Genomic DNA, 114187 nt, shown 5'->3' on the forward strand with positions numbered 1-114187 from the left:
CACATATTAAATTTGGGGCTATGTGTCTATTGGGATTTATTTATTGAGAAAACTAAAATGGTGTCACTTCCCAATAAATCATATTCTTGGAAATTTGATTGACAGATAAAAGAAAAAGAAAAAAATGATGATTCTGTGATCTCATTATACCCAATTACATAATAGGAAAGTGCACTAATGAGTTTATACAATTTATTTTCAAGTAAATATGTTTAAATTTAATTGTTGCATTACTTTTTAAAATGAAAGCAGTAAATATGAACTTATTTTTTCCTAGGAATTAATTTTATACTTCTTTAAATATATAAGCCTCTCACAAAATATGTTAAATGCTTTGTAACTGTATCGTGTTGGAATTTTCTCCTTATTACCTCATTTCCTTTTGATATGTTGCATACAGTATTCCATCAAGTAAAAAGAAGTTAGTGACATATATTATGCTTTACCATATATAACAACAACATTTCTAGAATGTTTGTGGAATTTTAAATTTGAAAGCTTTAGGAAAAACAAGTGTAACAGATCTAAAGGAAGAAGTTTCTTAATTTGTTACATGGCAAACTGCATTTGTATACAGAACTTGTATCATTGGTTTTTTTAAATAAACATTTCTTTAAAAAATATTGGAATACTTGTACTCTTAGATTAAGGAGATTATGAATCAGTAATCTCCTATGAAGCAGATTATTAAGAGTTATTACAGAAGATGAGTAGATGTGTTAGCAAGACAAAAGTATTTTAACTTACACGAGTATCTATTTCTACTTTTATATTAGTCTCCCCTTCCCATAAAACAATTTTCCAGCATTTATGTAGGCATCCCAACACTAAGACAAAAAATAATGACTACATCCTAGTTTCATATAGCAAAGCAGAATTAAAGCTATATTTACAAGTCTTTGGTAATCTCTGATTTGTGTAGCTTTAACCCCAGAAATCCCTGAATAAGGGAATAATCATCTCAGCAATTGAATTTCAGACCCAGGGCTCTGAATGAACACTCAATTACCTTAAATTATCTTAATGTGATGAGACTTTAATCAACAAACTTTGCTTGTGGTATATATGAAGCAACTATAACTTTTTTCAACTGAAGTTTTAAATAGAGAATAGCAAACTATTTTTCTCCTTGCCCTTTTTGGTGGACCCTATTTAGTATGATGCCCAATGCAGACTCCTAGCAATTGCCTAGTCAAGTCCCTGAAGAAAAAGAGTGTTGGCCAAGATCACAGAGCTGACTTTGTGCCCAAGATAGGACTAGAAGTCACAATTTCCTGGTTTCTAGATGAAAGTCCAACCACTACAGCAAACTGGTTCCCTACCACCTGATAAATAAAATAATAGCTCTGTGTCATGCTGGCCTGAGAATTCTGTTGGAGTCCATACCCCCTAAAATTGCAGAGGTTGAAAACCAATGAGAAAAACTAAAGATAAATAGCAAAACCAAGTGATTATTGTGATATAAATATTATTAAATATGGCCTGAGCTGATGAAAATGTTAATGTTTTTCTATTAAACTAGTACCAGAGGGGGAAAAAAGAGAAAAATTATAGGTAGTATTTGACATATGACCACAACTGAGCTCAAAATTTCCATTGCTAAGCAAAACAATTGTTAAGTGAGTTTTGCCCTACTCTACAGACTTTCTTGCCACAGTTGTTAAATGAATCTTAAGTTTAAATTTAAGTCAGAAGTTGTGGGCGCTCATTCACTGGAGATTTACAAGAAGAGACTGGACAGTTACTTGTCTGAATTGGTATAGGGTCTCCTGCTTGAGCTGGGGGATGAACTAGAAGACCTCCCAAGGTCCCTTCCAACTATTCTGATTGATTCATTGACTGAATCACAGCAGTTGTTGTTAGTAACATGGTTGTTAAGTGGACATGGCTTCCCCATTGACTCTGCTTGTCAGACGGTCACAAAATCCTGGAATGCATCCTACATACATGCCAGTTGCCAAGAATCTGAATTTTGGTTATGTGACAATGGGAATTCTGCAACAGTCATAAGCACGAAAAACAGTCATGTCACCTTTTTTGGTGCTGTGGTAACTTCTAATGGTCACTAAACAAATGGGTGTAAGTCGAGGACTGCCTTATTAGTAATGGAGAAACTTATTTAAGGCCATTTTGCCTTTCTTCTGCCTTCTAATCAATAAAGCAATACTAATGCCCTATTTCAATTGCTCATAGTTGCCTCTTAGGGCAGTGATGGCAAACCTTTTTGTAAAGCGTGCCAAAATTCTCCACACCCACAATTCAATGCGACACGCTGACCTCCGCATTGCACCTGCAACCATGCACCCCATGCATGCATGCACACACACACACACACCATGAGGGGGGGCGTTGAGTTTTTGCCTTCCCAGGCCCGGGCAGTGGTGGGTTTCAAAAATTTTTACTACCTATTCTGTGGTGTGGCTATTTTGTGGTATGGTCATGTGAATGGGTGGACGTGGCCAACTTGTAAATGTGATGAAACTCATTTAAACAACATTCTTGCTTAGCAACCAAAATTTTGGGATCAATTGTGGTCATTTCTTTCTTTCTTTCTTTCTTTCTTGCTTTTCTTTTCTTTCTTTCTTTCTTTCTTTCTTCTTTCTTCCTTCTTCCTTCCTTCCTTCTTCTCTTTCCTTCTTCTCTTTCTATCTTTGTCTCTATACTTTTTTTCCTCTCTCTCTCCCCGCAAAAAACTAAAACTTTATTTTTTAAAGCATTTTGCACCCGGGGAAAGTCAGAACAAGGCACACCAGCCACACACCACCTCCACTGACTCATGCTGCCAAAACCCCTCAGTGCCCTTCACCTGCAGTCGCCCCTTCATTCAACCTTCCACCTGTGGAGGATACATGGTGGGCCTCCTGGAGGGGCAGCTGAGGGGCACTTTCTCCCATCCCTGAATAGCGTTAGGCTGAGGAAAGTGAGAGGGGAGTGGGGAGCAGCTCTTTTTTTTTGCAGGCCAGAAGGAGGCAAGGCGGCCTCAGGTGCAATCCGGGGACCCTCAGAGGCATCGCTTCTTGGCTCGAAACAAGGCGAGGAGGGAGTGTCTGGTGGCTGCAGCTGCAGCAGCAGCAGCAGCAGCAGCAGCAGCTGAAGCAAAATACAGTCAGTTCCAGCTCTCCATTCCCCAAGCATGTCCCGTTGCTGCTGGCGCTGCTTTTGGTGAATCTGGCTCAGTGGCGGGGCTCTTGCCCAGACTCCTTCCTCGCCACTGTTTTCAGGCTGAGAAGCGACGCCTCTGAGGGGGCTCTCCCTGGATGGCACCTGAGGCTGCTTCGCCTCCTTCTGTCCTGTGGAAAAAAAGAGCAGCTCCACTCTCATGCTCTTCCCACTGTTTGACCTGAAACATGAGGATCATGGAGGAAAGAGTTTTCTGGCTGAGAAGCAGCAACAGAAAGAGTGCCGACCTCCTGAGCTGTGGGCAGCAGCTGCCAGCAATGCTCTCAGGGTGAAAACATTGCGAACAGAGAAGCCTTGACCCCCTCAGGAGTAGCCAAGCGCTCACTGCCCTCTGACACCTGCTGAGCTTCCTCCACCACAGACACACCTTCTCTTTTCTCCTGGTGAGATGCCGCCTAAAAGCTGATGATTGTGGAGGAAAGCATTTTCGGGTGGAGGATCCCCTCCCCGATTCCAAAAACAGTGCGTGCGGAAGGCGCTGCCATCTAAAAGCTCATCCTCCATGATCCTTGCATCTGTGGTGGGAGGAGGCTCAGCGGGTGTCAGAGAGTGGCGAGCGCTTGGTGACTCCTGAGGAGGCCAAGTTTTCTTAGTTCACAATATCTTTGCCCCGAGTGCTCTCTCGCTGCTTCTTCTCGGCCTGGACAACACTCGCTGCTTGCTTTTCGGCCTAAAAACACTTTTCTCCACAATTCTCATGTTTCAGGCCAAGCAGCGTCAGAGGGAAGGGAGCGAGAGTGGAGCTGCTCTTTTATTCCGTGGAGCAGAAGGAGGTGAGGCAGTCTCAGGAGCCCCTCAGAGGTGGCACTTCTTGGCCTGAAACAGCGGCTTCATTCTCTTTGACAGCTGCATCATTTGCAATGGGGTGGGGAGAAATCCACGTGTTAGAGGGGGGAGAAAGCCAAGCTTCTGCTAGGGACTGCCTTCTCCCCCCTCTAACACATGGATTTCTCCCCGCACCATTGCAAATGAGGCAGCTGTCAAAAAGAAGGAAGCACGGGGTTTCTTCCAACAGGTGAGTCCTCCGCTTCGGCAAAGGACGTGGGTGGGTGGGGCAAGCATGGTGCTGACAGGCGGGGAAAGAGAGAGAGAGAGGAGAGAGAGAGAGAGGAGAGAGGGAGAGAGAGAGAGAGAGAGAGAGAGAGATGACTGGGTGGGCCAGGGGGAGCGAGTGAGGGCAGGCTAGGGGAGGAACTGTACCCGTAGAGGGGCTTCCAGTTCTAACGGAATACAAACATATGCTCAATTTCTGCTTCTGGTACGGGCATACCAGTACGTACCTGTAGGAACCCACTACTGCTCCAGAGGCTTTCCTGAAGCCTGGAGAGGACAAAAACGGCCTCCTCCAGTCCCCTGGAGGCCCTCTGGAATCCAGAAATGGATCATTTCCAAACTTTCGGTTGGCCTGTTGGGCCCATTTTTTGCCCTCCTCAAGCTTCGGAGACTTTTCTGAACTGACAGCTTGCATGCCAGCAAATATAGCTTCGCATTCCACCTGTGGCACGCGTGCCATAGATTTAACATTACGGTCTTAGGGTATTATAGATCACACATTCCCAGTGTACTCTTGAAAAAAATGGGAGTACTGAAGATTTCCATTCCAGCCACAACACATAAAAGTGTAGTGCCTAGCAGAATACACTGCTCAGTGTACATTGCATGGAAAATGACAGTTGGGCTGATACTTTAACAGTGGACAGTGATGTATTTCAGGTTTATGACTCCATAAGGAAGGTATAAAGGTGGAACTTTTCCAAACTCACTACATTTACGTTTGCTAAACCATTGATCTTCTAGCTTAATCATATTCTAGAGAGATTTTGACATGTATTCGATAAAGACCCCCTATTCAGAAATTGAGTTCTAAGTCATTATCCAGACAGTAACAATCTGGAGGGGAAAGACTCTCTACTCTCTTACTAGAAGTGGTTTGGGAAGGGAAACACAGCACACAAACATAGTCAAGATCCAGGAAAAATTCTGAACTTCTCTGCATATTTAACATTGCAGCTTTTAAATAAAACTGAACTGGCAGAGGAACTTTATATTCAAAATATGCATTTTTCTTCAGTAATTTAGTGCTACCTATTATAATGTCATAGAGTGGCAAAGAATCCAGACATTCTTCTCAGGGGAGAATCTTTCTGTATTTGCAGAAATCAGGCTAGATGAAATAATTGATCCTTTTCAACACAAAATAACTTTAGTCAGACTTATTAAAACTTTGTGCAGCATATGCTTCAACTTCTGTCAAATGAGAATATCGCCATAAAGTATTTTTCATAGAAAAGGGGGAAGTTTGATATTGCTATGTAGTTTGACAGCAGACATGTTGCCATTTTGCAGAACAAATGTGTTTTGCAATGTAAACACTGCAAGGGGATTTCTCCCCGTATTCAGGATAATGAAGAGTAATGTTAGCAATAGACATTGATTTCACCAGTTGTAATAATGAGATATGCTGTGGTTATGTGGATATTTCTAAACATTATCAACTTTAGAAAAAATGAAAAAACAGTCAAAGAGAAAACATAAATTTGTTGCTTTTATTTATTTACTATAGAAACTGTTGTGCTGCTCTTTGCCCAATTGGCTTTCAGTATTTCCAGAAATGGGAATTCCAGAATCTCTCCAGCAATCTCTGGAAATCCTGTCGAATAACTGTACTAGAGATAACGTCCAAAAATGTAAGCACAGAGACATACATTCAGCACACTTTCTGCACAAGCAACACACAAAATAGTCTCATTTCATCATATTTCATCAGCAGAGCCCAATTTCATCAGCAGAGCCCAATTTCGTCAGCTGAATTTGCAAAATATCTACTGCCAACAGCTTCACAGATACAGCTACAGGAAGGAATTCACATTCATATAAGCTTCCGACATATGGATGGAAGGACAATCATACACACTAAATCCGCATAGCTCTCCATAAGATTGCCTATGGAAAATATACATATAGCCCATTCCCGGTGATTAATTGCTGCTACTCTTGCTCCTTGGGTTGACAGACAATTATACTATCATACTGTATGTGGTGTTACACCTTTGCTTCCTCCTTTCCTTTTCCTTTTGCAACATAACTCTGCAAGGTATTGCCCTGGTTGTCTAAGATATGATAATGAAAGTGATTGATTTATACTCCAGCTTTGCTACCCTCTCTATTTACCTATATTATCAGCTAAGAGGGATACAAGTAGCACTTTCGTGTTACATTAAAAATGGGGAGGATCTGACTTCAAGAATCTGTCTCACTTTTCTGCCTTCACTTTTCTACCCTGTGCCCCTTTTTCTACTTACTTACTAACTAACTAACTACAGTACTTACTATAGTAGTACTTGCTTACTATTCTAGTATATTACAGATTAAATAATGGATGAAACAGAATCATAACAGAGTTGGAAGTGATCTTGGAGGTCTTCTAGTCTGACACCCGGCTTAGGCAGGAAACCCTAGTCTCTTCTTAAAAACTTGCCAGTGTTGAAACATTCACAACTTTTGGAGGCAAGTTGTTTCATTGATTAATTTTCTCACTGTCGGGAAATTTCTCCTTAGTTCTAGATTGCTTCTCTCCTTGATTAGTTTCCATCCATTGCTTCTTGTTCTACCCTCAGGTACTTTGGAGAATAGTTTGATTCCCTCTTCTTTGTGGCAGCCCCTGAGATATTGGAACACTGCTATCATGTCACCCCTAGCTCTTCTTTTCATCAGACTAGACATCCCCAGATCCTGCAACCGTTCTTTACATAATTTAGCCTCCAGTCTCCTAATCAACTGGAAAACTTTAATTTATAATCAAAAAGCTATAAAATTGTTTTGTACTGTCACGCAGAGGGTCCAATAACTTGACATCCATCTTTAGCTAGTACTGTAAAAGAAAGAAGGGTGGTTATTTAAGAGTACTGAGCTGTGAATACTTACTTGGAAAATGAGGATGTTTGTAGGTTAGTAAGGTCCTTTAATATGTTTACAAAAAGTTAAAGGTGATATCTGAGGGATCCTTGTTATCTCTCATCTTGGTTGTTTTTGGGAGATGTTTCATTACCCAAGCTGGATAACATCATCACTGTTAGTCCGCACTAGGACTGATGATGTTATCTAGTTTGGGTAATTAAACGTTGCAAGAAAACAACCAAGTTCAGAAAACCAAGGACCCCTCGTTTCAACATGAGCTACATATATTCTCCTTTATTGATAGGGTGATATGTATAAGTGGACTCAAAGGAGCTGTGAATTATTATAAGCAAACTCCATCATAAATGAAAGATATGGCCAATTAACAGTAGCTAATATCATAACAGTATATGTAAGATATTCTAAGATGGCACTGTATTTTAGATTCTTCATCTGACTTTGAATGATGGGTGTGAACTTTTCAATTTAATTTGGGAAAACTATATTTCTGGAGTACTGATGCACATGTAGGTTGCTTTCAGAGAAAAGATGAAAACAGAACAGGTAATGAAGTATGTGATTCAAAGAAAATGTTAAATCCAACTTTAAATTTAGCGACAAGCACACTTGACACAAAATATCTCAGACTAAAAGTGTGGCATGAAATATCACTCTTGACATTTGCTCTGATGTGATGCCACAGTCACGCAAGAGAAAATTGATGGTTTTTATCATTCCAAAATGTCCAACTCTTTGTCAACCACTAAAATCTCAAGACTGTCTAATCAGGCACAAGGTCTTATAAATCTTGTAGCTTTGCAAGAACATCAAAATCTAACATGGTAATAACAGAAATCTCATAGAAGAATATGAAAATTTCACACAAATATATTCTGACCACAGTAGGCAAAGGTATTTCTCTATAAGAGCTCAAATTTCCTGGCAGAATTGCTGAAATCTTGCATAATCTGACAAACTTGTGAAATTCTGGGTGATAGTGTTCACAGTACTACACTAAATTGTGCAATGGCATCTGGGAGCAGAAAATATTGCAAGCCTCCACACAAGAAAAACATGATTCTATACATTTTAGTGACTGAGTGCTGTATCATTAAATCATACAATTTGATCATTGTCATATAATTGTTGTTTTTAACTGTTTGAGCTGAAGTTTCCTCTTCTGTGAAAATTGAAGTTTTGAAAGAACATAAAATTTAAAAAGCCCTAAAATATCTGAAGGCCAGCTTTACAGAAGGAGTTTCTGATTTAGATACATTTGAAGGGTAGAATAGAAATCTTCCTTGAGTAACCAACCTTCCCAACCAACGAGTCCCAAAAAAAGAACTGCATTGATTTCCCAAATTAGATGGACCTCTTGTGGGCGCTTCAGTTTGAACTTCAAAATTTATATTTTAAAACCAGAAGCACTGATCAATTTTAGATCTGAGATGTGAAATAATTTGCCACTGAACATCTCTGAAGTCAGTTTGAGTTAGATCATTTGTTTCTCTCAAGTTGTTTTGATATTGCATTTGGTTTAGTTGAACCTGGGAAGTACTCAGGATAAGCAGATGTACACCTCAATGTGATCAATATTTATTTAGTAGAAATGGATTCAGTGGAACTTCACATGGCACACATTTAATCTGAGATTTAAAATGTTTTATCAAACATACTGTCAAATTATTAAATTTCAACCACAATTGAACCCTAATTTTCTGCTGCTGAGACATTTATTAAGTGCAAATTGCCCCATTTTATGACCTTTTTGTCACATTAGTTAAGTGAATTATTGAAATTGGTAAGCTGGTAACACGGTTGTTAAGTCTTCCCCATTGACTCACTTGTAAAGCTCACCAAAGGTGATTGTCTGACCTCGGGACACTGCAACCATCATAAATATGAGTCTGTTGTCAAACGTCTGAATTTTATCATGTGACTATGGGATGCCTCAATGGTCATAAGTGTGAAAAATGGCCATAAATCACTTTTTTCAGTGCCATTGTAACTTCAAAACTGTCACTAAATGAACTGTTGTAATTGAGGACTACCTGTACTTTTATATAAACTTGAACAAAAGGGATATAGTAGGCTTATTATTAGCAATGGGTATGAGAAGGTTGATTGCATTAATTAGTAAAATTTTCTATATATGGGTAACTTGTAATATAGTTATGCTTATTCATTATGTCTTCTTGACATGGCAAGCAGTATATAAGTGGATTAAATAATTATAACTATATTCTGTAATGATATTGGGAATGGCATCTATAATTCTCAAAAAGATTACTACAGAATGGAAATGTCCAGAAAAGAGCAATGGGCAATTATAAGGGCCATTAAATTCAATCAGATGATTTGACTGAAAAATACCTTAACACCCAGTGACATGCGGTGATGGTTACCGTTGGTGAGGCAAGACCGCAGCAGCGGCGAGAAGCAACGTCCACAGCACTGTGTCCGACAAGCGTCTCGCATTTATGGCGGACATAAACGCAAGACGCCTGTCGGACACAGTGGCGGGGGTGTTGCTTCTCACCGCCGTCGCGCTCCACCGCCTTGCCCCCCCCACCTCCTCCGACAAACAATCCTGATGTCCCGGCCTGCAGCCAGGCCAGCACCGAGCCTGGACTCACTGCTCTTCTCCTCCTCCTCCTCGTCCCCGCTCGGTGCTGGGCTGGCTGCAGGCCGGGGCATCAGGATTGTTTGTTGGAGGAGGCGGGGGCGGGGGCAAGGCGGTGGAGCACAACGGCGGCGAGAAGCATCTCAGATGGAGCCAGGACACCCGGAAGACAAGCCGGCACTTAAAGGCATGCCAAAGTGCCGGCTTGTCTTCTGGGTGTCCTGGCTCCATCTGAGATGCTTCTCGCCGCCGTCGCGCTCCACCGCCTTGCCCCCGCCCCCCACCTCCTCATACGGACAGTCACAATCCTGCTGCCCCAGCCTGCAGCCAGCCCGCCCGACTTGCTCCCTGCCTGGACTCACCGCTCTCCTCCTCTTCCTCCTCCCCGCTCGGTGCTGGGCTTTAAAGGAGTCTCCCCTCCCCAGCCAGCCAGCCCACCCAGCCAATTCCTCCCACCACCACCACTATGTCCAACAGGCCAGGTGTCTCGCGTTTATGGCGGACATAAATGCGAGACGCCTGGCCTGTTGAAACACAGCGGCGAGAACGTCCCTGCCACTTCCGTGCTCTGCCGCCTCGCCCCCCTGCCTCCTCCGACCCCACCGCTGTGAAGAAAGAAAAAAAAACACACACACACAAACCTCACAGTAAAAAAATAATTTTTTTATTAAATTACAAATTACAAATTAAATTACAATAAATTTGAACCCCCCCTCCCTCCATCTGATCCACCTTTTCCAGCTGTGGAAACTCTCTCAACTCTCCTCTTGTCCGCCTAACGTAAGTGTGCTCAACGTAAGCTCATAAGGCATGATTCGCTGCTCCCCGATCAGGAGGCGGGAGAATCAGTGCCTCTTTTGCATATGAAAGTTTTCGCTTGTTAACTCCGCCTTAACTTTTAAAAGGCGAACAATTCCTTAGGCAAAAGAGGCTCCGAGTTCTCTGGCCTCCTCCCATAGTTAACACTGAGAGCAGACACCAAGCCACTGTGACTTTGAATCTGGTAGCAACTACCCTGGCTTTAATTATTTAAAAAAAATTATTTAAAATTCTTCCTTTCTCTCAGGAGACTGGTGAGGCACCGCCTCCCCTGCCTCTAGTGACTGCACATCCCTATTAACACCTATTGGTGAAATTGACTTACAATAAATTTAATACAAACTAATAGTATGTCTTCATTGTATAAAATTTGTTACAAAAATAACAGTCTTTTTAAAGATTAAGAACAAAGTGGAAACATTTCCCCTATTTCTTTTCAAATTAGAGGAATTTGAAGCTCAATCATCTTTAGTTCATCAACAGAAACAGAACAACATAGGGTGGTAATTGCTCCCTCTAGTGGACCAATAGAAAAATGCAAAATATCACATAATCAATATCCACTCACTGAATTACTGCTGCTGCTGCTGCTGCTCTTGATGTATTAAAACTCTCCTGATCTGCAGTTAAAGCATAAGAGAATGAAAAAAAAGTTGCTAGACCATCCAGTATTCTGTTCTTCTATATTTTTGTCAATTGGGAAAAATACAAAGGAATCTGCAGGGGAACAGGTAGGAAACCAATGAAATTATACATCATAAGGTTACAAAATTATACATAGGCAGCCCCCTGACTTACAACTACAGTTGGGACCAAAATTGTTAAGCAAGGTGGCCATCAAATGAGTCACATCCAATTTTACAAAGGTGTTTTTTTTTTTTTGCCATGATGTTAAATGAATCACTGTGGTTGTTAGGTGAATCACAGTCTTTAGGTAAATCCAGCTTCCCCCATTGACTTGGCTTGTGGGAAGTTGGCTGAGAAGATCGCAAATGATGATCAGATTATTCTGGGATGCTGCAACGGTCGTAAATATATGTTGGTTGCCAAGTGACTGAATTTTGATTATGTGACTGTGGAGTTGCTGCAACAGTTATAAGTTGTGAGGGCTGGATTGTAAGTCACTTTTTTCATTGCCAATATAACTTTTTATGGTTGCTTAACAAATGATTATAAGTTGAGGACTACCTGTATTGCATATCATTTGCACAATTGACTTGTGTCGGTCAGCTTTGTTTGAACAGTTGTCACACTGTGAACTTTCTCAACTGCAAAGCACAGTTCTCTCTTTCTCTGTTTAAAAGCCAACTTAATCTGCAAGAGGCTGTCACATTGTTGCAATGACAAGGCTTTTACAATAGTTCTAAGTGTTTGTTGCTGTTGTGTGTAGAATGTAGACAGGATTGTTCTGAGCTGTTTTAGTTGCTTGTAGTTTCTTGCAAGGTATGGGCATTCATGGGGGAATGTGATGTCAATTCCTCCCCTTTGTATGCATAACATGTATGATGCATGCAAGTTTGCAAGGATTGATGGTTGCTTTATAATGACAGGGCACATATTTTCTAATGCCTCTGTTGCAACTCCTCCTGGGTCACAATAACCCAGACTAAGCTATCAAAAGTAGCTGATTGAAAAACCTATTATAAATACCAAGCAGCTGCCCAGTTTTGTTTTGTTTTGTCAAATGACCCCTTTTGAAATACATCTTAAGAGATATGTTTTAAACCATGGGTGTCAAACTCGTCTTGTCACGTTGTGGTTAGGTGACGTTTCACGATGTTTTTCCCATTTGCAGAGCTGGGGGTGGGCCTAGCCTGTGCGTGATGCATCTGGTCTGCAGGTCGCCAGTTTGAAACCCCTTTTTTAAACAGTAGCTTTGGAATGGAGATAGGATTAATAGTTGTTTTTTGTTCAGGAATTGCTAAAAGAGTAAGCCAGGAGTTCATACCAATGGGTGGCGGGGGGCAGAGCTTATGTTTAAAAGTATTGCCAAAGAAAACACTAGCTTTACTGCAATTTCAAACACATTACAATGAAGTTAAAAACCAAATACAGAAAGTTATTGAACATTATTGACACTGTAAAAGATCTGCAGCCACATTCAAATTATTATGATGGTTAATAGAAAACTAGGAGGGTCAATAGGAGCTTTCCTCTAATAATTAATGCAGAGCAAATAGCATGATGAACTTCCCCAAAGCTTCTTACTGACCACTATTGGAAATAAAAACTGAATTAGATGGATCCTGAGTTTGATGTGCTCCATGTGAATGCTGCTGCATCAAGGTGGAAAATCAAATTCCTTACTTCTTAAATCAACTTACCAGGTTTGTACTGAGGTGCCCTTTGTGAAAAAGCAATCAAAGACATCAATCACTCTAGGCCAGCGTAGGTGAAACTTTTCGGCACAGAGTGCTGAAACGAGAGCACCTGAAAGCGGAAGAGCAGCTCCCTGGTGTGCATGCGTGCAGTGCTGGTCACCTGGTCGTCTGGTTTCTGGCACACATGCGCACGCAAAGACCAGCTGGCCAGCACACATGCACATGTCAGAAACTGAAAGCACAGCTTCCTGGCACACACATGTGCACCAGGGAGCTGCTCTTTCAGTTTCCGGTGCTACCGCATACACAAAGACCAGCTGGTCAGCACGTGTGTGCCAGAATCTGGAAGACCAACAGGCGATGGCTGGTGTGCCCAGAAAGATGGCTTTGGGTTCCACTTCCGGCACACATGCCATAGATTCATCATCACAACTCTAAGCCCAAATGAGGGAAAGTTCTGTTATTGTCTGGGCATGTGATACAGCTTTTTCATATTTATCTTTCTCTGAGTTCCTTTAGCTCAAATGCAATTTCTAGAAGAATGGACAACTTTCTTCTGCTTTATAGTCTAAAATTATGATTTAAAGAATTTGAGATTTTATTGGAAAGCTGCCTCTTCCTTATTCCAAGAATTCTGATTTGGCCATAGGATTTATCTTCTGAAAATTACTTTAATGGACGCAGGACATTCTAAGTTTTCCATAGAATGCTGACTGTGGCATTCTGAGAGTTGAAGTCTACACACCTTAAAGTTGGCAGGTTTGAAAAACACTTCCCTAAAAATATAACAGAAACAGGAAGTTGCTAGTGTTAATGTTGGTGATTTCATTTTACATTCTATTTTTTTTATAGACACCAACTTAAATAATGCTGGAAAACTTGAAACATCTTACTGCCTAGAAATAACTAAACTAAGCATCATGCTGGCTGAAAGTTGCAAAGTTGTAATTCCAGCATATTAGAGATCACCAAGCTGGGGAAAGGCAGCGTAGTATTTGGAAGACATCTATTATCACATGTACATGATCACATTCTTTGGGCTTCATCCTCATTGTATTACAAATGTATATTACAAATTTCACTTGTTTGATACATGACTTTAATACAATGGATTACAAGATTTTATAAACCTGAAAAAAAACAGAGTGCTTGGTAGCTGAAGATCTGTGAGTTTAATTTGCTGTCTAATTGTGGCATAGTTCATTTTAAGTCTTTTTCATGAAATAATACAACTTAGGTATTTCCCCTAATCTATAATGTAGAAAAAAGTACACAGTACACTTGTAAAAGTCAATAACTGAACTCTGAACATAGTGATCTTTAACCTTTATTTGCTCTGTAAGCAGAGATTTTCCTGATACCATCTGGTGTCATTGTTCTCCATCTCAACTATTCCTTTAGTTTCTCAAAATTTGTTATTGAGTGAGTTATAATGATTACTTATTAAACATTGGAAGGTTTTTCTAGCTTACTTGATATAGCTTAGCCCAGGGAGAGCTAGCCTTTTTGTCACTGAATGCCAAAAGGCTGCACCCATAATGTAATGTTTAACTGTTTATTATTAAATTAAATGTGTGGGTGATCCCTCCCCTGCACCCAGTTTTGGGCCTAGAAAGCCTCCTGCACCAACCTGGAAGCCAAAATGGGGCACAGAGGCGCTGCATGAAGCCCCATAATGCAATGCGAGTATCCCCTACGCATGTGACCACCCACCCCAATGCATGTGCGCACGTGTCCCTTGCATGTGCAGCAGAGACTTGAAGACTTGCTGGCTGGGGTTAGGGGTGCAAGGGTCGTGTAACATGACAGCTTTAAGACTTGCACACTTCAATGACAGAGTTCCTGAGCCAACATAACTAGAAGAGGAATTCTGGGAGTTGAAGTCCACAAGTCTTAAAGCTGTCAAGTTTGAACACCCCTGAGGTTTTTTTTCCTAAAGATTTAGGGGTGCAAGGGTCTTCTAAATTGACAGCTTTAAGACTTGCGTGCTTCAAATGCCAGAGTTTCTGAGACAACATTTTGGTTGCTAAGCAAGAGCGTTGTTAAGTGCGTTTCACCACATTTTACAAGTTGGCCATGCCTACCCAGTCACATGGCTGGCAAGCCACTCCCACCCAGTCACATGGCTGGCAAGCCACTCCCACCCAGTCACATGGCCATCAAGCCACTCCCACAAAGCAGGCCACATCTACAGAAGAGGTTCTAAAAAAATTTGAAACCCACCACTGGTGCACATGCATGTGTGGTGAAGCTCAGCTGGTGCGACGGCTGGTGTGCCTGCAATGAGGGCTCTGCAGGCCACTTGTGGCATGTGTGCCATAGGTTTGCCATCAGGGGCTCAGCCTGTTCCCACAGGGATAGTTGAACATTTCCGCTGGTAGCCTAATAAGGAAAGATCTAACACTAATAAAAGGTTTCAAACTTTTATTTTTCTTTGGAAAGTAGGGATTTGATCTGCAAACATGAGAGAGACAAGAGGGGAAATATCTCTGCTCCTTTAGTACCATATTCCCATATTTGATCTTCATATTAAATGGGAACATTGACAATTGTCCACCCACATTCCCTCTCCCCAAATATTCTCTCCTGCTGCTTCTCCTGCCACTGGAGTGGGGGGAAGAGGGAGAAAAGAGCCATTACAGGTACTTCTCAAGTTACAATTACAATTGGAACCAGAATTTCCATTGTAATCAAAGTGGTTGTTAAGTACGTAATGCCCAATTTTACTTTTTTTTTGGCCATAGTTAAGAAAATCACTGTAATACTTAAGTGGATCATGTAGTCATTAAGTGAATCTGGCTGCCCCATTGACTTACTTGCCAGCAGAAACTGGCTGGGAAGGCCATAAATGGTGAATAAATGACCCTGGGCTGTTGCAATAATTATAAATGCATGCTGGCTGCCAAGCATGGGAATGCTGCAACAGTTTTAAGTGGAAGGATCAGTTGTAAGTCGCTTTTTTCCATTGCCACTGGAATTTTGAACAATTGATAAATGAAAGGTTGCATGTTAAGGACCACCTATACTTACATTCTCTTGCCATACAGTAGAAAATGGATAAAATTAGATGAAACAGGTCTTTGCTCTACTTCCAGTGTGGTGTTGGCTGAAGAATTATTTCCATCACTTCTATCCCTCCATTTGATGTTTTCCACCAAGTCTCTCTCCTTCTCTTGCTTCTTGTGCAGGTGCCTTTATTTGGGATGAAGTAGCTCTTATTAGAGGGAAGGACAATCAGCTCAAGTGCTGCTTCTCCAATGGCAGGGAAGCTGACCATGGCTTGAACACAGAAGTTCCTGCTGAAAAACCATTTCCTCGCCATACAGTCCTCAGCCCATCTCTTCAGCAGTGCAAGGCCTAAATTGTAAATGCAGGGGCTATTACACACGTGTACAATTATCCAAGTACTGATTCACAAGTTTCAGGAGGGGATCTTTTCTGTACAGTAAGTGATGTAAAACCCCATATATGGCAGCATGACATAATGATGCAGCCATAACTGCTGTGACAGCTTAAGGAAAGGCAGATAATATATATCATACTGATAAATTCAAATAATTCATGTTCTTTCCTTTCAGTCTTTTCCAATGTCTAATGAAGTACATTGTCAATTACAAAACTCATGCTGTTAAAGTAAGTCAGACTTTTATCCAACTTTATTCAACATATCACTCTTAAAACTCCATAGTTTTGCTCTGCAGTTTAGATCTGACAGGGAAGTATTAATTAATTAATGTATTTATTTTTAAAAATTATATAGCCGCTCAACTCACTATAGATGACTCCAGGCAGCTTACAAAATTTAATGTTGCAAGACTATTTGTTTCATGCCACTTCCAATGGAAGGTAATCAGAATTTCCTGAAATTACTGTTCATTCTGTTACCTTTTAGAGCGCTGTACTGCAAAAGTCATCCTATCTCACAATTACAGATTCACATCGATTTGAGACTTTGTTTCCTTGCAATATGGCTAGTCATACATTCTACACCATGAATTGTGGTTAAACCTCCAAAATGCCATGTTTATCCATGCTATGCCAAAATAAGCAAATATGGTTCAAGAGGCCAAGATATAATACTAGTATGTCTAAACAACATACCAAGCTAGGCTGGTTACAAGCACTGCAAGGGCTAATCTTAGAGAACAATGGTTATTATTTTTAGCTTAGCTAAAAATGCACCTATTTGGATAGTTTATGGTTCAAGAAGCCCAGAACATAAGTCTGTTATGAGGCTTCAGATCTCTGCTGTAGAAATCCAGATGTCCACTCCCCAGTTAAAGATCATGTAGGGACCACCGGGATTTTGAAGCCAGGTTAAATAGTAGCTTGAGCCTTCTAATGAGACAGCTAAGAGGTTTCGTTTTGTAACCCTGCACCTTTGTAAGCCGCCAACAACACCCCATACTTCAGCCCACTACATCATCAGAGGCCGAATATAACGTGGCCCAGTTCAACATCCACAAGAGCCGCAGCTCCGCCAGCCCTGCTTGGAAGGGTTGCTCACGTTGGCGAATCGGAGGGCAGAAGGCGGGAGGGAGGAGCCACGTCTTCTTTGGACTCCGCCCCCCCCCCCCTCCCAGGGCCTAGTGTCAGTTGTCCGCGGACGGTCTTGGCGTTATTGGGTTTTTCCTCCCTGCTGGGTTTTATGCAAAGTCGCCTTCACGACGGCTGCAGCCATGGTGCTCAACGCGGTCCTTAAAAAGCTGGCCGACAAAAAGGTGGTGCTAGCAAGCGGCTCTCCGCGCAGGCAGGAGATCCTAAATAACGCGGTGAGTTACGCTTGACTCGTTTAAACCGTCCTGCGCCGGGTTGGTGGTCTCCGAAAAATTCCTTGCATTTCCTAAAAAATAGAGATTTTAAAAAATAGAACAAAAAGCAAATCAGATCTAGGCTGAGCTGCTGGAATTTTAGCAATTACATAAAGGGGCCATAGTTCCCCACCTCTGCCCTCTGTAGTGAAGGTGGTGGAAGAGCTTTTCCCTTTCTCGGCTCCGTCGGTCACGTTTTTCGTCCCGAGGAAGAACGACATTAGTTGAGAAATGCTGCGGAAAATGTGCCTGAAATCCTTGCCCAAGCAAACCTACGCGCCTATCCTCAAAAAGAATCCAAAGATTGCCACCCAAGTGTCCTTAGTTGAAAGGACACTTGACAATTTTGTAGAGCTGGACTACATTATATTCGGCCTGTAGTGATATCCTGGGCTGAAGTATGGGATGGGGCTTATGAACTTGCAATTGCAAAACTAAACCGGTGCAAAAAGTTGAGAATGCTTGTCATACAACCGTAGAGATTTTGTGCATGCTCCCCACCCCCAGTATAAATTTTATTGGAAGATCATGAATAAGGAACACTTTAGTCTAAGTAATTGTATCCATGGAGAGCACAGCTGTGAAATGAAGAACATGCGCATAGACATCATATGGAATTCATCAGATGTAGCTGTAGACATCAATATAATGGGATATAAAAAATTAATGCAGAATAATGCTCCCACCTGCTGTTTCCATAAGGAAGGGGCACCTCTGAGATCTGAGGGACCCTCCTCTTTGGCATGCAGTAATCAGAAGTGTACTGTATTAAATTTATCTCTGGTTGTAGGATTCCCAAAAAGATTTGGAAATGGGACACTGCAATAGATAAATTTTTGATCTCATTTCGAGAATGTGCATGTTGTAATGCCTTAATGCATGATTTGCAATACAGGTAGTCCTCGACTAATGAGCCTAATTAAGCCCAAAATTTCTGCTGCTAAGTGAGACATTTGTTAAGTGAGTTTTGCCGCAAATTACGACCTTTCATGCCACACTTCTTAAGTGAATCATTACAGTTAAGTTAGTAATGTGGTTAAGTGAATCTGTTTTTCCCATTGACTTTGTTTGTCAGAAGGTTGCAAAAGGTGATCACGTAACCTCGGGACAGCACAACTGTCATAAATATGAATCAGTTGCTGTGCATCTGAACTTCGATCACGTGACCAGGGGGATACTGCAACGGTCATAATTGTGAAAATGGTCATAAGTCACTTTTTTCAGTGCAACTTTGATCTGTAATTAAACAAATGTTGTAAACTGAGGACTACCTGCTCCTTTGTGACATGTATAAAGAAATATACCCCATCAAATCAGCTTATTGATAATATTTTTAAAAAGTGATTCAAGAAAAAGATATACGTCAGATATACGTCACAATGGCATCTACATTGCTACTGCTAGACATGAGGAAACAGATTCTGAAACTAGTCATGCATAATAGTTATTAACGTTCTGTGTTTTTGTATTCTGTTTTGTATTCTGTATTCTAGAGGGGCGCGGTGGCTCAGTGCCTAAGACGCTGAGCTTGTTGATCAAAAGGTCGGCAGTTCAGCGGTTTGAATCCCTAGCACCATGTAACGGAGTGAGCTCCCATTACTTGTTCCAGCTTCTGGAACATCAGTTCGAAAGCATGTAAAAATGCAAGTAGAAAAATAGGAACCACATTTGGTGGGAAAGTAGCAGTGTTCCGTGCGCCTTCGGCATTTAGTCATGTCAGCCACATGACCACGGAGATGTCTTTGGACAGCGCTGGCTCTTCGGCTTTGAAATGGAGATGAGCACCACCCCCCTAGAGTTGGGAATGACTAGCACATATGTACGAGGGGAACCTTTACTTTTTATCTGTATTCTGATAAGGCATACTGGCTAATCAACAATAAAATTCAGATATGTATAGTAAATTTAGAGTCAAACAGACCCACTAGCTATGTTCTGCCCTAAAACTTTTAGTAGTATTGGACATAAACTATCACAGTAATTAACTGTTATGGATGTTTAGCTACATAAAATCCTCATGTTATGTACTACAGCCATTGCTTCAGCACAAAAAAAGCACAAACAAACAGATTGATTAGAAATGACTGCTATTACAGTAGCACAAAGACCTTAAAAATTACAACAAATGGGCTTTTGAATTAATATTTATTAATATTTATCTAACTGTCCAGGTGACACCTGATGGTTTACAAATAAAAGATTTAAAAGATAATGTAAATATTTTCATTGAACTAAATTTAAACATAGATTGAACAGGGAAGAAGCTGTTATGTAAAATTCCATCTGTTGTGAAATTCAAGTCAGCAGTTTCTTAAACTTATTAAGATGGACAGAAAGAACATTGTGCAGACTTAGAATATATATTCACAGGCTCTGGTTTCCATTTTTGTAATAGTTGCATTGACGTTTTTTAATAAGCAGTAAAAAAACAAAATTAAGCTAAAAGAAAAATATTCAGAAATTGTAGAAAAAAGTAGAAAAAAGGACACAGAATATAGTAGACAAAAATAAAAGTATATAAGGAAATGAATTTCATAACAAGTATAAATAAATTTAGTAACTTACTACTTGTCTTAAAATACAATAACATCTTTTTTCCATATCTCATCTTTTAAAATAAAGCTTTATTGCTGTTAAAATAGCAATTAAAAACATTTAAAAATTGCTTTTCAAATAGAAAAAGCAAACAATAAAAGGAACAAAATTTTAAAAAATGTACATTATAAAAATACATAAGTGCTTAAAAATCAGTGGAAAAATGTTTTTAAAAGTTCATTAAGGCACATCACCACATATCTATTTTAACCTTAGTCAAATAAGGCAAATTATATTCCTTGTTTTTACTTGATCTTTAATTATTCAAATACGATCTTAGAACTTGGCTTCATATTTTTCTTTGTCCCTTTTCACAAAATCCTTCAAAAGTTTAACTCTCTTTTGTAAATAAAATATAGAAAAGATTCATCCAGATTGCTGTTTTTGCTTGTTATTTGTGTCCCATGTCCATTGCCACAAATACCCTTCAAAATCTCTGTTTCTAAAGTATTTTGATCCATTCTGTATTAGTCAAATTTAAGTATTCTTCTCCTTTAATTATAATTTTAATTCCCCAACTCCTTCTAGGAACCAGCCTTCAAAGTCCCATCCTATGATGCTTTTTTAAAGAATTCAAAATGTGCATTTTCCCACAGGAAGATTTCTTGTAATTAATTTCAAAATCTTACTTCAAATCCACCTGACATTTAGTCTATTTGTAATGGTCCAAAATGAATGTTCTAATCACCCTTTTGCTGTTTATTTTTTTTTAAATTATAATTTTAAAAACTGAGGATAAAATATTGTGGGATTTTCTCCATAGCTCTTGGGAGAAGCCTAGGTCCAAGCTGAAGTAATCTCAGCAAGTGAAAAACCTTAATGTGAAAGCTGGCGATGTATTGTTCCATTCTATTTTAAGAAGTCTAGTAGTAACACTTATTCTGATTAACAAATTTATTAAAATGCATAAGCTTTTGTGAGCCACAGCTTATATATTGTAATACAATTTGTCAGCTGAAGAAGGTGTTATCAGATTCTTCAGGTTTTTTTGCCACTGAAAGGTAACATAGCTCTCCTTTATATAAAATTAATTTATAACGATTACATGGTTTAGATAGTGTCCATCTTAATAAAATGAATTTATAAAGATTACATCGTTTAGACACTGTCCATCTTTTCTTCCCACTCTCTTTACTTTAGTTACCTTACTGATGAAGAATTGTAGCCTAAAAATCATATTAGTGTTGTATATTCTATTTTCTCCTTAAAGCAAACACCACACAGCTACCTTTGCTGCTTATATTTCATTCAGTATGCTGAGTTCACATGTAGTTAAGAAATTGTCATTGTGAATTCATAAGGTGGATAAGAATTATCGTGTTTGTAACTGAAGGGCATCTAAATTCAAAGGAGGCAAGCAACTAACTAATAGTTCAGGTTTCTAGCTAGTCAGTTGCTTATTTCCCCAATATCTTCTATATGTAATTTGTAGGAATTAGTGAAATGGTTTCCTTCTAAAACCTTAAACTTTTACTTTATTAATAATGTCTTTAAGCATGATTAAGATATGATTCAGGTTTAGCAAGGTGGCTTTATCATAATATCATTTTGTTTTGGAAGGCCCACGGAAGCATTTTGTTAACTGCTGTACCTCACTCAGTTTTTTCAATTTAGGCAGCCCTTACTTTCTGCGAGATAATATTAAGCTCTGCCAATAGAGTAGAAATTAGGAAAAGTTAGTGTACTATATTCTCCTGTTGCATCTGTGATGCTAGATATCCCAGATTGTAGTCTGCAGTTCTAAAGAAGATAGTGTTAAGTAGTCTTTAATCACCAAGGTCTTGGTGATTGCAGCCTATAAAATATAAATCTTGCATGATTCCCCCCCCTCCCTGATTCATGTATTCTTTCTGTTTAACAGGGTCTCCGGTTTGAAGTTGTTCCATCATGGTTCAAAGAAACACTTGAGAAGTCAACTTTTTCAGCCCCGTATCAATATGCTGTAGAAACTGCAAAACAGAAGGCACTTGAAGTGGCAAATAGAATGCATGTGGTGAGCCTATTTCCATATTAAGGCTATTTTTATTTTATTGATAGGTCTGGTTTGCTTCTTGCATAGATGATAGATAGATAGATAGATAGATAGATAGATAGATAGATAGATAGATAGATAGATAGAGATAGATGATAGATAGATAGATATAGATATAGATATATAAAACTTGACACAGGAGTGACAAACTCAATTTTATTGAGGGCCATATCAGGGTTGTAACTGACCTCAGAGGGTCGGGGTGTGTGTGTGGGTGGACATGGTGGGTGTGACACAGGGTTCCACCACAAAACCACGCTTGACTAAACTGCGTCGCTGACGTCATCAACAGGGTGACAACAGCGCGGAGACAGAAGCACGCTGTAAACCCTAAACCTAAAATTAACCCCTAAACCTAACCCCCCTAAACCTAATCCTAAACCTAACCCTAAACCTAACCCTTTACCTAACCCTAACCCTAAACCTAACCCTTAACCTAACCCTAAACCTAATCCTAACCCTTAACCTAATCCTAAACCTAACTCTAACCCTTAACCTAACCCTAAACCTAACCCTAACCCTTAACCCAACCCTAAACCTAACCCTAAACCTAACCCTTACCTTAAGTTGAATCGGCTTGCTTTCAAAGCGCTATTTAAAGTGCCCTTCTTTCTCCGCGCTGGCTGTTGTCGCCCTGTTGATGACGTCAGCGACGCGGTTTAATCGGGCGCGGCTTAGTCGGGCACGGTTTTGACGGGTCACGGTGACACAGAACACATGTTGGTGACACCTGTGGTGGCCAAATGCTAAGGCAGGACTTCCATCAGACCCTCCCTCACTCTCATTATTTCCTTCCTTCTCTTTCCTTATTTTTCCTTCTTTCTTCCCATCTTCCCTTTTTTTGTCTTTCCTCTTTCTCCATAGTGAGGGGGGAGGAGTATCCAGAATGGGTTGACCTTATCCTCTCGTGATTGGTTTGAGTCAGATAAGCTCTTTGGGCTCCGCCCCCTGGAAGTGAGCCTGCCCAGTTTTCTGACTCAAATCGATCGTGAGAAGTTGCTCATTCGAGAGCTCCAGGAATTTACTAGGATCTAAAGGAAAATTCATTTGGACCCGTCGAGTTTTGCCTCCCTGCTTCACTCCTCCTGCAGGATTGGGACTGCCACTAGCCCCCTGGGGCGGCAGGCTGCCCTGGACACTGAGGACATCCGAAGACTCTCAGTGAGGAGCTTGGCCGGGCAGCAGAAGGAAGGGCAAAGCCTCTAGCAGGCAGCCCTAACCAGGAGGTCGGGCAAAAGCCTCTAGCAGGCAGCCCTAACAGCTGAGGCTTGTAAGAGCTGGAGATTTGACTCACCCCAATCAAGGGAAAGGTTGCACCTCTCCAGACCTCCAGTAATTTACAAAGGATTAAAGAAAATAAACTTGGACCCGGCGAATCCTGCCTCCCTTCATCGCACACAGCCTCCTCCTGCAACGACCGGATTGCCACAAGCCCTCTGGGGCGGCACGCTGCCCTGGCCATTGAGTGAGGTGGAGTCACTCTGTGAGGACCATTGCCGGGCAAGCAGGAGAACCGGGCACACATGCCTCCTAGAGGCAGCCCTTGATGAGAGGCTTCTCAGGAGCAGAAGCGCTCCTCCGCTCCCCTCAGCCACGAGGGTTTTTAAAAAGGAAAACCTGTGCTGGCAGCTATCACCAGTGGACAAGGTGAGAGCCAGAAAGGCTCTAAAACAGCTGCGGGAGATGAGCGGCAGCCGCATGGCAAGCCTGCAAAGGCAAAAGCCATTTCCATGTGCTCCAGCAAAGAGGAGCCTTTTGAATTTGGAGCCGGGGGCCATCTTGAAGCCACGTGGTCCAAGATGGCGGCCCCCAGCAGCTCAGGTGGCCGGCAGGACAACAACCACCACTTGAGGAGACCTACAAAGGTGAGAGACGATCGCAGAGGCATTAGCCAAGAGCGAGGGAGGCAGCAAAGGGCCAAAAGGAGGCCTATCAAGGAGTTAAAGAGGCAGGTGGTGGATCAACCCCCCCCAAGCCTACTTCCTTGTTGAATCACAAAGGCAGCTGCCACAAGGCTTGCAGGAAGAACCACCCCCCCTACCTTTCTGGCTGCCAAGTAACAGGAGAAGGCTTCCTCCATAAGAACATTCTCCTTTAATTAGGAGACAGAGCGGGAGGGGCGAGAGGCTGACCGGCATCCGTAGCAAACTGTGTTTTTCATGGCTAACTCTTGATTCCCCCTTAAGAAAACTCTCCTTTAATTAGGAGACAGAGCGGGAGGGGCAAGAGACTGATGGGCATCAGTAGCAAGTTGTGTTTGCCATGACTAATTCTTGATTCCCCCTTAAGAAAGCTCTCCTTTAATTAGGAGACAGAGTGGGGGGGCAAGAGACTGATGGGCATCAGTAGCAAGCTGTGTTGTCGTGGTTAGTTCTTGATTCCCCCTTAAGAAAACTCTCCTTTAATTAGGAGACAGAACGGGAGAGGCGAGAGGCCTACTGGCCCCAGTAGCAAAAAACTGTGTTTTGTTTTGTTAATCCCAAGCCGGCAGCCCCCTGCAGCCTGGAAAAACGCAGGGGGGGGGGGGAGAATATTCAGCCCAGCTGCTAAAGTGCAGCTCCCAATGGAGCCCCCAAGCAGGTTACTGAAGACCTTCCAAGGGTGGGGGTGACTAGGCAAACGGCTAATGCAATACAATACAATACTATGCAATACAATAGCAGAATGGGAAGGAACCTGCAGGCTTTCTAGCTCAATCCCCTGCCCAGGCAGGATATCCTATACCATCTCAGACAAATGGCTTCCTATGTTTGATTAGGCTGACTCTGTAAACCACCTAGAGAGGGCTGAAAGCCCTATGAAGCGGTATATAAATCTAACTGCTATTGCTATTGTCATTGCCACCCAACAGCTTCTTAAAAACTGTTGGGGCTCTCACAATGTCTGGAGGCAGGCTGTTCCACTGATTAATTGTTCTAACTGTCATGAAATTTCTCCTCAGCTCTAAGTTGCTTCTCTCCTTGTTTAGTTTCCACCCATTGCTTCTTGTTCTGCACTCAAGTGCCTTAGAGGATAGTCAGGCAGCCTCTTCTCTGTGGCAACCCCAGAGATATTGGAACACTGCTATCACGTCTCCCCTAGTCCTTCCTTCCAGTAGACTAGACCTACCCAGTTCCTGCAACCGTTCTTCATAGGCTTTAGTCTCCAGTACCCTGATCCCCTGTTGCCTTCTCTGCACTCTCCTTAAGAGTCTCCACATCTCTTCTACATCATGGGGACCAAACTGAGCGCAGAATTCCAAGTGTGGCCTCCCAAGACCTCAAAAAGTGGGATTAACACTTCATGGGAGCTTGATTCTATTCCTCTGTTTATGATGCCAAAAACTGTGTTGCTCTTCTGGCAGCTGTTGCACACTGCTGACTCACATTAAAGGGGTTGTCCACTAGGACTCCCAAGATCCCCTTCACAGTTACTACTGTGGAGCAAGGTATCCTGTACCTGTGCACTTCACCTTCATTGCCTAAAGGTAGAACCTTACTTCCTTGAACCCCATTTTCCCTAGGTAGTGCCCAATGTTCAAGGGTATCAAGATCCTTCTGTAGCTTTAGCCTGTATTCTGAAGTGTTGGCTATTCCGGCCAGCCGGGGGTCATCTGCTAACCTGATGACCTCCCCCCCCCCCATCAGCCGTTAACAAACAGAGAGCTAACAGTCATTCCGGCTCCTTCTTATGACCGCTTGAGATAACAGCAGTTCTTAAAGAAACAGTACTACTATCATGGCATATATTTTGCTATCCCAAATGTTAGCTTACACACCTAACACCCTCATTCAAATCACTGATGAAGATGTTGAAGAGTACTGGGCTCAACACTGAACCTTGGGAGACTCCCTGCACTCTTCCCTCCATGAAGAGGCAGTTCCATTGAGGAGTACAGGTGGGTGCACCAGTTACCAAGGCACCTGGGGTGACTAGGTCTAACCCACATTCTTCTACTTTATCTAATAGTAGGTTATGGTCTACCTTATCAGGACTTGCTGAAGTCCAAGTTAACTATATCAATGGCATTCCTATGGTCCACTAGGGTGGTCACCGTAATCTAATATGGCCAGTCTGGTATGATCTGTTTTTGACAAACCCATGTTGGCCTTGGGCTCTCGAGACGGTTTTTCTTCCTTTCTGAAGGGGGGGAATCACATCAGCAATTCTATAGTGGTTCTCCAGTACTCCAGGATCTCTGATAGATATAGTTTCAGTTGTTTGGAGATTTTGTCCGCCAGCTCCTTCAGACCCCTGGGTGTAACCCACCCGGTCCTGGGAATTGGACCTTGCCTAAGATAGACAGGCTACCATTTCTTCCCTATCTCATCTTGGGTTCCTAATCTGAATTTGGGATGCGGTTCTTGATAGGTTGGATTGTTTATCCCTTCGGGTAAAGACAGATGCCAAGCACGAGTTAAATGGTTCGGCTTACCCCTGCTGCTTGTCACCTTCGGGCCACTTCTCCCAGCAAGGGACCAATCGTTTCCTTAATCTTTCTTGGTTTTATCAGGCGGGAAGATGCCCCCTTTTGTATTTTATTCTAGTTCATTATTATTATTGTGGTTGTGGTTCTTGTTGTTATTATTATTAATTTACCTTTGCGGCAGGCCTTTATTGTGAGCCTTAGCTCCCCTCACTCCATCTTTACACACACTCTAGTGGCCGCCCATTAAACTCCGTCTGTGTTTACATTCTGAATATCTCTGCGCTAATCCTAGCCATAGAATCATAGCACCCTTATGGCCGGGGGGGGGAAAAAAAAAAAAAAAAAAAAAAAAAAAAAAAGGGTCAGACAGGCTGGTCCCCATGCCAGAACCCACCACAAACTCAGAATGGGATGCCCGACTATGAGAGATCGCAGAAGCACCTCAGATAGCCTATGAATTTAGACAACATTCGCTGAGGGCAGAACATACAGCAGGGGTGGGTTCATCAGAGCCGGCTGGCTCAACCGGACCAAGGGGACAACTTGGAGCGGAAGCTGCAGCCAGTTGACCGCTTGGCGCTGGAGCGGAGCATCCTGAGGAAAGACCACTTCTCCCCCAGGGTGATAAGGACTATCCAGGCCGCCCGCAGGCCCTCCACAGAGCGCATCTATGGCTCCACGTGGCGGGCCTTTGACTCTTGGTGCAACTCCCGGGGGTTCAACCCCACCCAGGCTACGGTGCCTCAGGTTCTGGACTTCCTCCAGGCGGGCCTGGATAGAGGGTTAGCTCCTAACACAATTAGGAGACAGGTCTCAGCCATCTCATCAGTTCTCCTGTGTGGCAGAAATCAGAGCCTGACACACCACCCCATGGTCAGGCAATTCCTTAAGGGGGCCTCCAACCTCAGACCACCTACGGTACACAGGCACCCTTCCTGGGATTTACACAGGGTATTGGACGCTCTAACGGGCGCCCCATTTGAGCCATTACAAACAGTTTCCCTTAAGTTCCTGACCCTGAAGGTGGCTTTCCTGGTGGCCATCACTTCCGCCAGGCGGATATCCGAACTGCAGGCGCTGTCCACCAGGGAGGATCTCTGTGTCTTCCACCAAGATAGGGTGGTGTTACGGCTGGATCCATCCTTCATTCCCAAGGTGTGCTCCTGCTTCCATCGAGCCCAGGAACTGATTTTGCCCAACTTCTGTCCAGACCCTTCTCACCCATTGGAGAGGAAGTGGCACACTCTGGACGTTAGGAGGGCTCTGAGGATTTACCTCAGGAGAACCAGGCCAAACAGGAAATCCGAAGCCCTGTTTGTCTCCTTCCAACCAGGATCCCTGGGTAATAAGGTAACTTACACCACTATCGGCAGGTGGCTGCGAACCTGCATTGCCACTGCTTACCAGTCGCAGGGGTTACAGACACCAAATCATATCACAGCCCACTCCACACGGAGTGCAGCCACATCCACGGCCTGGGCCACACAAGCATCCCTGGCCGAAATCTGCAGGGCAGCCACATGGGCTTCCCCCTCTCCCTTTGTTAGGAACTATAAGTTGGACTCCTTTGCCTCGGCAGAGGCCTCGTTCGGCCGCAGGGTGTTGCAGGCGGTTCACAGGGCAGGACCCGTGCCTCAACAGGCCTGAGTGGGGGACATAGGGCCTCAGGGATCTCCCTCCCTAGGGACGTGCAGGCTTTGGTACGTCCCATTCTGGATACTCCTCCCCCCTCACTATGGAGAAAGGGCGTTGGTACTTACCTGATACGCCTCTTCTCATAGTGGGGGGAGGAGTATCCAGTCCCTCCCTGACTATGTTTGTACAACTAAGTGTTATGTTCTTTGTTTATATTGTTATTTAATTATTGATGTTGAAGACAATAAAAGCAAAAAAACTGAATCAAGAGTCTGGAGCGAATGATGCAACGAGTCGGAGAGAGCTCTTCGTCATAAAACTGGGCAGGCTCACTTCCAGGGGGCGGAGCCCAAAGAGCTTATCTGACTCAAACCAATCACGAGAGGATAAGGTCAACCCATTCTGGATACTCCTCCCCCCACTATGAGAAGAGGCGTATCAGGTAAGTACCAACGCCCTTTCTCCTTTCCTGCCCCTTCTTGCATGCTCAAATACAAAAGGGGAAACATTTCTCCTTTTGTTTTGTCTTTAGTTTGTTTTGATTGCCCTCTGCCAGAGAAAATGGGATATGTGTGGCCTCCTGAGCTCTATTTTCACTGCAGAGGGCTGCAGGAAGCCATCATGGGGTGCAGTGGGGGCACGTGGGGTCCCCCCGAGCTCTGTTTCTGCTGGCAAAGGCACTGCGGGCTGGTCCTCTGCTGTTTACAGGCCAGCTCCATGGCCAGATCTAAGCACGCCGTGGGTTGAATCCGGCCCATGAAGCTTGAGTTTAATACCCCTGACTTAACATGTCCCATAGGAAAATTGAATGTTTATAGCCAAGGAGGCTATTGTTCACCATCACTATTTGTTATTAGTGCAAAATGTATATTTGGCAGCCTATTAAACATAAAACATAGAACCTGTGGATAAAACATTCATCTTTTTTTCAACAGAAAAAAATGAGCTCAAATACATGGAAGAGTTTAAGATATTGAGCCAGGATGAGGCCAAACCAACATTCAATACCCAATGTTCATTGTCATGGAGTGGCTCACCAGATTAATTCAGAAATGTCTGAATTATGATAAGAGGATGATAGCCCTCTTCCTTTGGAACTTTTTAATGATTAAAACCTACTTTATCTTTGTTTCTGGATTAATGTTTAGTCTTAGACCTATCATTCATGAATTAATGTAATACTCTTTTAAATAGTTCAAATAGTAGTCACCACCATATCAGATGGCAGAAAATTGCATAATAAGGACGTTCTCCTTATTCACTGAGGGATGCGGTGGCTCAGTGCCTAAGACGCTGAGCTTGTTGATAAGAAAGGTCAGCAGTTCGGCATTTCGAATCCCTAGCGCTGTGTAATGGAGTGAGCTCCCGTTACTTGTCCCAGCTTCTGCCAGCTAGCAATTTGAAAGCACATAAAAAATGCAAGTAGAAAAATAGGAACCACCTTTGGTAGGAAGGTAACAGCATTCCGTGGAGTTTAGTCATGCCAGCCACATGACCACGGAGACGTCTTTGGACAGCACAGCTCTTTGGCTTTGAAACGGAGGTGAGCACCGCCCCCTAGAGTTGGGAACGACTAGCACATAGGTGCGAGGGGAACCTTTACCTTTACCTTATTCACTACATGAATCTCTCCATCTAGTGTTTCAGTGGATACCTTCAATTGTAATAGTGTGAGACAATGATTTCTGTATGCCCATATTTCTTCTGAAAGGACTTCAGAATAAAATATATGCCACCCAGACTTCTGAAATTAGAGAAAATCAGCTAGTTCATTCTCTCCCCCTGCTTTCCACCGTCCAGCAAACACCAATTGAATGCCTGGCCAGCTTACAAGTATCCACCCTCTCACATTTGATCTTCTATTAATCATTGGATGAAATCAAAATTGTTTTTATTGAATTAGGGTTGCTTTTTCTCCTTAATTTGTTATCTGTTAACATTCAAGTTTATAGCAGCATTGGTATGTTGGAAAAATTTAATAAAATACACATACCTTTTATGTTTTATTTATCTTTTCTTTCAGAAACATCTTCAAACACCAGATATTGTTATTGGAGCAGATACTATAGTGGTGAGTATATATATGCTGACAAGTTTTAGGTTAGTAGTAGTTGTGTAGATCTATTGTATTCCTGGATCCACACACATAATAAATATTTAAAACATCAGTTTTGTCTATCCAATATTGGTATTTTTAATTCTATTATAATGGGGATAGTTTAGTATGGGAAATGAGTAATCATTTTACATGAACACAGTCTGAGGATGAAAGATGCTGGAAGTGTGGTAAGGCAACTGTTTTTGAAAATCAGTTTAGACAAATTGAAAGAACGCTTCTCATCAGCTTTTCATTCTCCTGAATGAAAAAGGCATGAGCAAAATGGAAGAAAGGTTAAACAGTGCAGTTTCCTGTTTTGTAAAATAAATGTTTTATGTTCTATTAAACTTAAGTCTTTTTCTTATGAGGTTTTTCACTTTCCTTGGAAATAGTTTTTATACCATACTATACTTCTGAGAAAAAATATTTACACTTTCCTTATTATCTTTTATGTCATTCATTTGCGTTCAAATGTACCATTGTTTATAATGAGGGACATATACAGTACTGTGCAAAAGTTGTAGGCAGGTCTGAAAAAATGCTGTAAAACAAAGAATGCTTTCAGAAATATAAATAATGACTGTTTATTTTTGTCAATTTTCAAAATGCAAAGTGAGAGAACAAGAAAAATCTAAATCAAATCAATATTTGGTGTGACCACCCTTTGCCTTCTAAACAGCAGCAATTCTTCTAGGTACACTTGCACACAGTTTTTGAAGGAACTCGGCTAGTAGGTTGTTCCAAACATCTTGGAGAACTAACCACAGATCTTCTGTGGATGTAGACTTTCTCATATCCTTCTGTCTCTTCATGTAATCCCAGACGCATTCGATGATGTTGAGATCAGGGCTCTGTGGGGCCATGCCATCACTTCCAGTGCTTCTTCTTGTTCTTTACGCTGAAGATAGTTCTTAATGACTTTGGCTGCATGCTTGGGGTCGTTGTCCTGCTGCAGAATAAATTTGGGGCCAATCATACCCCTCCCTGATGGTATTGCATGATGGATAAGTACCTGCCTGTATTTCTCAGCATTGAGAACCCCATTAATCTTGACCAAATCTCCAACTCCATTTGCAGAAATGCAGCCCCAAACGTTCAAGGAACCTCCACCATGATTCACTGTTGCCTGCAGACACTCATTATTGTACCGCTCTCCAGCCCTTCAACAAACAAAGTGCCTTCTGCTACAGCCAAATATTTCAAATTTTGACTCATTGGTCCAGAGCACCTGCTGCCATTTTTCTGCATGCCACTTCCTATGTTTTTGTGCATACTTATGTCGCTTGGCCTTGTTCCCACATCGGAGGTATGGCTTTTTGGCTGCAACTCTTCCATGAAGACCACTTCTGGCCAGACTTCTCCAGACAGTAGATGGGTGTACCTGGGTCCCATTGGTTTCTGCCAGTTCTGAGCTGATGGAACTGCTGGACATCTGATTTTGAAGGGTAATAAGTTTGATGTGTCTTTCATCTGCTGCACTAAGTTTCCTTGGCCAACCACTGCATCTATGATCCTCAATGTTGCCTGTTTCTTTGTGCTTTTTCAAAAGAGTTTTAACAGCACATCTTGAAACCCCAGTCTGCTTTGAAATCTTTGTCTGGGAGAGACCTTATTGATGCAGTATAACTACCTTGAGTCTTGTTGCTGTGCTCAATCTTGCCATGACATGAAACTGTCTTTCACAGCCTCACCTTGGTAGCAGAGTCTGGCTGTTCCTCACCCAGTTTTAAGCCTCCTACACAGCTGTTTCTGTTTCAGTTCATGACTGGGTTTCAACCTACGTGTGACATTGATGATCATTAGCACCTGTTTGGTATAATTGGTTGATCATACACCTGAATATAATCCTGCAAAATCCCTGACTTTGAGCAAGTGTACCTATGAGAATTGATGCTGGTTTGAAGGCAAAGGGTGGTCTCACCAAATATTGATTTGATTTATATTTTTCTTTTGTTCACTCACTTTGCATTTTGAAAAGTGACAAAAATAAACAATCATTATTTATATGTCTGAAAGCATTCTTTGTTTACAGCATTTTTTCACACCTGCCTACAACTTTTGCACTGTACCAAATATACAATATATACTAGAAGAGATATTATGATAGCTATCAAAAATGTGATGAAATCAATGTGTCCTTTGATTTCTTCATTATGTTTTCATTCAGAAAATTCCAGCACACAACTTTTTTTAAAGTTGTGCTGTGGCACTTTGTCCTAAAGAGAGCCACTTTATCAAAAAGAATAAACACATATGTGTTTGCAAAATGCCAAGTCAGAATGGGGTAACCCCTCCTCCTTTTTTGTTGCTGCTGCTGCTAATGAATGTCAATAATATGTGGACCAATAGTTCAACTTGGTGTCAGATTAATTTCTATATCCTTAAGAGTATTTCTATGGTTTTTCTTAACATGTTTCATTTTATTCACTTTTATATGATTTGGTTGAGCATTTGGGTTATGACTATTTTAATTTTGGTGTTCATATCTTTGTAGAAAGGCAAATGTCTCTGTAGAAAGGCAAAAGTATTTATTCTGCTTGCAAAACACATGCAGAAAGTGGCTTTTTAATTAATAGATAATTTCTGTCAAGAATGAGATAAAGCATTATTCAGTTGTATAGATAAATACAATTGTAAGAAGAACTATAAATCAGCATATATTTTAAAGGTACCATAAAACTAAAGGAAAAATGTTTTAATATATATTATGTATTATTTGAGCTATGGCTGCAAAGGAAATTATTTTGATACACCTAAGAGATACTTAGCCACAATTAACTACTCAAAATGCACATTGTTTGTATCTTCTTTGTAACAAGTACTGGATACATAATTTATTTCTACATAGAAAGTATAGGCACACTATTCCAAATTTTATTTAGAACCTAATGGCTGCAAATTTTGAAACTCTTATTTCTGGATAATTTCATATTTTTAGCTGAATGAGATATAGATAGTAATATGTATACTTTTCCATTTCAGACTATAGAAAAACAAATTTTGGAAAAACCAGTGGACAAGCAGGATGCCTACAAGATGCTTTCCAGGTATATGCTTTAAATTAATAAAAAAGCAAATAATGCTTTTATATAGGCTTGACCATTTGCAATGCATTGTTTTTACACTAGCCTTAAGTAGATACAACCCCCCCCCCCATTTTTTGTTAAATAATATTAGTATGAGAGAAATCTAAACAGTGTAGGATAACACACTAGGCTTTGATTTCTAATCTCTTATGCCACATATTTTTACTAATTGTTTCTATTTGTTTTTACACGTTTTAATTTTCATTTTAGATATTCAATGTATTATTGACAGAACTGTGTTGGATTTGAAAGATTTTATGCTATTATACAAGAGTTGAATCCTTTTTTTTTTTGGTAACTGTTCATTAGTCTGAAAAAAACCTGTCCTTAGCATTTCTCAATTTCAGCAATATTAACACGTGTGGAATTCATGTCCTAAAATTCCCCAGCCGGCATGTTTGGGAGATGGAAGTCCACACATTTTAAATTGCAAGATTCAAAACACTGATTTAGACCATAGTTTAGCAGTCTACATGGATGGATGGATGCCAAATATGATTGGACACAAAAGGAATTTATCTCCAGTGCATAGATTCTTCGTGTATTTACAAACAATAAGTGATAGGTCATAGATCATAAATCATAGCTACAATCATGAATCATAAGATATAAACAACAAATGATAAATCATAAGGTAGCAATAGGAGAAGGTAATAGATAAGATGAGAAGATGAGAAAAGATAAGAAATGAGAAGATGAGAAGTGAGAAGGATAATAGCAATACAGCCATACTACATGGGTACATATCTTTAGGCCTTTATGCAAATATTGGGTTGTCCCATGTATTACACAATGACATTATTCATACATATTTACATAAATACGTATGTATGTAGGTATATATACAGAGAGAGAAAGAGAGAGAAGCCTTATACCATAATATGTGAAAATGCATTACCACATTTTATCAAAATGATAGCAGGCTAATTTTCTATTCTTTTTAATAGGTTAAGTGGCAAAGAACATAGTGTTGTCACAGGTGTTGCAATTGTTCACTGCAGTAGCAAAGGTAATATAAGATATTTGTATCAGATCAATTTTTATTATTTGTATAGTTGTCCTCTCTTTAGTATCACCCTGAGTCTGGAGATTTCAGGAATTGAAGTTCTGAAACTTAAATCCTTGGTTGTTGGACACATATTCTACCTTTCTCCCAGGAGTTCAAGATGGTTTAGAACAGCTTTAATTCCCGTTTCTAAAAATGATGCATTGCAAGCATTCAAACCCAACAGATACATGACTTTTTCTAAGTGGCATTACTAGAATCACTTGACATTCTCTGTAAATCCCAAGAGAAAAGGTCACCTGTCCTAGCATTTTGATTTGGGGATATAGGTAAAACATATCCATGTTCTACATGCCATTCATCATGTGATATTTCTTTGTTAGGGAGATATATTTCCTAGTCATTTTTGTTCATAGCTAAACATCTCCAAGTAAACAGAACTGTGCACATGTATTCCAGATGTAGACATCCCATGGATTGCTTTAACAATATTGCACGGCTGACAGTTTTATTTTCAGTACCTTTTCTAATAATTTCTAGCATGGAATATTTTTTACAGGTAGTGTCTAGAGACTATAGTGTACAAGTAAATCAATGAATACATAATAAGGTATTCATTCTGATACAGTGATCTTTTCTTTCGTTAAACTCAGTGCAAACCTCATCTGGTGGCGCTGTGGTTAGAATGTAGTAATGCAGGCTATTTCTGACTGCCAGCTGCCAGCAGTTTTGCAGTTTGAGTCTCACCGGCTCAAGGTTGATTCAGCCTTCCATCCTTCCAATGTTGGTTAAATGAGGACCAAATTGTTGGGGGCAATATGCTGACTCTGTAAATTGCTCAGAGAAGGCTATAAAGCACTGTGAAGTGATACATGAGTCTAAGTGGTATTGTGATGTGTGAGTGAAGTTAGGTCTTGTACCCCACTTTAGCAAAACCACTTAGACTTATATACCACTTTAGTGATTTACAACCCCCTCTAAGTGGTTTATGGAGTCAGCATATTGTCCCCAACAATCTGGGTCCCCATTTTACTAAGCTCGGAAGAATGGAAGGCTGAGTCAACCTTGAGCCAGTGAGACTCGAACTGTTGGCAGTTAGCAGAATTAGCTTGAAATTATACTGCATTCTTACCACTACTCCACCATGGTTCTCTGTACATTTAAGGTGAACTATATTTTACCTTTGGTTGATTCTTACTTGATTTTTAGACTGAATTTCTTGTAGTCAGAATATGTATATTTTAAATTTTCAGGAATCTTTTGACTTCAAATTGTACATCGCAGTCAACTTGAAAGTTATTTTAGAGTAATATTTAGAAATTGTTCTAAGAGAAGTGGGTGTCACCTACCCTTATGCCAAGTAAATCTACTAATTTTGGATTAATCTGTTAATTTTTAAGTACTTCCACTTTCAGCATTCAGAACATTCTGTAGTTCCTTTGTGGTTAGATTTCCAGATATTTTGGAAAGGTGGATACAGTAACTTTGAATACTTCTAAGCAAGTGACTTATTAGGCAATAAAACAAACTTTAATATTATTGGGTAATGTGTGGCATTAATGAAAATAACAATTACTTATAACACAGTCTTATACAAATCTATTTAAAAATACATTTCATTGAATACAGTGAGACAACTAGGCAAATGTTTGCAGAAACATAGCTTGAATATTTGCTAAATTATGGGGATTAACTCCAAATCACAAAATTGGTGTTTACAGCCCACTTCAATATTATTTAATACAAGATATACATCTTTGTTGATTTAAATGAACAAGTGCCTTTGAAAAACTTAATTTGCATTTTCTATTAAAAAAATATTTTGGAGATGAATATTGGTTAACTATTAAATGATACTATTACCTCACTAAAGATATTTTTTTGCAACGTGTTTCTGTATTATAGAGCAATTTAGTCTATTATGTTTTGCTACTGCCTTCCAAATTATAACAGTTCTGTGCTGTTGATAACGATAGGACGTTATTGACTGGAAAAGCCAGAGAAATTATAAAACTATTTCCAACAAATTAGATCAATCTGAAAAAACAAAGTCATTGTGAACTAGGCAATCCAGCATTTGTACTCAAGTACAAACATATCTCTAGATAGGATTGGTGGAAACACATGTTTTGAAATACTTTGAATGTGAAATTTGACAAAATGTCCATTTTTAGTGCAGATATACTGCTTCAAACTTCTTGAAAGCTTTTTCAAAATGCCGACAAAAATTTGCTTTATGGACTATAGCTTGTGAAGACCAGGAGTAAGTCTTATGAAGGTAGCTCATCTTGATGTTATTATCCAATATATTATTGGTTTTATCCATACTTCTGCATTTTTAGATGATTATCTAGATACTGGAGTCACTGAGTTCTTTGAAGAAACAAAAGTCAAATTTGCCGAGCTCTCTGAGGAACTTCTGTGGGAGTATATCCACAGCGGTGAGCCAATGTAAGTGCAATATAAGCTTCACTGCATTGGACTAAAAACTTATAGCATTAGGAAATTCAACTTCACAATGTAAATAAATATCAATGGCACTGAAATATTTGAGAAGGTAGCATAATTTGCATGCATTGGCATCCTTCAGGCTCAAAAGACTATGGTATCGTGCTCTGGAAAGAGGTAAAGCTGGAGTGTCCTCTCCAGAGCACAAGGCCTGGGTAGATTAATATGGAGGATAAATCGCTACCCAAGCAGCAGATCCCCTCTCTCCACATCGCTGAAATAATCCAATGGAATGGCAGAGCCGATACGATTGGTTCCAGCTGCATCCCAGGAGTTACCAGAACATGGTTGTACATAGTCACGAACTGCTTCCGGGACTCCGGCTCCGAATTTTGCCTCCAGATTGACTCCTGAAGCCTTTTCCAGTAGTGGATATAGCCACAAGGCAGTGGAGGTTTGTAATCAGAGTTTCCCTTCTAGAAGATGGTTCTGCCGCTTTATCTGCCTCTTCCGCCTTCAAAACTGTTGACTGTCGTCTCCTGTAACCCTGGAAAGGGACCCTTACGAGGTGCTACCAGCTGGGCCAGCTGGACCAAGGTTTTTTAAGGAGGTGTTACTCCTCCATCACTCATCCTTTGTCCTGGCTTGTGACAGGCAGAACCTGGCTTCCCTAACGTTGGGCCCAGGATTTATAGCATAATAGAATTTTCATTTCTGTTCTCACAAAAATGAAATTATCAGTGGTGGAAACTGTATTAACTAGCATTCATAGCAAGTTTATAAATCAGCTGTAAATGACAAAAAAGTGAGCATGAAGTTCATTTGATTATTATGTTTAAAAATTGCTACAGTAGCATTAGCAATTAAAATCACTTTTTATTTCTGTTCTGGGGGAACAAAATATTTTGAGGTATGGTGTTATGACATTAGTTCCAGTTCTTAAAAAGTCTAAAGAGAATCTTAACTGAAACTCTTGAGCTTCTAACATCCTGGCTATGTTGTTTTTAATGTCATACATTTTATTAATTTATTAACTAGTGGTTTTTTAAACATTTTTTTAAAAAGTTAAATAGTAAAATTTTAAATTCATGCCTGAATGTGTGTGTTCATATACATGCATTTTTTTCTTCAGGGACAAAGCTGGTGGATATGGGATCCAAGCCCTTGGGGGAATGTTGGTGGAATATGTTCATGGAGATTTCTTGAATGTGGTTGGGTTTCCTTTGAATCACTTCTGCAAAAAACTAGGTGAACTGTATTATCCGCCCCCGAAGCACACCATACATCATATAAAATATGACTCTATCCCTTCAGTGGAGACTTTTGAGATTCTAAGTGATGGAGACTGTGATTCTTCAGATAATGGAAAAATGGAAGATGCCAAAAGGCTAACAAATGGTGGACTTATGGAATTGGGAAAATGCAAAGAGAGCAATTGCAGTTATAAGATACCTATGGAAATTCAAAATGGAATACCAAGAAATGTAACCCAGTGCCTCTCCAAACTTACATACCTTCTGGATGGATTTAAAGGCTCAAAGGTAATACATTTGTTATTTGGCAATATGGATTTAATTTTTATTACACAACATGGACTATAGTGTTTCTTTGATTTGTCACAGCCTAAATCATTTTAACTGTGGGATTCAAAATTTCCATTTAAATATTTTTCCTAAATCTGCAGGTTTTGTTTGTGGCATGTAAGCTGAAAATATTTGATCTTCTTAAAGATAGAGGCACTGTGACCACAGAAGATGTGGCAAATCAACTTAATACTTCCCTACGTGGAACAGAAAGATTACTCGATGCCTGTGCTTCTCTTGGTCTGTTGGAAAAGAATCATCAAGGTCATTTTATTCTAAAATTACTCTGGAAGGAAAATGTAGAATACTTTGAGTACATTATATCCTAATGCCATCCAAATGTAATTAGAATATAAGTAGAGCAAACCTATACATAGTTTAGGGGGGGAAAGTGCATGTGGAGAAAAATAAATTTGGAATGACCTTAGAAAAAGCCCACCCTAGCACATAACCAGTTGTGGTGTTGAATTAATTGCCTGGTCTCTAGCTTCTCTTAAAATTGCAGCCGTCCTGGGAGGAAGACAGCCTTAATTTTGAGTCATGAAAAGAGTTTTCTGTTTTAAAATGGTTTCTCTCAAATGTTACTTGTCTTTGAATTTCAAATTATTCATTTTCAGGGTATTAGCATGTTTATAAGTGATGCTTAGCTTTTTGGGATTGTGTAGTGGGAAGATTATTATGGATTGCTATGTCCTTTGGGGAAAAATCATTGCCACTTCCTGAACATTTTATTGTTGGTATTTGCAGTCTACTCAAATTGTTTATATCTCCATTTTAAAGAACCATGAATTTTGGATTTTTAAAAAAAATTATTTAGTGTTTTCATGGCAATGAGATGTGCAAAATGTAATAAGCAAAGATAATTCCTTAATTACATGCAGTCGTAGTATTTGATCTGTAAAGAAACAATTATAAATTTCTAGAATTTGGTACACCATTTTTTTTAAAAAAAAGCTTTGTTTGTAATTTGTATTTGTAATTTTTAAAAATGTCTTTAAAGGTTACAGTAATGCAGAACTGACAAATCTATGCCTGGTATCCGATAGTGAATATTCACTTCATGACTATATTCTTCATTATAATGACCACCTGTGGCCTTTGTTTACACATTTGGAGTTAGCAGTTAAAGAAGGAACTTCACAGATACATCATACATCTGAGAAAAAAGTGGATGATTTGTTTCAGGTAGGGAAGAATCTAGGCTTTTTTAAATGAAGGTGAATACTTTTTTTAAAAAAAACTTAAAAATAAATATAAAGCTTACTAGGCATATTTTACCATATTTTTGTTTTTCTTTCAACTTTTATTTTTTTAATAGCAATAGTAAAAGAAAATACAAATTGAATTAAGAAGTAAAAATAAAATAAAACATGTACAGAAAAAAAAAGAAAAATTGTTCAGTCTTAATTACAAATACAAACAATATTTCATCACTCCCTATAACATTACATGCAAATATCTCTTCACATAACTCCTTTACCCATACATAAATCTGTAATTCATTCACATTTCAGTCGTATGGTCAGCAAAAAAGGATCATAGATTTATACAAATATATCTTATTTTAAACTTAATTGAACCAACCAGTTTTGTATTCCTTCCTTCTGCTTTTAACAACCTTAATCTTTAGTTTATTCAGATGTTGTTATAGGATTTGATCTCCCATTTTTCTATCTAAAAATTTCTTCCAACCAACTTCTTTTGTAAGTTCAGTAAAGGTCAATTTCTTAATGTTATTTAAATTTCTACTTTAATTGTATTTTTTTTCTTATATTACTCTTTTTTGTTTTTCAATACTTTTAAAAATCCCTTATGTCCTCATATTTCTACATCAAGCAAAATTTGTTTCATCTCTTTATCTTGTCAATCTTCCAAAATATTCTCTTTTGCAACAGTAGTTTCTTCTTTAATATATTTAGACATAATCTATTCCTAGAAACAATCATAATTGAAGCTGCTAGTGTTTGACCCCATTCTTTAAAAATCTTTTGAAGTATTTCAAATATCAAGCGTTTTATTTTATTTTGCAAGTTTCAATGCTGACTAAACAATAAATTTTTCACTTTTGCTTTTCTCTTTCTGCCTGGAATCTAGCCCCCTCTCGTGTTCTGTTTGTGAAATCATAATGTCTCAAGTTGCTGTTGTGACTTAAAGATAGACTAAACAAATTGGGGACCCTGAATGTGTTGTTCATCTATATAATTGTTTCCAAACTTATAACAAAATTCCTAATACTCCATTATTTCAAGTTTTATCTGATCCCTTAATTCATTTATAACTTTCTTAAATCACTTTCTTATTTAACTTTTTGCTGTTTATTTCTAATTCTTTAAGTTCTTAAGCTTTTAGTCAATTTTTCTTTAAGAATAAAAGTAAACTCATCGAGGACTTTTCAAACTTGTCATTTTGAAGATTTCTACCAGTAATATCCTTAAGGTAGCAGCTGAATACCGTGTTTCCCCAAAAATACGACCTGTCCCGAAACTAACGCTTTGCCACATTTTTCGTGTGGGCAAAAGTATAAGCCCTTCCCCTAAAATAAAACCACCGGACAACCCCATCCTCCGGCCAGGCAGAGCACCGCTCACCGACCTAGCGGTATCCCAAAGATGCCAAGCCGCTGGAGCCGGGGGGGGGAGGTGCTCACGTTGCTTGCCGCCTTGGGGATACCACTAGGTTGGGGAGTGGCGTTCTGCCTTGCCGGAGGAGGGAGTTTCTGGGTGGCTGCTTCCTTGCAAGCAGGCTCCCAAAGAGCTGGGCACAGCCTCAGGGGCGAAGCAGCCATGAGGTACCATGCTTCAGGAGTCCACTCGCAAGGGAGCAGTGGCCCGGTAACCCCAAAACAATAAGCCCTTCCTGATAATAAGCTCAAGGCCATATTTTGGGGGCAAAAGAAAATAATACCCTGTTGTATTTTCGGGGAAACAAGGTAGATAATTTCCAAAAGCAAATTTGAAAGTAAGTGAGCAAATTCAGTGTCCTTAAAAGACTCTATCATGGCTGAGCATAATGGTTTTCTTAGCACTGAAACTCGATGCCGATTTTGAGGTTTCCTCATGAGTAGCATTCGGCAGGTGTACCAGTGGATGTCATGTCTTCTCCTTAGCCAGAGTGGTTCTGTGGGATTGGTCTATAAGATTAGCCTCTATAATAGAGACTTATCTCCTCAAGTAGGACATTCCACAATTATGATTGTCTTGCTGGAAAATATAAACATTTGCCTAATTCCTATCTCTGATTGGCTGGATGTTAATCATAAGATAAGATCTTAAAATAGTTATTGTGCCCTGGGGTTTCAGCCATGAATTTTCTGTATGTCATAAAAATATCTCTGTTTTACTTATTCCTGATATTTTTCATGCAAAATTAACTTTCCCTACCATGATTCAGAGAACAGATTTTTTCTATATGTAGGATATTCTAAAATGCTTTAATAAATGTCCTGTAATTTTAAGCAATATAATTTATTTGGATTGTATAATTCTGTCATTTCTTTACAAGTTAGGCAGGGAGGAGAAACCAAACTGTTTCAGATCTTTTTTCAAGATCTACATTTTAATATACAGTATCCTTATCTACTTGTTTTGTGATCTCGCTTTCTTTTTTAAGGATTTCCACTGTCAGTCTGCAGGGATGAAGCAACGTTTTGTGAGAGCCATGGACAGCAGTTCCAAAGTGACAGCAAGAGACATCGGCACAGCTTTTGATCTTTCACAATTCAAAGTTGTATGTGATTTGGGAGGTATATATTATAACATTACTATCTCTACATATTGACATAAAATGTTCTAATGTACACTTGTGATTAAATGGATAGTTTTGTAAAGATTATATAACATATCTTAATGTTATATAATTACAGGATTTTTTTTACTACTTCAGAGAGATAATATACAGTCAAAACACTGTTTTAGATTAATGTCTTTGTGTCCCTGCCCTCAAACTTAAATGTTCAAAATTACATAAGAAAGGAGGGTAACTTTTTTTTAGCAAATGCTATTATATCTCGTCATGGTGCATCATGCCCTAGTAAAAAAAAAATCCATCATCTTTCCATACCATTTTCTTCAGTCCCCAGAGAGAAAAGTTATTCTTAACTGTACTAATATTAAAATAGTGTCCTTTCAAGGTATGTAAAATCTGTCACCATTAACTTGGAGAGAAATCATATGATTGGGAATAGAAACAGACAGATTAGGGCCAGTGTAGTGACAACAGATATAATACCAACATAATTTTATGCCAGATCAAGAATTTGAATAATTCCCGAAAAGCTTAACAATTTATTTTACTTGCATCGAAGCAGGAAAAAATTGGAGGGGGGGGGGAGTATAAATTCTATTGAAGATCTTGCAAACACAACATGCATTTAATCTGAACTTCTTTCCCATCTTTTGTACATAACAAAATAACACAGAGTGCTAAAATAAATATGTATTCTCTCTGCAGGTTGCACTGGAGCTTTAGCTTATGATCTAGTCCAGATCTATCCAGAAATGCAAGTTATTGTCCTTGATCTTCCTGAAGTTATTACGGATGTCACCAGCTGTCAACTTTCAAAACAAAATGCTTGTGAAGTATCCTTTGTATCAGGTAAAGGTGTTTCTGCTATTTGTAGACCAAACCAAGGCACTTGTAAACAAAGACCTTATATTGCAGTAGTAGTACATAAATAAGATCTCAATAAAATTCCAACTATCTGTGCAATAAAATGTTAATGTATGTGACTGCAAATGAAGCTAACTGGATTTATTTTAACAACTTGGTTCTAATGAAAATATTGACCAAAATATGCTTCACATTTTTCGTTAGTGGATTGCTTAGCCTGATTTTTTTGCATCCAGGAATTTATGGGAATATGTTACGACCTGATCACTATATTTGAATCTATATGCATTATGTTAAATGTAGCCCGGAGGGTTTTTTTAGAATATTGTAAGAATAAAATTTTCTCATTCTTCCCTCCAAAAATGTTTGGGTATGTTCTGCATACATTTGAAGCGTGCTTATTTATTTATTTTAGTTTATTTATATCTCATGTTTCATTTTGTTTATGAAGCTGTTCAGTTGAAGATGTAATCACTTTTTGGGTGAACTAATGAAAAATATTTTCATTAAATAGGTGATATTTTCAAAGACAATCTTCCAGAAGCAGATCTTTATATTCTTTCAAGGGTTTTACATCATTATTCTGAGGAAAAGATTTCTCTACTGTTAAACAAACTCTCTGCTCTTTCCAAGCAAGGTAAAAGTTTAAATTCCCCTCCTCCCCATATTAATTGATTTATTGGTTTTACATTTACATAATTATATGGATGATGTTTTTCATTCAATTAAATGTGAAAGCTAATGATGTTAAGACAAACTGAATTGTAGCTAATCTTTAACTCCAAAGTATTTTATTTAAAACTTCACAAACTTCTGTCTCTAAGGATTCAGAGTACAACTAATTATTGTATCTCCAAAACCCATAATTTAGCAGATAAAGCTTTAACATTTTTTTAAAATGTAAAAACAGTCATCCTTGCTGAAAAATAACATTCTTGCCTGAAACTGAACAGAAAATCAACTTGGGCTTAAGGAGGGTTCAGGTTTTGAAGAAGGAATCCCATAGCAGCAGTTCCTTTGCTTAGAATATACTTCTATCTGTTGTCTAGCCTGCCTTTGATAATGCAGGCACTAGAAGAAAAGCCTCTGTAGAAAACCATAAAAGCATGAAAAGGCTTCAAGTCTTCAAGTATTTGAGTTCAAAGCCATTTAGTACTTTAAAAAAGTCTTGGATTGAAACCACAGCTTACAGTTCCTGGATTTATCAGCTGATCACTGACAGCCATGATCTACATCAGCTGAATCTTCAGAATGTATTTCCAGAATAATATCTGGTTAGAACAATTTACCCTGATTGGCTCTTCTACACTAGCCTTTAAAAGAAGAAAAAGAAAACCAATTTCCTGGATCAGAGAATTATCTTCCTGTAATAAGTCTTGTGAATTTTTAATTTTTTGGTTTTTATGCCATCCTTACAGTGTTCAAACGGATTCAGTACTTTTTCAGTCTCACTGACCAAGATGCTGTGGCAGAATCAGCCTACCAGTGGCTTTCCCAGAATCCCAAATACCTCATCTAACAACTTTGTGTATTTATTTCATATAAAGTTGTCTTTAGAGCAGTATGCTATGGATGCTGATGCCTCAAATGTGCCCCCAAGCGCTACAAAGCACTTTTTTGGAAGGGTTTTCACAACCTTAAAACTTACAGAATCTTTACCAAAGTGTTGCTTGCCAAAGGATAATGTATAGAATTGATGTGACCACGAAGATTGAAAATTTTTATGGGTGGGTTGTGATTCCATTCACATTTAAATAGAGCAAATCTACTGACTACTGACTGAAGTTAAGCTTTCTCCCATTTAATAAGATTTCTGGCAAAAAAAAAGCACTGGAAAGATTGGATCTGCTTGATAACCAGTTACTCACTTTATGATAATCATAAAAACAGTCATAAAATGGAATCATATAGTGATCTACTTAATGATGACAACCAAAATTTCTGTAAAATTCTGTCTACCTGTAGTTTGATCTGTGCCTCCATACATAATAAGCAATGTATGATTGTTGTAAATATTGCTGAATGTATGTCTGCTTTGCATATTTTTAAAAGTAGCTGTATAAATGCTAACCATTGAAATTCCTAGCCTCATCACATTCAATATGTGCAATCTAATCCTGTAATTATTCAGTCAGAAGTAAATTCTACTGTCCCAGTGACTCAGAAATTCTCAAAGTACTTTAATCTTGATTCTATGTTCATGGAGTTGAATTCAGACAAAGTTAGAGAGCAAGCTAGCCACTGTATAAAATATAAAAATAAATTCACTGTAGCTGGGTTTGTTTTCCAGTTTAAATAGTGGTTGCAGGGGAGAAGCCAGATCAGGATTATAGCACAAAAGGAAAGGATCTTTGGGCTTTAGTCCCATATCACTGTTATCTCCTTCTGGATCATATGGCTGCTTCCGCTCTCGTTTTAATGAAGATTAAAACGAGTACTACTACTACTATGGTGGTAGGAAACCAAGTCTTTGCATTACAGTTCTGATTTGGGTTCCTCCCAGGTAGTACTTCAAGCTAGGCTTCTTGATCTGCCGTACTGGATGTCAGCATGTATAATGCCCATTTGCATATGAATTGAATTTCAAGATATCTAGAAGGAAAAAGATCGTGAAAACTATTTCCGATTTTTAAAAAAAAGATCTCTTCATTAGTCTTGCATGAAAAGAATCTTAAACTCCTTCTTGGCATCATGGTTTCAATAAGAGAAGAGGTCAGAATCAAAAGCCATGAACCTACAAGAGAGAAATTCCTTTTTCTCAGATATTCATATTCAGAATTGTTTATATTTAAAAGTAAGAGGATATTATTGTCCACATTACCAGTTTGCAGTTATGTTGCAAGGAGAATTTAATCTCTGGGACTGTTTAGAAAGTGCTTACTTTCAATGTTTTGTTGCAGAATTATGTGATACAATTTGGGGATGCTCTGGGAGGCCACAAATAGTGTTGGAGGGAACGGTAATGCACATTGTCTATTCTTGTTTTAAAATATCAATAATTTGATATTTAAAAAAATATAATCCTGTTTTCCTTTTAAAACGAAAAGCTTCATGTAGGATAAGAAACATTAACAAAAACTAGCTGCATGTTGTTATTATTTTTAATTTAGGAATTGCGCTGCTAATAGCAGAAATAATGCTTGATGAAAAGCGAATAAAACCTACTAGAGCCATTTTCCAGTCTCTCAGTATGACAGAAGGCAAGGAAAGAAATGCATTGGAATACAAAGAATTATTAGAAGAACATGGATTCAGTAATGTACAGATTAAAATAACAGGAAATCTGCTAGATGTAATTTTGTGCTCTAAGAAACTATCTTCTTAGTACACTAAATAGCATTGAATTTATTATTTCAGTTTTCCAGAATGCTGTTTCTATTTCTATTTCTGATTTTGATGTCTCTGAATTGTTGGTGAATTGTATGGAAATGCTATTCTACTTTTTATTATTTGTTAAAAATTGCACTACATGTAATTTCCTTCTGAAAAGTCTTATCTGTTTTTGTAACTAATAGTAATTGATCTCATTAAATCATTTCTCCTCCCCCACCCCATTACATGTTCTTTGTAATTCAAGGTGTGTAATGTAATCCCACAGCTTTTCTATGCATCAAGAGCTGTACAGATTTTAGTAGGGCAGGCATCGATTCTGTAGTCCAAAAGCCCTATTTTGTAATGGCAAAATCCAAGAAATATTATAAGAAAACATAAAAAGAATCTATACCCCCACCATCTCCCTCTCCCTCCCTCTCCCAACACACACATACATGTTTGGTGATAGTGATTATGCTTATTCAAGTTTAATAAATAAGCCACATGGCAAACCACTCTTATTGTGATAGAATATGCATTTGCAGAAGCAGTAAGGGAGAATTTTGGCAATAGAGCTTTCCCGGAGAGTCTTGGATTAAAAAACTGCAGACCTCAGCTGGTGAAGGGATAAAGAGGATCAAGTGAACCATGATAGTGCAATGGTTAGAATGCAGTATTGCAGGCTAACTCTGCCAACTGCCCACAGTTTGACTCTCACCAGCTCAATGTTTACTCAGTCTCAGACTGAATCCAGTAAAACAAGGACCCAGATTGGGGGCACTGTGCTGACTCTAAATTGCTTAGAATGAGCTGTTATGTACTGTGAAGTGGTATATAAGTTTAAATGTTATCAGGATAGTCACATCCTAGAATCTCTAAGCAAATAAAGGATTGGAATTGATTGGATCTTGTTATCTCATTTCTGGGTTTGTGCCCGATACACGTTATGACTGAACCCACTGCAAAAATGTAATTTTTATTTACAGATTAGGAGCACTAAGACTTTGATTACTGTGGTTCTATAGTGACTTCTGGATTATTGTATTTTTCGGAATATAAGACACACTTTTTTCCCTCAAAAAAGAGGCTAGAAATCTGGGTGCATCTTATACACCGAATACAGCATTTTTTGCATCCCCAAACTCCACCCTTCCCCAAAATGACCATGCATACCTTGTAGTAGCTTTCAGAGAGTTCCTGGGGAGGCCAGAAATGAGCAAAAAATTGCCCATTTTTTGCTCAATTTGTACCCCCAGCCCCCAAGAGAACTCTAAGCTTCCTAAAGGCTATCCATGCCTTTTTTAAAAAACAAAAAACGGGCCTCTTTTTTGCTCGTTTTTGCCCCCCCCTCGGAGGACTCTGCAAGCCCCCTAAAGGCTATTCATGCCTTTGGGGGGGGGGGCAGGCCGTTTTTGGGTTGTTTGCAGAGTGCAAAAAGGTTTTTTTTTTATTTGGCTCTTCAAAACCTTGGTGCATCTTATATTCTGAAAAATATGGTAAGTACAGATGTGTACAACTTCAGGAATAAGTGATTGACTCCAAGCTTGCTTAAACATGCTAACATTCTGGACATGTTTTCAAATAAAGAGATATTAAACATTCATATTTTCAGTCTTTATTACCAGTTGTCTCTTCAGAATAAAAAAAACACATAACAATTCAGAGGCTACCAAGTTAAATGCTTTACAATGCCAGCACATTTGCTGTCCTTATGCACAGTAGGGCTCTATTCTGAAGTCATTTCTTTACAAACAAATGCCCTATTTGTAGAAAATTCAACAGGCAAAAACATGCAAACTAGAGACAGTTGGTGCCATAATTATTGTTTGCTGTGTTAAGTAATGTGTTAGATTCCAGAATTCACTATTAATCTACTTTGCCCTGAATTTTCCCCGGAGATGCATTTTTTGCTATATCACCGAGAATAGCCAGAGAACAAAGGAAGAAACTTGCAAGCAGTGCCACTTTCTCCAAACAGTGACAATAGCACAGAACTTGGGTACAGGTAGCTGTTGACTTATAGTTAAGACCAGAATTGTGGACATTGAGTGAAACAGTAATTAAACAAGATGCCCACATGTATCTGCTCTCTACAAATGCAGCACTCGTGTGTGGTTAAGTGATCTTGTGAGTTAAGTAGATGGAGTATCTGGTACAGCACAGGGTTCTTCAGGCCAGGGGGAGATGCTCCACTCAGGAATTGAAAATCTTCCCTGCCAAAGTCCAAGCAGTATCCAGCCAGAGTGAAGAGACATTCTCATCTGGCCTGTGCCAGGGTTCCCAAGGTCTACTCACTTTCCTGGGGCACACCATGGTCCTTACTTCACTAAACTACCTTTCCACTCTGCTTCGACTTCGGCTCTTTCTCTTCTTGGGGGCTGCCTGAAAGAGCTGCCTTTCAAAGGATTTCCACTCCTGTCCACAATGTGTCCACAGATTCTTACTTGGAAAGCCTTTTCAGAATTATCCTGGCTAGAACAAAACACCAGCAAGTTTTTGGAAGATTCTGTGAATTTATTAAGAGATAATTCATATTCATAGTGGATTAATGCCCATTATAAAGAGTTTACTGATTTGTGTGGACAGGATAGGTAATCTGGTTGGTTAAGGTTTTCTTTTTAGATGCAATGCCAGAGAAGGTAGAATAGAATTCTGAGCTTATGAAAAGACCGTTGGCTTACCTGAATGGTCGTTCTCGGGACACTGCTCAGAGAGTCCAAATGCTGGGTTAACACAGCCTATCTGCCCTTGGACTGAGTGATGTTTTTGTTGACCACGCCTCCCTTTGCCTCCGTATGCTCAGTTCGAAAACGAAGGAAACCGTCCTGTAATCAATTACAATCAATACAGCCACATCGTTCAATATACAAACACCCGGGTGGGTTTGGACTCTCTTCGCAGTGCCCCGAGAACGACCGTTCAGGTAAGCCAACGGTCTTTCTCCAGTGCACTGCTCAGAGAGTCCAAATGCTGGGACATGCCCAAGCTATTGAGTCCCAGGGTGGGGAAGCGCCGCAGCCTCTGGCATTTCAGCCACTCTTTGTAATATTCTTCTGCCAAAAGAGGCTTCGGCTGAGGCAAAGGTGTCAATCTTATAGTTTCTAATAAAGGCCGTGGGGGAGGCCCAAATGGCTGCTCTACAAATGTCTAGGATAGAGGCCTGGGTTGCCCAGGCTGCAGACGTTGCAGCGCTCCTGGTGGAGTGAGTGGTGACCCGTCTCGGAGCCGTCTTGCCCTGGTGTTCGTATGCCAGTTTGATGCAAGCGCGTAGCCAACGTCCCACAGTATGAGAGGAGACCTTGCGGCCCAGGGACGCAGGGAGGAAGGAGACAAAGAACGCCTCTGACCGGCGGAAGTCTTTTGTTCTCTTTACATACGTGCGCATGGCCCGTCTCACGTCCAGCTTGTGCCACTCACGCTCCTTAGGGTGAGAAGGATGGGGACAGAAGTTGGGCAAAATAAGCTCTTGAGCCCTGTGAAACAGAGAGTTAATTTTCGGAGCAAATGACGGATCAAGTCTCAATATTACTCTGTCCGGGTGAACTATGCACAGATCCTCCCTGACAGAGAGCGCAGCAAGCTCGGAAACCCTGCGAGCGGATGTAATGGCCACCAGGAAAGCAGTTTTGATGGTGAGGTGGCGCAGACTGGTCTTTTTCAAAGGCTCAAATGGGGCTTTGGTCAGGGCCTTAAGCACAAATGGAAGGTCCCATGACGGATACCGGTGAACAGCTGGAGGCTGATGTTCGCTGCTCCCTTGAGAAAGCTCTTGATCTGAGGGAGTTGACTCAGTGAGCGAGAGGAGCCCTTTGCCAGGATGGTAGACAACGCTGCAACCTGGCGTCTGAGGGTGCTGACTGCAAGGCCCTTATCCAGACCCTCCTGCAAAAAGTCTAGGGTCTGAGGGATCGAGGCTGAGGAAGCCTCTGTTTCTGGTCTTGCACCACTGTGAGAAGGCGGCCCAGGTGGCGTCGTAGATTCTAGTCGTAGAGGGTTTCCTGGACGCTTGGATTGTTCGAATGACCTGGTCAGAGAACTTTTGCTTTCTCAGGAGCTCCCCTTCAAGTGCCAAACGGCTAGCTGCAGCCACTGGGGCTCCGGATGGGTGATGGCCCCTTGGCTGAGGGCAATTTTGTCCCGGGGAATTCTCCAGGGCCTCTCAACTGAGAGACTGACCAGGTCTGCGTACCAGGGCCTTCTGGGCCAGAAGGGAGCCACCAGAATGAGGTCTGCCTTTTCGGTCAGGAGCTTGTTCACCACTTGAGGAATGAGCGGAAGTGGAGGGAAGGCATACAGAAGTCCCTGAGGCCACGCTGACCTCAGTGCATTTGTTCTCTCCGCCTGGGGCGAGTGGTAGCGACTGAAGAAACGTGGGAGCTGTGTGTTGTTGTGTGTGGCAAACAGGTCTACCTGTGGCTTGCCGAATCTCCTCATGATCTGCTGGAACAGGTCCGGGTGCAGGCGCCACTCCGAGTGGTCGATGCGTTGGCGACTCAGCCAGTCTGCCTCCCGGTTGCTTACACCGGAGATCTGCACTGAGAGAAGCCAGATGACGTTCCGCCCACCTGCCCAGCGCTTCCGCCTCGAGCATGAGGACCTTTGATCGAGTGCCCCCTTGTCGGTTTATATGCGCTTTGGTCGCCACATTGTCTGTCATCAACAGTACGTGAGCTCCTTTTACTAGAGCGGCGAACTTTCTCAGCGCGAGTCGAGCTGCCCTCAGCTCCAGCCAATTGATGCTGTGGGCAGCCTCCCTCTGAGTCCATCGGCCTTGAGCTAGGTGGCCATGACAGTGGGCGCCCCACCCCAGGAGGCTGGCATCCGTGGTGACAACTAGCCTTTCCGGCTCCTTGAACAAGCAGCCCCTCGTGACTGCCTTGGATCTCCACCATGCCAGAGATCGGATCACCTTTCGTGGGAGCCGAACCCGTCTGAGTGAGTTGCTGTCCTTGGCTCTCTGCATTGGCAGCAGAAACCACTGCAGCTCCCTGGCGTGAAGTCGAGCCCAGGGAACCACCCTCAGGCACGATATCATAATCCCCAGGAGCTGGGACAGTTGAATGTTGGGTACCGACCTGGCAAGGCTGCCGTGCTTCACTCTGCGTCTCAGGCTGGACAGCCGGTCGGGGGAAAGGAATACCTGGCAGGAGGTGGAGTTGATGATTGCACCCAGGTGCTGTATACAGGTGGATGGCCGGAACTGACTCTTCTCCATGTTGACAGAGAAGCCATGGTGCTGCAGGGTCTGCACAGTTAGAGAAACATCGCGGTGTGCCTGCTTGGTGGTGAGAGAATGGATGATTATGTCGTCTAAATAACATTCTAGGCGGACCGGATGGTTGCGGAGATGAGCCGCTAGCACTGCCAGAATTTTGGTGAATGTTCTGGGCGCAGATGAAAGCCCGAAGGGAAGTGCCCTGTATTGGAAGTGCTTCCCTTCCGAACAGAACCTCAGGAACCGCCTGTGGGCCGCATGGATGGGGACAGGCAGGTAGGCCTCTTTGAGATCTATTGATGTCAATAGGTCCCCCTCCCTCACACAGTCCAGGATGGAGTGGAGTGACTGCATCTTGAACCTCTTGTAAGCGAGATGCTGATTTAGGTTCTTGAGGTCCAAGATGGCCCTCCACCCCCGAACTCTTGGGCACTAGGAAGAGGATCGAATAGAAGCCCCTCCCCTGCTGATCCCTGGGGACTGGCTCTATCGCCTCTATCTCTAGGAGATGGCGGATTTCTGCCCTCATGCGCTCCCGCTTTTCTGGGTTCCTGGGGGTAGGGCAGCGGATAAACTTTCTCTGGGGAAAGGTTAGGAAGTCCAGGACAAGGCCCCTGTGAATGGTGTTGAGGACCCACTTGTCCGATGTTATCTCCTCCCACCTGTCGGCATACAGCCGTAGCCGACCCCCGATGGGGGGATCCCTGTGACTGTCACTTTCCTTTACGAAAGGGCCGGGAGCCACCACTGTTGTTTCCTCCTCCTCGGAATGTTCTCCGAAAGGAAGACTGGGATTGGTTGGCCCGAGCCCCGAAGGATCTGTCTTGGTGCCTATCCCCCCCCTGCCTGAAAGGGCCTCTGATAGGAGGAAGGGTGAGAAGCTTGCCCTGCTTCCTGACTCCTGTAGGGTCTCTTGCGAAAGGACCCCGTCCCTTTCCAGTCACCCCTTTTAAAGGTTGCCGGAAGAATCTTGCATTTGTCCTTGGTTTCGGTGACAAACTTGTCCAGGGCCTCTCCAAACAGAAGACCCCCTTTGAATGGGGCTGATGCCAGCTTCCATTTGGCCTTCATTTCGGCCTGCCAATGCCTGAGCCATAAAAGGCGGCGGGAGGTGATATTGGAAGCTAGAGCCCTGGAAGAAAATTTTGCTGCTGTCAAGGTGGCATCCGCCGAATACTCGATAGCGGTAATAATCTTGGTCAGCTCATGGCGCCACCTAGATTTCCTGGGCGGGGGTCTGGACCTGAGTTGGCGCAGCCAGAACAGGGTGGCCCTAATAAAAAAGGAGGCAGAGGTGGATGCCTTGATGGCCCAGGCAGACGCCATGTGTGTTTTATGACACGCCTTTTCTGACCTCTTATCTTCTGCCTTGAGTCCCTCTAGGAGTTCAGCTGGCAGGTTGGAATTGGAAGTTAGACACACAACTGGGGCATCTACTTCCGGGAATTTGAGGATTTCCTCCATTTTATCTTCTACTGCATATAGTGTTCTATCCCCCCCACTGGGGTTGGTCAGGGTGCCTGGCTGTAGCCACTGGCGCTGCACAGCATCCATAAATAGGTCTGGCACAGGAATAACCTCAGGAGTTTCTACTGTCTCCTTGAATAAACCATACTTAAGATCCCTGGAAGTGGAAGCCTGAGAGGCCTCAGGTCTGGAAATGGGGCCTAACTCTGTGGCCGTCATGGCTTTGTGCAAGATGGACTTGAATAATGACGGCTGAAACAGGCCAGTGAATTTTGGCTTGTCAGGGGTAGGGTTTTCGTCTTCGGAAAGGACGAAAATTTCCCCTTCTTCCTGCTCAGAACTTGAAAGCCCAGAGTGAGAAGGGCTTGAAGATGGGGAGGAGGATACAGGCTCCTTAGAAGTGGAAGCCTTAGGTTTGCGTTTTTCCTTTGGGGCCTTGCCCTTGCGAGATCCCCTGCGCTTAATGCCTTCAGCTATCCCTTGGGAAATGGCTAAGGAAATTACCTCCCTCATTTCATCAGAAAGAGAAGGGCTTTTTCCCCTTTTTATCTTCTGCTTACTGGGCCTGCGCTGGCTAGGCCTGCCTGAGCTGGATCCACCCTTTCCAAGGGGGGAATTCTGGACAGAATCTCGTTCCTCTCCAATGGAGGAGCTAGGGGAGTCGGGGTACCCCCAAGATGCTTCAGGAGATGGATCCCTGGATGCATAGTTATCCCCAGACAAGAATTCACTGTCCCCGGGGGATTGGGCCTCACGATCAGGGGAAGCTGACTCCCTGCTGCGACGGTCTGGGCTAGGTTCTGGCTGATGGGGCCTTGAAACCTCCCTGGGATCCACTGTGGCTCTTGGAGAAGACCTTTCAAGTGAGCCTTTGTGCCCTTTGCCTGTATTTACAGAGGGATCCAGCTTGCTGCGCTTGCTGAAGGGCCCCACCTGTTCCCCTAAGGCCTCCCTGCATTCCTCAGCCATTTCAGGTCCCCACGAGGCCTGGAAGATAGCTGGAGTTGGGATGGGCACGCGCTGGCCTTTAAGGTCCAAAAGCGCTGGCAGAATCTACAGGAGGGAAGGGCCGCCTTGGGGTCGGATTCCTTCCTCCCACCGCCCTCGGTTCCCCGAGACTTAGCTTCTTTTCCGGAGGGAGAGACTAGCTGGCCCCCCAGGCTAGTTCCCAGCCTCCTCGCGGCGTTCTGCGGTCGCTGAGGGCTGGCTGAGGTTCCGTTTGGGCTGGCTGGCTCTCCGTTGCTCCCACCAGCGGTCTCCGACTTGCTGTCCTCGCTCCTCGCACGCTCCGCGCTCTGCCGAGTGAGTCGGAGCGATCGAAAATGGCGGGGGGTGCGCGCACAGCCTCTTCCCGCTCTTTCCAGCCCTGAAAAGCGCGCGAAGGCTCCAACCGTCGCCGCTGTTGCCGGGCAAAATGGAGCAGCCGAGGGAATCCAGCAATCCGGCTTGCCGGCTTTAGAGCCTTCTCAGAGCCTTCGCTGGACCTCTCCTCTCCCTGGGGCACCCCTGTTCTGACAGGGAACTTCGCTTACCCCACTAGTTGCTCCCGTTGCTAGCCAGCCTCCGCTGTGCAAGCCTTTCCAATCCACTGCAGCGCTTGCGACCAGCAACAGCAGGGAAGCCCGGTAGCTCTTCTCTTAAAGTGACAGAAGCCTCAATGGAGGCAAATAGCCAGATCTGATGTAGAAATGTGATTTCCTCTATCTGAGAATTTAAACGTGGTCCAAATTGGGAAATTTTGTCCAGCCTATCTGACCTTAGACTGGAGCTCTCCCAAAACAGTCCTAACTCGGGCGGACTGAGTTTTCGAACTGAGCATGCGGAGGCAAAGGGAGGTGTGGTCAACAAAAACATCACTCAGTCCAAGGGCAGATAGGCTGTGTTAACCCAGCATTTGGACTCTCTGAGCAGTGCACTGGAGAATGTAGTGGTGCATCTTCTTGTTCATTCAGGATAGGCAGGATGTCAGCAGTTGGATCTCAGATTTTTTTTTTTAATTATCTGAAAATAATTCCATCTGCCTTGAAAAGAGACAACAGTGTGCTCTCTCTTCCAACAATTCTTTATATTTATGGTGGTTACAGTGTCCCAGGGTCATATCTTCCCTTTTTGCAACCTGACAAGCCAAGTCAATGGAGAAGCCAGATTGTTTACCAATTCAACAGCAGTGATTCACTTAACAATGTAGCAAGAAAGGTTATAAAATGGGGCAAAACTCACTTAACACTCTCGCTTAGCATCAGAAATTGGTCGTAAGTCAAGGACTATCTCTAGACCATTTACAATTAATTCTACCAAGAATTTTACCTTGGTAGACAATTTTCAGCAAATTTCAACAAGTGGTCTTACTGGGATTCCCTTCTAATTTTTTAGCAAAACTTTGGTGCTCCTCCAGCTCTAAAATTCTTTTAGAAGAAATTGTGGATTAATTTTAATTACCAAAGGCTACATCTTGGTAGGGGAACATAGCATTAATTCAACCTATCACTTTCCTGAACTTTGCATTAATAAGATAGCAAAGGAGAAAGATAAGGAAAATAAGGTAAATGGGAATAGTTTCGGTAAATATTACTGAATGTTTTAACTGTCCCAGTTGATGGAGAAAACAAATTCACGATCAGAGTAGAAATATATCTGTAGCAACTAACAGCTACACGGTAAAAAGAAAATATCCAATATTTGCAACAGTTTATCATGGACTGCAGTGGCTCCCAAGCAGTACTGTAACGTTGTAATACCCCGTTCCTCCTGCGATTATTCACTTTATTATTTGAAGGATGTCTTTGGGCATAAACGTGGGCACTAATAACAGCAGCGATCGATAAGGATCAGCTCAGTTAACTGACTCCGATCGAACGGATGACAATGAAAGGGTTAGCGGGATGACTTTCTGAATCAGTTTCGATTGTAGTCCCGGGATATCAAAGGCTGACCTGGAAGCAGAACCGAAATGCATCCAAAAATAAATGTTAGCCGACGCCACCCGCACTGTCGCAGCAGAAGGCAGCCCTCTGGAGCCGCTTCGCCCCGAGGGCTGCCATGGCCGCAATCTCAGTCTTGACTTGCCCTCCACGTGGCTCCACATCCTCGGCTTCCTCCCATTCAAAGGCATCATAGCGGGAAGAGTGGGAGAAAGGCCTCGGGGGGAGCAGGAGGGATCGAAGGTAAAAGCAGCCGTCCGGCACAGACCGCCTCTCTTCGTCGGGCCCGCCAATGGCGCCCAGCGGGCGGAGCTTCCCGAGCCGGCCATTTAGCTCCTCAGCAGAAGCAGCCCTTCCTTTTCGGCGTCTGGCGCCGCGGCCGCAACGACAGAGGGCCCCGTTTCCCAGCCCCACCCTTCAGTACCACCCGGCAACTCCGATCTACCACTGCAGCCATGGCAGACCAAGCCATCTCCTTCGCCAAAGACTTCCTGGCGGGCGGCGTGGCGGCGGCCATCAGCAAAACGGCCGTGGCTCCCATTGAGCGGGTCAAGCTCTTGCTTCAGGTCAGGCCCGCCGAGCGCGTGGCTGGGGGAGGGTGATCCGGGAGGGGGGAATCGCCGTCCCTCCACGACCCTCGGTTATGGAGAAGGTGGGGGGAGACGGAGCGGCTCTGCTGTAGGGACAACGGAGGCACCGCTCGCTCCGCGTGGCTCCCGCTCCAGGGCGCTGTCAGACCGGCTCCCTGCTTGGAGACTTTGAATCGCGTGACCGGAGGAGGTAGCCGGGAAGGGTGGGATGCGGGTAGCGGGATCCTGGCGGGGAGGGCGTCGGCTCTCAATCGCATCCGCCCCCCTGCTCGGTTTCCCGCTGGGACTCCTTTGAGTCGGAAGAAAAGGCGGGAACAAGAGAGAGAGAGGTCGAACGAAGGAAAGAAGTGGGAAGCGGCCGCCATTTTTCTTCCGGCGACGTGTCTTTGATTGACAGGGCGGCGGACGCATTAGGTCCCTAGTAGACGGGGGGAGAGGATGCGAAGCAGCTTTCGCCTCTTCCCGCTTATATCTCGCGTGACTTGGCAGAAGCGCAAGGCTCTGCGGAGTCGGCGAGAGGAGTGACGTTTCTAATGCGGCGGTTGGATTAGCCCCGCCCCTTCGCTACCTAGACGCTGGTTTCGTTGTCTGCTGGCCTCCGCCTTGTATTTTTAAATGCTGTTACTTCCCGGTTAGGAGACCAGAGGACGTATCTGAGCCATAGAGACGCAGTTACTACTTGCAGGCCTTTTTTTTTCTTATTTGCCAAACCCCACACATCGTTCCATGCAGTTTATCACTTACTCTGAATGAATTAATTCAATTTATATGGCTGCATGTTCACCAGGCGAATATGAACTGCTTCCAAGGCATAAAAACGTCAAATACGAATAAAAAAGGATAAAATAATAATAAAATCTGAGGTTTTTTGCAACCTGCATCCCTAGACTTTAGAAAGGTATATGTGTTTTGTTAAAAACTCTGTAGGTTTTGAAATCAGGTAAATTTATTTAGATGGCTTTTTAAAACTCATATGGGAGGAATGTGTAGATAAATTTTTAGGTTGTTTTGTAGTTTGTAGTTTTTTGTATGCAAAAACTGGCCAGATATGTTCATACCATCTTTAAGGTGTTTGGAAAAAGTCTGTCCTGAAATCTTGGAAAACACTGGCAGTATCAATAATAATGGACTAGATAGATCATTGCTTTCAAGGTAGTTTACTATGTGTTACTACAAAGTTACTGTTGCAAAGTTTATGGATACTACGAAGACAATAAAATGTAATGATAGTTTTCCCAAACAGCAATACTTCACTACACTCATGCTCCTACCCTGACTTTTTAGATTCAATATTGTTATTCTTTTCTCATATACACACACATAACCACATGTAAAACTTTTAAGTGACTGTACCCCCTCACTATTGTCTATGATTGTGATAAAGTTTGATTTGATTAAATGTTAGGTGGGAATAACTTTCAATCTTTGTTCAGAGTTGACCATTATAGATTTGAAGCAAGCTTGCCTGTTCCCCTTATTTTCCAATGAAGTGTCTTTAAAAATCTTTTGATAAAAAATTCAAATTCTGCACTTTTGTGTTGTGAAAACAATAGATAATCATTTAAGGTAGTATATAGTCCTTTTAGTATTTTTTATAATGTGTATACAGATCACACTATCATAAATGTAATTTCATGTTATTAAAATGATGCTTCAGAAAGAAAAGTACATTAATTTAGAGTTATTATAAAACTTTTCTTACAGGTGCAACATGCAAGCAAGCAGATTGCTGTTGATCAACAGTACAAAGGAATCATTGATTGTGTAGTCCGCATTCCCAAAGAGCAAGGAATGTTGTCCTTCTGGCGTGGAAATTTAGCCAATGTTATTAGATACTTCCCAACTCAGGCACTCAACTTTGCCTTCAAGGATAAGTATAAGCAAGTGTTTTTAGGAGGAGTAGACAAACACACACAGTTCTGGAGATATTTTGCTGGTAACCTGGCCTCTGGTGGTGCAGCTGGAGCTACCTCCCTCTGTTTTGTCTATCCTTTGGATTTTGCAAGAACCCGCCTGGCAGCTGATGTTGGAAAAGCTGGTGCTGACAGAGAATTTACAGGCCTGGGAAATTGTCTCATCAAAATCTTCAAATCTGATGGCCTGCGTGGCTTATATCAAGGCTTCAATGTCTCTGTTCAGGGCATAATCATCTATAGAGCTGCTTATTTTGGAATCTATGATACAGCAAAAGGTAAGTAAAATATTCAGGCTGATCTTGACAAATAACCTAGCACAATCTTTTGAAATGTTATTTCTGACTGATAAAGTTTATAGTCGCTGGATTCAAATACTAAAATATGACCAATTCTGTTGGATGTTTGGAAAGACCTTTTAAATTTCATTGGGCGAAGGTATAGGCAGTGAAAGAAAGGGGGGGAGAGAAAACCAAGACTAAAAAGGGAAAAAAGGGGATTTGTATTGAAAGAAAAAAGTTGAATGATAACAGTCGATTATTTGAATGCTTGCATTTAAAGAAGTACAAATACTTTAGGCAATATTTAATATCTGTTTTATAACATGTATCCACAATTATGCTTAAACAAAGTTACATTTTCATACCTATTTTGTTTGAGACCTTCACTATTAATGTGTACGGTTCTCAGATTCAACTCAGAGTTGTGAACTATCATATGAAGCAGTACACTGGTATCTAATCTCAAAACAATTTTCAAAATTTTAAAGATGGCATCCATTGAAAACTTATCTTGATACTAATTCTGTGACACCCCCCCCCCTCCAAAGACATAGAATTCAAAGATAAGACAAATAATAGTTAAAATATTCTGTTGAACTGAAGAAACCTTGGGGCTCTCTGGGTTGTTTGCGAATATTTCATTACTTGACTAGGCAACAATCTACTATTAATGGTTTCGACAATGTTACTGAGTTGAATAATGAAACATCTGCAAACAAACAAGTCTAGGGGACACCAAGGACTCCACAGCGACAACCTTATTCTCTTCTATATTTTATTAAGGCTAAAAAATGCCTGGCTAAAGAAAGTCTTGTTATCTATCCTGAAAGTGGAAAGAATAAGACTAAAAATGGTTTTGCCATTACCGCCAGCTGTAATTGATGTGGGATGAACACCTGCTTATTAAACGCTCATCCTGTTGCATAGTAATGGTCAAAATTGGGAAACCTTTTGGGAAAAGTGTACATGCATGCGCAGAAGTGGCGTGCACAAAGACGAGCACACCCAAACCAGTAGTAAGAAAATTGGCAACCCCCCATTGGAGTAGGACCATAAAATTATATATCAATGGAAATAATTTAATCAAGAATGTAATGCAATAACTTTTATGAAAGATTTCAGAGATAAAAGTGGCTTTTTTTCATGGAATTGTAGTTTTTAGGCCAAATTCCTGCAGTCTGCACCAAACAGTCCTTGCACTCAACCTCACATTGCATTATGCCATTTCATCTTGTATGTACCCAGATGATTTTCTTCTGTCACGTAGGCATAGACTGTTAATTCTTCTATCATCATTTGCTGTTGTGCACCATTTCCTACCTTTACCAGTGTTGTTTTGTAGTGACTGAGTCTCCTTATACCTCTTCAAAAACATAGAAGTGCCACATTTGTTTAAATTTCCACCAATTTTTCTTCTAATTTCTTTATAATTGTAGCCTTGTTCACTTAATAATACTATTTTACATTGCTTTCTGGGTGACCAGACAACTCTTTGAACAATTACTTTAATTTTATTATGTTTTACAAGCTCACTAAATGAAAGAACACAAAAAACCCCAACCAACTTGATAGTGATCACATAACACAAGGGCAAATGTCCTCCTCTCAGCTTCAATACATGACATCAGTAACTGAATCCTACTGTGATCTAATTGGCTCATTGCCAAAACAAGATGACACCTGATTTGCTCTCTAAACACTCATGCTCATTGGCTACAATCACATGAAGGAAATCTACCTAATATCAACCTAAGAAAGTTGTGCTTCCTTTTTCTGGATATTTGGCTATAACTTTTCATAGAATGCAGATAATTGAACAAACTTTGTTACATTACATTCTTGATTAAATTATTTTTCTATTGATATGTAATTTTACGGTACTACTCCAAAAAAGTGGTGTAATTAGCCATCAAACCTCAAAAATACACTTTCCCCCAAAGGTTCCCACAATTTGGGCCACTATTGTAAATAAAATAATTGATATTATTATTGATTTTATTTTACATACATTTGGACACTCTTAAATGATGCTTCCAAATCTTAATGGAAAGCAGTCTATATTTTCATGAGAGTTTTGTTTTATTACAGGTATGTTGCCAGATCCTAGGAACACTCATATTGTGGTAAGCTGGATGATTGCACAATCAGTGACTGCAGTAGCTGGCGTGGTCTCCTATCCCTTTGACACAGTGCGGCGTCGAATGATGATGCAGTCTGGGCGTAAAGCAGGTAAACAGAACTTGCTTATAAACTTTAAGCAGGATGGACCTTTTTTCCCATTGATGTATTATGTGCTCTGTTTAAATTTGAAGGCTTGCGACCTCATTCACAGTGAATGATGTTGGTTAAGACTTAAGTATGTATTAAGTCATTCAGTGCTAGCAACTTGACAGAATCATGTCTTCAGTTGAATTGCACTACAGATGTGCTGCATTCTGGTAAATGGAATTGTACTTCTGGTCTGCTGTTTCCTGTATCCCTTAAATAAGTACTGCCTGAAAGAGTTCTCCCCCACAATCACCTTGTTCTGACCCAGCTCCCCAAACACGACAAATCCTCTGATGTGAACTCAAAAGATTCCTTTATTAGGAAAGTTGGCAGCCCTGGCAAAAAAATTCTCTCGCAGTCTAACAAGTCCGGCTGGCCAGAAGATGAATAGTTGTCTGCCACATCTATTCATTTCCGCCCCCTGCCTTTTATCCCCAGTGCTAGGGTGGGGCCTCACTAGTAGCTCTTCCTTCCCCATGATCGGCCCACAGCTTTCCACTGCTCTCTTTGCAGCTGTGTGTCAGACACTGACCCAGTTGTTCCTCCTCTTCCTCATTAGCCACCTCCAGACCTGGGGGCTATTGACTCCTCATCTAAGGACTGACGGATAGCCCAGGCTCTGCCTCTGTCTGTCTCTGCCACCTCCATTCCCTCTTCCCCCTTGGAGCTCCCAGGTTGCCCTCATACTGACTCTGACTCCCTCGCCACCGCTTCCTGATTTGGTTGCAGGAGGGACTGATGGCTGACAGGCCACATAACTTCTATAATAAATGAATGTAACAGAACTATTTGGTGATATATTGTTGAAACAAAGAATTCTGGGTAGCTCCTTATTTCTTGTGATCTTGCTATGTTTGTACCTAAGTAATTCAAAAGAATCAATTTATTTTCCCACAGCTGACATTATGTACTCTGGAACAATTGACTGTTGGAAGAAGATTGCAAGAGATGAAGGTGGAAAGGCTTTCTTCAAAGGCGCATTGTCTAATGTTCTTCGAGGCATGGGTGGTGCATTTGTGCTTGTATTGTATGATGAGTTCAAGAAAGTCATTTAAACACAATTTTATTAGAAACGTAAGTTAAATTGACAGATCATGTAGAATAACTTGCCATTATGGACCACTGACTTAAAAAAATTCCTACCCAGTCTTATTTATCGGGGCCAGATCATGTTTAAGTAGGACTAGAAACTGCCTCCAGTGAACTGATCTACATTATACAGGCATCAGAACAGTCAGTCCAGTTCATTGGATTTGTCTTGTATTTGGTGTTGGTTATAGTAGCTACAGTTCAGGGTCCAAGGAAGCTGATCTGCTTTTGTCTGAAGATCAGCTAAAAGTTTCAAGTCCTGTCTTAAAAGGACCATAAAATCATGTTTTGGAAAATGAAAATATTCACTTAGCCAATCTTGTTTTCCACTTGTACTTAAGCACTATGTACTGTTTTTGCACAGCTGAACATCTAGCATTTGTGTTCTCCAATTTGGGGCATTCTGTGAACAATAAACATAATTAACTATGTGTCGAATTTATGACTACTACATCCTGAGTATTTAGGGCCAGCCTCACCATGCAGTAAGATGTGGTTTACTGATCTCGAGTAGCATTTATGCATGTGCATATCCACCTGCAAAAAAAAAAGAACAAGTACAGCAATACATTTCAAAATGCTGTCCCGTGGTATGTGTTGGGGGAGAGTACTGTAGTTGGATTCTTAGACATAATCACTAGATTTAAAAGCTCTTTAAATAAGATATGCTTGTATATGCCTTCAGAAGTTTTCATCATGCTTTTATAAAAATGGTAAAATGGTTTGAAATAGGAAGCCATTGTGAATACGGAGAAAACATAGCTTGAAAATAGTAATTCAATGGTTCAGCACTGCATATAGGGATGATAATAATTATAGATCACCTAAGAATAAATAGGAAGTAGAGCTATGAGGAAAATGTCATGTACATGCCATGTAAAGTAGCATATGTATATGGCATTAGATGAAACAGTTGTATAGTCTTTAATTATTTGAAGAAAGATATCGTACTCATGTTCCCTCATGGCATTTGTATGCTTTTACACTATACTATTGAAAAACAAGTTGCTATTAGAAGTATTGGTATTGAATATTTAAAGTATTGAATAAAAAATGTAAGTATGACATCACAGAAAATTAGTAGAATTTTCTACTAATTTAGATTAGTAGTTTTAAAGGAAGACGGTACAATGAGAGAATTTGACTTTCCAGCTCCAGAATTTGCAAAAAAAAGGTGAACAGAGACATTGCATCAGATGTGTATTGTCTAGTATCGTTTTGAATGAAGGCCAAATGTTCTTTAGTTTATTGTATATAACCTATATACTTGTGGATAAGCCCATCTACGAATAAGCCAAATCCAATATTGAGGTGTGTTTTGGGACTCAAAATAATTACTGTATACAATACTTAATTGGTAATTATCAGAAAAGTTATATAGCCATTAAACTGTGATATATAACAAAATTAAAAGTGAAAATAGACCTGAAAAATTGTATTAAAAACTGACCAAATTGCTCAAAAGTCCTCTGCAGAGATTGACAGATAAACACACTGACAATCTTGTTGCAACTAAAGAAGTTTTCATTCCAGAATTATATGTCTCGCAATGCCTTCATAATTTGTGTCCAATTGTTAAGTCATGAACAGTTTTGAGTTTCAGTCAAAAATCTAGCAGTAGACTTTGTTGGGAAATATGTTGAAATGTATCTCCATTAACAAGACAATTGGCAGCTGATTTTTACTAAATATTTAAATATTAAGTACTTTTTTGCTATTAAAAGTAAAGTCATATCTTAAAATGGTGTCTGTTGATTTACAAAAAACAAGATATATAACCTCATCCCAAAAGTTATTTATTTTGTCTAGTTCATAAACTCCATCATATAGTGATGTGTAGTGAAGGGGCTCTGAAAAGTTCAATAAAATCAGGAAAAGAGCAGCAAAAATGTTAATTTGAACAGGATGCAGGAGGAATCCCAGACTGTCAGCCAATCACACATGCATATAGCAGAATTATTGTGTAGTATTGCACATAGACCTGGGTTGTATCTTCCTAATTTTTTGCAATAAAATTATTTACCTAATTATGTGTTTGCTTGGGAATGTGATGGTAGCAGGAAGTTGGAGTCTGAATTGATATTTCAAATATTTAACATGGAGCTTGAAAGCTGCAATAGCATCAGTATTAACACATTTTTATATAAATTGTCAATAATAGCCTATAATGTAAATAAATTCAATAGGTCAATTTATTGTCTAAACAAGTTACCCATTATGCGAGTCTTTGATGTCTAAAGGATCAACATCGCACGTACCATAATTTCAATATGTGAGGGGTCTTTGGTGCTCTCTGAGTTAAGTTTTCTTGCAGACATTACTCACTAGGTAACATCAGTGCTAATAAGGAGAGGTTTTTGCTCACTCCTCATTGAGGAGAGCAAATTCCACTCCTTTCTAGTACTGATGATGTTACCTAGTTTAGGTAATGAAATGTCTGCAAGAAAACAACTAAGCTCAGAGAATACCAAGGACCCCTCATTTCAACCTTGAGCTACAAGTATTCTTGGTTTTCAAGATGTATCTTGTACTATTAAATGAAGAACAGAAAATAAGGTTAAACAATCATTTTTTAACAATTCAAGCATCCCAAGTATTCTACAATTCATAAGGCCAAGTCTCTTGAAATGAGCATACATGTTTTCTGTATTTAGCATAATTTTCAATGTTAAAACATGAAAATGTTAAAGCATACAAAATAGGGGAGTTTTTGAGTTAGTGTCGTGATGCCTTCATAAAATGCTTAGCATGAGCTTCCCACTCAAAACTGTAGTGATATTGCCACTTGGAAAACAACTTCCTTGTGAAACATCTACTCATAATAGAATGTTGCTATTTTAAATGCTCTTCTATAAGTTGAAAATTTTAGAAACCAAAATATACCTATACACACAAACTACCATGAAGAATGTGCCACCCTTGGAAAAGCCAGTAGTAACCAAATTATATTTATTGAAATATGAAAAAGACAAATTGAAAGAATGAGAGCTTATCCATGAATGGACTTATCTGTGAGTATATATGGTACTTTCCCTTAATGATTGATCTGTCTAAAGTACTAACAGAATTTGCTTGTGCAAATTATCCCACATTCAAGCATCCACAGAGATTTTTTTAAGGCAAGTTGATTCCTTTTGCACAGATGAATCTAGCCAGACCTGGGCATTTTATGGCCCTTTGGCTGCCCTTGTCTTTTATTTTGACTTTTAATTCAATGTATGTATGTGTCTGCATATTATGTACCTTCACATAGTTCCATCCTCCACAACAGTCCCAGTTTCTCATGTGACACCTTGGAAAAATTAATTGCTTTAGTTCTTGCTTGACAGCCTCTAGTAGCAGATTGTTATTCTTAAATCCCACTGTCTAAATTTATACAAATGCATTCCTGTTTTGAAAGAAACGGATAAGCCATACACATACACACAGATTTTCTTTTACTATTTTATTGGAGTAGGGTTTTTTGTAGCAGACAATGCCTCATACTTTTGGGGAGATGGCAGCCATTTCTTCAATCACTGTTATTGATTCACCTGCTATTGGTACTGGGGTCATCCACTTCTAAGAAAAGAAAAGATCCTTGCATTAATTCCTAAAGGTCACAATTATTTAAATTTCATTTCCACATCACAGCTCATTACAAATGCACATAACAAAACCCTTATTTTTCACTGCATATAAATTAGTCTTTCAACAGAGAACCAGGATGGTTTAAGTGATGGTGAAGCTTTGGACTGGCACAGTGGAGGTTCTAGTCACCCATGAAACAATTCGGCTAGTCACTGCTAGCACAACTGATCTCATAGTACAGATGTTGTGGGGAGTGGAAATAGGTAGAACAGATGTATTCCCCCGTTGAAGTTTTTGCCATTTGCCAAAAACCTGAGAGATTGAGGACAAAACTCCTCTTAGGGAGAACAATTCCATGGTTTTCGGCTCTACAAGAAAACTCGCCTGTGTACTAGATTTACTGAATTTCTGGAACTAGCATATCTTCAAAATAACTTTCTGTTAAGCTAGGTTCATAATGGAAAAGGTCTTTCTTAGATTTTGGTCCTTAGATTTTGTCCTGAGTCATTTTGGATGCTAAAAGTTCATAGTTAAAAGTACATTCCTATTCTTAATTTATATTGACACAAATTATATAAGCAGCATTACAATTATAAAGTAGGTATGAAAGAGTTATTCATGTATACATAACATACTTATAGATTATTTAGCATATTTCAAACCCACCTCCACAATTCTTCTCATGTTGCCACATTATATCTTTTGGTTGAGGAACTGGATCAGTAAGTTTTTCCCATATGTGGTTCCTGGACAAAGAAAGATTTGGAGCATTATCCCAGATTCTTCTTTTGAAATAACTTGTTATAGGTGTCTGAAAATGTGCAACAGCATTGACACAATATACTTTTAAAATAAGGACTAGTAATTCTGTGTGCTTAATGCTAACAATCCTACAGAGTCTGAGAGCAGAACAGATTCTGTCCCAAAAAGTACAAAAAGCATTCTTTTGAACCTTCGTTAGCCCAATTGCACCAAAGGAAAAGAAAGAATAAAAAGGCAGTATTAATTTTAAAAAGGTATCTGAGGTCAACAGCCAAGAAGAATTCTTACAGTGGGCAATTGGAAGCCAAAGTCATTCTGAGAAAAAAAGAAACAAGATAAGAAGAAAAAGTAGAGAGAAATCAATGAAATAAAAATAAATAAAAAGACAAAGAGACAGTATCTGTTACATAAACAGGCCTAAAGCTGAAGTTAGTTTTTTGTTTGAGTTATATCCACAGCAATCAGAAAAATGTACATTGCCATTTTTTAAAGGTACTTATTGGTTTTGTTCTGTTTTGTTAAGTAAATTTACCTAATAATTGTGTAACAATGCTTGTATTCAACCTATTTTATCATTATATTACATAAAAAAGTTTTCTTTATTACGGAAAGATACAAACAGTAAAGTTTGCATAGGTAAAAACATCTATTCTTTACACCTTCCTCAATATCTGCCTCTTGTCTAGCTGACTGTTATGCTGAAAAAGTGCTGATTTGCACTTGAATTTTAAGGACTAGATTTATCAACTGCTAGGACAAAAAGGTGTTAAAGTGAAAAATCTTTTCTGTGTCTGCATAACAATGAAAAATAATTAAAATTTACCTTTTACAAATCAAAGTCAAAAGCACAATTATTATTATGGTTCCAAGTGCAGCAAAGACAAAAGGCAGTGTAGGGAATGTATCAGGATCAGTACCTGAAAAAATAGCAGGCTTTAGTAGTCTTATATTGATTTATTTAAAGAGAAATTCAGATCCACATGATTATATTGATCAATGAAGAAGCAGCCTTCAGAGCTCCTTTTTCTGGTGGGAAAAAATAGAAAAAGCAAAAAAGTACCATTGACCCTATATGTACCATTATTTTAATATTGATATTTAATGAAATATTTTTTTCAATATAGCTGTATATAAATATAGTACTATCGGTAACAGAGAAAAAAACAAATTGAACAAATTTTGATTTGTACATTTCTATTTAGGAAATAATGTACATATTGGCCACTACTTCTTTGTAGTAGAGCAAAATTATCTAAGAAAGCCAAGTGAACCCTAAGCAGAATTACAAGTGTGTTCATTTTCATGTTTTCAGCCAACCTGTATCCAGTATTTTATAGGAAATTTCTCATTAAAATAATCCTGCAGTGGAGAAAATAAATGTAGCCTGTCAAATCTGCTGTGAACTTGGGGGATGGCAGCAGATTTTGGAGAAGAGAATGCTTTAAACTTTGCTTTGAAACTGGCTTTAGCAAGTAATATAATCTAAAATGATTTTCTCCCTCCATTTTTAGCAGTCGAATCACCTTGTCTTAAATTCAAAGCGTCATTAAAATTTGAGAGAAAAATTTATAATCCAAAAGGAGAATGTTGAATTTAGAGTTTCCTCATATCTAATCACTGGCTTCAGAATGGCAGATGTGACCAGGTGATCAAAATCAAGTTTTGTGTGTGCATTAATGAAAATACAATGACTAACTCAAGAATTTTGGGAGTTGGAAGTCCACAAATCATAAAGGGGCCATAGTTCCTCACCCCTGGATAGCTGGTGACTATCAATGTGGATGTCATTTTGGAGGTAAGAAAATGACACAACAATTTTTTTTATTGTTCTGCTACCATCAAATAATGTTAAAAATATTTTTAAAATTAGGAATACTCATGGAGTAATTTGATTTCATGGTGATAATTTGTATTTAAAAATAAAATTATGCTTATTATTGTATACTATGATAGGATACAGCAAATATCTCTTTAGCATCATTCCAAGTGGTTATCATATCAGTGAACAAAAGAACATTACATTGCAAACAAAAGATGCCAGAAACAAATGGAATATCATGTTTTTCATACTTTTTTGTCATTTTTGGTCTGTATGTATGTATATTCTTGTAATTTGTAAAGCTATTCAAGCCCCATGTTACATTGGTCATTATATTTATGTCTATGGACATATATCATTTCATTTTTAAACTAATTTAAAATCTTTCAAGTTAGGAGTTAGGGGTCCAGATTTTATTACCACCATGTTTCAAATGATAACACTTCTAAATCTTTATCAGAATATGCCAATCACTAGTTTAACTATACAATGTATCTATATGTACTGTAATTTGTCTTTGAGTCAATCTCAACTCCAGGCAACAACCTGAACACATCCCTGCAGTTTTCTTGACAAGATCTTTTGGTTTCTAGCCTGGTGCCTTAACCAGCTTACCAGTTTGGTCTCTATACATGCTGATAATAGGAGTGTAATAATAGTTCCAACATATTACAGTGGTATATTCAAGAAATAAATTTAACCATGCTGATTGTACATTTATGACAATCTTTGGTTTTGTGATAGCGCTGGCTCTTACAAATATATTGGTTTACAATTATCTTGCCACAACCAATTCTCTAGATACCATTCACCTATTCTTGCTCCAACATTTGACAGATGTGCCATTTTTACTATGAATGAGCATCTATGAAATATCTGTTATGAATTAATTTCAAATTAGTCCCTCCCAATGGTTTATACCAGTATGGATTTATTTGTTGCAGTTCTATTCAAATATCAATATCAGGAGCAATAGCCAGGAGGGCTTGTTAGGTTCAAAGCACTAGTCATTGTTAACTAATGTTCAGTGCTAAATTGGCACTAGATAATGGTCAACAGAATTTATGAGGGACTTGACTTGGTTCTCTTGTTGTAACATAAGGACTACAAACTGATGGTGTGTTTTAGTCTGCCTTCCAGCTGTGCACTTCTCTTCTCCAACAATCACATTTTATGACCCAGATAAGGTATAATGATCTGTCTAAATTTAATAAGCTATTATACATTTTAATTATCATATAGGGTTTTTTTTGAGTCTCTCAAATCAAGTATTAATTTTCATATCTATTAACATCTTGTGAATTTTAATATCTTAGTGAAAAATAATGATGATTGCTGCCAAGTGACCCATGGTAGTGGAATAGTTGTTATCATGTTCTTTTTTTTTTAACTTTAAATTGGAATTTTATTCACATAAACCTATTTTATCTGTAATAACTTATTTATTACAAGTCTTCAATATAGTAGCAGAAATGAGGGGGTTATGTTTGGGAATTTAAACTTATTATCTCTAAGATTTTTTGTATTAAAGCAGAACTCACACTCTGAGACTCTAAAGATTTTGAGTTAAGTCCCATAATGTTATTAAACCTTCCTACCAAAGTATCTTGGGGAATTATCTAAATATCTAAATATTATTTTATTTTTCAATGATAGTTTTGATATTAGGAAGCTTTTAACCATCAGCTGATTATTAGAATGTTAGCATCAACAAGGAAAAATAATTAAAGGAAAAAATAATTAAAGAAAAAATAAATTACCAAACTCAATAGGTTCACTCCATTCTCCATTCATTTTTTTTTGAAATTGGACATGTAATGTCTCCAAATGCGCGAATTCTCAAGATATATTTTGAAGGCTTTGGGAAATCATATGTTTTTCCTGTTACCTAAAAGCAAACTATTTATCTACTGGTACTTAAATTTTTGCTTGATGAAATAACAATGATCAGTATAAAAATACAATTGATCTTGAATCAATCACATTATATCGCTAAATGTCTATGGAGATTCTCAGACATCCAGGTCATGGTTATCCCAAAGGTGCTTTTGAAGAGGCAACTGGACTTTTGTTTGTTTTTTGAAGACATATCGCTTCTCATCAAGAATTTCTTCAGCTCTTCATTTCTTTTCAGTTATTTTTAATTACTCTACAGATTTGCTCTATAAGAATTGATGCTAATCTCAATGGTATTCTACCTTTGTGAGAAGTGAAATGTCTTCAAAGAAAAACCAGAAAGTCCAGTTGCCTCTTAAAAAAACACCTTTGGGACAATCACATTATAGTTATTGTTTATTAATGAAAAGAAATATTGTAAAAACTATTTTTTAAATTTCAAACCTTGCTTCCATTCCTTGTGACTATGAAATCTTTTTTAAAAGTGAATTATGCAAAGAAACAACTGTTCTTTACTTCGGCTATTGGATTTTAGAATATGAGGTTAAAAACCTGATATTACAGTAAAAAAATAACTGCCCTATTTTTGCACTTATGCAAGAAAGTTTAGGGAATAGCATTATTACTTTGACTTATCAGAGTCATTTTGAACTTGATAAATCCTATGATCTAAGATTAGTGCATTCTGGAGTATTTGTTAAAATTATCACAATTCCCACTGGGACCAAATGCAAGGGTTTTCTGTTTTGCTTCCAATGGTTGGACAAAAAGTAAACTCAGTATTCATCTCTTAAAAAAACCCAATAAACCAATAATTAATGTGTAGATTTAGAATATCTTCTATCTTCCAGGTTTAAGCTGCAAATTTTGCTAATTTAACAGCACACATTCCTTTGTTCCAAGAAATGCCATACAAACGAGGAATGACATTTCACTGCTGGGCCTGTGGAGAACAATTTTTATTTTATTTAAACTGATGGTAGAAGACTCTGGATTATTTCCAAAATTTAGAAATCTGACACCTAAGGGGCTTTATGGTTACCTTTTTATACTGTATATCAGGGGTATCAAACTCAAGGCCAGGGGGCAGACCCAACCCCTGGGGTACTTAGATCTGGCCTACAGGGCCACCCTGAAAACAGTGAAGGGCAGGCTCGTAGTGCTTTGGCCAGTGAAATGGCTCTGAGCACCATTTTTGGCTGCCACGACTCTGCAATCCTCTGCCAGTGACAACGGAGCTCTTGAGTGGGCCTTGCAAGCTCCATTTTCACTGGCAGAGGGTTGTAGGAGGCCGTGGCAGTCAAAACTGGAGTTTGGGAGCCTGTTTTTGCTGGCAGAGCACTCAAGCCACCACAGTCAACCCCGACTGGAGTAATGTCGAGCTAGCCACAGCCACTCTGGTCCCTCCACCCCTGCCCCCCGAGGTCAAACACAACTCTGATGTGGCCCTCAATGAAATTTGAGTTTGTCACCATTTCTGTATATGATTTTCTTGGATTACACTTAGTCCTTCTATATGAAGAGCATAATATCTGATTTTGTGCATGAAGAAATAACTGAACTATTATATCATACTGACCACCTAATTTTAAGATGTGTATGTCCACTTCTCCCTTCCTTAGCAGCAGTTTCCAATAAAATTTCTTGTGTGATATTAGTGTTATTTGCCTATTTTTATTTACAAAAAAAAAATTCTGTTGAAAAATGAAATTCTGCCCAACTCTCAATTCTGTTCCTGTATCCTCTTCATATTAGAGTTCTAGGAAAATTTCAACAGTATTTCCATTTGGACCAAATCTGAATAGTAATAGCAAATCTAGACAGAATGAGGTGATGAAACAAATGGCAATTTATTAGATGACAACACTTACATTGATGATTGTATTCTTGCGTTCATCCTTGAAAATAAAGGGGGGAAAATAAAGTAGTTACTAGTATTGATAATTTTGTCCTTGTCTAAACAAGAATACATTTCCACAGTCAGTTGTTTATAACAATTATATAATAGTTGAACAATGTAGTGAGGAATAATGTGTTTGGGCAAGGAAGACTATTTATTATTTTCCCTTTACACACTTTTATTTATGTTATGTTAGAGGCAACATTTCTTTGGAGACATTCCTACATTTAATTTCTGAATGAATTAGATCATCTCTTCTTGCAGCCCTTCTGGTTTTGCTGTTGAATGAATTATGTCCTCATTTCTTACAAATATTGTACAGGTAATCTTTGACTTACAATAGTTCCCTTAGTGATCAATCAAAGTTGCAACACCACTGAAAAAGTGACATGACTATTTTTAACATGACCATTGCGGTATCCCCATAGTCACATGATCAAAATGCAAGCACTTGGCAACCGACTCATATTTATGGTGGTTTTAGTGTTTCCAGAGTCATGTAATCACCTTTTGCAACCTTCTGACAAGCAAGGTTAATGGGGAAACCAATTTCACTTAACAACTGTGTTTCAACTTAAACAACTGCATGATTTACTTAACTGTGGCCAGAAAGGTTGTAAAATGAGGCAAAATTCACTTAACAACTGTCTCATAGCAACAGAAATTTTGGGCTTAATTGTGGTCATAAGTTGAGGACTATCTGTATTAGAGAAGCAATAGCCAGCTCTTCCATGCTCTTTGCCCTAACGATTTCATGCCACTACTCTTCTTCTTTGCTAACTATAAAACTGACCTTCATTTTTTCCTCCTAAATATTAGAACTCATATAATTGCTTATCATATTAATTATGCAAACTGGCCCATAATCCTATTCTGATGAGCATTTTTGTCTTCCTAAGTCATCACTTGCATCGAGTTAACCTATACATGTAGGCAACCATATTTGATTTATACCATAGCGCCATCTTTCTCTGTTAGCAAATACTCAAAGAAGGTAATACAATATGAAAATGAAAGCTAAATAGATGGATTACAATATTGAAATTAGAGCTGAAATGAATCAGGCCAGATGAAAGAGATACACACTGACAGTTTCTATGCATCCATAGAAAACTCTTCAACACACAAAACATTTCCATCAGAATCATACATTGATAAGTATTGCTTCCAGTTGCTGTGCATAGCCTAGTTGGCAATCAATGCACTTCTAGTGCAAGCTTCTTTGTACTAATTAGTACAAGAGAGTGATTAATATTCCTAACTTACTTTGGCAATAGCTTTAGTCTATTTTATAGCTCAGAGTGCCTGGTAGGTAGAAAAGCCCACCTATTGCCTAGGGCAGTGGTTCTCAACCTTTTCCTCACCATGGACCCCCTTTAAATACCTTTTGTGGCCAAGGACCATGGCCATGGCCCCCCAAGACTTAACTCAAGATTTAAATCATAATATTTCTTCAAGCCTTCCTGGATTCCCTGTGATGACATAGTGGACCCCCAGATATCTGTGGACAACAGATTGAGAACCACTGATCTAGGGTATTTGGGACAATAAGAGTCCCCACATACAAGTATTTCTGGGATCTTATTCCTCTACAGGTATGTATGAAACTATGAAATAGCATGTCTATATTCTTTAAATATAGGGACGTGGTGGCTCAGTGGCTAAAATGCTGAGCTTGTTGATCAGAAAGTCAGCAGTTCAGCAGTTTGAATCCCTAGCGCCGCATAACGGAGTGAGCTCCCGTTACTTGTCCCAGATTCTGCCACCCTATCAATTCGAAACATGTAAAAAGCAAGTAGAAAAATAGGGATCCTTTTGGTGGGAAGGTAGCAGCGGTCTGTGAGCTTTCGGTATTTAGTCATGCTGGACACATGGCCATGGAGATGTCTTCGGACAGCACTGGCTCTTCAGCTTTAAAAAGAGGTGAGCACTGCCCCCTAGAGTCAGGAACGACTAGCACATATTTGCGAGGGGAACCTTTAGCTTTATTCTTTAAATCAATGACAATCTGGCAATCTTTTCAAAATTTGAAATATTTATTTTCCTATAGATGTCATTTTCAAGTCTAAAAATTGACATTAGGCTGGCAAGCAAATTTTTGACTTGTTGGTTCTTACCTTTATTTGGAACACAAAGCATACACTTCCATGTTTACGAGAGTTTGGAGGAGGTTCCCACTGGACTCTATAAATAAGGGTAAGCTATAATCCACAGTAATATTTTCGGAGGTCGAAACTGTTCTGGAAGAAAATAACCAACGTTATAAGTAACAGTTGAACACCGAGGAAATCATATACATACAGACAAATATAAGCAATGAAATACTTTAAGAAGAGAAGAGATAAACAAATTGAGCACAATTTCTTTAGCTCAAATTTGGTAGATATATTTGGTTTTCTTTTTTCTTTTTTTCTTTCAGCCTCTAGATCATGGGTGTCATACTTGCGGCATCACGTTACCATCATGTGACATATCGCAATGTTTTTTTTCCTTTCACGGAGCTGGGGTGGGCCCAATGGCCACTAGTTTGACACCCCCTCCTCTAGATCAATGAAAATTAATATTTAAAAATGAAACCCTTGTTCTTCTCACTTATTGCAGTGAGAAGATGAATTACCACATATGCTTTCTTCATAAAAAGATGCAAGACTATTTTTTAATGAAATGTTAGACCTGTACAAAAGGAAAGTCCCTTATAACACAGCTACCGGTACCAATAATTTGGGGCATATCATACTTGACCATCTTCATATTTCAAGATATCTGATATAAATGCTATTATTATTTAGTTGCAAACAGATTCTCCCTTTTTCTCACCTTTGTCATGAAGTCGAAAAGTATCAACATTGACTGAATTGGAGATACTCTGCTTGATCCATTTACTGTAATATACACGGAATATTGATTTGCTATCACTTCAGGGAAGTAGCAACCAATGTGTCTTTCGGATGAGTTACTTATGTAATGTGGACACTCGTTATCTGTAGCCCTGTTTATACCAAAAGAATTTTATTTAAAAGCTAATCAAACACAATATATTTTCAAAAAAGATTTTTTTTAGTTTATTAAATGAAATGCATTACTTGTTATATGCTAAGTACATAAAATACTGGGGTCTGGAGGAGCATTTTTGCCCGCATTCCAAGTACAATTCATGGTAGGATTCTTAAATGTATATGAGCGAAGAATACAGTCAAAGTTCTCAACAGATGTTCCATTCATACCTAGAAATAGGTAAAATTGAGAAGTTAAATATTCAAGGCAATGTGTATATTATATAAGGATCAATAAGCTTCAATCGTTTCAATGAACTCCATTAAAAAACTGTCACTTTTTGTCTCTCTTGAATGATTGAAGCTGAAATTCCAAAACTATGCAAGATTATGATTTCTTACAAATATTTTATGCTATCTGATCATGTGACTCGGGGTAATAGGATATTTGAATTTTGATTTGTTTTTTAAGAAAGAATGGGGATAATTAATACAGGAAAATCAATTTAATTTTCTGGCTGTTGTTGGATATAAAACACATTCTTTTCCTAGGCATTGGCATTGAGTCTTTATTGATTAGCCCTTAGGCCATATCAAATTGCAAAGTTCCAGAAACAATTTATTACTAAAATTTGATAAAAGCAATTTAAAATGGAATTTGATAATATACAATTTAAAATGAAATTGGAATAAATTCCTAGGCAACTTTTGTCAAGACTTTATCCATCTTCTGTGCAATGACTAAGTCATAGCAGAAATTACATGATGTCAATAAGCCAAGAAATGAGTTATCTATATTTAAACAGTAAACAACAGTGTATGGAGCCTAGTTTATATGAAGAAATCCTGGAATTAAGGATATTGCAAAAGATAGCAAATGCATGCAAATATAGTTCTCAAAGAGGGGATGCAATTTAGGTGGGCACCAATGTTCCCTCTAATTTTTTTTCAGTGGGGCGGAAAAGTATAGTGTTTGAGCAGCACATTTTCATGCCTGAGTCCCAACCATTCTAGTTTAAACTTCCAGCTGCACTTTTCTTCGTAACAACATTTACTCCAGCTTTACGTTTTGACATCAGCACTGACTGATGATGTACCTTAGGGCTAGGGTTTATCAATTATTACAATTATCTTTTCAAATTCATTTTGGATTAAATAAAAAAGAGCTTTGAAATGAATATATAAATGGCACTTAATACCACTAATATTAAAATAGTAAATGTTTGATATACTTCATTTAATGAATTTCACTTGATATACTTCATTTTAATGAGTTAACATTCAATTGCAAAAGTTGTCTATACACTGTATGCTTCTGTGAATGTATTATATGCAATTTGCTATTTTAAATGAGTAAAATTATTAAAATCACCATAATTAAAGTCTCATTCACATCTAAGAGTTTTCTTCCATCGTTTTGTAAACTCAAGGATTTATTGCCTGCATGTTCAACAATGCTTGCTGATTGTTTAAAAATTTGTGGGAATTTCCTCCTCTCTGTACAGAGGGTTTCAGTAACCTACTACTACTGCAAAACTAATTTCTAAGCTGCATACTACTTGCAAATATAAAAAGATTGTTAAAATGGCTCTACCATAACCAAATAAGAGAAAAAAACACCTTCCTTTTGTTTATAAAGTAGTGATTTTAGTTTGCTCTATGGAAGTCACTATTTTAAACTGACAGATAGGAAGTTTAATTAGATTAAAAGCAAAATATTCTCAATGACTTTGAAAATCCCAATGAGTTATCAAATATAGGTACTCCTTCGTTACAACGGGGACTGGAATTTTTATTACTCAGCAATATGGTCACAAAGCTGATGTCATGTCATGACTCATGTGACCTGGCTCTCTCGCCTCTTTCCAACTCCGAGGGCATCAATCATGTTAGCCAAGGGATCTGCAAAGTTGGCTCTTTTTAAGACTGGTGGACTTCAACTTCCAGAATTTTGAGAGTTGAAGTCCACCAGTCTTAAAACAGCCAACTTTGCAGACCCTGTGTTAGCCCAAAGCCTGGCGCTGGGCTTTGCTCCCCCATTGGTGGAGCCCGAGAAGCGAGGAGGGAGAAAAAGAGCTCAAAAGAGCTACATTTTTGCTAAATGTAACCGGGGAGAGCCAGCACAGGCAATAGCAAGTTAGCTGATCTCACAGCAGGTCTGAAGTTGGGGGGGAGCGGCGAGCAAAACTCCAGGCAGGGCTCTCTGACTGTTCTAATTCCCTGTGAAAACTGTTGCCTCTGAAGCATTTGCTCCAGTGTTTTAAATCTTTAAGCTTCCCTTTCCCTTTTTTCTTTTCAACCTACACTGATTAGAGAATCCTGAAGTCGGGCGGCAAAGTACTGCAATAGAAAAGATTTAGCTGGAGGAGGTTTTGATTGCGATCGCTCTGTAGTTCGTGTCCAGATACCTGCCCCACGTGCCTCTGCGTGGCAATTAGAAACTACTGCGCGCGGTATTGCAGCCATGTGAGCGGCCGCGCAGGCGCGCACCTTAGAGGGAACAGTGGTGGGCACTCCCTTGAGCACTTAAGATCTTTAAATGTCTAGGTATAGTTTCAGGAAGTAGATATACCCATCTGGATTAGGTATCCTGCAATGCACAGAGATTTGCAACAACTATTCAAACTTTTTTCCCCTAGAGGAGCTCTGTTTATCTGCAACTAAGTTTTGCTGTTAAAGCCCAAACACAACTGTTATTCAGAGCCCAATTAAGGCTATATACAGAATTATAAACTTAGAAAAAATTCAAACCAAATGTTTAGGAAAAATCTTAAACCACAGTGGTTTCACAGGAAGCAAGAGTTGGTAAAGTTGAATCCAATCTCTGAATAAATATCTTTGCCCACTGGCTAAAAGCTTTACCTACTGATGCCCCAGGAATTGTTGATACAGTTCTACAGAGGAATTATTGAGTCTGCCATTTTACTTTGATAACTGTCTGGTTTAGTACAGCAACCAAAGACGACAGCTACAGACTTCAACAGATAATTAGGACTGCAAAAAAAAAAAATATTGCAAAAGCCTGCCTTCCATTGAGAACTTGTATACTGCACAGGTCAGAAAGTGGGCTAAGAAAATATCTATAGACTCTCACATCCTGGACATAAATTGTTTCAATTTCTCCCCTCAGGAGAATTGTATGTCATAACAACTGAATAAAAAAACAGTTTCTTCCTCTCATGCCATCACTCTGCTGAACCCCTAATGATCACAGCAGAGGTGGGTTACTACCGGTTCGGCCTGGTAGGTAGTAACTTGGCTGGACACGTCCCCGAACTGGTTCTATCAGTGCTGCCATCTTGTTTTTTGCTTCTGTGCATGCGCAGAAGCATTTTTTTCACTACTGTGCATGCGCATGTAGCGCTCATCAAGTGCGTGCCCACAAAACACGGCTGTGAGTGAACAGGCAGTAGAAGAAGTTGGAACTCTCGCCTGGATCACAGTACTATCTTATGTCAAAGGATATTTACTCAGGTAGTATGTCTGTATTACTACCATATTATCCTTCTCAACTTTTCTGCTACCTTATCCTATAGGTATTTTATGATTATATTACTTTGTATGTTCCCTGAGAGTTTATGTACTAGAGACAATTCTTCGTGTGTCCAATCACACTTGGCCAATAAAATATTCGTGGCAGACAACTTCAAACCTCCTTGGGGAATAGCTATGTAAAAGAAACAGGGACAAATAAAACATTTTCAGGGATGCCATCTTAACATTACGGCCGAATCAAGCGAGATTAATATTAAGGCAAAAGATTTTGGATATGGAAGGCCAAACAGAAATCACTGCTTTTTCTCAATATAATAACCAAATTCTAGTGCCTAAACCAGTTTCACATTTACATCATATCACAATCCCCAAATTCAGTAGAGCCTCATCTGTGTGTGATTTAATATTCTTCCCATAGCTGTTTTGGAAGGGAAATATAGGAAACGTTATATGAAACTTGACACTAGCCCTCTACCGTGAGCGCCATAGAAACTACAGCTCGTGTTTTTCTATGTTGACATTTCTGCACGGATGTTGCCAACAGTTAACTACCCTTTTTAAAATTTCTATGGTATTCAGGTAATTTTTGTTGTATTTGTCAGGCAATCAGGACAACTCGATTCCTCTAAAAATAGCAAAAGTTTGCTACATTATGTGTAAGCTTCACTCAAAATGCTTTTGATGTTAGGGGTTAACTTTGGGGTTTTTTGGGGGTCAATGACTAAAATAAGGTTTCTGTCTGTTCTACACACACACACACACACACGTGTGTGTGTGTATGTATGTATGCATGTGTATGTATGTATGTATGTAGTAGTATATATGATATATATATATATATAATTATATATATTAGTAGAACAGACAGAAACCTATTTTAGTCTGTGTGTGTATGTGTATGTATGTGTGTTATATATATATGTATATAGTATATATATACACACACACACATAATACAGTATATACACATATACATACATATACATATACATGCATTCACAAATGTATATATGTGTGTGTGCGTGTGTGTGTGTGTGTATGTTTGTGTATAAATGAAAATCTACAGCATTTTCACCCAGCCACATGTAGGTGGATCCTACATGTGAAATGTTAAATTTATTTGATCAAATTTTCCTCTATTTTTGTACACTATTTTTACTTTTTTGTCGCTGCTAGTATTGAATGTTTGCTTTTGTTTTGTTCATTTTTTTATATTTTACTTTTCATGATAAAACAATAAGTAATATTTTTGAAAAAAAAATGGTTAGCAATTCCATCCCCTCTTTTTTAGAATAAAATTGCAAAGTAAAATAACTTGAAAAATCCTCTTGAAATAACATATTTACCTTTCTCCTTTGGCAAAGTGATATGTAATGTGGAGCAGAACACAATGAGCCAGCTCATGTTACTAAATCCCAGAATGGTTACCATTTATTTTCTGTATGTGCAGGAAAGAATTCCAGAATGGAAGAAATTAGCTGTTTATTTGTAAAAAGTTTCAAAATCTATACATTGTTTAATTACTTTGTTAAATATTCCATAAAACATGCAATATTTTAATCAGTCCAAATGGAGTTCTCTATGTTGGACAACAGGTCATAACACTTTTTAAGGCATTAGATAATAGTTTTAATTATACCAGTGGCTCAAAAATTATATGACCCCACTGTTTTATAATGTGACAAAATGTGATGTAACTTCTTCCAAATGATTCCCCCCCCCCAAAAAAAGAACAAAATAAAGCTTTGATAATAGCTGACTTGAAGAAATACTTCTTTTGATTTCTGGACTTTAAATCTTACATGTCTTTTAAAAAAAATGGGGAGAAAGAAGGAATTGGAAAAGGCTAGCAAGAAACTGAATTCAGAAATAGAAGCTGACCTGCAATATTTTGTGTTTACTTATAAAGCTTCCAGTTTGGTTAAAAGTCTATTGTCCTATTTAATTTTTTTTTTACTTTCAGTTGTTTTTTTTATACTTTCTGGATCATCTAGTTTTAAAATATGCTTTCTCCATATCAGTTAAATGAGATTTATTAGCAGCTAAATAAAGGGGATCCTTCAGAAAGTTGTCATTTAGTTACCTTCTATATTTCTAAAAGTACAATTCCCAGATCTGTGCAGGATAGTCAGATAAATGATTTGCTGTCTGAGACTGAAACCCCAAGTTACAGAAATTCTGTTTGGAACTTTTTTTATATCCCTACCACCTATTTCCATAAAAAAAAAGAGGGTATCCTTAGCTGCATAATTCTTCAAATAGGTACGTGTCTTACAAATAGGTAAGATAGGTATGTGTCCAGTATACATTTGAATCAGTCTTAAGGGCTGAATAAGTCTCTACATTCACTATGAGCTATTCACGTATATGAGTATAGGATTGCAAAATTAAACCAAAGTTTGTTCAAAGAGTTTTGTGATTGTTAGTTGCGAAGTCATGTCCAATCCATCGCGACCTCATGGACAACATTCCTCCAGACATTCCTGTCCTCTACCATCCTCTGGAGTCCATTTAAGGTCACACCTACAACTTCGGTGACTCCATCCAGCAACCTCATTCTCCGCTGTCCCTTTTTCCTTCTGTCCTCAGTCTTTCCCAGTATTAGGCTCTCCTCAAAGAGTTTACTTCCAAGCAAAAATACATGGGATTTTACATGAACAGTGACAGCAAAGGATATCTTAATAAAATACATACTTTAAACCCCCTTAAAGTACCAAAAATATTTTGCAACATATATACAATATAAACATATTCTTAAATAACTCAACTGCAGAAAATTCAGGAACTATTTAGTGTTATTCCATTTCTTAATTCTGATGAATCTAGCAACAGATAATTATAATATGTCTAATAAGAAATGGAAAAATGTTCTAGTTACCATCTAATATTTGAAAATAAGTATACCAAGGCAACAGTCAAATGATACACATAATTTACTGTTATGGTTTCTTTTGAATAAAGTATATGCATAATAAAGTATAGATCCAGTCACATACAGTATATGCAGTCATAGAGAGGGTAACATTTATAATATGATAGCCTTTGAATTAAAGAGGAAAGATAGGGGAGTCTGTCTGTTTAAGGGAGAATGGTGTTTCAACTGATGGAGAAAAGAATATCAGGGCCATTAAGACTCACAGAAAGATAGAAGTATGTGTACGTTATAATGAGAGAGATTTGGGAGGTGTAGAAATCCCAGATAACTTTAGGGAATGAGAATTATAACTGGTGGAGGTATGATAGCTCTCAATTACCATGCTAAAGAAAGGGCAAGAAAGTGTAGTAGGTAAAGATTTAGCCAGGGATGGGTTGCTGCCAGGATTACTGCCGGTTCGGTGCCTGTGCAATTTTGCTCCTTGTGCGTGTGCAGTTGCCCATAAATAGAACATTAAAAAATGAAAAAAGAACATGCCGTGCCAACCAGGAAACGTTCAGAGGCGTGGCAGGCCTGGGTTGCTGCCGGTTCTGGCGACCCTGGCCAGCAAACCACTACCAGTTCAGCAAACGGGTCCAAACCGGTAGAAAGCCTCCTCTGCTTTAGACCATGAAGACAGTCTAACCATTACGCTTACAGTTCAGCAATAGGTTTTAGTGTAGACTTACCTGAAATATCTACTTATCTGTTGTCATCTAATTATCTTCTGGATTCGAGTTTTACTTATCTTATTATCTTATCAGGCCTCAAGGAAAATGTTGTTTGAGCGAAATTGTAAGAACACAGTTGTAGAGAATACAGATTCTTGTTCTCAGAATCAATCTTACATCAGTAAGTTCCTGTTTAGAAAAAAGGGAAGTTGATTAAAGTTAGGGTTGAATTATTTTGTTTCTTTTTTGTCGACTATGGAGATGTACATATAAACGACCCAAGACTGAGGAAGACACACACCACCCATTGGGTGGTATATGTATATGTATGTACGTGTATGAACAGTATATATATATTTTCTTAGGTGTATACATAAACTGGTCTATTTTAATTTCTAATTTTGATCACAATTATATGCATACATTAATTATATGCATACATTATGGATATATGGATATAAATGACCCAAGACTGAGGAAGATACATATGTATATGTATAGTATATGAATATGTATGTACAGTATAAATGTTTTTTCTTAGGTGCATGCAACTATTAAAAATGTCATGACAATGGTCTAAAATTTGCCTGGATCCTTTCATAGGCCATTGTAATTATTCATAGTACATCAAAAAACAATTTATTGATATCTTCCAGGCCTGCACTGGAACAATGGACTTCTTAACTATCAAATGGTAACCCTCTTCTTCTGGAGTAGGAGGACCATACTGAAAGTTGATGTAACTTGTCATTCTCTTATATTTAGTTCATAAGCAAGAGAAGAATGCTCGAATGACAAAATGTGGAGGTCACAAAAGTTTCAATCTTTTTAGTGACCCATTCAATTAAACCAACAAATGGCTACAACCCACATTAAACTAACAATTACAACATTGTTTGCTCTTTAAAATTCTCTATCAGGGAAGGTCTCACTGCACAAAAAGAAAACAAAAGATACAGAATGTGACAGTAAAAAAGATTTCAGGGAATTGTGATATCTATAATTGCTTCATCAAGAATACACATTTCCTCTTTTCAGAGTTCCTATTTTCATAGCACTTCAACTAACAAAGAAAAAGAACTTGTGCTCTGCAAAGGTCTATTGTTAACATATAATTATGATCAAAATTTGAAATGAAAATAACTTCAATTCAACTTTCTTTAGCCTAAAAAAGAAAAAAAGAATAAAAGGAGAAGCAGAATAACTACTGCATCTCTATTTCTTCTTGAAACTATTAAAGATTTGTATAGCTTAACCAGATAGTTACATAGATATCCGGCATAAGTATTCCTTATTAAATCATGTCTACATGAATACTAATTTTGATTTCAGGGGAATGGCAAATAAGTATTGTTTCACTTATTGATATTTATCTAATTATTATAAAGAACCTTATGACTGGCTTGAACAATTTGTAAAATTCACAAATTCATCTGCAACAGATTGTGGATTCTTAGCACAAGAGACAAGACTTTACCAATTCAAGCATTACAATAATACAGGTATTTAGACCTAAAAATCCAACTACAGTTTCCCTAGTGGGTAAACCTAGAGCAAAGAGGTTAATATGATATATGAAATTAGACTAATTCAATACCCAACAAGATTATTCCTCATCTATTTCATAAAATCATAAAATTAAAAGGTTGGGGGAGATCATGGGGCACAACCCTCAGCCCTGCCAGGAATCTACCACTACAGTCTTTCTGACAAATGGCTCTTCAGTCTCTCTGTTTTTTAAAATATAATTTTTATTGAAGAAATTTTAATTAAATAAAACAATACAAATATCAGACAAAAAAAATTAAGGAAAACAAGGAGGAATATAGAATAAAAAACATAGAAAAAGAAAAGGCTTCAATCTTTTTGACTATGGTTGTAGTGCATTTATACTTTACTGTCTCTAAAGCTGTGTCATAATTCCAGACGCTCTTTAAACATACTGAGAGAAGGACTTTATTCTACAGCAATCTGTTTCTCTTATTGTTAGGATTTTTTTCCTCCTAGTGTCAATTGATCTCTACTTTCTTGTAGTTTAAAACAATTTTTCATGTTCTTTCTGGAAAAATTTTGAAAGATGCTGCCCCATCTGGTACAAGATACTGCTGCAGATACTTGAAGAAAGGGATCATGTGTCTCCATAGTCTGTTTTCTCTAAGTAAAGCATACCATGCCTGTAATCATTCCACATAGGCTTTTCACTCAGGCCCCTCAAAATTGATTACTTTTCTTGGGACACACTTCTGTTTATTCACGTTCTTTTCAAATACAATGCCTGAAACTGGATCCAAATAACCTATTTTTGCTACTTGCTTAAAATACAAAAGAGGTCCTGAAAAATCTCCTAAAATAGACAACCATTTAGTATCAGCATCTGGGAAAAACAAGCAGATAAACAACCTAGTTGCAGAGAAGGTATGTGACAAGAAGTCAAGAAGTTTATTTATGCTCTTACGTTTGCTGAGTCAAAGTGATTTCATAATTCTGTAAAATTGTATTCTCTGAATTCACTGAAATCATGAAAGAAGCACTGTTTAGACCAGGGTATTAAACTCGCAGTCCGCAGCCCAGATGCATCACGCACACACACAAACACACACAAACACATTTTAGCAAAGGGGGGGAAAAGTCACAATACGTCACATGATAATGTGACAACATGAGTTTGACACTGCTGGCTTAGACATTACATAGAGTTAAATTCACCAGGTAAGCAATCTTTAACAGATGCATTGTTCTTAAAACTTATCCATGCTTTTTAATATCTTAGCAAGTATTGGCATCACCTGCCCACTCCTTTGTGTTTGAGAGATTTGTTTGTTTGTTTGTTTAATTCATGGGCTGTTCATCTCTTCTAGAGTTTTTATCCAGGTTCTTATCATAAAATATGAGACTGACACTTCACCTCCCCCACCACACCAAACAATTCACTTATTTGGGGGGAATCTTTTTCTATTGGGTTAAAACAGTAGTTAACACAACTTTTCAGTGATGTTCATGATGAACTAGCAAGACCAGTGGGCCTCTTAACTCTCTAACAAATTCTACAATCACTCAAGCAACTTGATTTACTAGTTGAACTATCCCAACTCAGCCACGTAAATAAATACTGAGTCATTTCTCAAACTCTTTCTGTAAAGGACTGTGGGACAAATCTTGAGGAACAGGAAGAGCTATAACCAAGATAATGATCAGATAACATAAATCTGAATCCAAAGCAGTAATCAGGGGTGGGATTCAGCTGGTTCGGACCGGTTCAAGCGAACTGGTAGCTCCAATGATCAGCTGAGAGTGAACTGGTTCACTCCAATGATCAGATCCCCCCCCCCGTGCTATATTTACCTATTTCCTTTGTTTGAAGCCCAGCTGATAGGCGCAACAGAGCAATTCCCATGCCTCAGCTGTTTTACTCACCGGGCTTGCAGTAGAAGGTAAGTTTTTCAGATGTTTTTAAAATGCACTGCGCATGTGTGGAAAACACCTTTGGAATGTGCGCAAGTGAAGCAAAGTGCATGCTCAGTGAACCGGTTGTTACAACGGTTGAATCCACCACTGGCAGTAATGCAAATTTTAAATATCTTGGGCTTGGCACTTACTCCTCTTGCCTATTAAAAGACAGTGAGCACATTCAGATTTGTAAGATTGATGTCCGCCCTTCAAGGTAATCCAGGCCTGGAATCTAAAGTTATGAGTGCTAGTACTACTTTATTATAAGATTATAGTAATAAAATCTTTTTCCCCTTTCTAAGAGGAGGAAGAGTTGAGGAAAGAGCAAAAGGATTCAGGCAGCACAAAATATCTGGTTAGATTGTTCTATCTGCATAATCCATTTTAAATTCCATCTTACTGTATATTGCCATGATTTCAATAAATGTAACCATTTATATCAATCAGTGAAATCATCCAGAAAAATCAATCCATCTCTCAGGCCACCTCCTACCCAAATTGTCTAAAGACTTTTATATTTTCTTTCTCTAAAATCTAGGTGAATGACATGGTTTTCTTAATGCAACAATATAGTTTTAAAGAGATCTGTCTCTTGCTACAGTGTATTGCAGAATCAGAGCAGGGAATTTATCACAGCATCTTCATTTATTTTTTTATATTTTTTATAGAATTTAAATTGCATGCCAGGCAGCTGATATTACAAAATTCATCTTAAATAATCTATGGAAGGTCTTACGTGGGAAGGGCAACTTCTTGGGCGCTTTAACTATGAAGGGTACAGCGTTCAAACAATTTTGTTTTTCATGCCAAACCCTGAATTTCCATTAAATCATGGTGTTTTTTTTAACATTTCCCGATTGCATTTCTACAGTTTTTAGTTTTGTTTCCCCTTTACATATGATTTACTGCTGAAGTCTCTCTTTCTATAAGAAACAAACTTGTAGAGAAGTGTATTTCTTTATCTTCTTGATTATAAATGGCTCATTATATCATTATATTAAATGATTGCCATTTTGTTTTCCACAAATGTGCTTTGGGTTCTTCAATTCGGTAAAGAACAGGGAAGCAGAGTGAGAGCTCAAGCTCAGCTATCTCTTATTTGATCTAAAGCAGTGGTGTCCAACCTTGGCAACTTTAAAATTTAAGGACTTCAAATCCCATGCTGGCCGGGGAAATTTGGAACTTGAGTTCACAAGTCTTAAAGTTCCCAAGTTGGGCACCCCTGATTTTAAAGTCTTCACCTCCTCTCACTGTGTTCCTTTCATGAAAGAGTTGGAAGATATCTAGTCCAAACCTCCTCCTTGATTAAGGTGACCAGATTTTCAGATTGGTAAAGAGGGACACCATTGACCGGGGGGGGGGGGGGGCTTGATTAAAAAAATTTTTTTTGTCAAAAGGTCACCCTAGGACACTGAACCATCATAAATACGAATCTGTTGCCAAACAAAATTTGATCACGTGACCATGAGGATGCTGCAAACGGTTGCTAAGTGTGAAAAATGGTCGCAACGGTAGCTAAGTGTGAAAAATGGTCATCAGTCACTTTTTTCAATGCCATTGTAACTTTGGTCACTAAATGTTTTCCCCCTCCTCGAGACACCTCACTTCTTCCTTCCTTCTGCCTATCTACCTTCACCTTCTCTGTCTTTCTGCTCTTTCCTTGTCTTCCCCTTTCCTCCCTCCCTTCTTTCCTTTCTAGTTCCATCTTCCTCCTTCTCCTTCCTCTCTCCCTCCCTTTTTCTTTCTTCCTTCCTTCCTCCTTCCTCTTGCCTATCAACTTCATCCTCTTTGTCTTTCTGCTCTTTCCCTCTCTTTCCCTCTCTTCCCCTTTTCTTCCTACCTCCTTCCCTCTTTTCTCCCTCCCTTCTTCTTTTTCTTCCTTTCCTTCTTCCATCTTCCTCCTTCTCCTTCCTCCTTCTATTCTTTCTTCTTCCTTCCATCTTTTCTCCTTCCATCTTCTCCCCACCTTCTTCTTTTCCTTCCCCCCTCCCTACTTCCTTCCTCTCCTTCCACTATCTCCTTGGGAGGGGTTGGGGGTGGGGGGGCAGCAGAGACCAAATAAAGTCAGAAAATCTTATTAAAACTTCCTATTTGTTGGATCGCATTGCTGCGAACTTATAAACCAAATCAGGGGAACATTTTGGCAACCGAGGGTGCTACAAGGAGAGGCAGCCCTGCCTTTGCAAGGAATGAGAAACGGTGCTTTAATCTGAAGCAACTGCAATCGGAACAGCAGACAGGGAAAGAAAGAAAGATCCTTGTAGCACAAAACCCACCTTTGCATGGTTGTGAGATGTAGGTAAAACAAAACAAAAAAAAGGACAGCGTCCCCCTTCCGCCCTCTGAATGGGAATCAGTGTGATTCCGATTTGAATACAAGGACAGCCGGGCGGGGAGATAAGCACCTTCATTTGCATTCTCTGCGACCATGATGTTTGCAAGGAACATTCCCTGGGCTTTTTGCAGATTTTTCCTTTCGTGCTTAAAAAAAGAACGGGGACTTTCTTAAAAATGCCACAGAATGAGCTTTCTTTCAGCCTGACAAAAATGCAACCCCTTCCTTGTCCTCCTCCTCCTCCATCACTAACAGCTGGGGGCTCAGAAATCGGAGCAAAAAGACAGTCCTCCTCTCTTCCCTCTTCCTGGATTCACTCTGAAGTTTTAAATCCCCCATCTGTGCATAAACACTCCCTCCCTCTCCCTCCCCCCCTCTCTCTGTATCAAGGAAGCCAGGTGGCGCAGTGGTTAAATGCAGCACTGCAGGCTACTGCTAGATCAGCAGGTCAGCGGTTCAAATCTCACCGGCTCAGGGTTGACTCAGCCTTCCATCCTTCCGAGGTGGGTAAAATGATGACCCAGATTGTTGGGGGCAATATGCTGACTCTCTGTAAACCGCTTAGAGAGGCCTGAAAGGCCTATGAAGCGGTATATAGTCTACTGCTATTGCTATTGCTATTGTATCTGTTTGTCTCTCTCTCTCTGTGTGGCTCTTTGCCTCTATCTCCCTCCCTCCCACTGTCTCTCTCTCTGTCATTCTCTGTTTCTCTCTGTATCTCTCTCTGTCTCTCCTCCCCCCCTGTGTGTGTGTGTGTGTGTGTGTGTGTGGATCCCTGTCCCTGCGGATGGGCTCCGGACTAGTGGAGCCTCCTCTTCCTCCTTTTTAACCAGGCAATCTTCGGCTGCTGCACAATCCCCAGGGCAACGCACTGCCCGGTTTGCTAAATCCGGCACAGCTTCAGAGAAAGAAGGCGTGCGAGAAAGCCCCCCCATCCCCGCTGCCTGAACGTTTGAATGAAGGAGGCTTCAGGCTCCTTTGTCCTCGGCTATGCAATTTTCTTTCGTTCTCTGCTGCCCGAACGAGTGAATGAGGCAGAGGGAGAATGAAATGAGATTGCGTCCTTCTGTCTCCCCGTTGCTCAGAAAAGCAACTGCGGGAAGGTCCTTTGGTGGCGGCAGGCATCCTAGAACCTGCCTGCTAGCAAAGGACCTTCCCAGAGTTGCTTTTCTGAGCAACGGGGAGACAGAAGGGACAAAATACCAGCCGGCTGGGACAGGTATACAGGGCTGGGGGCGGGGTAGGGTTGCTTCTGGGTCCAGTCCAAAAATCGGGACTTTTTAAGAACACTCCGGGACACGGGACAAATTGTGTGAAAGCGTGACCATCCCGCAAAAATTGGGACATCTGGTCACCTTATTCTTGATGCCACATCTACAGCTGTGATGGCGAACCTTTGGCACATATGCCATAGGTGGCACGAGGAGCCCTCTCTGAGGGCACATGAGCTGTCACCCAGCTCCATTGTGCATGCATGCGTGCCTCCCACCAGCCAGCTGATTTTTGGGTCTCTGCTGGGAGATGCATGTGCATGTGCAAAGGGTGGGGGTTGCGTGCGCAAGCGCAGGGATCATGCATGCTTGCTTGGGGGATATGGGAAGCATGGGGGAGACACCCTCCATGCTCCATTTTTGATGCCAGGAGGTTTCAGGGAGGGCCTCAGGAGCCCAGGGAAAACTGTTTTTGCCCTCCTGGAAGCTTGAGGAAAGCCTCTGGAGCCTGGGGAGGGCAAAAAACGGGACTTCTGGAAGTCCAGAAAGGGGCCTGTTTCCGGCCTCTGGAAGTCTCTGGAGCCCGGGGGAGGATATTTTCGCCCTCCTAGAGGCTCAAGAAAAGCCTCTGGAGCCTGGGGAGGGCAAAAAACAGGACTTCCAGAAGTTCTGGAAGTCTGGAAATGGGCCTGTTTCTGGCCTCTGGAGGGCCCGGGAGCCCGGGGCAGACTGTTTTCACTCTCCTGGATGCTTAAGGAAAGCCTCCGGAAGTCTGGGGAGGGTGAAAATGCCCCCCCCAAGCATGGTGCAGGAGGCTGAATAGGCCACGCAAGTTTTTTTTTTTGCATGTGCATGTTCAGGGGGGTTCGCACATGCATGCACAGAGGGCGGGGCCCATAGCATTGTGGTTGTGGGCACATGCACACACAATTTCTGCATGCAAGGATGAAAAGGTTAGCCATCACTGTCTACAGCATCTTTGACAAATGACTCTGCTTGAAGATCTCTAATGAAGAAGACTTCATCACTTCAAAAGGCCATCTGCTCCACTGGGTGTTGGCTTATATGCCAGGAAGTTCCTTTTCCTGATCTCTAGCTTGGTAAGGATGGTTGCAAATCCATATTTTCTTTCAGAAATGTATTCAGTACTGTACTCTTCTTGTTCTCTTTCTTCTCCCAGTGTCTGTCACAATGGTCCTTTTTTACCCAGTATTTTAAAATTAATATAGCCAGCTTCATAGCTATTTCTTAGTTTGTGGTTAAGTGCTGCTTTTTCACGCTTCTGATGGGCCCGCTCATGCTTGTAGCCGAATGAGAAGAAAAACACCGGACAAATCCTTCTTGTGATAAGCTTTGGCCCCGAGCAATGCCCGGGAGGCTTTTTTATTAGTCCCAAACAAAGGAAAGGTGTATACAAATTACATCAACAGGCACATGACTAAATAATCCAATAATAATAATGCTGCGTGGCAAAAAGCTTCGTCTCTGGGCAAAAGAGTGAGTGAAAAGGGGGGCTGCTTCGTCCCTGGGCAGGAGAAGAGAGATAAGGAATAGGGCGGGGGGAGTGGAGGAAAGTGAGCAGCTCACATTCCTGCCTTTGAAATGCTAACTGCTAGATAGATGCTGGTACAGAAAGGCGCGCTAATTAATAGGAAGACTTACGTATTGCCAGCAAGAATGTTTTTGTTAGCATCCATCTCTGGGCCTGTGTTTTCCAGACAGCCTTAGCCGCCCTATACACAGAATGGATCTCAACATCTCATTTTTGTTTTAAAATGAGAAGGAGGAAAGCAAACATATCAAAATGCAGATTCTTCATCATCACTGGTTATAGCAAACACCTTTACAAACAAATTGTTGTCCAACTCATGGTCGTTCTCAGCATCCAGAAGGGACTTAGTTTCGTGGATAAGCACGTTCTTCCTAGCTGAGGAAAAAAAGGCCTTTGAATAGCTGAAAAAGGGAGGGTAGGCATTGAATGCAGCAGCAAAGTGACACAAGCACTACTATAATACATATAATGGAGGAAAAAATGCTTCTTAACCAGGAGCCATCCGGTAGCCAGGACCACAGACCATCCCACCAGGCTGGCAGGACGTCTTCTCGAATCTGGGAAGCCAACTCCTTTAAGGAACTGATTTGATGCTTAACCAATTGAGAGGTGTCTGACAGGTTAAAACAACACATGTTTTTTGACAGATTCACAGCCTAGATGATGTACCAGTAACAGAAAATCAATGGCAGCACGGTTGTCTAAGACAGCATGTCTGATCTCTGCCTGTTCCATATTCAAGGCAGCTATGGCTGCAGATGTGATGTTTATAGTTTTTGCAAGGGAACAGGCAATGCGATGGGCTGTCCTGTGGTTATGCATTGCTAATGCCGGAACACCAACTATAGAGATAGCAAGGGAAAGATATTCAGCCTCGTTAAAAAGATGAATTGAGCTGTCACATGTTTCATCAAGGACTACCGACCTCTGTGGTCGTGGAGTGAGGTCCTGTTTGGTTGGTAGAACCGCAGTGAGACGACTCAGACAGCAACGTGTATCTGATAGATTAGCAGGTATGTAATTAAAAGTTTTTTGACCACATGTGAAAAACCAACCAGCAGGAAGCAGAACGTGAGCCCAATTGTAGGAAATGTTCTCGTAGGTGGAACAGTTGGCAGGAAAGATTCCCGTGGGCATACAGGATTGTGTGAGAGAAGCAGTACAATTTTGAATGCGCGCACATGTAACGTTGGGTCCACTAGCTACAAAGGGTGTGGTGAGAGACATGGCATCAGCTGGGAGCCGTCTTGTGACAGGGCCCCACACTATAGAGTCACCGTAATTAACTTCCTCTCTTTTTTTAAACATGCCAGCTGGGTGTCTTTTAAAATAACAGAAGAGGCGTGCAAACTGGTATTAAACAATTCCCTAATAACATGTTCAGGTCCACAGCTTCGCTTAGGCAAAAATTGGATACGTTTGCCTGTTCTGCCAAACGCATCCACAGGTTGTATGTCATTCGAGTGTGCAGACCGTGAGAAGCAGCTGACCTTTTCACCCTGTGTGTGAGAGATCTAGTAGGCACATGTAATGGTTCCTGTAACTTGTAAGAGGCACGATGGGAAATTTCACAGCGTATTAAAAATGCAAGCAAAACTAAAACTATGCCACACAGTGAAAAAATAACATAATGATATGAGAAAGTTCTAAAACTGAAGGGTTTCATACCCTCCTGCCACCGCGACAGGGGATAACCTGGAGGTCTTCTTCGAAATAAGGGACATCCCTCTGGTGGCGAATATGGTGGAGGGTGTCCTTCCCCGTTTTCCTGGTCGGGGCAGGAAACAGCCTCTGTGGTCTCATATGGTGGAGGGTGTCCAGGCCTGTTTTCCAGGTCAGGCCAGGAGGCAACCTCCACAAGCTGTACCTCATTTGGGGACTGACGGACGATCGCCATCCCTGGAAGTGTGTGGTGGTGATTTAGGAAGAAAAGGTCTTGCGTGTCTTCCTGGCACCCAGAGCACCTTATCTTTTAGTTGAATGGCAGCGTAGCCCTGTCCCCAAGTGATCAGGTCAGCAGGTCCTCGCCACGTCAGGTCAGGCAGGCAGCGATAGTAGACAGGTGGACGGGGGGTGTCTGCAGTAGGTGGAGCTGCAAAATGATGAGTCGCTGCTGAGGATGGTGGGCTGCCGGTAAGATTTAAGAAATTCAGGGTATAAAGGCAGAGGTTAAGCGTGTCTTGCACTGCTGGGAGGCCAGGGGGCATTTTTCCCCTATTGCCAATATATCTGTCCAGGGCATGTTTAATGTCTGGTTGGCGCGCTCAGCCAACGCCTGACCCTGGCTGTTATAAGGAATGCCAAATTTATGTACAATGCCCCATTGGTTACAAAAGGCAGCGAAGGCTGCACTTGTGTAAGAAGGGCCATTGTCTGGTTTTTAATTCTTTTGGGCGTCCCAGCGATGCAAAGGTCTGAATACAATGATTAATAACATGTTTGGTGGCTTCGCCCCTTTGGGGGGATGCCATAATGTAGCCTGAATACGTGTCAATGGAAACATGTAAATATTTCCAAGGGGCAATGGAGGATATTGGGTAACATCCATTTGCCAAATTTGGTAACACTCTTTTCCCCCTGGGGTTTACCCCCATAGGGAGAGAGTTTGCATGCTGGCTACAGGAAGGGCACTGCTGAATAATAGCAGAAGCCTCATTTGCAGTAATGCCAAATTGTTTCATGAGCGCTTTCTTGTTCTGATGAAAGTAAGAATGACTCTCCCATGGCGTGGGGGCTGTCAAAGTTAAAAGAGAAGAAAAGTTGGCAGCAGCCGCTGCTGCAGTGTCGGCCACATCATTGCCTTCCTGGAGAGGCCCAGGGAAGGGCTGATGGCTTCGAATGTGGGAAACATGAAAAAAGTGGGTGCGGGCAGAAATTAACTTCTGCAAAGATAAAAGAGCGAGAGTAATTGTGGTTCCAATGAGGGAGAAAGATAGGCCTCATAAATTGATTTCACAATCTGAGTTACATAGAGGCTATCCAAAATCAAGTTAAAGGGTGTATTTGGAAAAGTTGAAAAAGCCAAAATAGAGGCAGCAAGCTCCGCACGCTGAGCAGAAGTCTGCGGGGGGGGGGGGTGATTTTTGTGCACCACTGACCATTCTCCTGCCAGGCACAAGCACCATAGGTTTTGCTTCCGTCAGCAAAATAGTCATGGCCTGAGGAAGCAGGAGGGGGGAATATGGAGTGTGCCATTGCAGGGGAACAGTTTTCAAAAGAGCCAATCTAGGGTCGGGGGGTGTATGGCAAGAAATCTCACCTGGCCAGTCAGCGAGTGCAAATTGAAGGTTTTCCGAATTAGCAAATAAGGTCTCCCAAGTTGATAAAGAACAAGGGACAAAAATCGTGGAAGGTTCAATTCCTGCCAACAACTTTGTTCTGACACGGGCTTTCGTAATTAGAGCTGCAAAAAGTGCAGGTTTCTGAGAAATTGTGGATTTTGGGGTGTGAGACAAATGTACCCATTCAATAATTAATAATTTTGAAGTTTTTTGTACCATGGCTCCTGTTGGGAGCCCAAGAGTGTTACATATAATGAAAGCTAAGGGAGTGTTATCCTGAAAACGATCCACCCAAATTTGAGAAAGGGCCTCATTTACCTCTTTTAAAACTTGCTGATATGTTTCATCTAATTTAATAACATCTGCAGGGTTTTTGCCCATTGTTAATGCAGAAAACAACGGAGCCAATTGAGGGGTTGTGAGCCCCATATATGGGCGTGCCCAATTAATGGACCCCAAATATTGCTGTAACTGTACTAATGTGGGAGTGTGTGGCAAGTCCAATTTTGGCATTGCAGGTGCAGCATGAGAGGCCAAAAGCTTATGACCCAGGTACGAAAAAGGTTGTGCTGTTTGAACCTTTTCTGGAGCTATGTGCAGGCCATTTTTATGGAGAAGGTTAGTCAAAAAAGGTAATGTTGCTAAAACCATGCCTGGGGGCCCACATGCTGCTACCAAGATGTCATCCATATAGTGGTAAATTAAAAAGTGAGGATGTGCCATCCGATACGGCTGCAAAGTTTTATCTACAAAATATTGACACATGGTGGGGCTGTTGAGCATTCCCTGAGGCAGGACTGTCCATTGAAAGCGAGAAGCAGGTTTGGAGTTGTTAAATTCTGGGACAGTAAAAGCAAACAGTTTGCGATCTTTTTCATGGAGTGGTATAGAAAAAAAGGCATCTTTTAAATCAATGATCATGAGATTTACCAGATTTCTTTTTTATAACAAACACTGGGGTAATGTAAGGGCTGTGGGATATCTCTTTCCTCTTTCTCTCTTCTCTCTCTGTCTCTCTCATACTCTTTCTCTTTGTCTCTGTTCACTTTCTCTTTCCCTCTTTTCCATTCTTCAGTCACTTTCTCTGTTACTCTCTACTGCCCAACTTGTCCCCATAATTTTCTACTTTCCTAGTTTCCTTACTGGAGCCCTCGCTCCCTCAAACACACACACACACAAACACACTCATGCATGCACAAAAGCATTCTTCTCCATTCCAATTCAGATCCTATAAATCAATTGCTCTTTGAAGCATCTGTGAAAAAGATTCAGGTGCTCAGGCATGAAATATCATCAAAGCACAGAAAAGAAATCAGAAGAGCCAGTAAGAAAAGGAATAGCAAGAACTCCTTGAGACATGAACTCTCGATGAGGAAAGACTAAGAGAGGCATCGTAGGGGGTAATGGAAGAGAGGTAGCCAGGATGACCGGAAGAAAGTAAGAAGAGCCAGGCATTGGAGCATCTATAGGTTCACTTGCCAAGAGATTGAAATAAGAAGGAAGAAGCAGAAATAGCAGCATCAGCCTTTTGTGTGTGGCTGGCTGAATGCCCCAGGATTGAGTCAGGTTGGAAAGCAGGCAGAAGTTGAGGGTGACAGAGGCATGCATACAAGGGAAGAGGAAGCCTTGGATTCAAAGTGTGAATTTAGTGAAGAGGTTTCCAAATATTGCAGGGGGGGGTCCGGTCCCCCCATCATGGCCTTTTCATGAACTTTTAAGCATTCCATGACGATCTGCCAAGTGGAGAGTATTTTCGCTGGTGCCCTTAGGGGCTGGAGAAAATACTTCCCTAATTGTTCCCAAATGGCTGTTCGAATTGAGCCTTTCTCAGGATGTGTGGGACAAATTTGATAAATGTACCTGAGAAAATTAGTAAGATCTTTTTTTGAAGGGATGGGAAGAAAGTTCCCATTGTTTTTTAAGATTAATATTGAGGATTTGGACAATTCTCTAAGTTCGAAAAGGTGTGCAACCTGAGGCTTAGAGAATCCTGCCCCCATTACTCACGAGTCTGGGAGGATGCTCCGTCTGCGACGGCCGGTCCTGGTATGCAAGAGGCGTTCCTTCGCCGGTGAGCAAGAGGACTCCAAATGGGACGGATGCAGCGACGTGCTTGATCAGCAAGATCACGTCGGGGTCACCAGTTGCTGCTTTTTCACGCTTCTGATGGGCCGCTCATGCTTGTAGCCGAATGAGAAGAAAAACACTGGACAAATCCTTCTTGTGATAAGCTTTGGCCCCGAGCAATGCCCGGGAGGCTTTTTTTATTAGTCCCAAACAAAGGAAAGGTGTATACAAATTACATCAACAGGCACATGACTAAATAATCCAATAATAATCCATCTCTGGGCCTGTGTTTTCCAGACAGCCTTAGCCGCCCTATACACAGAATGGATCTCAACAGTTAAGTTCACAGTGTTTACTTTGTTTCTTAGCTTTGACTTGTTAAAGTAATGGGGCAGTAAACATTGATTTCTGGTTTAGTGTTATATGTGTATGCCATTATGGCTTGTTCTACAAATCATAGTTTTAAAAGACTTAGTACACAGATGTCAAACTTGATTGCATCACATGACATCATGTGATGTATTGTGACTTTTTTGCCTTTGGGAAGCCAGGTTGGGTGTGGCCTGCGGCTGTGCGTGATTCATCTGACCCTCGGGCCGCCAGTTTGACACCCCTGGCTCATACATGAACCCAGTGTATATATGTTTTTGATCCACATTTTTCTCATTTGATTTGATATTGTATGAAATTGATTGAAAGCTAAAAAAAGTAGTTTCAGGAAATTGATAATATTAAACTGTTATTTCTATATAAAGCCACAATAAAACATTTAAGTATCAAACATTATGCTAACACTTGCAACATTCACCACTAGGTGGCATAGGTATTCAATCAATAGTATTTCTCTTGTCCCATCTCCTTTTCTCCTTTCCCCATTCCCTTCCTTTCCCTCATTTGCTTTTAGCCAAGTATCAGCCATCATTAACAGTTAATAGGAACATAAAAGGTCTGAAAAACCTCCAAGTTTAAAATATGTATCTCATTCCCATTCTGCCATCTGCTGGAAACATAGTTAATAGCAATAGCAGTAATAGCAATAGCAGTAGACTTATATACCGCTTCATAGGGCTTTCAGCCCTCTCTAAGCGGTTTACAGAGAGTCAGCATATTGCCCCCAACAATCTGGGTCCTCATTTTACCCACCTCAGAAGGATGGAAGGCTGAGTCAACCCTGAGCCGGTGAGATTTGAACCGCTGAACTGCTGATCTAGCAGTAGCCTGCAGTGCTGCATTTAACCACTGCGCCACCTTGGCTCTAGTTCACTATAATACTTTCATTATAAGAAATTAAGATTTAATATTAACAGATTTAATTCTGGGGATTGATCATGCTAAATATTGCTAATAATACATGTTTGAAGTGTAGTTTGGGTATACCAAAACAAGGGTTAATTGAATCAGACAGCATTCTTATTTCAGGAGAATGTGATTTCTTTGCATGCTGGCCCAGCAAATCACCTCTTTTAAAGATCAGGTTGGATAATGAGCTTAATGAACTATGTGATAAGTATTCAGCCTAAAGGAGAACATATCTGAATGCATAGTGGAAATGTGTACCATGTAAGGTTAGGCTAAAATTCAGGAGAAGATCAAAATATGATTGATGTATATGTAAGTATAAAAAATTAAGGCACAAACTTCCAAAAACAGGAATAGCCAGGGCCCTCCCCAAACTACCTTTTAAAACGTTTCATTAACACCAGATGGTCAAAATACAGCACATATTATAAAATAGGAGGCAAATATGAGTTTGGTATGAGCTGTGTAATGTGTGTGTGCACTTAATATGAAGATGCTTATTCACAATGAAATTTACTATTTTATTTGCTGCTTTTTGTTTGCTCCTCTTGTTACCTTTTCCAACTAGAAAAACTTTTGGGAGTAAAGGAACTACAACTTTTGTTAACATTTTGATTACTGTTTGGATAACTGCTCTACTTATTTCAATTGGGAAATCTTGCTGATCAGAGTTGATGCCATGGTCTCTTTATTATTTTTACAAATAACTTAAGGTGGCAAACATATTCGATGCATTTTCCTCCTATTTTTCCCCACAATGCCACCCTGTGAGGTGGGTTGGATTGGTGACCCAAAGTCACCCAGAGGGCTTTCATGGCTAAGTTAGTTGTACTGAGAAATTGAGAAACTGAGAAATATATTAAAGGAACAATTACATCCAAGCTTTAATTCAATAAACATGTGTCATTATTGTACTGTGCTGCACTGTATTGCCTTCTATGGTGATTATGACCATGGGCAAAGATCCTAAAATAGAGGAAATAAGATCTTTGAGTTTTCCCTCTTCCAAAAGTAGTGGAGAGTAGAGGAAGTCTCCAGCAGGGAACACAGTGGACAGGTGAACATTGCATAGGCTGAGTTTAACTTATTTATTTATATTTATACTTAGACTTACATAAATATTTCAAGAATGTTCCAGCACCCTAGGAAGGTTGGTATAACAGTGGAACCAGAGAACTGTGAGCCGCCCTGAGTCCCCCCAGGGAAAAGGGTGACATACAAATAAAGTGGAAAAAAAAAGATGCTTCCTTTGATTCAATCTTAAACACACTCCTAACCCTTGCTATATCTCATCTGCGAAACTGTGGACCCAGTTCTTTACCTGATGAAATAAGTTTCAGCTAAGCCCTAAAGCACACTGTGATTTTTTTTATTACGAAGTCATTTTTATGATGTGAGGACTATAACATACTCAGTTGAATTAGCTGCATGAATAGAGGCCACTCAATACTTTTGTAGGACTTTCTCCTACTTATTATTAAATATCAGGTTTTAGTGGTGTAACTACTAACATCCATAACTTCCTATAATTTTTGCTTCTCCAGAAGCCAGCCCCTTAAATTGTACAAAACAATGAAGAGACAGTATTTCAGATTTTTTAAAGATTGATTTTAATATATTCAGAATATAATTGCTAAAATCATTTTGTTTTGTAAAAAGAGCGGTTTCATTTTGTATCTCAGAACAATGAAATTGGGCAGAGCAAATTATAAAACAATACACAAGTTATGACAGTAGTGTTTATATCATAAAGTTCAATTCTACAAAGGTATCCCTATCTCCTAGATAGAATTAAAACTTGGGCTCAGAACAGTAACTGTTCTAATGATTTTCCATGTAGTCTTTCAAATATTTACACGTATTATCCCTTAAGTTACAGAAAACTCCAGAAGCAGAAACACTAAAAAAGGAGAAAGTGAGAGTATAGCATCATTACTGTAGGAAAACTTCCAAAAAGCTTGACAAGCTATTTAATTTGAAATGTGTTGCTACTATTAATAGATTATAGAATTCAGTTTGAGGAAGTGTTGAATTGGTTAGTAATATACAGGTGCTGTTGAGTAATAAACTAATGTGGTCTGTGGTTGCTTTTTGCCCTCTTGTGGATCCTGCTGGAGAAACACATTTCCTTTCTGTTCCCTTTTCTTCTACCTTATTCAGAAGCAGCTTTCTAATTTTGAGGGCATCTAAGAAAAAACAAGAACATGAGCAGAATAATTTTCTTGTTTACATCTGTTAGAGGCATACAGTGTGTCAGTTTTGGTTTCTCCTATGTTTGGTTCCTTTTTTTAAAAAAATCCATCCTATTTATGAAAAAGATGCAATAAACTAGCTAAACAAAGTTCTTGTACATCAGCACCACCAAAAATTAAAAGTTTTGCCTATTCTCAAGATAGAGACATTGTGGAGTACATGTTTACTATGCAGCTGTGGAAGACGAGCTTTTCAAAGGAAAAGAACTAGTAACTATAAGTCACCATTACAAATATGGTTGAATGTATAGGATTATCTCAACTGCCTCCTCAGTTGCTGGGAGATATGCTGTTGATCTAACCTAAAAACTGGGGAGAGAGAAGGAGAAAAGATAAGGAAATCTATACACAGAATGAACTGGAGGCTGGAGTGAGAGAAGTTAAGCGCACACAGCAGCTGGTTCCTGTTTGGGAAGAAGAAGTAGGGTCCAGGCCAGGGTGCTTTCCTGAAAAATGGGAAGTGAAGATATAATGGGATAAGATTTCCGCCCAAGAATGGGAAGAAGGGACTTGGCTGGCTGCAGATAGCAGCTTTACCCAAAACTACAGAGGGAAGGAGGATATCAACTTTTGATAGAGAAGCCCTGGTCTCTGGGAGTAGATTGGCCAGAAGATCCTAAGAGAGATTCTTCCACCAATGGAGAAGCAGTAGATGCTTGATTCAGTGGTTCCAGGAGGAAGGAAAGTCATGCCGAGCGTGTTATAGAAAATTCCAGCAGTAACACAGTAAATTCCTTTATTTTTACTCTCTCTCATTTCAAGCCCAAAAATGGGGAAGGGAGATGGAGAGAAAGGGCAAGGAAGCAGGAGAGCTAGACGTGATAGTTTCTGGAGGGAGAGAAAGAGAGCAGCAGAGAGAGTTACAAATAATAACAGTCTAAAAATTAAATTTGCAAAGCAATCTGAATCAGGAAACAAAGATAATCAAGAAGTGAGAAGGGATGAAAACAAAGTATTTAGATGAATAGATATGTAAAGAACAGAGAAGATTTTAGGGCTACAAGCTGAAATCTCTCCATTCAAAATTATGTTCAAATATTACAGAAAAATAACAGAGCCTTGGAAAGGTACAATTTTTTTTAAAAAAGGAACATAAATAGGATACTACCATCTTTAGTGGGTGAGTGTCCAGTACCGGTATATTTTATATAGAATTGTACAATATTTATTACCATTTTAGTAATTAAATTTACATGACTTCAGGGGTGGGTTTCAAATTTTTTTACTACCGGTTCTGTGGGCATGCCTTATTTTGTGGGCGTGGCTTGGCAAATTTATGTTTCAGATTGGAAATGGGAAATAAAATATGCTGTAAAACTTTTTTTAAAAAGGCCAAAGAAAGCAGCAACCCGAGCTGCGATGAGCTGAATGCAGGAGAGCTGGAGGGTCCAAAGAGTGCGTGGTTTTGTTCACTGCCTGTGAGCTCGGGGGGAGGGGCAGCAGCCGAGCAAGCAAGTCAGCAATCTTCTGGCTGCCGAGCACCCTACTCATGGGTAAACTTGCTCATAAGTAAACTTCAGATTAGAGGCAGCTGGAAGATCCTGGCATGCTGGCTTGGCTGCTGACACCGCTCTCCCCCCCCCCCCCCGGAGCTTGCTGGCAGTAATGAAAGTGCCGCCTCCTGCCTCTTTGCATTGAGGGGGCAGGGAGGCTCGATCCCACTTAGGAGGTGGTGGTTGCGAAGCCTCAGGGCTCCCTGAGCAGCCCATGCTGCCTATCTGTGTGTGGGCACTAGGAAGCAATTATGTGGATGCATGTGGGGAAGACGAAGCAGGGCGAGCGTTGGAGTGAGCTGGTTTGTGGGCATGGCCAGCCAACCATCACTACCGGTTCAGTGACCCACACCCAATTACCACTACCGGTTCCTCCAAATCGGTCCAAACCAGGAGCAACCCATCTCTGCATGACTTCCCTAGTTGCTAGTAGCCCTTATAAGCAAACATACAACATATGAATGCATAGAGGCCTTTCCAGTTGATATGATTTCTCAGTCAATTATGATCTCTTCATAGCAGATTTGGGTCAAATCTATAGTTAGGGCAAGAATGATGTGTGTGTGTTTGTGTGTGTGTGTGTGTTAAATGCCACTTTTTCTTATTAATAATCTACTCAAAATTGGCATCAACTTCCTACCATCTAAACTCCATCCTTGCTTTAACTCACATAGAGATGTATGATTTGCAAATAAAAGTAAGAAATGGGAAGAATGTACCTAATCTCTTCTTTACTCAATGATTACATAGTACAGCCTCCCACTGTCTGCTGCATTTTCCTTGGTTCAAATTGTTCTTTTCAGTGGAAATATGAATTTTAATATCCCCAAATGTACTTGGAGTGTAGTTTTAAATGGAAATTACTAGGCAGAGGTCTTCTGCTCTTTTGAACAAGTAAACATGAGGCGCAGATCATATACCTGCTAAATATGAACCACGAAGGCTACATAGAAATAAGCTGTGCTCTTGAGTTAGATCTCGCCATTTTTCAAACATCAATTTAGCGTTTTGCTTATGAGAATATGTGAATTTCCATTTCTTACTCCATTAATAATTCAGTGCACTCAGACAAAAGAATTGTCTGCCTTCACTAGCTACTCACACTCCTAATTTTCTGAATTGTGAAATATTAGTTCAATTTTTAGGGTGCACACATAGCTCATAGATAGATACTTGATAATCAGAACAATCTGAACACAGGAAAGTACAGTATGTATCACTTCCTCATGTGTTATCCTTCCATGCGATCATTAAAAATTAAACATACTAATTGATAAATAACCTAGATTATTCAAAAAATATTAACTGCTTTTTCAAAAAAATACATAAATAAGATACTCTAAAATAATTAAGGTACTTCATCACGATCTAAAAACCCACTCCATTATTACCCTTTTTATATATTTAATATTTTAATACATTAGAACGAACACAATGTTTCTTCAAAGTTTCTTCCTGAGTCTTCAAATTCAATGATTTGTTTAACACAGTTGATTATCTCAGTCAATAAAGTACATTTAATTATATGGATGAGCTTTTGGGGCTATATTAATCTTTTTCCCCTTTTGATTTAATTATAAGTTAGACAGATGTTTTTCTTTTTTCATCTTTAAAAAGCCATCACCATTTCAAAGACAGACGGACAAACAGATCCAGCTACATATTTTGTTCAGTTTTTCTATTGAAGTAGAAACAGATTTTTCTACATCTCCCAGTATCTTTTAATAACCTATTGCTATTGTTTTAACTAAATGGGGAATAAGGTATTTTTGAAGGCATATGAGTTTAATGACAATTGTTAATTTATGTTTGAGGGTTTGCTAGGTAACAGTTTAAAAAGTCATATATGTAAATTGTTCCATATGAAGTAGGACAGATATCTACAAAAATGTTTTCCCTATGCTCATAAAAATAGTAATAAAGAAAAAAAGCTACACACAGTCATTTTATGAGTTAAGTGGTATTATTAAGATATATCTAAATCATACTGATCACTCATTTCAATTGGGCTTCCAGCAGATGTATCTACAATAATAGGCACTGGCTTCAAAATTTCCCAGTTATAAGAAAAAAATATGGAAGTGTTCTACTTCTACTTTAGATTTATTTCTACTAAACCTGAATGGAAATATTTTAATTCCACTCCAAAGTAGGTGCGATAATATCATGGTTTAATTCCAACCCAGTCTTTGTTGATAATTAATCAGAAGCAATTGCAATAATACTGATTTTAAGAACTGTTCAGATAGGATTGTTGAGAGGTGTCTTGGTATGGGAATGTATAGATTTCAGCTCTGATAATTGCATTTTCCATTCATTATTTAAAAAAAAGATAAACTACATTGTTCTATGGTTTTTACTATAAGACAGCCAAGTATACAGTATAGGTAATGATTTTTTTTAACAATTTGAAAGACCTGCAGACTATATTAGAATCCTTCTATTTTAATTTATTCCTTTATTCAACAGAGTTCCCCAGTTGGTGGCACCATAAACATAACTCCATATGAATCTGATAATTGAATATATAATGGCAAAAGGAAAGTGTGAGAAATAAATCCTCAATGTCCATAATCCATAATTTTTAAAATAGTGTTCATTTCATTTCATTTCATTTGTCTTGTATGCCGCCCACTCCCGGAGGACTCCGGGCAGCTCACAATAGACAAGGGAAAGGGGATAAATAGACAAAGACAACACTTTAAAATGTTGTCAGCCAGGACTTGGTGGCTTTGCGGAAGGCCAGGAGGGTAGTAAGGGTCCGGATCTCCATGGGGAGGTCATTCCAGAGGGCTGGAGCTGCAACAGAGAAGGCTCTCCCCCGGGGAGTCACCAGCCGACATTGGCTGGCAGATGGAATCCGGAGGAGACCTAACCTGTGAGATCTTATCGGTCTGAGGGAGGCAATCGGCAGGAGGCAGTCTCTCAGGTACCCAGGTCCTATGCCATGTAGGGCTTTATAGGTAGCGACCAGCACCTTGAAGCGGATTCGGAGACTAATGGGTAGCCAGTGCAGCTCGCGGAGGATAGGTGTGACGTGGGTGTACCTAGGTGCACCCACAATTGCTCGTGCGGCTGCATTCTGGACTAACTGAAGTCTTCAAACACTTTTCAAGGGCAGCCCCATGTAGAGCGCGTTACAGTAGTCCAGTCTTGAGGTCACAAGGGCGTGAGTGACTGTCTGAAGGGCCTCCCGATCCAGGTAGGGTTGCAATTGGTGCACCAGGTGAACCTGGGCAAAGGTTCCCCTGGTCACAGCCGACAAATGGTGTTCTAAAGTCAGCTGGGGATCCAGGAGGACTCCCAAATTGCGGACCCTCTCTGAGGGGTGTATAATTTCACCCCCCAGCCTGAGAGATGGAATAGTTGGCCAATCTTTGGGAGGGAACATCAGAAGCCACTCGGTCTTGTCTGGATTGAGTGCCAACTTGTTTGCTCCCATCCAGACCCTAACAGCCTCCAGGCACTGGCACATCACTTCTACTGCTTCGCTGAGTTGGCACGGGATGGACAGATACAGCTGCGCATCGTCTGCATATTGGTGGTACTTAATCCCGTGCCAGCGTATGATCTCACCCAGTGGCTTCATGTAGATGTTAAATAGGAGGGGGGACAGGACCGAACCCTGTGGCACCCCATAGTTGAGGGGCCTTGGGGTTGACATCTGCCCTCCAACCAACACTGACTGTGACCTGCCCGAGAGGTAGGAGGAGAACCACCGGAGAACAGTGCCTCCCACTCCCACCTCTCACAACCGTCGCAGAAGGGTACCATGGTTGATGGTATCGAAGGCCGCTGAGAGGTAAAGGAGCACAAGGATAGAGGGGTGACCCCTACCCCTGGCTCACCAGAGATCGTCGATCAGCACGACCAAAGCAGTTTCCGTGCTGTAACCAGGCCTGAAACCCAACTGATAGGAATCTAGATAATTGGTTTCATCCAAGGACCGTCGGAGTTGAGAGGCCACCACTTTCTCAACAACCTTCCCAACAAAGGGAAGGTTGGAGACTGGACGATAGTTGCTCAAAATGGCTGGGTCCAGAGACCCAGGAGGGGTCTCACCACCGCATCCTTTAGGAGGGGCGGGAAGATTCCCTCCCGGAGAGAGGTGTTAACTATCGTCCGGATCCAGCCGCGTGTCACCTCCCTACTGGTTGAGACCAGCCAGGAAGGGCACGGGTCCAGTATACAAGTGGAGGCACTCACCGCTCCCATGGCCTTGTCCACTTCCTCAGGAGAAGCAAGTTGAAACTGAATCCCTAAAGTATGCTCAAGACCTTCCCCCGGTATCTCGGCTGGTACCATGCAATTGGAGTCCAGCTCTGTCCGAATCCGAGCGACTTTATCCGTTAAATACTGAACAAATTCCTCAGCTCTACCTTGTAAAGGGTCATCTGTATCCATCCCTTTCAAGAGGGAGCGGGTTATTCTAAACAAGGTGGCTGGGCGCAATTCAGCGGATGCAATAAGGGCAGCAAAATGCGAGCATTTCGCCACCCATATTGCCACGAGATAGGCTCTGATAAAGGCTCTCATCAGTGCTCGGTCTGACTCAGATTTACTGGCCCTCCAGCGGCGCTCTAGGTGTCTCTTTTGGCGCTTCATCTCCCGGAGTTCCTCGGTGAACCAAGGGGCCCTCCTGGATCCGCTGCCTCGGAGAGGTCGCAAAGGCGCAATCCGGTTTAGAGCCCCCGCCGCTGCTGTATTCCGGGCAGCGACTAAGGACTCCACCGGATTGTGGACGATAGTGTCAGGTATTTCTCCAAGTGCCGTCTGAAATCCCATAGGGTCCATCAGGTGCCTGGGGCGGAACCACCTAATCGGTTCCCCCTCCCTACAGTGGGGGATTGGTTTCCGAAAGTCGAGCCTCAGTAGGAAGTGATCAGACCATGACAAGGGCAAGGTTTTAATGCCCTTCAACTCTAGATCACATCTCCACTGCTCCGAAAGGAATATGAGGTCAAGCGTGTGACCCGCTGAATGAGTCGAACCCCGAATTACTTGGGTCAGATCCATGGCTGTCATGGAAGCCATGAACTCCTGCGCCCCGTCAGAGCGTTCGCCAAGTGTAGGCAGGTTGAAATCCCCCAGAACCATAAGCCTGGGGAACTCTACCGCCAACTCGGCTACTGACTCGAGGAGCGAGGGGAGGGCTGTTGCAACGCTGTTGGGAGGTAGGTACATTAGCAACAAACCCACTTGACCAAGGTCCAACTTCATCAACAGGGACTCACACCCGACAAGCTCCGGAGAGGGATCCTACAAGGAACTAAAGACCTTCAGACGATGACAGCCACTCCCCCACTCCTTTCCTGGGGTCGCGGCTGATGAAGCACCTGAAATCCTTCTGGGCACATTTCAGTGAGGGGAACTCCTCCCTCTGGGCCCAGCCAGGTTTCAGTAATACATGCCAGGTCTGCCCCCTCGTCTAAAATTAGGTCCTGGACAAGGGGAGCTTTGTGAACCACAGACCTGGCATCTAACAACAACAGCCTGAGACCAGGGCCCTGACAGTTCTCGCCATCTGGCCCTGGAGTGGAACTAGCAGGGCCGGAAGGAGGGATCTTTGTGACGTAGCGAACCCTCCGTCCCCGGTAATGGCTAGCCCTGAAGTTCCCGTCGTACCTGCCTCTCCCCATAGTGACCGTAATGCTATAACACCGTAGTGTTATGTTCAAGTCCTTTAGCAGGTAAGTCCTAGTACTTAAAAACAAAAAAAATAATACAGTAAATATTCATTGTATGACAGAATAAAATATGCATACATTCAATAATGTTAATTGCATGTATCCTCAACATTATTCATTATGATGATAAGAAAGATAATAATTATGATAAAAATGGAAGAGAAAAAACCATCTGAAAAAAATCTATTATATCTAGAAAAACTCAGCAAGATCCTACTACTTACAAATTTTCCTTTCTTTCCTTTCTTTAAACAATTCAGAGATTACCAACCACCATATATCAAGAATCTTTTGTTGCAAATCAGGTGTAGATTTTATTTGTTTGTGCCATATACTTTTTAATAGCCATTTCCCATGTAGCAAAAGTCAAAAATTCTTGAGGTTGACAAGTTTTCAAATACTAGGGGTGTAGAAAAGAACTACAAACATACATTTGACTTCAATTCAAAATATAGGCAATAAGTCCTTGCAGTTATGTGTTATTATTCCAACATCTGAACTGTATGTCCAATAAAAGAGAATTGGAATTAAAACTTATTAGTCATGTTTTGAAGTATCTATTCTCTAACCTATTTTGCTATGCTCTGTTTATATTCCCTGGGAGACTCCTGCAAAATTAGAGAGAATGAGTTTAGGCATTATTTTCCTGTTACTACACCTCTATTCTAAAATTAGAGTCAAATTCTGAGAAATTTGACCTGCATCTCTGTTGTTGACATTTTGCAAGCTGCTAAAATAACATATTTTTGGGAAAGCATTTTAAGCGTAAACTATCACTGCTAATTTTATTGGGTTTTATTGGATTGCTGACCTGTTTATTTCTTTGTTTGATTTATTGTTTGCATGGTAAGATTTTCTTTCCTACATTTTGTTTTATTTATTGCACCATTAGCATTTTATTCTACTGTTCTGTAGAACAGTAGAATAGCCAAGAGTCTTTGTGATTACAGAGAATAAATATTCACAAATCATTTTTGTTATAATAACCTGTTTTAAGATCATAGGAAAATTATTTCGTGCTATTTAAAGCAACTCTCCACAGGGTATGAAAGCTCATTATTCCAGAGGCCTTGCAAATAATTAATATAAAATTCATCCTTCAATATCCCATAAAAAAGGGTCACTGGATTACTGAAAGAACAGTTAGTTTTCCCCCAGAAGCAGTATCTGGACCAAGTAGAATGAATAACAAATGCTTTGCTAGATAAGCATTAAAAGTTCAAGAACTGAAGCAAGGCAATTCCTTTTTAAATTTTATAGAATATATTTATATGGCAAAATATGGTACAATAGCCATTGAAATGGAACTTGTACAAAGAATGTCTTCATTATTTGCCAGGATTTTAATTATTCTTCTTGTGCCATATCTATCATCGGATGTTGGCAATCATGTTGACAATCTTATTTTTGTCAACAGCCGCATGAAAAAGTGCTGCTGAATTTTGTTTTGGGTTTATCATACTTCTAGCGGACTGGGAGATTCTTAGCATCTCACCATTGTTAGGTTTTGCCACCATTAACATGATTTTCCTGGGAAATATACAATGTAGTAGTCTTCCCTTTGCTTTCTATACCATTGTGCACACACTGCTCAAGTGGCTGCTATTACACCATGGTGTGATGTTAATGGTCAGATAATATCTCTAAAGCTAAAACCCACTGAGCTTTTATCACAGTGATGAACTAGATGAATGCTCAATGAAAATCTAGAAAATTAAATACACTTTTTTTGGACAGTAAACTGATTTGCATATAGTAATCGTTGCTGTTTGGATTACTGTAATGTGCTTTACAGGGGGCTGTCCTTGAAGATCATTTACAAACTAGAACATAGTTGCATGCACAGCATTGGATGTTTTTAGGTTTGCTCCTGTTATACTTTGTTGTGTGAGCTGCACTGCATCCCAGTTTTCTTCCAGGTGCAATTCAAGGTATTTGTTATTACTTTTAAAACCCTGCTTGGCATGGGACCAATTCACTAGTTGGACTTCTTCTCTCCAAGAGTATCTGCCCTCCTACTGAATAGAATGAGGTAAGGATGCACTAGATCCTTTCCCTGAAATCTTGCTAAGTAGTACTACCTTTTCCATGGGTGCCCCTTATGGAACTCCCTCCTCCAGTGATTTGGCCAAAAGATTCAGCCTTTTAGCCTTTTGGAAGGTGATGGAAAACCTGGCTTTTTACCTAGATGTTGGGATAGAGTGAGGATGTCTGGAGTTGGTCATGGAGTATCCCAATATAAATCAGCCTTAACTTTTATCTTCATCACATTGATCCAATTCTGGACCAACGGATTAGATCTCCTCTCATTTATATTAAATACCTATAATGGTTTCAAATTTACCACTAGAAACCTTCATAGGGATTTTTCTTCAAATATATACAAAGCAGTCAGAACACCACCTCAAAGCCCAATCCTTACACTTGTCAAAATTATTGCTATGATTGGGAGGTTAGCTATTCTACTTTATAAAGTAACCAGATAGTATAATAAAATGATTGATATAAAAATAGTGTTTGTTTTTAAAGGTAACATCTGCTCCCTTTATTGTAATTCCGTTAAAGTTTCCAGAGTTTTTAATTCTACAGACGAGCCTTTAAAAAAATAGGAAAAAAAGAATTCTGGATTCCATGGTGTTTACTTTGACATAAATTTTATCAAACAGACGTCAAGCAGACCATTAGTAAGAGCTAAATTGATAGTACAATAGTTCTCCAGAATCAGCACTGTTTTACCTTACCTCCAACTGCTCGAATGTGAAAGATTTTATCTAGGTCCTCAGTCTTCAAGAAAGGGGTGAATATTGTCAAATGATAAAGCTATGAATTCAATAGTGAATGGAAACTTATTTTTCTCTGATAATTCCCCATGTGGATTTCTTCCTTAGAACTTTTTCTTAACTCACATGTCACCACTGCTTCAGAGATAGTTAAAGTAGCCTCCATGCCCTTATATTTTGGTAATTGTTTAAGATGCCTCATGTTGGCTTCAATCCCCATTTTCATAGTGGCCTGCTTAATGGTCCCCAAGGGATGATATTGTTTCTCCTAATCTCCAAAAATTGCCAAGTAACCTTTTTGCCATTTCCTTATCAGCTTTTCCTCCTATTTCTTTTCCCCCTCATTTTCATTTCTGCTGTTCCTCCTTTGTTTCTTGTCACTTTGGGACATTTATATGGTGGTAAAAATCTTCTTACTCATATCATGACCAGCAATATTAGCCAGCTGTCAAATTGCCCAATTGAGTCTGCCATCATTATCATTTATTTGCAGTTTGTGCCCATTCTAATCTTTAATTTGAATCTGAAAGCTGCTGTCAAGACTGATTCGTACTTTCACCTACATTTCTTCTTCGCTCTCAGCTTGACAATAACAGGGAGGAAAGAGTGGTTGGAATGCAGGAGAAACAGAATGGTATTCAAGCATCCATCACCACTATGGAGCATTGCTGGCATCCCAGGGATTATCAAGCAGATGCCCTGATATTGCAGATTGTTTCCCATAAAAAAATGAACATGTGTGATTGGTGGATGTTTTGGAATGTGGGTGGCCCGTAGGAAAAAGGGAGAATTTGCTTTTGCATAGGGAAACCCCAGAGCTGGTTTTACTTCTTCTGTGGCAATGTGATTTATTCAGTAAAGTTAATGCTCTTGGTAAAAATAATGTCACAGGAGTTTCTTTTTCTGGATTTGCCTACTGAACAATTGACAGCTATATTTACAGAGACTCATCCATTTCAGCATACCAACCTTACCAAGAGCATCCATATCTTTTTGAGCTTCTATCTCAAGGATTCTTGTGCAATAACTTTCTTAACTTGTTGTTCAGGTGCTGCTCAACAAGAGAAGAAAGCTGACAACTGTAGAACTTGGTTATTTGCTTGCAAATAACATCATCACTGCCATACAAGTAACTCTTCAATAATTATATACTACAGTATCTGACTGCATACATAGTATTTATATTGTTAACTCCTAAAGTTGTCATGGTCTCAATTTACCTCAGACTTTGACAGCTGGAGTTCTTTCATCCACAGTCAATATACTGCTTGGATAATATGATTTCGTTTTAGGAATAATGCATGCTTTAGATCTCAGTTTTCAGTCACATATATACATATAAGACCATGAGTATAACTTTAGCTTTCCACTTTGATAACTGGAGCCAAATATCAATGATTTACTTTGTGAAGTCATATATACTGAGTAAGTTCCTATAATGATGGGAGAACCATGACTTAGTCTTAAGCACTCTTAAATAAGGAAAAAGTAAGTAATGCTTTATTAATTCATTATCTTAAGACCACATATATATTTGTTATTAGATTACACTTTTCAGTCATCCAAGTCTTAATTCTACACAGGAAACAATATTAGTTTTAGTATAGTTTTATTATTAAACCAATAATGCCGAGGTACACCCACGTTACACCTATCCTCCGTGAGCTGCACTGGCTGCCTATTGGTCTCTGGATTCAATTCAAGGTGTTGGTTATCACCTTTAAAGCCCTACATGGCTTAGGGCCAGGATACCTTCAAGACCGCCTGCTGATACATACCTCCCAATGACCAGTAAGATCCCATAGATTGGGCCTCCTTCAGGTGCCGTCGGCCATACAATGTCGGCTGGCGGGCCCTCGGAGGAGACCCTTCTCGGTGGTTGCTCCGACTCTTTGGAACCAGCTCCCCCAGAAAATCCAGACCATACCCACTCTGATGGCCTTCAGGAAAGCCGTAAAAACTTGGCTGTTCCGGCAGGCCTGGGGCTGTTGATCTCACTATTGAGGTCCGGCCCTGACTAGAATGAATTTATGATGGATGATTGTTGTTTTAAATTGTACTGTTTTTATGTTTTTTTATATTCTGGTTGTAAGCCGCCCGGAGTCCTTTGGGATTGGGCGACATATAAAAGTTTTAAATAAATAAATAAATTATTATTATTATTATTATTATTATTATTATTATTATTATTAATTCTGTTTAATGTAATATCTATTAGACTAATTGGTCTGAACTATCTCAGGGAGGTGTTTATTCCTTTTAAGTCTTGTTAAGAAATTCCATTGAGGCTAATAGAATCTATGTTTTAATAATATATACTTTGTTATGATGTTTTCCATAATTAACAGGTGTCTTCTGTATTGTCAACATTACATGATTTACTTCAATATTCTATTTAAAAAAAATTCTACAGCATTTTCTCAATTTACATGGTTTTTATATGTTTGCGTGTTTCTTCCTTATCCTTCTTTTTTTTTAATGGTATCCAGAAATACAATTAAGATTCTTTTGATCAAAAAGAAGCATTCTCTGAAAGTCTCTTACTTGACCTTTTTGTCACTTCTTCACTGGGAAGTAGTCACAAGTGATGAAAACAGACTTGCAGGTACTTGATAGCATCACAGGAATGGTGCAGAGATGAAGACACTTGAATGCAGAGTGCCTGTGGAAAAGATGAAAAGGATGTGGAGTTCAGCAAAACAGTACTTTTCTGTGTTGGTTTTTCTCTTGAAGTACGGAAAAAGTGGCAAGCAATTTCTCATCTCTGGGGATTTCAGGGTGGGAATAATTATGATAAGTATTGCCACAGTCACTTCATTTGCTCTCGTTCATAGCTATTGAGTGACCCAGTGGAAATCACAAAACACAAAGATTGTACAAAGAATTAATCTATAATGTGGTTGCCATATTAATTTTAGAAATGACATAGCTAAACAAATATAAGAAACCTTATTACTAATATGTCTTGAGGCAGGAGTAGTGATACCTTTTTCTTATTTTTATAGATATGAGATTACTCTGTTTTAACAAATTTGACTGATAGGTAAATAATCATATAATGTTAAAGTTATTTGATGAATAATAAGCAAAGATACTTTGAGATAAATTTGCATCAGAAAGATTTTTGATCCAGAGCACACCTATCTATATGTACAATTACACATTGTGAAAGGTTTCTTTTCAATTTGCTGCACATAATAGCATGTTTTGCATTGATTTCTGGGGAAGATATGGTAAGATATAAGAAACAGAAGTGCTTGCTGGTGTTTTTTAAGTTGAACCACAAAATAGATTCGTTTATTATAGGATTAAACATTTTTTTGCTGATACTGTAAAAGCTATTAGGCTTGAAACTTGGCATCTGTAATCTAACTGATGAAATCTATGATTGTTAATTCTAAAAACAGCTTGATAAAAATGGCCAACAAGTTTACAAGTTCAAGAATTATCTCAGAGTAAACACAAGGCTACGTTTATTATTAACTAAAGTAGAGGTTCTGCAAGGATGATTTGAGCTCAGTGTAAACTCCATTACAGATCTCCGCTTACATAGCATTTAAAATGTAATAGAACTCTTAAGCTTGTACAATCTCAGTTTTAAATGCAAAACGCTGCCAAAAAACAGCAAAACTGAGGCAAGAAATTATGAGTTGGCCAACAACAGTAGCTGAATGAAACCTTTTAGACATCAGTTCAGATAGACACCTTAGTGCCAACCAACTCTGAGTTGACAAAGGTTGGGATTCTGGTTCTGAAAAATGATGTTTGAAGCCTTTATCACGCTATAAAAGAGAAGGTGAAGTGCACTATTCTTTTAAGAACTTCACGCCACAACTATTGTAATGATTTCCTATAGTCATTTCCTCCAGTTTGATTGATTGATATAAACATACCTAGCAAAAAATAATTATAGAGAAGTATTGTTGCAATTTACACTGATGAAATTTGATTACAGATTCAATTAACGTTATGGGATGGACTATTCAAAATTATGTTGCTGTACTACTTTGGATCTACTTCCTAATTTCCAAGTTATGGGCACAAAGTAAGTTGCAATATAAACACATGCAGTTATAACACAAATGATGTATTTTTCTTTTTAATCTGTATACAAGAACTGGGATAAAAGTCAGAGCTAAATCAGTCTTCAACATTCCTGTTACTGTTTTTAGGCTACTTTAATGTTGAGTTCAATGATTTTAGATTGCTTATGTACAAAAAATGAGATTTAACAAATCTTCATTTAGGCTTCAAGGTAAATAATACATATAAATATTCTAATGTTTAGCATAAGCTGGAGAAAACAAATAACAACAATATAGACCATACAGTACTACAACTTTTTGACAGTATCCAATCTGGGTTGGTCACCAGGATCAGAGGGGTCTCTCTTCTTTTTGGGTAGTGATAATACATAAAGAAGATATCATTTTAAAATGTTTTGAACAAAAATTAATGAAGTTTTACTAAAGCAATTTAATTCGAATATAATTTTGTTTGCATTTTATTTATTTTGTCATTTGATTTATTCATTTTGTCATTTTTAATAATGTTTTG

At 40.0% G+C, this 114187-nt stretch overlaps 3 protein-coding genes across 4 annotated transcripts; 2 read left to right on the top strand and 1 right to left on the bottom strand.

Moving 5' to 3' along the window:
• Positions 1-17415: 17415 nt before the first annotated feature.
• ASMTL (acetylserotonin O-methyltransferase like) lies at positions 17416-47518 on the top strand. 2 transcript variants are annotated; one of them, XM_032226162.1, is made up of 13 exons: positions 17416-17612; positions 22108-22239; positions 30345-30392; positions 33402-33466; positions 34453-34514; positions 36854-36962; positions 38092-38500; positions 38644-38806; positions 39543-39727; positions 42152-42284; positions 42992-43135; positions 43665-43787; positions 46261-47518. In XM_032226162.1, the coding sequence occupies exons 1-13, from the start codon at positions 17520-17522 to the stop codon at positions 46473-46475; spliced, it is 1881 nt and encodes a 626-aa protein (XP_032082053.1). In that variant the 5' UTR covers positions 17416-17519; the 3' UTR covers positions 46476-47518. The 2 variants fall into 2 exon arrangements, with proteins under 2 accessions (XP_032082053.1, XP_032082054.1); XM_032226163.1 differs by lacking the exons at positions 17416-17612; positions 22108-22239; positions 30345-30392 and adding an exon at positions 31843-31864.
• Positions 47519-56405: 8887 nt separating this feature from the next.
• SLC25A6 (solute carrier family 25 member 6) lies at positions 56406-63599 on the top strand. The gene is made up of 4 exons (XM_032226458.1): positions 56406-56631; positions 58360-58846; positions 60938-61078; positions 62015-63599. The coding sequence occupies exons 1-4, from the start codon at positions 56521-56523 to the stop codon at positions 62170-62172; spliced, it is 897 nt and encodes a 298-aa protein (XP_032082349.1). The 5' UTR covers positions 56406-56520; the 3' UTR covers positions 62173-63599.
• Positions 63600-65259: 1660 nt separating this feature from the next.
• On the bottom strand, positions 65260-82384 carry LOC116514507 (granulocyte-macrophage colony-stimulating factor receptor subunit alpha-like). The gene is given in 15 exon segments (XM_032226073.1): positions 65260-65769; positions 66446-66522; positions 67362-67455; positions 70118-70157; positions 70159-70245; positions 72125-72151; positions 74271-74344; positions 74347-74376; positions 74379-74393; positions 74971-75000; positions 75003-75142; positions 75237-75267; positions 75270-75377; positions 79988-80079; positions 82245-82384. Coding segments are annotated over 14 exon segments (921 nt in total). The 5' UTR covers positions 80073-80079; positions 82245-82384; the 3' UTR covers positions 65260-65686.
• Between the last annotated feature and the right edge of the window lie 31803 nt (positions 82385-114187).

The sequence above is a fragment of the Thamnophis elegans genome, chromosome 11, assembly GCF_009769535.1.
Source record: "Thamnophis elegans isolate rThaEle1 chromosome 11, rThaEle1.pri, whole genome shotgun sequence".
Lineage (NCBI taxonomy): Eukaryota > Metazoa > Chordata > Lepidosauria > Squamata > Colubridae > Thamnophis > Thamnophis elegans.

Bases quoted from the DNA above. Each gene is read 5' to 3' on its own strand.
- ASMTL (XM_032226162.1), top strand. From the start codon at position 17,520: ATGGTGCTCAACGCGGTCCTTAAAAAGCTGGCCGACAAAAAGGTGGTG. The intron at 33,467-34,452 runs GTATATGCTTTA...TCTTTTTAATAG, and splicing joins GCCTACAAGATGCTTTCCAG to GTTAAGTGGCAAAGAACATA. The intron at 38,807-39,542 runs GTCATTTTATTC...ATGTCTTTAAAG, and splicing joins GTTGGAAAAGAATCATCAAG to GTTACAGTAATGCAGAACTG.
- SLC25A6 (XM_032226458.1), top strand. From the start codon at position 56,521: ATGGCAGACCAAGCCATCTCCTTCGCCAAAGACTTCCTGGCGGGCGGC. The intron at 58,847-60,937 runs GTAAGTAAAATA...GTTTTATTACAG, and splicing joins AATCTATGATACAGCAAAAG to GTATGTTGCCAGATCCTAGG. The intron at 61,079-62,014 runs GTAAACAGAACT...ATTTTCCCACAG, and splicing joins GCAGTCTGGGCGTAAAGCAG to CTGACATTATGTACTCTGGA.